Raw genomic sequence first — 143154 nt, forward strand, 5'->3', positions numbered from 1 at the left:
GACACGAAGACACCTATTCAGATCATCCCACCGGCATTTAACCTTTGGCCTGCAGAGTTACCCAGGTACTTTAATACCACAGAACCCCACAGACACCTCGCCCCGGTTCACGCCCCCCCGCCCGCTGCCGCCGCCCCGCCTGCCCCGCCTCTCAGCGCCCAACTGCTCCTCCCGGCGCCAGCGGGGCCCGCCGGCCGCCCGCGAAGGGGCGGGGCATAGGGGCCCGCCCTCCCGTCTCTATGGCGACGCCGCCAGGCCCTTCACGCCCTCCACCTAACCCACCTCGTCGCCATGGCGACTGCCCCGCCTCTTCCGGTAGCGATTCGGAAGCGGCGGGACGGAAGCGGCCGGGGGCGCCGCGGTGGGCTGAGGCGGGGGCGGATGAGCGGGCGGCGGGGGCTGCTGCGCGGGGGGCAGGGCCCTGCGGGAGGCCGGCAGGTAACGGCGCTTCGGCGGCACGGGTCTCTCCCGCCCGCGCCGGGGAGGGGGCGGTTGGTCGGGTGGCGGCGGCTCCGAGCGGACTGGGGCGGGCCGCGGGAGCTGGGGGCCTGGCCTGCGCCTTGCGGCGCGGCCTTGCGGTTTGGCTCGGTCCTTTACGGCAGACCGCTGCGGTCGGTGGCTCCGACCGGTCGCTCTCCGCCCTCGCAGGTAGGCCGGTGTCCGCGGAGGCGGCGGTAACCCCGGCGGGCGCCTGGCGGCGCTCAGTGGAGGTCGCAGCGGGCCTAGGCGGATCGGACTCCCCGTTCCCCGCAGGGCTGCACCTGCGCCTCGCTCGCAGCCGGGCCGGGGGCTGTGCGGCGTGCCTCTCCTGGGACCTGCCTGCGGCCTGAGCCGGGGCGTGCGCGGAGAGACAGCTCGGAGAGCAGCTGGCCCATAGAATGGCACGGAGGGACGCCCCCTGGGCCATCCCCTGCAAGCTGCTTTTTACCTACCGCCTTGCCGTCAGCTAGAAGCCAGCAGGTTCCAGCCTTGCAGGGAGCTTTAAGTCTTTGTGGGTTTTTTTTCCTACTGAAATCTGGAATATTGTGTCCAGTTCTGGGCCTCTCAGTTCAAGAAGGACAGGGAACTACTTGAGAGAGTCCAGTGCAGGGCAAGAAAGATGATTAAGGGAGTGGAGCATCTCCCTTATGAGGAAAGGCTGAGGGAGCTGGGTCTCTTGAGCTTGGAGGAGACTGAGGAGTGACCTCATTAATGTTTATAAATATGTAAAGGGTGAGTGTCACAAGGATGGAGTCAGGCTCTTCTCGGTGACAACCAATGATAGGACATGGGGCAATGGGTATAAACTGGAACACAGGAGGTTCCATTTAAATTTAAGAAGAAATTTCTTCATGGTGAGGGTGCCAGAACACTGGAACAGGCTGCCCAGGGAGGTTGTGGAGTCTCCTTCTCTGGAGACATTCAAAACCTGCCTGGACACATTCCTGTGTAACCTCCTCTAGGTGTTCCTGCTCTGGCAGGGGGATTGGACTAGATGATCTTTCGAGGTCCCTTCCGATCCCTAACATTCTGTGATTCTGTGAGAAATTGGTCCATGGTGAAGCAGCTGAGCAAGGTTTAGGCAGATGTGCGGTAGCAAGCATATGTCATTTGAAATCTAAGAAGGTATTTGCCAAAGCCATAGCTGATGTGGAATGTAGCTGTGACAGAAATATTTGCACAAATTAAAATTATGCCGGTTGGAATTACTTGTGAATGTTTCAAGTATAGTGAGGCACTGTAGTTTTCAAATGTGAAAGCAAAATTTATGTGAATTTTCACATCTCATCATTAGGAATGATACAAAAGACAGGATTTAAAGATTGGGGGTTTTGAGGATTTTTTTTTTCTTTCGCATGCAACTATCTAGCTGAAATTAAAAATAGAGTGGCATAGGGATGTAGTATCTGAGGGCAAGAACATTTAAGGAACGTGCTAGTGCTGTGCAAGTTTTATTCACTTTCTGTTTGACAGCCTACTGTGAGTCAGAATTAAACTAACATCTCAAAATAGAAGGCACCGCTAGTGACATTGTTGTCTGTTGAATAATACCTTCATAAAAGCAAAACAAAAAGCCCCAAATAGGGTATGCTGAACGTTCTGGCTGCTTGTCATTAAATGTTATAGCCTTCTGTGCATCTGTGGATGTGATGTTTAGGGTGTCCAGGTAGACTGCTGCAGTAGAGAAGAGTACTTGGCTGAATATTTTCAATCATATGCGTATCGTTGCTTTAATATTTAATATACTTAATGTAAAATTATTGTGCCAAGTAGTAGTAGTAGTCATTAGAAAAATAACTTCTGCACTTACACTGAATGGAATGTTTTTGTTTATACTTTTGGAGGAAAGGATACCATGCAAGTTAAATTTAAGTATAATTAGCCACTGAAAATGTTATATTTAAATATCATTAGGAAACTAAATAAGCATTATATTTTTGTCTTTTTTTTTTTCAGTACCCCAAGTGTGACCATAAAATATGATTCTTTGCCCACGGCACTAAACTTCTTAAGTACTTGTTTAGCCATTTGGTCACCTGGCTTCAGCTACAATGGTAAGTTATGATTCAGGTAATATATTTTCAGATCTTTTCCCTCTAGTCTGCTACCTGTCTGGCTGATGAAGAGAATGCCCTTAATGTTTCTCATTTGCTTAAAAAAATTATTTTGCTTGTCTCTTCTGAGTTCTGATATTTCTTTTTTTCAGGGATGTCTTCTTTCATAGCTTGTAAATACTTCTAAACAGTCACTGCCCAGTGCATCATAGGAATTATCATATAAACCTAGTGGTGTGTTTTCAGTCACGACCAGTGTTAGACAATTGAGTACAAAGTATAAATCCTGCCTCCACATAGTATTCTTCTATTTACAGGTGACAATATTGCTGTGGATTTTTACCTGTTGTCAAGCAGAGAGTGAACTGAGTGTCTAAAATCGTGCAGTTATCCACTAGACCTCTATAGAAAGCATGAGTATTTGATATGTTCATATATCTAAAATTTTAAGGTTCTGCAGTGACAGGTTCTAATGAGTAGTAGCACATCAAGTGGTTTGTTTGTTTTTTTTTTTTTTTCCCAAGAACAGGTAAGAAATTTTGCATTAGAGACACTATAGGTGAATGGCAAAAAGCCCAAGTATTTTTACTGTATATTTCTTTGTTGTTACTCTAGTATGCTTTTCTGCTCTGACTTCTGTTCTAATGTATGAAATAACATTAGTTCCTTGAGGATTGTGTAAAGGTATATGCTTTCAAAAACAGCTGACTGGGATGGGTTGAACTGAGAAAATAGCACTAATATAATAAATATAATATAAAGAAAGGAGTACCTCTTAGAAGTGTTTTTAATCGTTACTGAAGAATGAACAATTCTCCAAAACACTCTGTTTTTTGAGTAGTGGAGTCTAGATTTTCCACTTGCTATCTCTAATTGTTTTGGTTAATATTTATTATTATTGTTACTTCTGTTAGGTGTGATTTCTATTCCTACTTTTAATTTTTATTGCCTTTCATTGTTTTAACACTTTGTTATTCAGGCAAAATCTTGCAAGTGTAGGCATTTAGTAGTGGGATTAATTACTGTTGATGCAGTTATGTAAGATTTCAGTTGCTAAGTTTAGTATATGCCAAAGAATGTTTGAGCCCATCTTCTAACTATAAATTCATATCAGTAGTAATAGAGTTGTAATGGTTTTTATGTTTGAAGACGTTTAAACAGTTCATGTACTTTTTTTGAAAAAAAACCTTTGTCATTCTTGCAGCAACAAGCTTTAGAACTGGCATTGGATCGTGCAGAGGTAAGGAGTAGCTACATTTCTTGGTTGCACTTAATATTTTGGTCTCAGTCAAAAAATAACTGTTATATTTTTATATTCCGAAAAACTGTGGAGGAATATGTTAAATAAATATGTATGCACATCAATAATCACCTATATGTTTAACACTTGTTTTGCAAAATTCTCACTAAAATTCCTATGCTGAATATTTGTCTCTTACCTGTGTTGTACTGAGAACATCATCAGGTGCAATGATGATAGAATATGCAGGACTTCAGTTTTCCCCTTTCAAACAAGCAAAACCGTGTGCTGTGAAATAAGCAGAAATGTACAGTGGGAATCCAGAGACACCTGGCAGAAATATTTGGAAAAATCCTTTTTGTGTTTTTAAGGGTAGCCGAGTTAGAACGAAGAGGCAATTGCCTTAACACACGTTCTTTCGTGCTGGCATCTGGTACAATGGTGACCTTGAATCCTGTTATGGGAAATACATGTTTCTGTGAGGGAACCTCTCTGCATTGAAATTCTGAACTAAGCTGTTAATCAAAATACTGCAGACAAAAAATAGAGATTTGGAAAAAATCTTGTTAGAGTATAAGCTATATTTAACATTGGATTATATTTTTCTTCTTATTTTTTAATTCAAATATTTAATGTACATGAATTGTATTTATAATACAGAGCACTATAGAGAAAACTAGTGTAAATGCAGGAAACAAAGGAAAAACTAAACTTCCCAAAGTTGGTTATGTTGAGTACCTGATTTGTAAATATTGTCAGTACGCATGAACATGATTGTATCTTAGCATGTTATCTTTCTTATGTTACTGTCTTAACTGCTACAATACTGTTATTTACTACTGTAATAACAAAACATGAATGTAAAATCAAGACATTGTGTGCAACGCATGCCATAGCTATGAAATACTGTATTTAACGGCTAAATGGAGGTGAGTTCTTGCTGATGACTGTAACATACACCAGATCATGTTTAGTACTTTTTGAAACAGACGTGTACCATAACCATTATTTACTTTCCATGTCTATAGAACACTGTCTCATACTGATATAAGGTTGCACAGTAGCTAGAATTAAATTTATTTGTAATATATATGTTATTTTTTGTCTACTTTTCTCTTCTAGTATATCATTGAAAGTGCCCGTCAGAGACCTCCCAAAAGAAAATATTTATCCAGTGGAAGGTAGCAAGATTTTCAGTACTTAGCATTTAAATAGCATTTATTTGATTTAGTTTTGGTTACATTTAAACTTCTTTAATTTCAGAAAATCTGTATTTCAAAAACTCTATGATTTATATATAGAAGAATGTGAAAAAGAGCCTGAGATAAAGGTAAGTGGAAATCGCTGCAAAGCTTTTCATTATTTTCTGAACTTGCCTGTTGAGACAACATTTAGTTCCTTTGTTAAAAAAAAAGAGTAAGTTCTGGTTACTGTAGTAGTTCCCTAAAGCTAACACTATGGGATAAATGATTATTATGACTTCTGTGAATTAAACTGTATAATTTAACAGCATAATTTTAGTTCAGTTTGAAAACAAAACACACACACACACACCTGATAATCCCAAATCTGTTTTTAAAGTTTTAAGGGAGAATGCTGGCACAGGATTGTAAAGATTGTGCTCTTTAGATGCTTTTCTATACATGAAAAGAGAGAATTTCAAAAGAATGATGTAGAATGCAGAGTTTATTAGATAACAGTACTATTGAAATAACTGAGGGATATAATATGAATAGTAAGACCTAGACTGACTTGAGTGACCTGTTCATTCTGAGTTAATCCTGTGTTACTGCAGTCAGTTGTGGTCAAGTTCAGGACCAGCATCAATGCCACGTGCATTGTTGTCAGCATGGCATGACTGCCATGGAAGAAAGGTGGAAAATTTTTTTAGAAACTATGTCTTCCTGTAAATTCAGATTTGTTTCCTGGATAACTGATGAACTGCTAAGGTATTCTGTGACATTTTTTCATAATATTATCAAAGCAGCTCAAACAGGCTTCCTTAGCAGCAATAAATCTAAGGTGTAAAAGGCACAAGCTACTTTGCTAAATTGTGAGTATCAAATTTAATGTGAAGGACAAGTGTGGAATCTGCTTTATTGCTGCTTCCCAAGGGAGGAAAACTCCATGAGAAGACAAATGGGAATGAGATAGTAGTTACTGAACACCTGTAATTCTTTTTGGTGATTCCGATGTACTTGGTTTTATTTAGCATATGATGCTGATTTAAGTCAGAAACGTAAGTTGTTAAGCAAATTATAGACTTGGAAAGATTAAAACTTCAATAGTGAATGGGTAACAAGATATTTCAGCAGCAGGCAGAAGATCAGGCTTGTTATACTGGAATCTGGAAAAAAATAAGTAGCATTTCAACCCAACAGTTGTTGCTGAACTAGAAGGCACTCAGCAAAACTACCCAAATATAATAAAATTAAGGTAGTAAAGAAGGTTACAACATCACAGAAGATGAAGTGGATTACTGCTGATCTAGATTTGAATGAAAATTTAAGTTTTTCTTTATTGAAGAATTGGAAGCTTATTATGATAGAAAAAATTCTGTTTAGAATCCTTATTCACTGAACTAAGATGTGGGTAGTTAATAGGTGTCTTGGTGTTATGGTACCAATTGTAGTTACCGAAAGTGAGAAGCTCAGTGACCAAGGTGCAAAGGTTAGAAGATAATGCCATTGTGAAACTTCATCCATGGGCATAGAACTGCTTATTCATCTCTTAATTTGCATAATAAAACTGAAAAGGAAATAATATTCTGCCTAAAGTTTGGCCAATGACTTGGATGTAGCTCAAAGGTTTTAGTACACACAACTGTCAACTTTCTGTTTCAGTATTGTACCATTTTGATGGTGCAAGTTGTAATTATATTGTCCACTCAGCAGCAATTTTTAATTTGACACTGAACATTATTTTTCAGTCTTAACTTTCTCCGTTTATCTTAGCTCTTGTGATACTGCATCTGTCCCATGTTCCTATTTTCTACCCTGAAGCTTACTTGATCGCTCATATCCTTGTTCTTGGTGTTCGTAGGGAAGACCAGATTTTCCACAATAATTCACAAAGGAGTAATTAATTACTCATCCTCTATTAGCCCAGTCTACCCAGCTTCATTACTTCTTGACATCTCTTCTATTTGTGCATATGCGCACTAGAGAAGGAACTATCTGTGTTGAGGTGATTATCTAGAGCAATTTGTTTCATTTGTGCTCTCATGTGCAGCATTCCTGTACCTAAAAGTTGAGATAAATAAAAATAAAATAATTTTGGAAGCAGTCTTAAACATGAATGTTGAAACAGACCTGTGGGCTGGAAGGGTCTATGCTAAGCAGGTAAATCTGAGGAGCTCCACTAAAAAAAAAAAAAAAAAATAATAATCACACCTCAGTTGCCTGTTCTTAATTGGTGCCTTCTGACAGCTGCACATGGTAGCATCAGTGAGCAAGCATGAAAACATCCCACAGTAATGAGTTTCTGAACACTGTTCATGAAAGTCACTTGAGTTCCGTGTTGGACTAGTACAAAAATATGTACCTGCTACTTTGCTGTAGAAGTGCTTCTAGTACACTGGTAGCTGTTGGGAATAAGTAATTACAATACATGAATAAACCAAATGATGTCAGATAACAGTGAGGGGTTGTTTTGTTTTGGTAGGGTTTTTTTTTGTCCTTGATTAATCTCTAATAGTGATGGATGATATATAGAGTTGGATGTATTTGGAAACTGTATAAAACATGGTCTTGCATGCATCTTTCCATTCTTGAAGATATTATAACTAACTTGCATGGGTAAGGTGAGGAAGCAATTGACTGTAAGAGTGCTCTTTAAGGCTAACTTAGTTAGGGTGAAACAAGCAGACTTTGTTCAGAGCACAGTATTCCTGAAGTTTACCTTAGCTGTTACCTCTAAAACAAATGTTTTCTTGCCTACACCGCAGAGGCTGCATGGCCCTTGTCTTCATGAGCTGTATTAATACCAGTTTCTAAAGACTGACACGGCCTGTTATATCCTAGTACACTTAGTTATGAGTTGCAGTCTTCTCTCAGGATCTGATTTTGGTTCAGCAATGTCCTTAGGCTTCAGTTTATTCCTTGTATTTTTTGTAACCATAAAATGATACTGCTTCAAATTGTTTTATGGAGTTGGGCTTTATTTTTAACTCAATATATATACAAAGCTTCACTTTGCTTTTTCTGCTTCCTGAAAGAACAATGCTTAACATTGTTTATGAAGTTAATTTTCAAATAGTTAACAGTTCTATTGAAGGTGAGACAAAATTGTACCTTCCAAGGTGCATCTTCTGTGCATTCATAAAGTGATGCTGAGATTAATGAAACGTGTCCAAAGTAAAGGGAAAAACCTGAGATGGTTGTTTTAGATTTCCATTTCACAGAGATATGGTAAATAGTGAGAAGAGCTTTTTATGAAGGTGATCTGTTTATTTAATGTTTTTTTCACCAGCTTTTCAGTCATAAGGGTAAGTGCACTGTTGGAGGAGTAGGTATTAAAATTAACATTTCACTCATAGCCAAGGACGGAGGAATAACAAACATAGAATAAAATCACTGCTTCAGTCTTGTTCAGCAGGAATGCTCTATTTGCTCAGTGGCCGTCATCAGAAGTCACTGGAAGCAAAAGGAAGCAGCTGTGCTGTCTCTGTTCTTCCCAGCCACCAGGCAGCCCCTCCGGTGCATGTTCAAGAGGGAGGAGTCCCACTTTTCTGTGGGTGAAGTTGTAGAGGTTTGGGAGTTTTAGCTGATGTAATGGAGCAGAAAAACTGGCCTGGTTGCTTGGTATCTGAACTCTTGCAATATATTGGGAGTGAATGCTTAAGAAATGTCATATACCTCGGGCTGTTCCTTGGTCTTAATATCAGCTCTGAGCTACTATTTCTTCATAACCAGCTCAAGGAGAAAAATGTATTTTGTAGTAATAAAAAATGTTCATGCTTAGTGAAATGTAGCCTTACCTGCTTATTGAAATGTTTGTACTTAAAATGCTAATTTCCTGCAATGTCTTAGGGAGACTTTCTATTTTAAAATATGCTTAGAATATGTCATAAGTTCAGATTATATTAATGCAGTGTCAAAAATATTCTTAGGCCTGTGTTATTGTCCTCTCCTCTTTCCTTTACTTATTTTCCCCCTTCAACCTCCTAACGCCCAAAAATGAAACAAGAAAAAAACAAAAACAAACACACCAAAACAAAAACAACAAAAAAACCCAACAACCAACGAAACAAAAAACCCACCAAAATAGAAAACAAAACCAAAAACAATTTCAGGAAATACATACAGGGCAATGCAATTCAGAAAACTTCAAGATGCTGTAATTCAATATTTTAATCCTGGAAAGAAACAGCTGCTTCTGTTAGGAATATTTGAAAGTACCAAATATTTTGTTGTTGTTATCGAGCAATGTATAGTGTATAAATGATGCTTATAGAAATTATATAAATAGTGCACTGTAGATCTACAACATTTTAGCATAGAGTCATTCTGGCTAACTGTTCTCTATGGATTTATAATTCAATTTTTTTTTTTCATTTAAATGTGTGGGGTTTTTTTAAATCTGTGTATATAAGTATGTATAATGCATAGTGAATATACTCTGCTCCATGCAGTCCATCTAAATTTAACTGAGCTTGTTCAGCTATATACTTCAAGAGTAATCTAAATAGTATTCTAGCAATTGTTTTTATTGCTACTGATTACTTGACAGTATTATGTTCATAAGCAATGTTTACTTTTAAAGCAGAAGCTGAGGCGAAATGTGAATTTACTTGAGAAGTTGGTTATGCAGGAGACGTTGTCATGTCTGGTAGTGAACCTCTACCCAGGAAACGAGGGTTATTCACTTATGCTCAGGGGAAAAAATGGTTCAGGTAATATTTTTGCTATTTATTTTTAAAAATACTCAGAATTCTCTATAAATAGTTAGAATGTGTTGTTGTTTACATTAACTGTTTCACTTCTAACATAAGTCTTTGTGGGGAGAAAAAAACCCTCCAACTGTAACTGAACTGAAAATTTGCATAAAGCTGTGAGTTGCTCAGATGCTGCAGGATAAATCAGTAGATATAAGCCTTTGTGATAACCTGCTGTTCTTTTATTTCCCTTTAGATTCCCAAGTTGCTTATCTGAGTTTCTTGCTTCAGGCTCCTTTTGTCAAATTGTTTCTTTTACTGCTGCTTAAATCTAGGTCTGACCAAAGGTATCCGTGTTCGAGTTAAATTGCATCTTTGTGCCACTGGTACTGTGACGTGCAATAAGAGCATACAGTGTATCAGCAGGGTGCAAAAATTTAATCCCACTGAGCTATAAAGGCATGTTGCCTTTTGGCACAATAATAGCAAAATCAAGCTCTGGAAACAAAAGGATGTACAAAATTAGTACTATGCAAAAACATTGCATGTTTGGATAGGTTTCTGCCAGCCCTGCTTTTTCCTGTGGCAAGCTTGTTTTAGATTTCACATTGTTAAAGTTTGAAGTTGGAAAGCAAAAGAAATGCAACATGTTTTGTTTAAATTCAGATTCTGAGACCATTCGACTGCCTTATGAGGAAGGAGAGCTGCTTGAATATTTGGATGCAGAGGAGCTACCACCTATTTTGGTTGATCTTTTAGAAAAATCTCAGGTTTGGAAGTTTTGTTTTTGAAAAGAACTTAACATTTTGTACGCAGATAGACCTTGATTTTTTATTTTTTTTTTTTAATGCTTCACATAGGTGATTCCAACCAAAAGATGTAAAACATTTGTGCATGTGGAACTGTAATATTTAATGGCACAAATAAATATTTTATTGATACATAGGAAAAAAAATACTGGGGAGAAATGCATGGATGGATGGAAGAGAGATTGCTACAGTTAAGGCCGTCAAACAACTTCAAATCTGTGCTCTAGAAAAATATCCTTTGTTCTTTGTCATTATGAAATATTTGACATGGGAATTTCTTAAAACTACATTGCTGGCATATGGGAACATTGCATTTGAAGCTTGTATTTTACATATGTCTAGGTATGTAGTAAAGAGTTTGTCAAAATTAGTGATCAGTTTTATTCACAGTATCGGTGAATATTATATGATGTATAACAAACTTCTTTTTGGAGGCAGGGACTGAGTCAGATGGGTAAATATTTGTTTATTTACAAGTTGAGTGATTTCTTTGTACGTTTCACCTAGGTGAATATTTTTCATTGTGGATGTGTCATAGCAGAAATACGTGACTATAGGCAGTCTGGTAACATGAAATCTCCAACGTACCAAAGCAAGCACATTCTTTTGCGTCCTACAATGCAGGTAAAAAGTGGTTTAAGTCATCCCTCACCGTTACGGTAGTTCCTAGAGTGGATATGAACTCTTACTGAATGTATGTTAAGAAATCTTATTATTTACCTTGAAAGGTAATTACCATTATGTCTTCTTCCTCAGACTTTAATTTGTGATGTGCATTCTATAACAAGTGACAACCACAAATGGACACAGGTGAGTTAGCAGTTAGTTTAATACTTTACAGTGATGTAGTAAATAGACAATAAAAAACATAGAGTATTTATTTCTTTATTTGTTTAATAAAATCTAATAAACAAAACTGATTATGTTTTTGATTAATTCAAACTGTCAGTGATGTGCATAGTGCTGGATGGGACATGGTCCAGGGAGCTACCAGATTAACTTGTTAATAGCCTCTTCCCACAACATGTCATAAAAATACCATAGCATTTGCTAAAAGTTTTGTAGAATGAGACCTTAATTTTTGGTAACGGAGACTGAAAGTATTGGAGTTACTCTAACTAGCTGATCTTACATCATTCAACATACATCCCCAGAACAGCAGTTGGAGTCTAATGACACAGTTGCTTTTCTAGCATAATTTTGCTGTTGATACTGTGACAGTATAGAGAATCCTAAGTAACTACAGTTGTACAGTTATAGTTAGTTAAATGCTGACCAATGTGGTGTACTCTATGTGCTCATTTTTATTGCAGAGCCACAGTCATGCTCAAAACTTTGTAATACAAAGTCCCAGGTAGATCCATCTTTATGGCACTGATTGCCAGTCCATCAGTATAAATCACTGACAGAAAATGTATTTCATTGCCACTAGTACTGTGTTTAAAACAACGAAAACATAGAAACAAACAAAAAAAATCATGCCCTGTACTTTTCAGAAAGATTTATTTTCCTGTTGGAAACCCCACCCAAAGCTCTGTAACCCCTAATAATGGTTAGTGGTAACTTAACTGTTGAATATATCCTTTTGTTGACTATCTACACATAGTTATTTTTTTAAGATAATATGCACATATACATAGGTATATAGTGTAAAAGTCTTCATATTTTGATATTTATTAATAGCTGTGTATGTTGCAGGAGGACAAACTCCTACTTGAGAGCCAGCTTATTTTGGCAACAGCAGAGCCTTTGTGTCTTGATCCTTCAATAGCAGTGACCTGTACTACAAACAGACTCCTATACAACAAGCAGAAGATGAATACTCGCCCCATGAAACGGTAGTTTTCAGTGTGAAGCGTCATGAGACTTTCTTTGAAACATTATTAAGTGTTTCAAAGAAAAGTATAAGCAATGCTTTATGTGAAGATTTTGTTTCTCATATGCAGTGCTCAAAGTAATATCTACTTAAATATTACAAATATGAGAAACAGGAAATTATATCTTATTTTTAAGTGCTCAATATTGTACTGTATTTCAATTACTAGTATATACTGTAGGCTAAAGAGAAGTATAGCCATATTAGAGTCTTAGAAAACTTGGAAATAATGTGGGATGAACTATAAACAAAACATTGATATTGTTTTACTTTTGTGCATGGTTATTCTCTTTTTTCCACATTTGTTCTACTAAAAGAGTTGCATTCACTTTATAGAATTTAAATGTACCAATGGCCTGTCAGAATTACTGAAGTATTTAGAACTAGATTTGCATTGAAATACTATGCTAACGTACAATCCCTGGTAATGCCTAAACAAGGGTAAATAGTGAAATTGATCAAGTTGTCCTTAAAATTAGAACTTGGTGCTCAGCAAACTTTCCTCTAGAAAGATAGGTGAAGTTGTTAAATGCATGTCCAGAAGAACGTTAATGTACCAATGGGTTTGGCAGGAGACAAAGACTGGAGGATAGTTACTGTGTTTGTAACTTTATAGTTGCATATGCAGCACACAGGTCTTTTGACAGAACTGAAATCTATGATAATATACAAATATTTTAAGCTTGTCAACTTTTCAGTTAGTTACTGGTTTTGACAATGTGCTTCAACTACACATTTCAAAAATAAGCCCATTCTTAGTGCTGAAACACATTAACAGAATACTGGTATTTTTTGAAAAAAAAAATGAAATTAACTGTGCTATATGAGTAGCAATTTTTAATTAATATTTCAAAACCCGTCTTTTAATCTCAATATAAGTAGCATTTCCCTGCATATTTTTGTGTTTGTACACAGGTGGTGGTGAATTTCATTTTGATGTTTTCACAAGCTTATCTGTCATTTTACTGTAGGTGCTTCAAAAGGTACTCAAGGTCGTCTCTGAACAGACAGCAGGAAGTTACTCACTATTCAACTCCACCTCAGCTCAGACTACTTGACTACTTACAGAAAAGAAAGGAAAGGAAAGGAGCCCAGCAGTATGACCTCAAAATTTCTAAAGCTGGAAATGTAAGTGTTCTGAGACATAGGTGGGTATACTTCTAACTATTTATTTAAAACATTTAACAGATTAATATTCTGTTTTCATCTTCCAGTGTGTAGACATGTGGAAACAGAACCCTTGCTACTTGACTGCACCTGCTGAAGTGGATGTAAGTCCAGTTTTTACCATTAACAATTGCCAGCAATTTTATTGGACATTGTATTGTATGAAGAAGTGACTAAAGAGTATCCACTATCAAAGAATGAGCTTTTAAATGTTACAGTCACCCCCACTTTTTAATGATTTTTCTGTACTGTAAGGAATAAACACAAGCTAAACCACATTGGAATATATTGCAGTTGTAACATCATTATTTTGATGAGATAAACCGTGCAAACACACCTTTAGTATTGTTCGTCTGTGGGTTCAGTGAGCACATCTATTTGAAGTTGTCTGATAATATACAAAATAGAAAAAGAAGTGAGGTAAGAAAATTATTTAAAACTGAGTCACTTCTCAACTTGGTGGGAATTCATCTTTTATGACATGTTATGATACTATGGGACATAATATATCCCATAGTTCCGTTTTTGTTGTTGTTTTTTTTTTTTTAATATACAAGAATTCTAGTTGGAAAATTTTTGATTACTCCATGTGCATTCTTCTCTCAGTAACATTCACATTCTTGGTTTCTGGCACTGCCAAAACACATACTGCTAGGATACAGAAAGGACTCAGTAGACTAGACAAGACTGTAGCTTTGGACTTAGTAGGGCTGGCAAGAGTGCGCATTACATGTGAAATGATGCTCTAAGTTTGTACAAACCTTCTCTCCCTTTGCACTTCAGCAGTGTTGTACCTGACCTAATCCAGAGTCTTTAGGAGCTGCTGGTATTGTGAAATTTCTTAACCATTCTACATTGCAGGCAGTGATTTCAGTCTGTAGTCTTAAGCCATGTTTCACACTTTTTTAAAGTTTAATATAGCAAATATGGTGTAACGGAATAAATACAAAGTTCTGAAGGGTTCTTTGGTTCACTTTTTCTAAACACAAAGTGGGGACGCTGTACAAAGTATCAAGCTATCCTTGTCTGTTTCTTGCGCTTACTTTTAAAGATTATCATGTTAGCCAATGTTAAAAACAAGAAACTCTGCTATATTGACTTTACCTCTGACCCAATATGACTACTTTTCATCCTTTTCTGATATCTCCATTTTCTTTAAGGTGGAAAAATATGCCAAAGTGGAAAAGTCTATCAAGCCTGATGACTCGCAACCAACTGTCTGGCCAGCACACGTAAGTAGTTTAGACCTTTGGCCAAATTTCTCTGCCTCTAGTTAAAATGCCTCTTACTTCAACAAAATCTACTACTGTGAGAATAATCTTCCCTCTCCCAAATTAATTAATCTTCCATGTGTTATATAGACACAGAAAGATTACCACAGACACTTGTAACTTCATACAGTGCAGCATACATCTGATCAGTCTTTTAATTTCTTCAGGTTTTCCAGAAATGCAAGAAAAAGCAGCTTTAATTTCCCAAGTAACATCTGCTGTTGCTGTATAGAAAGCATAAGAAGTTACAGAGAGCAGTACTCTGCTAAACAATTTGCCTTCTTCACTCACATACTCAAAGATTGATGGAAAAGAGCTGCTGTTAAAATCAAAATGTTAAAATTGGAAAGAGCTTAAGTAATATTAAATACCTCTTACAAAAAACTCTTTGTGCAATGTTTAAGTTGAACCTTAAGATCTTTGGCACAAATTACATGATTTGATAGAAGTAGTCATTTAATATAATTAGCCATATATCAATTCATAACATCCTGCCTCTGAAATTACAAAGAATTAATCTTTATTAAGAGCATCTATCATTATGTCCTCATAGTTTCTTATTATCGAAGAGTAATACTTTCCCATAGGATTTAATCTTTGTCTCCAACATCTTACTGGGAACATTTTTTTGCTTTGTCATCATTTATATAAAACTTTCTGTACATTTACCCAGTCTGCCTTTCTGTATCTAACATGATTGTTTACCATTTGCAATATTTTTGTATTTTTAAGAGAGGACAAATTCTTTTTTCCTCTCATCCCTTTAGATAACTTCTTCTCAAATCACTTTTGGTTTAGATAATGCACCCCTTCTTACAAAGTTTCTTACTATATTGTATGGAATGGGCATATTTTACTAGATGTTTCTTTTATCACTTGTTAAGACTTATTTGGTTATTTTTTTCTGTCTTTCTAGGAAATAAAAGATGATTATGTGTTTGAATGTGAAGTTGGTAACCAGCTTCAAAAAACAAAACTGACCATTTTTCAGTCACTTGGCAATCCCTTGTACTATGGTAAAATTCAGACACTCAAAGGCGATGAGGAAAATGACAACCTGTTAACTCCATCACAGTAAGTTGCATATCCTTTTAATCTGTGCTATGGTCTGATAGATGAAGGAAGACAGACATTACCTATCATTTTCAGTCATAAAAACACTCTAGAGCTAGAGATCTGACTTAAGAGCCTTGTTTGAAAAATTCAGCTAATGAACTTAAAATTAAAAAAAAAAAAAAAAAAGCAACCCTTATATCTTAAATGTATTTTTGTGTTAAATCTGCCTGCTCTTTTACATTAAAGATTAAAAAAAGCCCGCACATCAGGTTGGGGGGAAACACACAAAAAAATCAGACACGCTGTGAGACATCAGCATTCTTTTTCAGTCTCACTCAGTTTTTATTGTCAAAATTTGCCTGATGCTATGAAGACATGAGAATTCATTATATTATGTCTAGCCTTATGCAAAGAAATTTAGGGTAAAGAATTGATTAAGAAAAACATGAGCTCCTAAGAAGCTTTATCAGTTTTAATTGTTTTGAATCTTCTCTTGCTGGCTGCAGTTCTATAAGGATCATCTATTCTTGGATCTTTTTGTGGTGTGTACCACATTCTTAGTATGGAGGAACCTGTGCAGCAGAATAGACCCTGTAAATTTCAGTAAGGCAAGGAGCAGTGAGCCTCAGAAAACTAACTTGAGTTCTTTTGATGAAAGATATTTTTATTGCCTAGTATATCGTTCCTATCTTATTTTTTTAATTAAAATCTTAAAATCTTCTGAGTACTTCGGATGTTTTATCCCTAGACTGAGCTATTTACTGTTTGTTTCCATACTGTTGTGGTTTAACCCCAGCTGGCAACTAAGCACCACATAACAGCCCATTCATTCCCACCCACCCCATTGGGATGGGGGAGAGAATTGCGAGAGTAAAAGTGAGAAGACTCATGGGTCGAGACAAAGGCAGTTTAATAATTAAAGCAAAAGCCACATGCAACAAGCAAAGCAAACCAATGGATTCATTCACTTCTTCCCACGGGCAGGCAGGTGTTCAGCCATCTCCAGGACAGCAGGGCTCCAGCACACATAACGGTTTCTTGGGAAGACAAACACCATCATTCCGAATGTCCCCCTTTTTCTTCTTCTTCCCCCAGCTTTATATACTGAGCATGACACCATATGGTGTGGAATTCCCTCTGGTCAGTTGGGATCAGCTGTCCCACCTGTGTCCCTTCACAGCTTCTTGTGCACCCCCAGCCCACTCACTGGTGGGGTGGGGTGAGAAGCAGAAAAGGTCTTGACTCTTTGTAAGGCTGCTCGGTGATAACTAAAACATCACTGTGATATCAACACTGTTCAACTGTTTCTGGAACAAATCCAAAACAGAGCCCCATAGGAGCTACTAGGAAGAAAACTGACTCTATCCCAGCTGCAGCCAGCACACATACTTAGTACTGATCTTCGTGGAATAGCAGCAGTGCTACCTTACATTTGTACAATAAGGCTGGGGGTTAAAAGGATTTATAGGTAGTCAGATGCCTGGTGTTTTTTTGGGTAATCACTGCTCAAGTCCATTATTTTTAAGACATTACAGGTTGAAGTTCAACAAAATTTGGATGCTTCTTCATTAGAAAATTACGTCATGTGAAGTAAAAGGTGCAGAAGACATTTTTGTTGTTTTGCTGTAAAATAAAACTGTTTTTTTTTTCTTTGAGATAGATAAACATAAAAGGTCTGTAGTGTTTTTAAAAAATGGCTGAAGTAATAAGCGTGCAAGCCATACATATTATGCAGAAAAGAGATGCTTATTTAGGAGTTCTGAAAAATCATGAGGAATCAGAATTTGTGCAAGTGAAAACAAACAACAGAAACTAAATGTTTGTTGAAATATTACAGGTAGATGTTTTTCACATATCAACAGGACACTTAATCTATATTTCAGTGTGAACATATTGATGTGTTGATTTGTGTATAACTTTTCCCTTGTACTTTTAGCAGTAGCAATTCCATAGCAGTTGTTCACTTCAATTTTTTGAAAGTATAAAATGCATAACTTCCACGTTCTGCCTTTTGTTTTGCAGGCAGCTTACTCCTAAGGGAGTATTAGGCCATGTGTGTATATTGTACATATAGTTATGAAACCAAGTTTGTATTTCAAGTATTATTTAATACCCAATCCATTAAATGAATACAGTGTCTCCTGTATTTTCAGCAGGTTTGAAAAAAAGAGCAGCATTGACATTTGTTTTAAGTTCTGTGATTATAAAAGCATGTTATTTTAGTCGAACTCATGACTGAAAATGTATTATACATTTTATGTTTCAGGTTCCTTATTGGTTCGAAGACTGATGCGGAAAGGTAAATTAATATACTGTGTAGAAACATTTGGCTTAATGCCAAATAATTAATTTTGTTCCTTTTAACCATTATGGCTGCTGATGTTGTGGTTATGGAAACAGATGCAGAACAGATGAGGAAAATAAGAATTAATCATCATAACAAGAAATAGGATGGAGTGTGCAGTTTCTATATTTGACAAGCAAGGAAGAACAGAGGAAAGTGAATATGTGAACACACCTTGTTACGTAAATTTCAAGCATGTTGTCACAGTTACTTGCACCATTATTCTTGATTACATAGGTCAAGATGACATGCTCTCAGAACCTTAGCATTACATTTGGTATGGTAAATAAACAATCATGGAAATAATTCATTTGAACTTTAGGTATAATCTAGGATTTCTGTGTATACAACTTATTTTTGTGTGTTGTGCATTACTTTATTCTGCTTTCTTAGAGAAGCAAGCAATAAAACAGTTTTCCAGTATAAGTTGTAGAATGATTATGAGTAGCAATTCCGGGATAACTCAGTCAGCAAAATAAGCATGTCTTCAAATGTTTGTTAGTTTGCATCACATTACAGATACACATTTGTGCAAATGAGCACAGAACCTTTGCAACGCAATCTCTGTCAAAGCCAGTTGTGGTTTTGTGCCTTCCTAGGAGACCTCGAGGTGATGGGCATGCCACAGCTCTTACCCTCCTACACCCCCTTCTTATGTGCTTGGCAGTGAGACAAATCCTTGATTTAGTCAAAAATCAATAACAACCTTATTTGTTTTAATAGATAATTTTGATCAAGGAACTCTTCACTCCTGTTTCTTCTGCCTCCTTTATGCTGACAGAGACTTGCTGTTTTGCTGTGAGCTGAACTGGGGGATTGATTGGCTGAAAACTAAACCAACCATAATACAGGGGTCCAGTTTTAACTGGGCTTGCTTTCCTGATCATGTTTACCACTGGATTGCACAATTCCTTCAATCAGAATAAGCAGTTGGGTTTCAGGGACAGGGACAAGAAGAAGCAGGAGAGGAGGAAGGAGGGCAGGACCACTTTTTTGACTACATGTCATTTTTATTACTCTGATTCCACTGTCATTTTAAGGCAATCTGAAATCTAATTCCTGAAAAAAGTACATTGCACACTTTCCTCTGCCATGTATCTTGTGACCCTTGATTTTGTCTGCATTAGTCATGTAGCAGCATATTGAGTCAGTGCTATACCAAAATAAAGTGTCAATCATTGCATTTAGTTGTAAACTACTGGAAATATTCCAGCAATTTCTCATTGAGGTTCAGTCTGCCAGAGTATAAGCAGCAACAGGTCTTCAGCTTCTTTTTTCAAGTCTGCAAGGTCGCTTTGTATATTCTGCTCACATCTATGAAACAGTAACCCCTCAATTTAGTTCTCTCAAAATAGGAGACGTGTACTATTCAGTATGGTAGAACAGTATTTTCAGCTTGTTTGCCCGATGCTATTGGTGCTTTGAATTCCTGGATACATCACTACTCTTTAGTCTCTTAGAGTAAGACCTGGCTGTCCTGCTACTCAAAGAGGAATGATCACTTCTGATGTGATGATAACTGGTTCTTGGATGTACGTTTAGTATGGACCACTTAGTTCGTCCCTTGCTTTCAGAGTCCTCATCTGACATAGACCTCAAATCAAAGGAGAGTTGACTGTTCCACAGGGAGCATAAGCGAAGGACACAGCTTTATAGAATATTCTGGACCCATATGAAGGGAATGGGATCCCCATTGACTGACATCCCAAAGAGCTGCAGTTGCTTTTGGAAAGGGAACTGTTCTGTCTAGTCTTTTACATATTCCTCCAAAAGACTGTTGCTTAAACTTGTTTCTTAAAAACACCTGTATTTTGCATTAGAAAAAGACAGTGATTAAAAGAAAAGTTAAAATGGAAGAAAATGAACAAAAGAGCCCAGGAACATAAAGTAGAGTGATATATAGAGATATACATTTGTTTTATATATGTGCATCTCTAGATAGATATATACTTACATAATATATACTTCTGTATAAAATAAATAAATATGACTATGTAACATATACAATTATGTGTTTACATATATGTATCTACTTTAGAAGTTCAGTGTTGTTTATCTTTTTATGCCTTCATTGTTTGTTTCAGAGTGGTGAACCAGTATCAGGAGTTAGTACAAAATGAAGCTAAATGTCCTGTGAAAATGTTTCATAATTCAGGTGGATCAGTCAATCTTAGTCATCTTTCTCCAGGGAAGGAAATGGAAGTGAGTTCATCAAGCCATACATTTATTCTCACTTGATTATTGAATTATTAGAATAATTTTTGCTATCCATATTTAAAAGTAAACCTAAATTTTTTATTCTGAATGAATTCTTGAATGCTTTATTTTCATAATCATTCAGAGTGAGTGTATTGGAAAAGTTAGAGGAAAGCACTTTATTTTCTGTGTTCAAATGTTGTCTTTTAGCCATGTTGTTTTGTTTGGTGTTTTGTTGTTCTAGGGGATTTTAGCTCCAGGTTTTGCTCAGATGAAGGTTCAGATGAACCTTTCACAGAGCAGTATAGTAAAATGCAGCTGTGCATTTAATTTTACAGGTCAGCAAACACAGAAGCAGATGCTGTAGCTGAACTTTTACCTTTAGAAATCATTAGAATTATTTTCTCTATAGTTTGAAGATTAAAACTAAAAAAAAAAAAAAAAAAAGAAAAAACCACAAAAGAAAACAAAAAACAAACCCTGCAACAACAAAAAAAGCACCCTACACTTCAAAGTGCATATGTCTGTCTGCACACATTCTGTAGTAATTCGTACATTCCCAAATTCTCATGCCTGCTGGTATTGCCTTGTTTTTTACTCGCTGCCTCTGACTTTCTTTTCTCTAGTAGAGAACTGTATTTAGGCTCCAAGTAGTAAATTAATTTGGTATCCATTAGGCTGTTTCCTTTGCTACATCTTTCCCCTAAATACCTACTTTTAAACTGCAACAACATTGCTCTGAAAGAGGTTGGTCTTGGTGGCAGCCAGAAGAAAAACATGCAGAGGACAGCAGTTGCAGAAAGGAGTATGAGTGATTCTGTGTGTGTGTGTAGGCATACAGACATATGCATGCATATGTGTATATATTATATGTCTAAATCTGAAAATCATAGAATAACCTGGGGGAAAGGATACTTCTGGAAGTTGTCTTGTCTGGCTGTCCGAGCCCCCAGTGTAAGCTGGACCAAAGTTACCAGAGTTACTCTACTTAATGACCTAATCCTCTTTTGAATGCCGCATTAGTCTTTATTTTCAGAATGAACAAAGCAGTTTTTAATAGTATAAGAGAAAGGTAATCCTCAGAATTTTTCTCAAACATTTATTTTTTATAAGCGAGCTATTAGAAACATGCAGAGGAAGTATCTCTTATTACTGAGAATGAGTGGAAACTAAGCCATCCAAAAAGATTGATTCTGCACAATGGTGGATGCTCTGATTTGTTAGCCTGTGCACATCTAATTTAGGCTCCAACACTGAAATTTGATTTGTTGAGACTTGATTTGTTGAAACTTGATTTGTTGAGAACCTCATTTTCTATGGTTTCAGCAGTTTTTGAACTCTAGGTAAAAATATATAGACTTGTAACTGTAAATGTTCCACTGTGGAGTCTCTTGATGGTGTCAGCTGTTGGAATTACGGATTCAAGATCTGTTGTGCATGATTGAGAACTCCAGATTTGATTAGCTAAAGGTAACTTATGTTCAAACCATCTGATAAGTAGGCTGTAAGAACAAAGAGAAAGGGAGCACCTTTCTTCTAAAAGATTAGTGAAGTTCTGATCCCACTGAAGTCAATGCAATGGGTCAGTGGGATTTGCCTGAAACTACTTAAATTCCTACTCCCAGAATCAGGAAATCTGATCCTGTTCTCTGAATCCTTATTGGTTGGAAATGGCAGATGTATACAGATGGTGAATGAATGAAATTATGTTATTTTTCAAGTAAGACCGAATTGTGCTTTTATTTAAAATGCATCTTTCACTGTTGCATTTATGAGAAGTTACGAAGAAGGATTTCAAAACTGCAGAGAAGAGTGAAACTCCTTTTTTTTTTTTTTCTGGCTTTAAATTTTACTGGCACTTTCAAGCTGCTTCTTGGTGGTAAGCATTTTATCTAAAAGGAGTCCGCCATAGGCTATGTTTTTAAAATAAATACAAATCTGAAATGTTTGAAGGGAATTTTGTCATGTTTTTGAGAAGTCTAGTAAAAAATTAATTGGGTTGTCTTTTCTGTTCAAATATGCAGAAGCTCACATTATTGCTGTGGTAGCGTTAATTTCTCTTTCCTCCTAGCAGCCAGAAAGTATATCAGGCTCTGTTCAGTCTTCAGTGTTGGGGAAAGGTGTAAAACACCGACCTCCTCCCATCAAATTACCTTCAAGTTCTGGAAGTAGCTCTTCAGGTAATTATTTATGGACTTGGGTATCTCCTTTCTATGTGTTCTGGCTATTGTAAAATGACATGATATTCCTCTAGTAAAGATCTAATTTAAAAAAAATAAATAATCTTCTCTGTGAAAAGAGCATCATTTTGTTGATTTCTGATTCTATTGTTCACAAAATTGTATCCTAACAAATATTTGAGTTAACCTGTACTCAGACAACAATGATGTATTTTAATTCTGTTATTTCAGGTAATATTTTCAGTGCACAACAGTCAAGTGGCCATCTAAAATCTCCGACTCCACCTCCTCCTCCTTCTAAGCCTCCTGGTCTTTCTCGGAAACAATCTATGGATCTTAATCAAGTTGGCATGCTCTCTCCAGCTGCCATGTCTCCTGCGAGCTCTTCACAAAGTGAGTCACGACCTAAATTCTCCATTAAATCTTAGGCTTTTGCATAAATGCTTCCTGAGATAGACTTCTTAACCTGTGGAATGATGAAACTTAAGTGTACAGTGTATCCTAAATTGTATAAGTTGTGCAGCTTTAGGCAGGTTTCTTGTTCACTGTATGTATTTTATGTTTATTGTAACTGTGTTCGTTTTTTCTGTATATATGTATGCACCCTCTGTGTATACGTTTTAATACATTTTATGAAATTAGTATGATCTCGTCATTTATGAAAGGCTGATAGACGATGTGATGAGATAAAACTCCAAAGTGTAGATTTTTTTTTTTTCATCTGGTGTAAAAACAGTATGTTAGATCAGTTTCTGGTTTTTTAAATGTTATAGGAACTGGTGCAGTTGTATCTCTATGTATGTGTATAATCTGATCAGTCCCAAGGTGGTGATACAATAAACGATAAGATGATTTTTTAAAACACTCCTACACTGTTTTACAAATCATTGCTGATTGCAAGTGTGGTGGTGATGCTGGTGATGATAGCACCATATTCTCAGGTGTTAAAATGTAAATTTCAATATTAAGTGACATCCTAGCTTAAGTATTTTCATTAACACTGACAGGATCATTGTAATAATAGCTAGAGATCGTAAACATTTTTTTTTAATTTATATGCTTCTTGAGACATTTCGTGAACAGATTTGTACAAAGAGAAATAGTTAGCTGCAGTTTTTCAGTTTTTTAATAATTGTAGACTGCACATTCCAGTGTCCTGCACAGTATTATAATACACTTTTTGCATTAAATAATTTTAAATCTGGATAGCTCAAAAGGTGTAACTTTTCTGCCTTCTTGTTTTGCACAAAGAAAAAAAGAAAGCTTATAAAAGTTATCTTCAAACCTATTCATCTTGGTTTTTTGTTAGCATTATGAGTTGTGTAAATCTGCCACACACAGTTGTAAGGCTCTGGTCACAACAGCTGGAGATTCACATTTACTTCCTTTCTTTCTGCAGGACATGAAAGCCAAAAAAGAACAGAAAACAAAAACACACCTCAAGCTTTTTGGGGTTCTTGTTTTGTTTTCTATTGATAAACTGTGCTTACTGCATCCACAGCAAATACAGTTATACATGCTACATTTAAGCAGAAGGAATTACACAGCAACTTTTAGAGATGCAGTATTATCCTCTGGTTCTTAAATACTAAAAAAAATTTTTGTTTTATCAAAATTAGGCAAATGGGAGTTTAGCTATGTGACAAAATTTAGATCAACCCCATGATCATTGAAATAGTACATGTTCTTTGTTGAATCTGTTGTTTTCCATGATATGTTTTTAACACGATGCTATTGTGCAGACAGTGCATATAGACTATATGTTTAACATTTTAGGACAAAAACAGTAGGTTAAAATTGTCACTAAGAAATTGTTTTATTTCATTTTAAGTATTTCTGAAGGAGTTATGACTTAACATACGATAAATGATTGAAGGGCTTAATGGAGGATACAGATGGATGGATGGCTTAAGGAGCTAAGCATGGAGAATGGGTTTTCTTTGCGGTTATGCTGCATCCTTAACGAGTGCGTGCTGCAACGCTCGTGTCGTGTAGGAATTAACACTTGCAGTCTAAGAAATGGAACAAATTGTCAGTGCTAAATACAACTCCATTAACCTTATTCTACAAAAAGGACTGGCCTTTTATAACAAACTAGCACTTTCTATTTTTCTCAATGAGCAGGGTCTGGAACTCCTAAACCATCTACTCCTACTCCAACCAACACCCCTTCATCGACCCCACACCCTCCTGATGCTCAGAGCTCAACTCCTATTACCCCTTCTGCCACCCCTACTCCCCAAGATTCAGGCTTCACCCCTCAGCCCACTTTGTTAACCCCATTTGCTCAGCAGCAAATGTCTCTGAGCCAGGCACTGCCTGTAATGACCATTCCTCTTTCCACCATGGTAACATCCATTACTACAGGAACAACCTCCACCCAGGTCATGGCAAACCCTGCAGGACTTAACTTCATCAATGTAGTGGGCTCTGTGTGGTAAGTTGTTATGATGGGTTCTTAATTTGCCCTGAGCGGGTTGGTGGTTGGGACAGTGGGGTGAGGAGGGTTGGAATGGTACAGAACTGTCCAGCATCCATTAGGATAGATATTTTTCAGGATCTGCAGCATAAAAATATCATTCACTTTGTAATTATGAAGCCAAGAGCCACTAGAAACTATTTGTATTTCTCAAATATAAGGCACCTATTGTCAGAATACTGAAGAGGTCTGTTAAGAAAATCGTGCTTTCAGCTTTTTGGATGCACATAGCTGAATTTCATAAGGCTTAACCTCAGTTTAAGTGGTTTCTACTGTTTTGGCCTTTAAGTTTGGAAACTTTAATTGGAGAGGAGGTGGACTATCTTATGCAGACCACTCTAAATGAAAAATGGAGATTTGATATTGAAGTGCCTATGCAAAATACAAGAAAATGACAAATTTGTTTTCTAACAATCAAATATTAAGGTTAAAATTCTTTAATTTTTAAACTCATTTTGTGGTTTAAAAATAATGCTGTTGCCAAGAATAGATTTTCATGGTAAAATGTGAACTGCTTTTTAAACTGAATGAAATTCTGTGATCAGTGTAAGATGATCAGTGTAAGACACACAGTGTGCTTCAGTGCAGGTATTGGACACTTGTGTTCAGGAGTTCATCATTATTGATCAATTGGAGAGACCTTTCATAGGGCAAAAAGGAAACAAAACTGTTCTTTAACATTTTGCTGTGATGGTACAACCATTTTGAAGGCTGTTCATCTTTCAGTGTTTGTAGAATAAAAGAACCTCTTGGGGTTTTTTTCATATAGATTATACCAAAGAAAAAATATACATGCCAAGCATATGAATTTACGTATTTATTATACCCTAGGCATAATGACTTTTTTTTAAGCTGCCTTGATGCTTTATCCATAATCCCATTTACAGCAAATAATTGGTTTACTTGTTACAAGAGAGAGGGCAAAGATTTACAAAGATTTGCTTGTACCACTTGGGTTTGATGTGTTGTCTTTCCTCTTCTACAGTGGAGCACAGACACTGATGAGCGGTTCAAACCCCATGTTGGGGTGCAACACTGGTGCCATAGCCCCTGCAGGTATAAACCTGAGTGGCATTTTACCGTCAGGAGGTCTGGTACCAGGTGTGCTGCCTGCTGCAATGCAGTCTGCTTCTCAAGCAGGTTAGTGTGAATGAGTTGAAAAGCCACCTTTCAGGTAGGGACAGAGTGAAACATACTGTGAGAAAGAACAATGGACGGAAGTGGCCATTGTGTGAACAGATTGTGGATTTGATGGCTGGAGCTGGGGAACAGCATACGTATTTTTGCATTGAAAGTGTAGGCAGGTAGTTGTGATTGATTGAAAGTGATTTTGAGGAGCTAGACTGGATTGTGTGATATGAACAAAATTTGAGAGAAAGTCCAAATTCAAATGCAACATTGATAACAACTACAAGAAAAAAGGCACAACTGAGCTTTTTAAATGTGGGGGCATTTTAGTCTATCACTGGTACTGCTTTTTTCTAGCAGGACCTTTCAGTATGACTATTTAAATCTGTATGCCTCAATACTCATTAAAGCAGCATTTAAATTCTTAGTTTATTTTTTCTGAAAAAATAATAAGGATGAAAAACTCTAATGTATGATTATGGATTCAGAAGTATGGAAGAGACTTCAAGATATCCATCCCTTACACTGAGGCAGAGTCAAATATGTCTAAAGCATATTGAACCAATTTTTATCTATACTGGCTTTAATTATTTTCGCTAAAGAAGAATCCAGTCTCCCTTGGTAGCTGTTTGGAGTAGGTCATTATCCATACAAAATGCTTCCTTCTAATTACAATGCATCTCCTTAATTGCAAATTAAATTATTTTTTTTCTCCTGTTCCTTGCAGACATAAAAAATAGTTGTTCACCCTCTCTCTTTACTTTCTAAGTATCAAACATGCTGTCATGTCCCACATTTGTCTTCTCTTTCTGATAGGTCGTATTTTTCAAACCTTTCATAATCCTGTCACTCTCTTCTAGACTGTCCAATTTGCTTACATCCTTCTTAAAATGTGATAACCAAAACTGGACACAAGCCTGAGCTTGGCTGATTTACCACTGTGGAGCACAGCAGAATAAATGCATCTCATCTCTTTCACAACATTCCTGTTAACATTTCCCCAAATGAGGTCTGCCTATTTTTTATTTGTATTTTTGCAACAGCATTACATTACCATAAGAATGGGTTTACTGGTTTAGGCCGAAAATCCGTCCAGTTTATATTTGGTCTCTGACAGTTGCCATTAGAGGATGCTCAGGAGAGAGTTTAAGACGAGGCAAAGGTGTGAAACGCCCTTGTATACAACCGTACCTCTTCTGGCCATCTACAGCTTTGAGACTTTCTCAGCTGAAGACAATCCACGTGGATCTTTGTGCTTAATATCCTGTGCTAGACTTCTACTCTGTGGATTTATCTAATTGGTTTTTGAACCCATTTATATTTTTGGCATCTACGGCACCTTGTGACAGTGAGTTTTATAAATGTAAACTGTGTGAAGAGGTTCTTTTGTGTGTTCTATTGTTTGTGGTATGGATGATTTGGATATGTTTGTGACTTGCTGTAATTTCTCTCGTCCTTTCTTGCTGTATAGACCAAACTAGTTACAATTTTGTACTTGTTCATTTGTCTTTTTTATTTTTAGTTTGATGTTACTGAGTTTTGGACCCTTTTTCAGTTTCCTAGGCTTACTTTTAATTCTAACTCTGTCCTTTCAAGCACTATCAGCTTTTATCAGTTTGGTGTCACAGATTTTTACATACTATGCTGTTGCCCAGATAGCAGACAGGAGTAGCGAGCTGAGCTGGGTCGGTGGCAGACCTCTGGGGGATTCTGTTTGACAGCTGCTGTTTTACTGGAGCGTTTGTATCCGTTCTATACCCAACTCATAGCATACTACATATACATCTTTTTTAGCATAGTTTTTGAAGAGTGCCATGTGGAATAATGCTGAAAGCTCTACAAGGCTGATACTTATTGCCAGAAGCCCTTGGAGGGATGGGCAGCTGCTAAGATTTTGGGTTATTTTCTGTTAACGATTGAGAAACTGAGAGCCTGTTATTTTATTGAGCCCTTGGACATTTCTGGATTTACTATATAAACAGTAAAACTTTTTAAAACCAAAAGGATCACTGAAGAATAACTGCTACGATATTCTTCATATTCACCTTTGTGTAAACACATTAACAGGTAATAGGTTACAGGTACAGTGTTTAGTAGCGATACAGTTTTCTTTCTGTTCAGTAAGGTCTCTTTAACTTTGAGTCTGGATAACTATGAACTCACCAACATTACAGAAAATGCAGTGTTGTATTAAGTATAGATTTAGACATGCCAGTTTTCCCTCTTCCAAATGTTTAGAAATAATCCCAGTGGAAAGGTGTATTAATTGTAATACACTTTTATAATTAAGACTTCCTACTAATAAAAAGATGTTTTCTTTAACAGGCAGCCCCTTTGGTTTGAAAAATGCATCAAATCTTCGGCCTTTAAATCTTCTACAGGTAATTGATATACTTGGACACAATACTAATCATAACTTCTTAATTTTCTGTAGATACCTGTTTAGTTTTGCTTACTGCATTGCCCCCAACAGATCTTTGCAGCCAGTTGATCAGATGTAGCATTTGCTGCAAATTTTAATCACTTAGTTTACAACAAAGCACCTAGTTCTTAGTAACAATCTAAAAATGCTGACATTTGAATGCAAGAGATTAATCCTAAACTACAAACTTCTACTTTCAGGATTTGCTTAAGCTTTTATTGCAACTCATTCTTTAAACTGAAATTGTTGTTATTATTCTTTTTAAAGTACAAAACAGTACCATAGAATCACTCGGGTTAACACATATAAGGCCTAAAAGCTGAGCTGAACATGCACAGGTAGGTGCAGGAATAGTTTTGAAAGAGCTTCTGGCAATGGAAGTACAAGTTTATATAAGATAGGGAGTTTGCAAGGTCTTTTAATGTTTTCTTTCCACTAAGCATACATACAAATGCAAACATGAGCTAGAGTTGTTTGCATTGTCAGAGCTCCCTTTAAAAGCAGAACAGAGAGTGTTTGTGGAACTGGATCTTGAAGTCAGCTGGAAGTTACAGGTGCACAAGTGCAGCTTCAGTGTTCCACAAGTGCTGCACCGTGCTTCAAAGAAATTAATACCAGTAAAAGATGAGCTGTAGCTTTGCTGTTTCCTCCTCCCACTCTTGTACACACTCTGGAAATATGGAAAAGGGCAGGCATGGGAGACAGTTATGCCAGAGCAGAGCTCTTCTATAAAATAAATGTTTGTGTATGCGTGATTCCATATTGAATGAAGACACTTTCACTTTAGCATTTTGTTTACATCAGACCATGATGATGCCTTCTTAATGTGTAGTATTTTGGTCAAGTTTACCTAGATCTTAGTGGCATTACTTCATATGGTTATTCTAAAGAACCACCACAACTGCTGGAAATGCACCAGCTCAAAACAGGGCGTTTTGTTTTTTAATGACTGATAAGCCATGCAGTTTGCTTAAACCTTTAATATAATACTTTGTTTCCCCACTTTACGAATCAATGCATGATTTAAGTTCTAGAAGACATTGTAGTTCAATACCCTTTGACTTCAGTAGACTCTAGATCAGACTCCACTGTTTCCATTTGGGGGATTACTGTGAGGACTACTCAGTTCTGAAAATTTTAAAAGCAGGGTTTGTATTTTTTATGAAATTAAGGAGAGTGTGGCATAATATGAACATATGAATGTAAATTTCAGAAATTTCCCATTTTGGTTGATTAGGACCTTTGCACATGGGTGGTTTCAGGTGTCACCTGAAGACTTTGTGGTTGGGACAGGAAATGTCATAAGATGACAACCATGAACTGCAGCCTCTGCTGACTGCAGAGAAGTTGATGGGACTTCTCCTGGGTGACAGGCATAGTGCCATTTCTGCCAAAACAGCTATCTTGGGTCATTCAGCATCCGTTTGCTCTACTTTATAGTGACTACATTATAGCCTATATCTACATGTGCAAGAAGATATAGAATTAAATGTTTTGAAATGGCACTTCAAAAGTTTGCCTTCACATGGGCTTTATTTACTTATTCATTGATACTGAAGTCTGGTAATAAGGATCAAGCTTTTCATTTTTGCTAGGGGTCTGACCAAGGTCCATCCAGTCAAGATCAGGCATTATCTGCCCAACAAGCTGCTGTAATTAACCTGACTGGAGTAGGGAATTTTATGCAACCTCAAGCCACAGGTATGTGCTTGCTGAGCCTCCTTTTGCAGTTAAGTGTGTATCTTGATAAATTCACGCTGAAATGAAGTTTGGTCTTGCGTCAGATCAGAACAATTGACTATTTATTATCAGCACATAAATTATACAAGAAGCAGTGAGCTTTTATTTTCAAAGCATGCACTTTTCTGCTTTGTTTGGCAGTTAAGTGTAGTAAATTGATTATATCACGTGAAAAGAAGACATGCTTGATATGAAAGTACAGGGAACTTCTATGCCAAACTTCATTGAGGAATGTTTAAGTGTGTGCTTAACATCCAGTATGAGAAACCTCTTGTGTCTCCACAAGCACTTCATAATCTAAGTATGTTCTAACTAACAGAGTATGTATATCATAAATACTTGATTCTGTGCTGTTTCCAGTTTGACTCTGAAGCAAGTTCTATTGATCCCCCTTTTCTGTTTAACACTCTATTCCTGTGTCTTCCTTCCCCAACCCTGACCTCTCTGACCTGCCTGCTTTCCCCTTCTCCTTCCTTAGTGTTGTCTCAGCTTGGCTCTGCTGTGAACAGACCTGGGCAAAGCCTTCCTCAGCAGAGACTCCAGCTCTCTTCTGCCTTACAACAGCAACAACAAGCCTTGCAGCAGCAGCAGCAACAGATACAAGTAATCCAGCAACTTCACTCTGTGTTTAAAAAAAAAATACAATTCTTAGCTCCAAAACCAACAACCTTGCCCCTTTGACTTAAAAAAAAAAAAAAAAAAAAAAATTCCTAATGTCTTTATGGTTTTGCAAATGGAAAAAATATGCATTTTGGCAAACTGTGTCATGAAAGATGTGAAATCTATGGTTCTCTCAGCTTGGAGCACTGAATTTATTTTAATTCATTTAAGCCATCCACCTTCCTGATTTGCTAACATTCAAGGAGTGCTTGTGGCACATACCAAAATAAGCTCTGCCAGGTGCCAATAGATACCAAACCAGCATGAATGTAAGCACCTGTGAGTTCAAATGTAGCACTGCTACATTCAGTACATGAAAGCAACAGCTCTGACAAAGCATTCCTTCAGCATCCTGTCATTCAGATGCTTTATAATAATATTTACATTTTTTTTAGCAGAGTCTCCTCTTTGTGATACATAGAGAAAATACATACAATGCCCACACTAAGAAGATATTTTGTTAAGAATGTACTATGTAACCCAAACATTCACTGAAGTTGCTGAGTTACTGCAGTTACTGCAATGGAGAGAAAGGGCAAAGGAACAAATCTGTCCAAGTACACGTGTAACCCGTTAGATATGCCCTCAAGCCGCAGGCTTCTGTGCCACTGGTGCTGCTTGACTGTACTCATTGCTCCAGTACGTGGTGCATTCCTTCTGTCAGCCTGGTGCTTCCTCAGTTTTTCCCTTTCCATTCCCTCCCCCCTTTCCTCTCATTCTTCTGACATGAAAAGTAGCTTTATAGTCAACACTAACAAACTTTTCTTCTTCATTCTCCTTCATGGCAGCAGTTGCGATTCTTGCAGCATCAAATGGCTATGGCAGCAGCAGCAGCAGCAGCACAAGCAGCTCACCTGCATCATCAACAGCATTCAGGCAGCCACTCAAAAAGTAAAAGGAAAAGAGGCACATCAGCCTCTCCAAAATCCTGAGAATTGCCTTCCCCCCACCACTCCAAAGAAAATGACTTAGAGGGGACTTGTTTTTCAGATTAAAAAGGAGAAAGCTTAAAAGCAAGTGTTTTATATTACTGGTGGAAAATGAATTTTTGACATTACACTGAAATAAATGAACTGTGTTTGGAAGCCAACCCTAAGAGAGCTTAGAGATTTCATCTATAAAGCGGCTAGAGTCTGGTTTCCTGAAGTCACTTAATTTTTTTAACAGAATGTTTTATCTTGTATTTTTACTACTCAGCAGCATTGTATATAGTATAAGGGTGAAAAACATTTTAGAAAAAACGAACTTTGTAAATGTAGTATTGGTATTTGTTTATTTAGTATAAAAGGTTTGTGAACACTGTAACAAATACAATTTTTACAAATCCATTTTCGAAAAGATCTCTCTCTCTTTGTTCATTTGGGCTTTATGCTTTTTATTACTTTGTCTATCAGCTTCTTTACTTCTTTGTGTCTTGTAATTGCTCTGGTGATACAGTCCTGAAGCTTGGCTCCTGTAAGAGGACTTCCACCTAAAAATTAAAGGCAACAGTTTGATTTTCTATTTACACTACAGTTACGTATCTAAATGTGTTTTCCAAATGAGAGGATTGAGTAATACAGTAATTCCCATGACCAACAACTTTCACCTGGGGAGCATGCAGCAACCTCAACTCTAGCCTGAGGAAAATAAAACAAAAACTGAAGGTATAGCAGGAGATATACTCAAAAATCTGTCCTTTGCTTTATGTGGGTCAAGCTGTGACTTCTTTTTGAACTTTAGGACTATTTCAGCTGGAAGGGACCTACAACAATCATGGGGACCTACAACTTCAGTCATGCCACCTTCTTCAAAATTAATTTCAAGAGCAAGTCATTTCAAGCAAACAGCCTGTTACCATAAAGCACCCACATTTTAAAGAAAAGCAGGTACATAACATACAGGTCAATAAAAAATTATCATCTCCATAGGTTTCTGTGCAATAAACGTCAAAGTACCTGGTTTGTGGACAGAACACAGTTTGCCTTCATCATCAGTTACAATAGTTACTGTTCCAGTTGCTAAGTCTTCTTCTTCAGCAGTTGGATCAACAATGAGTAATGTGCTTGTGAAAGAAAAACATATGCAGGCACATTAGTATAGGTTGTTTAAAAAATGAAGAAAAAATGAAGTGGGAGATTCTACATATTCAAGTAGGTATGTCTGTTAAAATACTAACTGTTGAAAATACAGCTTCATGCCTAGGCTAGATGGATTTGAAACCTACGTATTGCAGGAAAATGCCATTAAACTGCTATTTGCAATATGCAGTCATTTATTTCAGTTACGCAAAGAAAATGACATTGTTTTTAGTTGTAGGCTGCACTAATCTCTGCTAGAACTTAAGGCAAAATTCATTTCCAATGATAAATTCACCAAAGTAATTTTCACTTTGTTATCTGAGAACTCTTAACACCACTTAGACTGGAATAGTTAGCAAATGGATTTACTGGGTTGCTTAAGGCAGCCAAAATAAACTGCTGTACATCACATGATGCAGATCATTAAAAGAGATTCAATATATTGTTATTTTTGAACCATTTAATAAGTTAAAAATGGAGCAAACTAATGGAAAAAGGAGGATCTGAATTATAAGCCAACTTTGCACAAGAAAAACTTGAGCTTATAAAAAGCTGAACAACCACCGTTCAGCTTTAGTTTCTTTAGAAAATAATTTTTAAAAATCACTATCATTATAGACTTTTGGCTGAAGTACAGGTATCCTGACAGGAAAGACTAACTGAAGCTTTCATGAAGCATCAGTTTACGCCATTAAACTAAAATTTAGTATGGATGTAATCAAACTTGATTTAGCATCTGGAGTACACCTATGCTAAGTGATGTTTATGGCAAGTTCGCAGGGGGAGGGCACAGTAGCGAGGCTACAGAAGCTGATTACACAAAATAGAAGGGTAAGCAGCTTCTTAATTTGAACTCCAATGCATAACTAAAGTTTTTCTGGGTGATGTAAAACTTCACCAACAGTTTCAGATGGACATTTAATAGCAATAGTGTAACAAAAACATTCTGTAGCTACACTACTCAGAAATATTGCTTTATTAATTCTACCCACTGTGCAGCATCGGCCCTTTGCCTGATGCAGGCAGCTGGCACACATGGAGTGTTCGATGCACCAGACTGTTCAGGTAGAGGGTGACTCCAGAGGGGCTGCTGTGGAGCTACGCAGTGCTCTGTACCAGTGCTCCTCGCCCAGGGCCACACCACCCAGCAACCCTCAAGTTTTTTGTATTCAAGGGGGGTTTTTACACAGAAGAAAAATGCCTCTGGCAGCTAGAGTATGTAAAGCATTATCATATTTGTAATTTTCTACTTTTCAAATGGATACTACCGTAAATAACTGCATTTCTTATAAAGAGCAGCAGAACACATATTTAACATACTTGGACTAATGAAGAGCCAGTAAACCATCTCAGGTGAGGAGTCAAGTTATCAGATGTGATTATTTTGAACTCTCATAATCAGATTCTTTACCTACATGAACAATGACTTTAAGAGTTCTGGTCGTACTTCATCTTGGGTAATTATGTTCTAAGTTATCCAGAGGTTCTGTTGTTCTAACTGGACTGTCACTTCCTCTGCTGACTAAATCCTTGGTATGAGCTGTTCAAAAACTACCATCTTTCATATCAGGTATTCACATAGGCTTCCAAAACGTTAATTGCGTTGTTAACATTCTTTCGTCTTAAAGATACTGCAAAAATACAAACCAATACCTATTCCCATACTTTTCAGGGTGTTTTTTAGGTTGGGAACCAGTTCTGCTTTAAGTCACAGGAAGAAGTTGGACAGACTTTGCTTTGTTCTGCCTTCTCATATCACAGAACAACAGGTCAGTTCAACAAAAGAGTGGACTTAAGATCAGGCGAAATGGCGCTTCCTGAGACTGCACGCTCTTTACTGGCAGAAGAAGTGCAGAAGCATCACTCGCTGGCAGCATCCTCTTGTCTTTCACTTCTACATACACAGTTGTCTTCATAAGTACAAAAGTTACAAACTTACTCATCAAATACAGCAAATGATGTGGCAACTGGATGTTTTCTGATAATCAAAGGATTCTTCTGTTTTAAATTAACTTCTGATAAACCGGTTTCTTCATTTATAGTAACTGATGGCAACTGTACTGAAGAGATGAAAAATGGCAATAGTATAATATCAAACATTGCTGGTTTTAGCAGGACTAGAGATGTCCAAGACTGCAGAAATATTTAAGCTGTTCTTTACTGTGTTGGTAAGCCACTGAAAACAGACCAGAATAGAGTTTTAGCTATGTTACTCGTGTTCCGTACAAACAAATTTCTAGAATGCAAGGAATGTGTTTAGCTTAGAACTACGAAAGTATAATATTCTCCTCAAGCTAACATTCTGCCCTACGCAGAAACATTTTCTGCTTCCAAAGGGCCAAACAAATACCTTTAGAGTAATATTTAACAAAAAGTACTATTCCCCAAGAGCCTGGACATATAAAAATCAGTGTAATCTAACCTTCAGCTGACTCTTGCTCTGACAACCTGTACAGTGTTGGAGACAAGAAAATCAAGAGCAGACTAATTACAAGAATTCAAAGGCAAGCAACTCAGAAAAGGAGGCCTTGCTGTAAGCTTCCTTTCATACTGCCTCTGACGTGCACCTACAACCCACATACCTGTGAATAATCAATCCATACATTGCATGCATTAAAGCAGTTTTTTCAAACTACAATACATTAAACTAGGAATATTCTGTTGTGACAAATAAGCAATGCCCCAAACAACTTATTCTGCTTACACAAAATACATTAACAAGGTCAGACCCTGATCTAGACACCAGAATTGTTTATAACCACTGCTGAAAGATTCGTATCTGACACAGAACACATGGCAGAAGAGCTACTGGTCTTTTAAGAGACCAATAACACACATACAAAAAGATCCTGCTCCTCAGGCGTTACACACCTATTGCATCCATACTGTCATTTCCACTTTATATTCACATTTTAGTAATACAGCATTCAAATGACAAGAAAACAGCAGTCTTAAGGAATTGTGAATGTTACCTATTCACCATGATTCAAAGCTAACACATTTCTCCAACCAATGCTAATCTGAGTGCGTCTCTTGCTCCAGAGAAGACTTACCATTTTTTAATGCTGCCAACAAAGCAAAGGCACTGGCATCCAAAATGTTTCCATCATAGTCCAGACATATGATGTCACAGTATAACACCCAAGCAAGCTATCAAAAAAGGTTTGTACATGTGAGATATTACCAGAGTTAAGCAAATGATGCACTATCTAAGAAAATGCTGGGCACATGAACAATGATACTTATTTCTATCATATGCTTTTAACACTTCACCTGTAAAGCAAGCTACAAAAACTAAAAAGCAAAAACAACAACAAAACAACCTATAACCCCAAATGCCTTCTTTAATATCTCAACACTGTGATCTTGTTAGTACGTCCATCTTCATTTTGAGATACAACTTACCTTGCCACTCACAATACACAGATCTTCTTTCGCTATCATCTGTGAACTGAAACAAAACAAGAGAGTAAACCGGTAAACAGAAAATTGTCTTGCAGATTTGTCTGTGATTTAAATGCATTAAGATGATTCTTACTTTTCAATCACATCTGCAATGAACTGGCTTGCTGCTTGAGCCTCTTCACCAGGCGGTCCAGAGCGAAACCTCGTTGAACAGAGGGATGGCAGTTCTACATTTGGAACTAGGTAGCAAGAATCATTAGTCATAAACTAAGGAAAGCAAGCAATGGGATATCAAAATAGAAATAAGAATACACACTCTTAATACCATTTTATGTACTTCAAATGAAAGGCAAGACCAAGAATTTTTCAATCAAGCCTTCCTACTTCTCCCCTCAAAAATAAAGTTATGCATGAATTTGTATTAAAGAACTTGTAGTACTCTGTACTCAGAAACTCTATATTCCATGGAGAAGCACATACTCCTAACCACCATTTTCTGTTTGTAACCCTGCTATGAATAATCATGACCCCACACTAACTCCTAAGTGTTATGCATTCTTAAACAGATCAAGAAACAACAGCATTTTCATCCTGCTGCCTGACTTTACTGGTATGCTATCTGCTTTTCATCAGCAATTAAAACCTGATGCTTTAGACTTGAAGCAAAAACACGCATAAACATCTGTGACAAAAACCTAAGCATAATCAAGTTCACTGAAAACAACATACTTCGGAGATGCTTCACGAAAAGGGCATTTAGTCAAAGCTCTCAGTTCCACTGAATTATTTTATCTCAGAAGAAACTCCAAACAGGAGTCAGGATGTACCCCTGTGACTTCTACAGTTTCAAAGAAATAAAGGGGTTTATGTCACTGTTAAACAGTTGAATTTTTTGCCTACTGGAACTTCAAAGTTAAAGTGCCTTTGCACAACCTTGCATGCCACAGTCTTTTACAGGCGAACTACCTTCCCCCTCTAAAGATACAAACTTCCCCCTGTTGCAGGTTTGTTCTCATCCTGGCCTGGAATCAGCGATAAGAAGGCAGCTTTACATGGAAAACTCAAAAGCAGAGCAAATTTTGAAATTTCTGAAGTACCACTTCCTATCTGTCAATTTGGAAACTAATTTTAAGGAAAGTAATAGAATTTTACCCAAATTCATTCTTTTAAGAAGTCTTCACACCACATTCAATCTGTCCCATCATTACAGCCTTTTAGCTGAAGAAATACAAGATCTAAGTAGGATCCATACTGAAAAGCTTACCAATATATCCCTTATTAGCAGAATCTGCTGCAGGTGCAGCAAGTTCCTGGAGAAAAAAAGACAAAAATGAAGAGCTTCTTTCCAGATATTCTATTAATGAATGGTAATTTTCTTCCCAGTTATCAGTACAAGAGCCATTTTTAATCAGTTTCTGCCTCTATTTTTGCTATAAGAAAACTCAATACAGGGACGTGTAGTGATCTGTCTGAGCAGGCCAGGAGTAAAGTTGAGGCTATAAGGCACTTAATAGTCTTGCCAGCTGATCAATATTCAGTAACTCTTAAATTATACAGCTTTTATCTAGAAATAACAAAGACTTGATTTTTGTATATATCTTTTCCCATACACAATACACACCACAAAAATACATGTTCTCAGATTATACAGGTAGGATTAGACAATTAAATTATGTATTAATTTTCACATCTGAAAGTAACTCAGGTGAAAGACTAAGTGCAACTGAGTGGCATATTATTGTAATTCAGCAGGAGATTAATTCTAAACACAAATGCACTAGTTCAACTAACAGCATAGTTCAAATAAAAACCAACCATACCGCTTTAACTCCACAAATTACTGTTGTATTTCCTAACTTCACCAGGGCAGAACCATCTGCAGTTGTAATTGAACCTGAAAGAGAAACAGTGCTGTTCAATAAAATCCGTTTTAACATTCAAAGGGCCTTAATTAATATCCACCTTCACAAAGTGAATAATTTATACTGAACACAGGCTAAGCAAAGTCTCAATGAATCCCAGGTGGGAATACAATCTCTCTATTGAACAGTCAATCACACAGAACAGTTGAGGCTGGAAGGGACAGCTGAACATAGCCCATCTGATCCAACCCCCCTGCTCAAACAGGGCCACCCAAAGCCAGTTGCCCAGGATCACATCTACATGGCTTTTGAATATCTCCAAGGATGGAGACTCCACAATGTCTCTGGGCAACCAGTTACAGTGCTCGATGCCCCTCACAGTAAAAAAAAAAAAGTTTCCTCACATTCACAGATGACCTCCTGTGCTTCGGTTTGTGTCTACTGCCTCTGGTCCTGTCAGTGGGCACCACTGGGAAAAGTCTGGCTCTGTCTTCTTTGCACCCTCCCTTAAAGTATTCCTATACATTGATAAGATCCCCCCCCAGCGTTCTCTTCTCCAACAAAACAGTCCCAGAACTCTCAGCCTTTCCTCAAAGGAGAGATGCTCCAGTCCCTTCATCATCTTTGTGGCCCTTTGTTGGCCTCTCTCATACTGGAGAGCTCAGAAGTGGACACATGTTGTAGAACAGAAGAGATCCACAGCATCAAGTTTGAGAAATAACCAGCAATTATTCCATGGTGGCACACTAACCTGTATTTTAAAGTGTTATAAGGCAGGTAAGGTGCTGCTGTTCACTGATAAGAGGTATCTTGTCTCTGCCTGAGAGAGTTGCTCATCAAGCTTAGAACAAAGCAGAAGCTGTCTTTCTCAAGATGCTAGGACATCAATTTTGCACTGGTCAGTATACACCTAACACTGCCTTCAGCATCTATAACATATGCTGCTGGTCTGAGAGACGAGCTTCCACAACCACAAAAACTGGGCTGTGCGTACTGGCCCAGGAGTAGAAATTAATAACGATGCTCAAATATACTACTGTACTATGCATTCTCTTTAATGCTTGTTGAAACTATAAATAAAAATCCTTCCTCTTTCTTGTTTCAAAATGCAAGCACCAAGGAAAACAATTAGCAAGTCATCAGGGCCACTAACTATTGTAATCCGAGACTAATAATATAATAACTCCCCCATTATTATTACTCAAAATAACAACTTGCCTATGTTGACAGTAGTTGCCCGGAATTCACCTAACTCCCTTCCGTCAGGTCGACAGTTCTCTTTCTAAACAAAAATTACAAAGTTCAAATTAGAAAACATATCTTATTAAATAACACCAATATTTATGCTATATAAGTTCACATAAAATAGTATTATCTTCTTTTTAGCAGAAATATGCACTTACAAAAATGCTAGGGAAAAGTCAACCACATTGCAGGCAGCTTTTCATCAAATGATATGCAGTTTGTGGTTGGTGGCTCACAAAAAACTATTTTAAAAAAATTATTATAATTTATTTATAAAACAAATATAATAGATTGTCTCAAGAGTAAGTACTACAGGCTAGATTCAGAATATCATCCAAGAATGAATAATGACCAATACCTTAAAATCGGAGTTTCTACCCATCTACATTGCTGAGATTTTGCAGGCAATTCCTCTCACACATCCCCACCTAGTGGAGCTCCTAAGATTAACATTAAAGTGAGCACCTCCCCAAAAAACCCCCAACTTTCAAATACTGTCAGTCAGAAGCTGTATAATACCTGAACCTTAAATTAGAAATTGCACCAATTCACCATCATGGTAGCTCTGAAATATTATATCACAACTGCAGTCTTCTCAAAGGCGAAGACTTTAGGTTCAGTTACAAGAACCAAAACTGACTTACACCCATGTATAAGTCAATACTACCTTAGTAATGGACAGATTAATTTAATATACCAAAAAGTCAGTGGTTTTCCTTCACAGTTATGGCGAGCAAGGTTAGCAGCAATCTTGTCTATTATTTATTTTTATTAGCATTTAAAAGCCTAGTCTGACAAAATTTTGTACTAGACACAAACTTGCATCACCATCTTGGTCAAATTTGGTTTGCATTCCTTTGTAGGCCAACAGAAATACCCATCAAGCTGAACACGGACACAACCTGCTGCAGCATCAATTCCACTGAGAAATGGAAAAACACGTTCTGAAAAGTATGATCGTTTCTCCTCTGTTCACTGAGTTTGTTTTTCCCTTATAGTTTCAGGTTTCCATAGAGGCAAATTAGAAAAGCAGAAGCAAGCACAAAAAAAAATGATAACAAGCAATTTATACATGCACATCGTGTTTTACTCACCAAAAATCTTCTGTAATATTCCAATGGCTCCACTGTTCTAAAACAAATAGAAAGACAAGTTCATATGTAAGCTCCCAAGTAGGTAAGAGGTGGCAAAAAAGGTAAGCAAGCACTAACCTACAACAACAAACAATTTGAGAATCAAGATGACTGGCAAAGCTGCTTAGCAATATGGTTACAGAAAGACAAGGAAACTCTAAATTGATCTATGAAAAAGATGGTTTACTACATTCACTTCCAAAAGGCTTGTTGCTTACAAAGAGCGTACCTGCACATACACCCAACCAGAACTACTAGCTTTCACCTCAATACTACTATTAGTTTTAATTCATAAAATCATTTTGCTTGGAAAATACCTTTGAGATAATTTTGAGTCCAACCATAAACCTAACACCACCAAGCCCATCACTAAACTATGTCCCAAAGTGCCACATCTACATGTCGTTTAAATACCTCCAGGGATGTTGACTCAACCCGGGTAACCTGTTCCAATGCCTGATGACCATTTCAGTGAAAAAAAATTTCCTAATATCCAATCTAAACCTCCCATGGTGCAACCTGAGGTAATTTCCTCTTGTCCTATCACTTGCTACTTGGGAGAAGAGACCAACACCCTCCATGCTACAACCTCCTTTCAGGTAGTTGTAGACAGCGATCAGGTCTCCCCTCAGCCTCCTTTTCTCCAAGCTGAACAGCCCCAGTTCCCTCAGCTGCTCCTCATCAGACTTGTGCTCCAGGCCCCTCACCAGCCTGGTTACCCTCCTGTGAACTCTCTCCAGCACCTCAATGTCTTTCTTGTGGTGAGGGGCCCAAAACTGAACACAGAATTTGAGATGCGGCCTCACCAGTGCTGAGTACAGGGGGATGATCACTTCCCTAGTGATCAATTTATAAGGAGTGTTTATTGAGACAAGGGTAGCCCAGGGCCTTACTAATTTCTACGCTGAGCCGTGCAGCCTTAAGGCTGAACAAACCCAGCTCGCTCAGCCCCTCCTCGCACATTTCGGGGCTGCAGCCCCCTCAGCTCCCCGCTGGACGTGCCCGGGCCTGTCCCGGGATGCCCCAAAGCAGAGCCCGGCGCCGCGGCCGTGAACAGCGGGAGCTCCACGGGAGGCCCCGACCCCCGCCCGCGGCCCGGCCGGTGACGCGCGGTTATCTCTGCGGCGCCTACCGCAAACCGGACGGCTACCAGCGCTGCTGTAGCGGGAAACAGCATCGCAAAGAAAACGATCACAGTTGCAGAGCACGCACCGGAGCCTCCCGGCGCACGCTGCTGGGGCCGCGGCGGTAACGGGATAAAGGTCTCAAAGGCCCCCGCGGCGGCCCTGGCTCGGCGCTCGGGAGTGGGCAGAGGGGCGCCCACCCGCCACAGGGGACGAAGGGCGGGCGGACACCGCAGCGCCGCGCAAGCAGGCAGAACGGCCGGCGGGCCCCTCACTTACTTGAAAGCCGTCGCCATAGCGGCGCCGCTGCCGTCCCGGATGTGCTGCCGCCTCGTGACTCGGCGGCCGGAAGCCTTTGCTGGTAGCGGCGGGGTCGGCGCTGGCGGTCCCGCACCGCTGGGGGGCGCCGGCGGCGGGCAGCGGCACGGGCCGGGCGGCGCGGCCCCTCTGGGCGGCCGGCGCTGAGGCGATCGCTTCCGCGTCGCTGCCGCTGCGCGATCGGGCGCCTCCCCGCCGGCCGCGGGCTATGGCGCTGCCGCTGTCCCTGCCCGGCGCCGCGGTGGTGCTGGCGGGCCTGGCCGCCCTCCTGCTGGTCCTGGTGAGAGCCGCGCCGGGGTCCCCGCGGGCCCGGGGGGGCTCCAGGGCGGGGGCGGTACGTGGGGCCGCCCCGTTCCCGCCCCGCTGTGTGGGGCAGGGGCGCTGGGCGGCCCTGGGCTTGCCGGGGGGTGCCCGGCCTGCAGCGGGCCCGGGGAAGGGGCAGGCTGGTCGGCAGCTGGCGGGCGCTGGTTGTGTCCGGGTTTGTGCCGGGAACGTGTTTTCACAAGGCATGGGGTGAAACACCTTGTGAATGAAATAAAACCGACGCGTTTCATCCTTGTAGTACCTCTTGTAAAACATTCCGGTAACGCGCTTTCACGGTAACCAGTGGGGAGTCCTGCGCCCTGCTGAGGGACTGAATCACCGCGCAAGTTTGAGACGTTCGGCACCTGGAAAGGGAAATTCTGCTGCCCATCAACAGTGCCACGTATGTGGTGTTCCCGAGTGAAAGTACTGGAAAACACACATTCTACAGATTTGTTTCAGCCATGCATTAAGATCATTAGAGCCTCAGTTTTGGAAGCATGTGTGGCTGGCAGGTCACAAGTAGCGTCATTGATTTCGGTGGCTCTGCAGGGACCAGAGTCGACGCCAGCTTGTGTGGTGGAGATGACCTGGGGAAGGGGCAGTGGGGCTTGGACCACATCTTGAACACCTGTGTGCTTTGCAGCTGAAAACAGCAACCAGTCAATGATGCTGACAGTGGCCAGAGTAGGTGAAATGGAGTAATCAAATGGCATGAGAAGGTTCTGGTCCTGTGTCATTTGGTCAGGGGATGAGGAGGTACTGTACCAGTGACCCACCTCATTACTGAAAAATACTTGATTGTGCCTTATAGCATATTTGACAGCTAGGTAAACCTTTATTAGAATGCTCAGCGATTTTTCTCTTTTCTTTTTCATCACAGATTATGATGATTGCTCATGCGACTGCCGTAAAAATGCCAACCCTTCATCGACATGAAGAAGAGAAATTCTTCATAAATGCTGAAGGCATGAAGGAAGCTGTACCAAGTATACATGATCCTCCTACAAAGGAACTCTCTGTTGTTGTGCCTTCGTACAATGAGGAAGACCGGTGTAAGATTTTTCTTATTTTTGGAAAAAGAAGAAAATGTATCTGTTGTTACTCTAATAATGCAAAGGTCATTTTATGTGAGCCATAGATTCTGGCAGGCCAGAGTATGTGTCTGATTTTGGGCACAGTTGCCAGAAAACAGTCCAAGTACATTGAATTTCGAAATTAAGACACTGTGTAACTTGATTTCTGTTGCTAAAAATAGCACGAGGCATTTGTAAGAATCCTCTCTATTTTAATGAGGTCCAGCAGGATGGTCGCTCATTGTCCTGGTAAATGCTTTAAGTGAAGAAGTAGAAAAAAGGCTTTTAAAATTTATTTGAGAACTTCCCACTCTGTAAGGAACAACAGCAGCTTCAGACAACCAGAAGGATGACTGCATTTGTTTCTGTTTGACTTGACCATACATTTAAGTACCTGGTACTAAAAACTGAAGGCTTTCAGATGCAATAGAAATAATCAAGCCGTAAAGCTGTACTTGGGATTGATGTGGTAGCACGCTTCATTCCTTTTCTTGGTGAGTGAAAATACTGAGCTGTTTGGGATTCCATTAAGAGAGATGTTGATGAGTAAAGTGTTTCTGGACACAAGGTAGGTCTGGACCTTTCTCAAGTCCAGTGCATTCCCCACTCCTGTCTCTCATGTACCCATTTTTGGTAAGCAAGGCCTTAATATACTTCATGTGATTTTCATTTAGTTGTCTCTCTCTTTGGAGGTATAATAATCGCATGAGATGTGCTCTGGAATGAGCACACACTGTGAAGACAACCGTAAGATTGAATATTGGATGCCTTTCCAATCTGCAGATAAATCAGCTGTAAAAGTTGTGTCTGTTCGTTGGCTGAAGCATCATGGCCAGCAGCCTCAGTAGGAGAAGGTGCATTACTGACTGGTGTTAGAAATTCCTCTCGTTGCCTTCTCTGCCAGCTTGCTTAGGTAGAGATTGTCAGTACTGGCTTGTCAGGTCAGTCCTGGAGAATGATTCTTTTTCCTTTAGTTATTGGGTAGAGAATTACATGTTTCGGAACGGAAAGCTGGTTCTCTAAAGTAAGTGTTTTTATCCTGTCTTACACATGTGATTTTTTTTTTCCTTGTCTTTTTTGCATTCAGAAAGGACAGGACGCAGAGATTGCAGGTGCTAAGCTCCTTTATTGAAGCTAGTGTTGTATGAACAACAAAATTTGCCCAGCTTTGCATTGTGCTTGTTTTCAGCTTGCTCATGTATGTGCTTTTTGGTGCTTTGCCTGTTATAATCTACTAACCTGACTTCCACCTTTTCTCTAGTGCCTCTTATGATGGATGAAGCTTTGGATTATCTAGAAAAAAGACAGGTATTTTCATTTCACACTCAAAATTTGTCATCTTTCTGTTATGTATGTAATAAGCCAGTTATCCACTGTGTTATTTTGGTATGTATTAAAACAATGTCACTTAGGCACTTAGAAGTAATGTGTATGTTCTTTATCGGTTATTTTTAGACTGGATGCTGGAAGTTATTTTTAAATTAAGTAAAAATTTAATTTACTAGTGTATGATGAAAAATTTTTTCGTGTGTGATATCTCTGCAAGACAGAGATTAAGGATTAACCATGCATTTAACTTCCCAAACCAAATCCTAGTTTGTTTCACTAGTTTTTTAAGGATCTGTTCTTCAATAGGATTTGTTCTCTGGGTAAGAAACCCCTTGTGAAGGTTTGTGGGTTTGGTTTTGTTTGGATTTTCTTAACAGTGATGTTGTTTTGAGCTTTCATCTTTTACAATGAGACTAATTTTTCAGTTCTACATGGTAGCTGAGGAAAACTATGACAAACCAAAGTAATGGAACAGTTACAGAAGATGGCAAAATTATTTAATTTTAATTGCCATCCTAACAAATTTACTTCATCATATCGATGTGATGCCTCTTAGTAAACATGAATGAGTTAAAAACTGCTGGGGAAAAGAGTGCTGATGTTTGGAAGACCTGCTACCTAGTTAAGAAATTGAATGAAATGCATTATTTCTGTTTTTATTTTCAAGAAACGAGATCCTTCCTTCACTTATGAAGTAATAGTGGTTGATGACGGTAGTAAAGATCAAACCACACAGGTAAGAAAAAGAGGTGTATGGATTTTTGTACTGCATTTGTGAAATATAACAATGTTGTGCCTTTACATTTTGGTACTTGAAGTAGTTGACAGTTTAAATGCATGTTTCTGGATACTTTCTGTTGTTGTCATTGCCATTGATTTTCCACATAGTTCTGCATTCTTCTGCTTCAACTTTGGTGTCTGTCACTGTTAATAAAAAGGAAGACTGGCCAACTTGAGGGATTTTTACTGCAGCTTGGAAGATGTTTGAGTTAGCTACTAAAATGAGGACTGCTTTTTCATTTACTTACCTTAAGCCTGTACATTAGGTATTGCTTGCATATATTTTCGCCTGCTTTGCCTTCCTTCTAGAGTCACTTCTAACTGAGCACACTGTGGCCATGGGCCTCTGGACTTAAAAGGACTTGATAGAACCTTTAGAAAAAGATAGAGGAGAAAACTAGTGCTTTCTGTTCCCCACAAAATGGCACAAAAATGCATATACCTGCAGTGTGAATGGGATTCTAGATCACTGTGAACTTTTGTTTAAAAACGCAGCAGCAAAACAAATGAGAAATAGGTAGCAGTAGTGGAATTTTTTTTTATTAGCTAATGGTGTTGGTATAAATGGTTTATAACATTAGGTTGGTGCAAAAGTAATTGCAGTTTTGGACCATGAATTTTAAATCATTATAACTAGACTCAAACACTACTTTATTAATCAAAATAGGAACTATTACAATCAAGACATTTTTGCCAACAATTAATAAGTTTGTTTATTCCTGTAACCTAAAAATCCATGCTTTGGGATTCAACGAACTCTTGGAAAGCATTTTCTGCATCCTGCTGGTTGTGGAAGCATTTTCCCAGCAAGAAGTTTTCGAGATGCTTAAAGAAGTGATAGTGGGTTGACCAGGGGTCAAGTGAATATGGCAAATGAGGCAAAACTTCGTAGCCCAGTTCGTTCCACTTTGCAAGCGTTGGTTGTGCGACGTGCAATCGGGTGTTGTTTCAGAGAAGAATTGGGCACTTTCTGTTGACCAATGCTGGCTGCAGGCATTGCAGTTTTCAGTGCATCTCATCGATTTGCTAAGCATACGTCGCAGATGGAGTGTTTTTGCTGGAATTCAGAAAGCTGTAGTGGATCAGAGTGGCAGCAGACCACCAAACAGTGACTGTGACCTTTTTGGGTGCAAGTTTGGCTTTGGGAAGTGCTTTGAAGGTTCTTCTCAGTCCAACCACTGAGCTGGTCATCGTCGATTGTCGTATAAAATCCACGTTTCATCACATATCGCAATCCAGTTGAGAAATGGTTCATTGTTGTGTAGAATAAGAGGACACTTCAAAACAACGATTTTTTTGATTTTTGGTCAGCTCATGAGGCACCCACTTATTGAGCTTTTTCACCTTTCCAATTTGCTTCAAATGCCAACCAACCATAGAATGGTCAACATTAAGTTCTTCGGCAGCTTCTCTTGTAGTTGTAAGACGATCAGCTTCGATGATTGCTCTCAACTGGTCATTGTCATCCACTTGCTGGCCCCTATGCTTCTCATCTCCAAGGATCTTGTCCCCTTTGTGAAACTTCTTGAACCACCACTGCACTGTAGGTTCCTTAGAAGTTCCTGGGCCAAATGCATTGTTGATGTTGTGAGTTCTCTCTGCTGCTTTATGACCCATTTTGAACTAGAATAAGAAAATCACTCAAATTTGCTTTTTGTCTAACATGATTTCCATAGTCTAAAATAAATATAAAATAAACAGCAAGTAATAAGTCTGCAGCAAAAAGCAAAGTGAGAAAAGTGCATTAAAATTATGTATAGCATAACCACATTTATTTAAGAATGTATTCCAATATCAAGCAGCAAATTTCAACAATGCAAAAACTGCAATTTCTTTTGGACCAACCTAATAGTACGATATAAATTATATTAGTATTGAGTTTTTTGGACTTGGGTGAATGGGGTTTAGAATTGCTTAGGGGAATATCTTGTTCTTTTTGAACACAACTAGCTTCTTCAGTCTTCTTGTGCTGACTGTGAACTGGTTTTTGTTTTCCCAAACAGACTCCAGCAAACACTGGCAATGTATTTGTGCCGACTGAAGTGGTTATAGCTCTGTGCTGTTAATTTTTTTTTTTTTTTTAAGGGTGAGCAAATGTAAATTTCTACCTTGGTTTCTGGTTTTGTTTTATGCTGTTTTTTTGTGTGTCTATCAGGTTGCTATGAAGTACTGCAAGAAATTTGGAAGCGACAAGGTGCGAGTGCTTTCTTTGGTAAAAAATCGTGGGAAAGGAGGAGCAGTCAGGATGGTAATTGATACTTTCATCTCCTTCTCTGTCTGAACTACCTGTGCCCAAATATGCAGAAGGTGGAGCTGTGCTGATTGACATTTTGAATTTAATACATTAACAAAATGATTATCAGAAAACTGAGTACAGATCCTATAAATTAAGGCAAAAACTTTTTCAAAACAAGCATATTTTTAGATCTTGGAAACACTATTTTCTTGACAGGAAGTTCAATAACAAAGAATCTTTTTCTCTGAGAATTCAAAAGGAAAAAATTTTAGGCTTGGATTTCATGTTCCTGTTAGTTCCACTTAGAAATAGGCTTGCATTTTAAAAGACCAACCAACCAAAAAAAAACCTTTACAGATTGAAGTAAAGCTTTTGTAGAGAAAATAGAGCTAAATTTGCAAACATTGCTTTCCAGGTCATAGTTGTGGTTTTAAAAATGGCTAATGACAAAACACTCTCATCCAGCAAAGTTTGTGTTTACTGACGCCTGCTCCTATCACCTACATTCGACAGTAGAACCAGCATAATTTATGCTTTCACATATTAATTTGCACATAGATATTATCATAAAATCATTATGTTCTAAAAATAGCTGTTGAACATTTAAATGGAACATTTGTTTAAGATTAATAACACCTTTTATGTGAAAGAGTGCTATCGTTTGCAGATTATTAGTGTCTGTATCTTTATTTTAAGCTCTGTCTTTAATATGTCAATTTAATTTTTGTATGATCCACAAATAACTATAGTGAATGGAGAAAACATGAAATTAGAAAGTGTGGAGGGATATAGTTTTTAAGTTATTCCAAGAGAAAGAGAATGATTCTCTGTGTGATACAATTTTGCACTGCAGAGCGCAAAGTGGGTGTGTATACTATTACTTGACAGGTTTTTCCAAAAACACACATGCCTGGTTGTGACAGTATGTTTGGCAAACCCACTGCTAATTGTTTTCCTCTCTGGATATCTTAAAAAATCATCAAATATCTCTGACCAAGAATAAGGCAAAACAAGCTGTGACAACAGGTGCATCACAAACATTTTGCAGTGATATATTGTGACTTAAGACTTATTTCTCAAAACTAATTTAAAATTATCTCATGGATTCTCTTGAAATAGTGTTAGGAAAAAATAGCACTGCATCCTCTTTTCCATAGCTCAAATGACAAAGCAGAGCCATTCAGTGCAGTGGCAGCTGCTCGTCGCAGCTTCTTTGTGCTCCCCTATATAGCTGACTGTAGCAACTTGTTGCCTCTCATGATTTTGGTTTGTAAAGCTTCTAGTTTGCAAGCTTCTATGGAGAGGAATTGTTAACCTTTCATGTTCATGCACTGTCTGTCATTGTGGGATGCTAGTCAGTGTGCGAAGTCTCTAGATGTTATTATAATATAAATTGATTAATTGTTGCTAGTAGCAGAACATTAGGGCTCACTCCTTGTGTTGAATCTGGGTTACCACTGTTCTAGCTACTACATTAGTTCTTGGCAGTGTCTTGCAGCTAGCTTATGACAAAAAACAATTTTAGAGGTTTTGATCTTTGTTGATTATATTGATTGCAGGGTGTCTTTATTTCTCGGGGGAAAAAAATTCTTATGGCTGATGCAGATGGAGCTACAAAATTCGCAGATATTGAAAAAGTAGAAGAAGGTCTAGAAAATCTTCAGCCATGGCCAGTGAGTATAAATTTTTGTGGTTTTAGTTTAATACATCTGCATACAGATTGATGTTTATAATTCTCTTCAACCTGAGTTCTCTGAGATCCAGTTGAAGATCTGTGTGTAAGCCTGAAGACTGAGGTGTGAGCTTAGAAGCTGCAAGAATGGGCTACCAAGAGGTAGTTTCCACAGAGTTCTTGCCTCCTTTGCATTCACTGTGCCCATTTCAATGCAGTACATAATGTTCTACTTACCATTCTTCCTTTGAAGTTTCTCTACTCTGTATAAATACCATGTGTTGCCTACTCAGTTAAAAACCAATTTTTTTCTTTGTTAACTGCTTTGTATTTTCTTTTTATCTGATGTCATCCTATGTACCTTTAAGGATGCATCTTAATTTCACCCTATTTTATAGAGGTTCTCTTTTCTCAGAGCTGTTAGTTTAATGACAGTATTTGCAAGAACTTTTATTGTAAATACAGATTCAAAAACCTGTGGAACAAGACCTCCTCCTTGAATAGTCATTCTCTTTTGCGTGCTTGACTTGAAAGGACTGAGGTTTATTTTCTGCTCAAATGCAGATGTGTGAGGTGCTTGTAGCTGTTCTACCAGAGTACCAGAAGTGGGAGTGCAGGACTGCAAGCTCGTGAGCCGCCGAGCGGCGATGTTTCCCAGCGCTCTCTGCTACCAGGGCGACCGCAGCTGCTGGTTCTCCAGCATCAGTTCCACACTCTCAAATAGAGCAGATTTGAGAGATTTTGCGTGAGGAGTAGTAGCATGAGGATAATTTTAAATCTTCTGTTTTGATTTGATTTGAGGTTATAATTTTGGCTGGTACTGTGGCATTTTATTTGTTTGAAGGTACATTAGTGAATCAAGTACTTTATTCTGTTATTGCTTCTACAATTTTGGGAAAACATACATTATATCATTAAGTGCATATCTGGACTGTTTAACACCTCTACAGTATGCATACCTCAGAGGAACAATGTAAGCTAAACCAGACCTGAATAAATTGCAGTAATTTGTATGCACCATATACAAAATGTAATAAACTTTATATGATCTGTTAATTGTAGAAAAGACTGTTTTTTAACCTCAGAATGTATCAGTAGAGAGAATGCAGCTATAGGAAGCAGAAAAATATACTGCTTTGAAGTATTTGTTATACAGTTCTCAACAGAAGATTCTGCTGATCCAGAAAATATTAGTTTAAGTAATAACTCTGTAATTTGTATTCTTCTGCAGAACCAGATGGCTATTTCCTGTGGTTCTAGAGCTCACCTGGAGAAGGACTCAATAGCGAAGGTTTGTTTCTCTTTTCTGCTGTGTACGAATATTCAAACACTTGAATTATTTGATTATGCTCTACAGATTTTACAGTTAAATAATCAATATTTGTAAAAGAATGGAACCTAAAAAATAGGAAAAGCCTGTGTATGCATATGCACAATTGTGTGCAAAGGATGTGTTCTAGATATCAGGGACTTTGAACTGGTTTCAGTTAGTGTTCCAATTTATGGATTTGGTTTTTCTAGTTGAGAACATCTTACTAGCAGAACCTCTGATCCCTGACAGAATTTGTCACTAGTACCCAGTACGGGAGTAGAAGGCAACTGATGAGTTTATCTTCATTAATTCTCTCCCAGTGCAAGAGCTTGATCTGCAGACATTGAGACCTGTTTAAAATGAGTTAGGGATAATTAGAGGCAAACTGTTTGAAGAGTATCTCAAGTCGTGGGAAAGTACTGCAATTTTTCTCTGTTACTCATAGTACATTTTTTGAGATTTGAACACACAGGCAGTACTGTTGTGTGTGTGGCTCTTGTGAAATAAACAGTGATGCATAGGCGCACAGTCTTATCTTGCATCTGGTTTTCTGATGTCTTGGCAGACAGTATTTGACAAAGCACAGGCATGGAACTTGTATTGCACAGACGCGTTGCTGGACTAATTTTTTCAGCATCATTGGATGTGCTCATCATGTTGAACATTCTCAAGAGTAAGCTTTGTTTATGCTGATGTTTGATATTTGAATTTATTCTAAAATGTATACACAACTATTAAAACAGTTACAAAAGTTCAAAAGAACTTACACTGTTAATGTTCAGCCCCAGGTAGATCTTTAATTTTTTCTTCTGGTTTATCAGGCAGTATTGGAGTGGTTCATTGGAAAGAGTTGTTGTAAATACTGCTGGGTATATGTTAGCATCCTCAAAAAAAAAAATCCAAAACTTTCATCATTATCAGAAATTAGGATAAATGTTCAACGTGGTACTTGAATGCTTGTAGCACAGAATATACTATTTGCAGCTATTTGTCAGCTGTGCAGCCAGTGTATTCTCAAAACGTTGCTGCTACATGGAGACCATGTAGCTGATAAATTAGAGCCCAGAAAAAATGTTTCATGGTGTGGTAAGGTACCAAAGGTAAATAAATTTTCTTTAGTCCCTTTGTATTTCTTTTCACCTTTGAAGGTCCTGCTACATGAGGGAGAGGAATTGGAACAGGACTTTAATGCAGAAGTACAATTTTTAGGATGAGTGTGTCCATCCCTTTCTTCCTGTCTCCCCCCATGTTTCTAACTTTCTGATAAGGGATTCACCAACTGGTTACATAGTACTGCTCTGCTTGAAATCTGTAACCCATCTCATCACCCCACTGTCCCTAGACTGGAAAGGAAAGGCTGCATTTACCACACTGGGAAGAGACTGTTATGTAGTGCAGTAGGTATAAAAAAATGCAGAACAATTTTTGAGAAGTTGGGATTTCTCTCTGGGCTTAATGGCATCTAAAACAGTAGAATGAAGCTATGAGAAGCAGCTGTATGGGATTTATTATTAAGACCAGAATTTCACACTTAAATTCAGCCTCAAGACATCAAGAATTCTGTTCTGCCTCCATAATTTTTAATGTACTTTAATGAATCCCTAGTATGACATGAATAAATAGTTCTGGAAGTGATGAACATAACCGAGGAACTCCTTTTTGCAAAGTAAGTGCATGGTTGCATTGGCCGACAATCATGCAGCCTCTTAGAGCTTCCCTTTTGGGACTAGTAGCCTTGTGTTCTTGGTCACACGGTGGTTCACCTTCACCAAAAGAGCTAAAGAGTCCACACCAGATCCACCATTCATCTAGGGCTAGAGCACTTAGCTGAGAGGCACAAGCTATTGATTTGAATTTCCTTAAGCCAAAAGCTATTATATAACAAGATGAGCATCTTCTCATTTTTCAAGTGAGGTTTGAAATGATTAGCTTTAAAGGCATCTCTTATCACCCAGAGATGCTTACCAGTTAAGTTGTTGGCTCCTGAAGATTCTGGATGGTATTTTGCTTGCAGTGTTAGATATAATCACCTGAATTGAGCTTAAGACCAGCAGTGAGTTCAGAAGCCATTTGTCAGTCAGAGGTCTAGTTGTTCAGAAGCTGTCTTGAATAAAAGACTAGGAGGGACCTTTGCAAACCCAGAGTCCAGCCTCTGGATTCTATGGACAAACTTAACTGTATTATTATTATTATGTCAAGAACAAAAGTGTAACCAAAGATTAGGCTGGGGGAACATTTACCAGAAACATAAAATACATTTGTGAAAGTAAAAGAGCAAAAGAGTTGACTATGTAACATTGCTGAATAAATAAAATGAAATATTATATTGCACACCAGCTGTTACTTCAGTCCTGTTTTCACTTGGTCCATCATATACTACAAAAAAGTGCGTTCTGTAATTGCATTCCCTTAAGCACCTTAACATGCTCTGTGCAGGCTCTGGAGATGACTCAGCCTTGAATGAAAGAAGTGGGTGGCAAACAACAAGAGTTGCTCCTATTTGTTTTTCTTCTAATAACATAAAACTTTTTTAAAAAGTGTCATAGTAGCATCTAGAACCCTGCTGGCTTGTTCTCAATTGTTTTTTCCTTGTAACTTTTGAATTTATTTGACCTGTTTAACCAATTTTTAGGAAAATGAGAGGACCAGACAGAAGGAAAAAATAGCTTATAAGTGTACAGTGGAATAGAGCATGTAGCATGGCATCCCCCTCCTCCTTCACTCCGCTTTTCCTGGGAGAATTCCCAGACAACCGTGCAGAAGATACTATGGCTGTCCCACTCATGAATTGAAATCCACGTGCAGGTTCCTGCTCCACTTAATAAGGCATTATCCAGAAAGAAAAGCTGCTCTGAATTAGGAAAAGCAGAAAAAAGAACTTAGACTTCTCATATCCTAGGCCGGTGTGCACATGACTGGCAAGTCTTTTCAGCTGTAATTTTGTTTCACTGTAACAATTAAAAAGTTCTGGTTTCATTCCAGTGCAAAACAAAAACAGTTGACAAACTTTGAAAGTTATCACGAAACAGGATTGTTGTCCTGTAAGCCAGCTCTGTTCAAACACTTTACTCATAACTTAAATGAAACCATCTAACTTCTTGCCTTTTATCCACAGCGCTCTTACTTCCGAACTCTTCTTATGTACGGGTTCCACTTCCTTGTGTGGTTTCTCTGTGTCAAAGAGATCAGGGACACACAGTGTGGATTTAAACTTTTAACCAGAGAAGCTGCCTTGCGGACTTTCTCAACTCTCCATATAGAACGCTGGTAAATTCTTTCTTTTTTGTTGTTGTTGTCGATTTTTTTCCTAATTGAACATGGTTTTGAAAAAGTAATTTCAGTATTGCAGCTACTATGAAGCATGTGATGTCTGTGTATGGATCCTAGCTGCTAAGTGTAACCAACTACAGTACAACCTGCATGGCACTTTAGGTTTCTTGTTATGCTAAAATATCCTGATGATTGCTAGGAATTCCATTCTATTATTAAGATATACTTTAGGAAATAGTTGGGTATTTAATTTTCTTTTAATGATGATAGGGAGAAGGGGAACAGATGGGTTTACTAGGCTGGGATTTTAAAATAACACCCAACATAAATTGTAGGAAGGATTTTAAGACTACCTTGCTGAGATTCTAGGTGGCAACAATTAACTCCTGGCAAATCCATTTTACTTTGCCAGGTGGTATAGAAATGTGTAATACTAAGTAGGACATTTTGATTTTGCTTTGTCGGAGCAACTGGTAATTGATTAGGAGAGGGGAGTAAAGAAAAGGAAAATCCCAATAACTCTTCTCTCTTCACCTCTAAAAGCATTTCCGAAGTAAATTTTTTCATTGTGTTTTAATCCACTCGCTGTTTCTAAGAGTCCTGTCTCCTTTTACAGATGTGAGCCATGCAAGCAGAATAAGAAATAGAGAGCAGCTCTTATTACAATAAGGAAAGCTGAAGAGTTATTAATCCTGTTCAAAACTTTTATCAGTCTATTTTTATGCATCATAACCTCCATAATTCAGTGCTGTTTAACCAAAACACTTTACCTAAACTCCATATCTGATGTTTGTAATTGCTGAAGGCTCCAAGTGCAAGGAAATGCCTACTCTTTGCTTATTTTCTTGCTAGAGAATTTCATGAGAGGACTACTGATAGATCTTATTAATTTAAGACAGCAGAAAATGATGCATAGTCTTTAAATTACTTCAGAGCTCTCTTTTGTTATCAGTTAGCTAAAACAGTTCCCTTAAGAGAGTGATACAGTCATGACTACTGTTATGGGACCAAAACTCTTTTCACACAAATACCATAATTTCTATCAATTTCTTAACCACAACTGTTGCTAAAAAGGATGGCTTGACTAAGTGTAATCAAATCTTTTGAAACTATTGTCTTCATCCAAGAAAATCTAATGGGCTACTGCTTGCTAACAGGGAACAGAATTCATGAACAACATTCCCATACAAAACTGTGTGCAATCCTACAGTCCTAGTCAATCCCAATACACCTACTTTTAGGTTGAGCTTTGGTAGTGGTAGTTGAGCTATATTGTTCCTCCAGAGTGGGGTTGCAAAGGTAGTGTTTGGGTGCACAAATCCAGTGTGGAATGCAGAGCCTCTGTTGAATTGAATCTGGAATTGTGGGTGGTCAGCATTCAGAAAATCGCTTTCCTAGCTGCGTTTTTTTGCTTATTGCCCTGAAGAAAACTGTAGCTGAGCCAGACATATGATTTGTGCTGCTACCTCCAAAACCAAACTTGATCTATAAAGTTCTGTAAATGTCATGTTTCCTAAGTACATGGTTAGACCTAGATGTGAGGCCCAGAAGTGCACAGCTCAAAATCTCCATGTTTAACTTCACTTTACAAATTAACTGCTTCAAGAAGAAATATGGAAAGAAGTGAATGAGGATAATCATTCATACAGTTTAACCTGTAAAAATGCAGTCTTCAATAATATACTATTTTAAATTGAAGATTTTTAATATAATTGCGCTTATTGGTCAAACATATTATGTAAAGTGTTCTGGTTTTTGTTAAAAAAAAATCTAAACAAGCTTTCTTCTGCCACTCAGGTTCTATGGCAACAAAGAAATGAAAGAGTAAAAATAATTGTGCTGTACCCCATTATCCAGGAATAGAGGCAACAAAAAAGGGATATTGCTAACTTATTTTTTAGTAGTTATATTGCTGGTGTGGAGCACACCAGATCTTCATGTCTTGGTGTGTTAACTCATTGTGCCTATATGTGCTGCTATAAAATTAGCCTTCTCTTCTTGCTCATTTATTTACAGTAATCCATAAACTAATCCCCTGAGTGTTTTCTGATTTATCTGAAATGTACTGGTTAGTGACGAAGACTGTTTGTTTCTTTGTCAAGAAAAGAATAACTCAAATTCTTCAAATAAACAGCTTTCAGATACTTCCAAGTCACAAATTTGCCTAAAAAAACAATAGGGTTTCTTTTATTTGGTTTAATTTTCTGCCAAAGCAGACAATATGTTGTCTGGTTTTATCCTCTTCAGTCCTTCAGCAGTGTCTGTGCTTCCCTGCCCTCATTTTCATACTTATTGGCTAATTTAAACCAAATCTGACAAAACAGTAGAGATTTCAAGATAAAAGCTTTGGCAAGTTTTGTGGAAACTGAAACCCCCAGAGAGGAGAGAATCTCAGATTATTGCCACTGCTGAAGAAAAAAACTACAGTAAGAACTCAAAAGTTACTTAGCACCTTCACAGGTAGCCATTCAGCATGTGTAACTGGAAGGTAACATGTCAGTGCACGAAACAGAGTACTGTCCCTTTCCCAGTTGGTATTTATAAGATCTGGAAATAAACTGGGAGATGGGGAGGTATGAGCATGTGGGGAAAGTGGCTATAGTGAAGAAATGATAGTCGTAAGTGAAATTTCCGTGTTGTTCATACAGTTGGGATAATTGCACTTGAAAATTATATGAGGACGTCAAACATGGATCTCATAGAACCATACATTGGACTCTTTTGTATGCAATAATGTAAGAATCTGACATAGCCTAGTAATGGAAACTACTTATTTTAAGCAAAACTGGCCCGTAATATCTTTGCATTGCATAGCATGTCTGTAAAAAGGAAAATAAAAACTGGTTAGACATTGTGCCGTGAAGGTTCTGTACATATCATGAGTACAAAGGTGTAAGAGGAAGAAACAGCAGTCAGTGTTATATTTCTGGTCACCCAGAACGAGTCCCTAACTGCATCACAGAAGAACTCATTCATACTGACACCATCAGCAGGGGGTTGCAGAGAAACCACCATCTTGATATTGGGCACCAGGCTCTGAAATCTGGGTTTATTACCTCCTCTGCATCACTGCATTGGGGCTATTTGACATATGAAGAAATTTATTTGATTTCTTTTGAATATTAAAATCCCATTAGCGAAGTGCAGTTCTACTACACATTAAAAGAAGAATTCAGTTCAGTATGGTCAGTGCTCAGATATTCTGGTGACAATGGAGGTGAGTGCTGGGGAATATCCAAAAAACAAGCAGCATTTAATAGGATAAAAGCTGTCTGAGAGCCAGCACGCTCGGCATGGGGTCTGTTGAGGGCTCCCCCACTGCTGAACTGAAGCTTGTTGTGAGCTGCTGAAGAGAATGAACATGATTGGGTTTCTGCAGAAACTTAATCTGTCCTGTCTGTTCAAGTTTTGTCAGGCTCAGATATTTTGAGGTATTACAGTGTTAACTGAGTTCTTACAGGAGAACATAATAAATATTTAGACAAAACATTAATACATAACATATTTACTCATGTTAATATAAAATGGCTATAAAATTGGCTATCTAATAATTCCTACCCTGAACTGTCAAGCTTACTGCTCAGCTGGAATGTAAATATGCACACACAAAGAACAGAATTTTCTTCATCACATCTAGAGTGCATCTACTTGTCATCTAGCCTCCCTTCTTAGACAACAGAAGAAACAATTTTAGGATGTAATTCATTTCATCCTAATATAGGCCTCTAAAATACGCCAGGTGAAGTGCAGCTGACAAATACCTGTTTCTTGCCCTTGACTGTAAATGGACTCTAGGCAATTTGTACAGAAGGTGTTATCTCTGCTGTAGATGGCTGAAGTTCAGCCGGGTAGATTCGACTCACAGTGTAGTAATTTGTAGGAAAAAACGTGTCAGGTTGGTGGTGCCTCAGCTGCATTGAATGGATAAACTACTCAGTAAATCCTGAAAGTAGTAAGTTCGAAGAAGAACTAATGAAGCAATTTTGTATCAAATGCAGTTCAGTTTCTGTGCTATACCAGCAGTGCCAGTTGTTTCTGGAGAGAAAAAGCCTGGAGAATTCTTCCCTTTGGATAAAGGAATCGAGTAGAGTCTTTGCAAGAGAGCACCAGTGCTGAATTAGCACGGGACAGTAGGACACTGCCCTGAAGTGCTGGAAATGGTCAATACTGCTCCAAAAGGCAGAGCAGTGATACAGGTTTTATTTCTGTTTCTCTCAGCAGGCTGGTAACGTGCCTCACTCAAAGAGCGAGTGTTAGGGGCACTGCCTCTTTCTCGGAGGCTGAGCATCTTACACTCTGGTAAGATGTTGATGTAAACAACATGGCTATTCTGCTGCTAGGTCAGGCAGGCTGACAGATTTCTGTTTCCATACTTTTAAGATCTATCAGAGACACCAAAAAAGTGTTTTCAGGGTTTTGCCCACACCACATATAAAATGGAGCCTTGTGTTTTCATGTTCGCCTTTCATAGGAAAAGCAGGGGGCAAATTTCAAGATCTTCCTTTAAATGATCTTATGTACATCTTTGACAGTTTCATTATTAGTTTAATCATAAGGAAATAACCTGTATCAGCTGCATTAAGAATGAAAAACTAATTGCTTAGAATTCACTTTTTTCTGCTTACTTCAAGCTCTTTCTATTCCAGTTGACATTGAATTGAGTATCATCTCTTTAATGTTAAAAATACTAAAAAACTGAGACCGCAGTTTTCTTCTTGCTGTGCTGAATTCGATTTATAGATGCTTTAGAAAATCTTAAATGCAAACTGAGAAATATTGTTTTATCACTATGGTGATAAGAATCATTAACACTTTTTAAAGAGAAACCAAGATATTTCCTGTAATATTTTGTTCATCTAACTCCGAAGTTTAGAAAGCATCAGTAGGTATTGCAAACTGGTTATATATTTGATAATAAGAAATCATGCCCACATCCTAAACTATCTTTTTTTGAGAGCGTTCTCATTGACTTTTTTGTTTAAGTGCCCTTTCAAGAACCAGCTGTCAACATATGAATATAAACCAAACATTCTTGAAATTTACTTTCTAAATAGCAAAGTTTTGACATTAGTTTGAAATGAGAGCAACCTTTTGAACACAGAACATATGCTTTGCATTTTAGGTTCTGAATCTGATTACACCACTAATTATTTTTCAGAAATGGATGGAGCACATTTTTTAAATTAAAACTTAAAAGAGAATTAAAAGGGATATTTTTAAAACATAATAGAGACAGTTGGAATTACCCGCTTTCAGACTTGAAAAGAAGCTCTAGTTCTGCATCTACAGTCTTGACCTGAGAGATGTAACTGTTTTATGTTAAATTTTAATGCACAGGAGGAAAATTGGAAAATGAAGTGGTCTCAACTGGCAGAATTTTCCTGTCCTAAATTTGGCCATTGATTTCTTGTGACTACCCAAAAAATCAATGATTTTCTTCCAGCCAGAAAATGTCTTTTCTTACCAAGGAGAACTAGACGTGGCAGCAGTTACTGTCCTACCTGGAATATTGGTTAAAAAAAAGGGAAATTCAAAATATAGTTCTAGTCCAGGCTTGATTGACATACGTTTGTAAAGTGGCAATTTAAAATTAGATTAAGCAACTTGGCAGATCAGTGATTAGATCAAATTGTTGCTATTACTTTTGTCTATAAAAATCACCTTGTGCACTGAACAAGCCATGCTGTTTCACATTTAAAACTCAAAAGCTCTATATAAAAAATTAATGTTAGTTTCTCCAGTTTGTCACTAATCTCTAAATATGAGTCTCTATATAAAAATTACAGAAAAATAAGCATTCCTGTTGCTACAGGGATTTTTTTCCACTTCTTTGGCATTGTAGACCAACACAAGCAGTGGAATTAATTGTGTTTTCCTGGTTTTGCGCGTGACAAGAATTGTTTATGAATGTCTAATGAACGCAAAAGTATTTTGCTGTTATAGCTATGTTTGGTTTGTCTTTTAAAAAAATCCTGTTCCTGGCAGCCCCGGTACAGCGAAAGCAGGACTGGCGGTCTAATCCTCTTGACATCTTGTTTCATTCTTAGACTTCTTTGGCCATAGCAAGTTTTCTCTGTCCATTAAGAGCTTACTTGGTATTTACACACAACAAATCTTGGGTGTAGAGAAGCCCTAAATTCCAGTTAAAACAATATAACTGTTAAAGCCACACGGATGATTAAGGGAGTGGCGCATCTCCCTTATGAGGAGAGGCTGAGGGAGCTGGGTCTCTTGAGCTTGGAGGAGACTGAAGGGTGACCTCATTAATGTTTATAAATATGTAAAGGGTGAGTGTCACAAGGATGGAGCCAGGCTCTTCTCAGTGACAACCAATGATAGGACAAGGGGAAATGCGTGCAAACTGGAACACAGGAGGTTCCACTTAAATTTGAGAAGAAACTTCTTCTCAGTGAGGGTGACAGAGCACTGGAACAGGCTGCCCAGGGGGGTTGTGGAGTCTCCTTCTCTGGAGACATTCAAAACCGCCTGGACACCTTCCTGTGTAACCTCATCTGGGTGTTCCTGCTCCGGCAGGGGGATTGGACCAGATGATCTTTTGAGGTCCCTTCCAATCCCTAACATTCTGTGAACTGAAGGCCTAATTTTGATATTTGAAACACTTAATATTGGAGCAGTAAGATGAGAGTCCTACTGCAATATTAAAATACAGAATAATTTTGCAGGATAGATATTTTATAAACTGAAGCATTTTAAGGGGTCAGTTTAAAAGGGTTGAATTCAGTTAAACACCTATGAACTTGGTGTTCAACTGAATTTTAGTCAGCATCGTCATAAACTGTAACTTAAACAAAAGTCATGTGGAAAAGTTTTTCTGTTCCTGTATTTTACACTTCATGTTTATGTTAATTAACACTTAATGGAGCCAGTATTAAACATAGATGGGGAAGTTGTTTGAGTGTCTTAAGTTTGGTCACTTACATTGGAGCCTGAATTCAGTCAGGCTGGAGCCAAACCTCGGTGTTCCGAGCTGTGTCCCTCCTCCCCAGAGGCTCCTACTTCCACTCGCCACAGCGGGATCCGGTGAAGCAGACGGTGTGAATAACTCTCTGCTATTTCTAAGGGCAGTTCTGTCACACGGTAACTAGACACAAATGGCTTCATGTCAGAACACGTGTTGCACTCATCAACTCATCCACTGGTGTTGCTTTGATCTCCTCCAGGGTCAGCTCCAGCTCACATACCCACACTTAAATCCGGACTATAGAACCTTCTGTGTGGTTCTTCTGTACCATCTGCATCTGGTGATCTGCAGTATGGGTGAAATCAGTGTGTTGAGTACACTGCGATCTACGTGGACCTGTTAGACCAGGTCCAGAGCAGGGCCATGAAAATGATCAGAGGGTTGGAACCCCTCTCCAAACACCTCTTCTATGGGGAAAATCTGAGAGAGTTGGGGTTGTTCAGCCTGGAGAAGAGAAGGCTCCGGGGAGACCTTATTGTGACCTTTTGGTAATTCAAAGGTCCTATAAGAAAGATGGGGACAGACTTTTTAGCAGGGTCTGTTACAATAGGACAAGGAGAAACAGTTTTAAACTACAACAGGGAAGATTCAGGCTAGACATGAGAAAGATACTTTTTATAATGAGGGTGGTAGGACACTGGCCCAAGTTGCCCAGAGAGGTGGTAGATGCCACATCCCTGGAGACATCCCAGGCCAGGCTGGACGGGGCTCTGAGCAACCTGATCTGGGTGAAGATGTCCCTGCTTATTGCAGTGGGGGTTGGACTAGATGACCTTTGAAGGTCCCTTCCAACCCAAACTATTTTATGATTTTGTATTCCCCCATTAACTATTTTAGTATGCATATGAGGTGTACTGAAAGGCAATGGGGAACAGGGGAAGAAAAAAGATATCCCAGCGGTTCCTACAGAAGTCATTCTCATTTCAGCTTTGAATAGGATATTTTTAATTTCAGGGTATGTCCACTTTTGCACAAATGGCAACCATATGGTACAATATTAGTGTTCAACCTGATTAAGTAAGTCCTGTGCTTTTAATCTTTTACTTTGAGCACTATAGTTCACCTATTTAGTGTTTTTGTACTGTGATGTATATGCTGACATTCCAGTAATCGCTTGTCCACTAGAAATTGGTCCAAGTAACTATTAGCTCACTAAACTACTACTTTATGTAGTAATATTTTTAGAGCAGCTCATATGGTATAATTCATCAGACAATTATTCTGCGTCTCTTAAGATTTTTAGTCAGTTAAGTAGTAACTATTACAAAATTAGGTTTAGTCTTAATATACATGACTCATAAACATTCAAAGGTGAATACATGGGAGTTTTGGCTTACAAATATAAAATGTCAGCAAAAAATAAATAATACAACTTCAGTAGAAGAGACCATGGCATAATTAATAAAATAATGTTCAACCCGCATTTCAAGATGTTGCCAGTTAGTGCTGGGCCAGGAGCTAAACAGCAAAACAGCTGCTCACTCACCTTTCCTTCTCTGGAGGGAAAGAAGGGAAAGAGGAGGATAGATTCCTGGGTTGAAAAAGAAACAGATTTAATAAAATAATAATAAAAATGACACAAAACCAATACTTAGACATTAGAACACGTGCTCCCAGCAATGAACGCCAGAAGACGGACACTGCAAGCACAGCGGGCTCAGTGGAGATGTGGAGAGCAACAGCTGGGCACAAGGAAGGTTCTGGAACCAGCCCCTAGGAGCAGCAATGGGAGCAGGACCCCCCAGGGACGGCAGCCATGGAGGAAAGAGGGCTGTTCCCAGCAACTTCCCGCTTAAATATGGAATGTGCCATTCGTCGTATCGAATACTTGGGTTGGCCAATTTGAGTCATCTGTCCTGGATCCTCTCCTCTTCACATTACACATCTGCTTACTTGCAGAAGATGGGAAATTGAGGGACGACCTTGGCTTACCAATCAATAAATATCAATGTCAGTGAGCTCTTACATTCTATCATGCCAAGTCCCAAACATTGGAGAGTTACTGGAAGAAAACGTTAACTCCATCCTAGAGTGTTATCTTCTTACTCTTTTACTACATTCAAAACAAAGGCCCATGCCAAATATCAACAAGAAAATTAAGTTACCTCCTGGGAAATTACGTTGGTTAAATCAAACCAGCACAAAAGGAAAGAGTGAAATGGCAAGGCTGCTTGGAGCAGAATCAGTTCACTGAGGTAAAAAAACTACATCCTGTAACTTTTTTATGACAATTAAAAGACCTATGTCCTAATCAAAATCAGATTTACAAAGCTGTTCTAAATTCTCTATACAAAATAACTGTAGTCTCTGTAGATAACCTCTGTTTATGCTGCCTTTGCATGTTTTACTGCTATCCAGAGGGATATCAGTCGCTGTCCTGTAACACACACACACACACACACATGTACAGCGTGAGCTCAGGTTGATGCATGTTTGGTAATGATTTCACCAGCACGTCAGCGTGTTGTGGTCCGTACTTCAGTGGGAACCTACATGTATGTGTCAGATCAAAGTGAGCATTTCAAAGTGGACTTCTGTTGTTGAATCATTAGTAGTTTTGCAGTAATGCCCTGTGCTGCTTTAAAGGAGAGAATGGCTTGAAGCAGAAGGAATTAACATCTGAACTTGGCTAGCCACCTGCTCACATATGTCTTTTTGCCTCCTCTTGATCACCTATCTGTCCCTTTCTACCCTTTCTGTACTGTTAAATGGGATTACCAATTACTTGAATTCAAGTAACCCTTGAAGCATGAACAAATAATGTTATTTTTATTGCATACATCTCTCTCCAGTGGCAAACATTTTGGTGTATTGGTTTTTTTTTTTTCATTTCAAAAGAAAACTGTCTTGGACTTAGCAATGAGAATTTAAGGAGATTCTAAACTTACAAAGTTACTGAGAGAAAAGAGTTGAATTGTACTTGACTGCCTCACAGACGCATATTCAAGACCTATGTAAGCTGGTTTGGAGCATCTGTTCCATTGACTTCAAAGTGGAAACCTTACCAACAGCTTGGCCAAAACGTTTCCATTCTCTTAACATTGAAGGTTTAGTTCCCTGGGAAAAAAAAAAAAGAGAAAAAAAAAAAAGAAAAAAAAAACCCTCTGTGTTTGAATATACATTGAGTCTAGTAGAAATCAAATATGGATAATGTTGACCATTTTTCCATACAGACTAGTATTTTTTTGAGGTTTGTGGGTGGGGGGCGACTTAAATTCCAATTAATAGAACTCATTTAAGAAACAAGAACACCCCTGTTGGCATTTGGAGACTGCAAAGATGGGGAAAAAAAAGACCTAGCAAACAATATATCTAAGAAATTTAACCAAAATCACCAGAACCTTCATAATTACGATTTGCACTCACCCTTGTCAATAGTAGGTACTGGTAGTTTCATGCTGATTTCTACATGAGCATTACAATCTTGGTCTTTTCCAACCAAATGCTTTTATGATTCTGTGATTGTTATCTGTGTATTAGCTGTGTTCTGAGCTGCTTAGTCAGGGACATTAATTTCCTTTTCATGTGCATCTGACCTGTAGAGCATTAGAATTGACTTCATAACTGAACACAAACCTCCTTAAATCAGACAAGGAATTTAATTAACAGTGCCACCATCTTTATTCTGGAAATAAGTGTGACTGTGTTTGCTATTTCTTTTTCTACTTCAGGGCGTTTGATGTGGAACTTCTATATATAGCTCAGTGCTTTAGGATACCTATAGCAGAAGTTGCTGTCAACTGGACTGAAATCGAAGGTATGGAAATCGTTTATATTCTTGTAATATTCCTTATGTGACAATGCAGAATAAAGTATCCAAGGATCTTTCCATATTTTATCCAGTTTTGATAACACACAGCCTTCTTTCCGTACAAATTTTGAATTTCATGTCCTCTCCAGCCTTCTGCCATGACATGGTACAGGAAGAGTAGGTGAAGGGGTAGCAAGGGAGAGAAATTCTGCACACAGAAGTAGGTAGTTACACTGCTAGGACAGAGCACTACTTTGGCATGTCCTGTAATGTGTTAATAAAAACACTGTACAAAAAGTCTGGCCATCATTGTTTATTGATTCAACTCCGCTGTGTCTTGCCTTCCAAAATTCTCAGCCCACCTATTAAGACCTCCTCTAGGGCACCCTCTCTTCTTAAGATGTTCTTTCAGACCTGTGGGGAGGTGGAAAGTATAGCTCCATGCATATTTCTTCATGGCAGAGCCAGCCAAGAGGTTCTGCTTCTGCTCACTTCCTCTGTCCCAGCGAATACAGTTCCTTATTTTTTCCTTTTTTTTTTTTGGTGGGGGGGTTGGTTTGGGGTTTCTTTGTTGGATTTTTTTGATCTGAATCTCTTCTCAGCACAACCCCTTGACAACAGAAAGTATAATGAACTGCAATGATGATGAAGGGTGCAAGCAAGTAGAGAACATCTTAAACCAACTTTACTAGAAAAGAAATGTTTTATTTCAGTGCAGTTCCACGTGCATTTTGCAGCTAATACAAATGATAGCAAAGATGGAAGAGGGCTTGGTTTCATAGTGTGGTTCCCTGCCTTGCCTAAAGACTGGCACATTCATATTATTGCTGTAAGACAGATGGTGGTGGTCCTCTTTTCTTCAAAGTCACTAAGAAATCTTTTGCTTACTTATTGGTGTTTAGGTCCCTATTTACTTGAACAAAACCTTGTTGCAGAGAAGACTACACACTTTAACTTTTAGTCAGCCCTGAACTGGTCAGGCAGTTGGCCTAAATGATTATTGTAGGGCCCTTCCAACTGAAATTATTCTATTCTATTCAGTTCGGTTCAGTCCTTTCTGTCCTGTCCTGTTCCTTTCCATTCCATCTTCTGACATACATGGAATTACTGTGCTGCTTACAAACTAGAATCTCCCACTTACGGTATAATGTAATTACTGTAAAGCAATAACTTTCGCAGTATAAATGTTTATTAGTGCTCAGGTCTAGGTTGTGGGGCTGAATGTGCTGAGAATGCAGAGGTTCATGACTACTTAAATGTGTGTCTTGCCCATGCTCATTTTTTCTAACAACGTCCTTCTGATTTTCTTCTCCATTAATCACAGGTTCTAAGTTAGTTCCCTTTTGGAGCTGGCTGCAGATGGGCAGGGATCTTCTTTTTATACGACTGCGATATATGACTGGTGCCTGGCAGCTTGAAACAAGAAAATGTAATTAGGTTATTTACATTTTCCAAATATATCATTATACTTAATGGAACATGAGAACAGTTTCAATCAAGTGAAGTGGTGATGAAAGCTGAGGTAATTCGTCATTGCTTTTGTTGTATGTTTCATTTTTGCAGTATGTATATGTTTTATAAGATTGTCAGCAGGGAATTTGTATGAAGTTTTGAAAAGCCAACACATTTCCAAAACGATTTTCTTATCTAGTAATCAGTTTTTATTTTTAAAAGTAACATTAACATGTCTTATAAATTCACTCAAATAAATATATCTGCTTTTGTCTCATCATAAATTTGGAATTTTCTTATAAATATTAAAAAGAGGCACTCTGTTCTACATTGTGCAATATTGTGTTGTGAGTGGCCACAACCATTTGTTCCTTTAGTATCTGGAAACAGATGGACATATTGCAACTTGGTGTGATCAATCATGGTTCCTGCTGATGTATGTTTGGATTCAGTGTTATGGGAAACATTAATGGGTTTTACTGAGTTGTAACAGTAAAATTCATAAGGCTGTTCTAAGAACTTGCGGTAGTCTCTTGACATTCCAAATGTTTTTGTCTGAGGCTGAAATATTTTGTCTGAGATGAAACTGCATATCAACTCCAGACTATAGAAGGTCCAAGAAAAAGCACATTTTGTTTTAAAATCTTGTCTTTTATAAATATCTTTGGTTCATATGTACTAAATAATAGTGCATGCTCAAGGCTAGGAGTCCTTGGCATCTCCAAATTTGTAGTGAAAGGGTATGGAAAGCTAATTCAGAGCATACAAAAATGAGACCAAATGTACATTGGGGGCCTGTGCGTTAGCAATGCCAGTTTGAAATTGTCAGCCCTCAAACGAGATCAGAGAGGGAGGGAAGGGTCTGGTGTCTTTCTTAGTGACGTCTTTCTTTGTTAGAGTGCACAGGTTTCAGTGGTGCTTTCAAAACAGTTGTGGATTGCCAACAAACTAAGCCAATCTTTCTTTTGGAAACCTGTACAAATATGAACAGATGTAAAGAATGAACGGTGTATGGTTGTACTTTCACATATGATTTCACTGGTGATTTTTCTTACTCTTTCTGCAATATTGAGTTTTGTTCTTTCTAGGGTTACCTCAGTTTTCTATACATTGAAGTGTTGGAATAAATTCTCAAAAAGCATCTTCAGTTTGATTTCTCAGGCTTTATTCTCTTACCTAGTCCACATACGTCTCTATCACTTGTGCATAATCAATCACATGATTCATTGTTGCCACTGCTAGAATAAAATGCCAGCTTCTCAGTTTTTGTGAAGTGAATTTCCCTGATCAAACCAGGACAGCAATAGCTCTGCCTGTAATTAATTGAAGTTGCCAATCAGATCTCAAAAGCAGATTCCTAAAATTTTCCTCATGTCTTACCTTAAAACTGAGTTTATTTGAAATTTTAACCAAAACAGTTCATGTTTTCAACTTATGAGGCTTCCATCATGCATTATTTTCTGCATGATAAGTAAACATCTGGTGACATTTTCTTAAAAAAAATCTGCTTTTGAATTGGATGCCAAAGCTTGCAAGGGAGTTGCTAAATTTATGATTAAAAAAAATAATAATAATTTGTGCATTTTCTATGAAGTTTTTTCACAACTTTGCAGATAAATTCTCCAGTACCTCTCTCCTTATTGAGAAGTCTCCTTTAGCTACTGTGCATATGTCAGTCCAACAAAATACTTAGTGTCTTGCACCTCAGAGATGCAGAGGTAAGGCCGGATTTACCATCTGTGAGCTTTGTGGGGTTGGATGCTGGTTTACTTGCGCAGGTGTAACCTGACACATTCTGTTACAGTGGGGATAAAAGCTGAACTGGGATGAAAAAAATACAAGAGGAGTAAACTGGGACAGAAGGAAAATGAGGAGAAACAGAGACTTGATCTGAGGCAGAGACTGAAAGCCTGAGGGTGAAATGGAAGATGGGAAGTACTGAGACTGCATGAGGAATGGGGATGGAAGAGCAATGGCCTCGGCGAAGGGACTGGAACAAGGGAATGGGGAACGAGACACAACAGTTAAGGACAGAAAAAAGGAAATGTTACTAATGAGGGAAGGGGAAGCTGACAGGGCTCCCTAAGCCAAGTTCTCCACCAGAATAGGGTGAGGACAGAAATTTTCTAAAACAAATTGGGACTGAGGAGAGAGTGATATCCGAAGTCTGGATTGGAACCCAGAACCCATTTTTCAGTGTCTCTTAGTCATTATTTAACCTCTACAAAATCTTTTGGCAAATCATATCTCATCTTCTTTCTGTGCCAGTCCATACAGAGAATAACTGGCTACTGGTATCAGTTATTCTTCCAGCCCTGGTCACTGAAATCTCCAGTAGATCTACAGGCTCTGATTCTGAACTGCCTGAAGGAGCAATGGAATCTTTGCAGCAATGTGGGACATTATACAAACCAAGTGTCAATGAAAGCTCCATTTTCAGAGTTAGAGGGCCAGGTGTGAAGAACATAGGAAACAAAAGTAGCCTTTCTGACTCATTCCCACATTGCGTGTATGTTCTATAAGAGGAGATACTTGCTTATCAAAGGACTGCTTTTCCTAAAAGTCATACTTTTAGTGCATGGGACTGATTCAGAATCAGTAAGTTGTATGGCAAAAGCAACTTGATTGATTGGCCTCCTGTTTAGAAAATGCAAGTTTGGATAAAGTATAAATGAGAAAGAGGATTAAAGAGAGGCAATATATTCCCCTTCATCAGATAAAATAAGACAGGCATATGGTTCTTTTCCCTCTTTGCCCAAATGGTCAACACCTTCAAAGAGGGTGTTAGAGGTACAGATTCAGGTCCCCTATTTTTTAAGCCCACATTCAAGCCCACATCTTAAGAAATGGTGAAAGGATTCCCAAACCCTTCTGCAAATGACTCCAGAGGGATATTTGGACACTTGAACACACTCCTGAAGCAAAGGTGCACCTGCTTTATGACTCCCAACAAGGACTAAATAAAATATTAGCACAGAGTGGCTTTTTACTGTCAGAACTAAAGTGCATAAGAGCCTGTCTCTAGTGAAATTTAGTACACCTGAGAAACTTCAAAAGATTTTAAAGTCCGTAGTGCATACATATCTTCAGGTTTGGCCACAGCAGAGCGAAGCTTTTGAACACCTGACAAATTTCAGATTTGGGTCAGAGATCTTCAGTCCACTTGTGTTTTGAGCCCTGCATCTATATGTAGGTCAACATTAACTTAATCCAAATATTTGCTGAATGCAGAGAAAAGGGAGAATTACAAGTATGCACTGAAAACTATTAAGCAAATGTGAAGGATAATTAGATATTTTGAAAATCATCTATGCAATGGCTATAAATTATTTAAAGAGATGACCACATGGCAGGGACCCCAAATTACTGTATTAATTACACAAGTAGTAGTCTCTGACACTAAAACGTTTTACACTAACCTAAGAGTTTTCTAGAAATGTCAGAGACAGAGGGATGGGAAACATAGAGAATTGCCAGAAATCAGATCCTTTAAAAGTTAAGGACACATTTAATAGAAATCTGTAGCGGTCAAAGATCAGAGATGCCCTGTCTTTCTCTGAAGTATATATCCTAATATTCATTTACATCCTCATCTTCCTCAAGCTTCTACCTTAATAGGGGGAGTTAACTTTTCTTGTTAAATCTATAAATTTTTAGATATTATACTGACTAATTACTCAATTTAGTTTATTACTATAATTTTTCTGTGTAGCTATCTGGACCAATGGGAAGTTTGGAATCATGTATCTGGATTTTCCCATGAAGATCACATCAGGTGACAGAGGTTTTGGACCAGACCCAATATGTGACTTCTGAGGTTAAGAATCAGGTTCCTGGGCGCCTACATTTAAACTTACTGGTATCCAGAATCTGAATGAAGCACCTTCTACCTATGTGAAATACTACCTGTCCCAGGCCACCCTGCTGGCCTTAGAGTTGTCTAACATCAGTCTGTTCAGCATGCGGGGTGATGTCTGTCTGCTCACTGCACATCCCAGAACCCTTCTCTTAGGGTAGGAAGGAGGTAGAAGCCCTTCAGAAACCAGGTCTAAGCTTTCCATGAGCAGAGCAGGAGCCTACTTACTAGTCTACGAATTCAAATCTGTATCTAAGAAATGGGAGACCATGAGTAGATGCCTACACTGGAAGGAGATGAAACCCATATGTCCCATGGGGTGTTCTCCAGCTGGTTTCTACTTAAGCTGTTCCACAGTGCACTGATGTGCATAAAGCCCAATAGTGAAATACAACTCTGCAAGAAGACCTGGGTTCCAGTCCTTCTCTTTCCAATATTTACTCCGTTTTATATATATTTACTAAGGTTATCAGGAGGTAAATCTCTTGCAAGCACTGCTCCCCTCTATGTTCCTTCAGGCCCAACATACCTCAACTGTTGCACAGCGATCCCAGAATCAGTAGAAGATTCTCCTTGGTGCAATTTCGGAAGCAGCTGTGCTGGTTTAATTGCACAAAGCCATAAAGAGGAGCATTCGTGCTCCCTCTGCACCTGTTCTGCGGCAGTTTGGAGTCTCTCTCAAGACAGTTCAGCTCACTGGAATGGCACGATGACAGCTTCCACTTGTTTGGGTTTTTTTCCTTTCCTCTGAGATAATTTTCTGCCATTTCAGTGATTCAAAATGAGTCACTGAGTGGTCTAGCAGACACAGGGTGCAGCAGCAAAAGGAAGACTTCCCCTTTGGACAGCTGTGAACTCACCACAAGCTTATAGAATGACTTGTCACCTGGAGGCTAGGATGCTTTCCTAAGGTAAGAAATGTGAACATAAATTCCTCCTTTTTTTAAGCATAGGCAAGACCTCAGGTCTTGTTGCCCTCTCAAAATGAGACCTTTAATTATGGAGCTCCAGCAAGAAAGTCCTGGCTCCATGTCCTGATGTATTGCAGAGCCCCCACTTGATTTTATGGAGTGCCACAACACGGCATGGGAGGCTCAGGTGGAACATTTCCTGGTTGTTCCTACTAGGAGAAAAGCTGTTTGATTCGCACTTGATGAAGTCCTGCTTGATTACAAAGAGTGTGTAGAGAACCAAGTTCCTCTGAGCAGAAGAAGACAACTTCCCTGATCACAAAGCCTGAGCTCTGCCTAACTTGCCCTCACTCTTCTCTTTATGGACTCACAGAGATACAAAAGGTCTCCTCAGTTATATTTCAGTGGAATCTTAACCTTTATGATTTCCTCCTACCCTTGGATATGCAGGGGTCACCCATGCAGATATAAGTCTTCTAGGTTACGCCCTGTCCTGCATGACTCAGCCTTCCAAAGACACATCAAAACAAGGTAATTTCACAGACCTTAAAAAGGAAATAAAAACAAGTAGAGAAAATCTACATGGCAGTTCTGCAACATTCTTAACAACATCAATGTCTGCATAGTTAGTGCTTTCATAAATATAGATTTCACTCTTTTTTTAAGTGTTTTGATATCTTTGCATAAAAACCTTACCCTTCTCTACCATGTTACTAGCACTTCATAAGACACTTTTTCAATAAGCTACTTAATATCAAAGAGTTCTCTTTGAAAAACATGCAAAAAACCCACAAGTTACTGAAAAAGGTTCAGTAGTTTACTCAAATTTCTTCACTGTTAAAAATTTTTATCATGACTGACCCTAAGCTATGGGAATGCAAAATCCCCAATACACACTTAACTTTTATCCTTACAAGCCATTTTTAACTCATCTTTTAAAGATGGCTTGGAAAAAGCAGTAAAAATTCTATTTACTCTCAGGCATGTCCTGCTGGTGGACAGTATGTTTTCTGTGACCAATCTAGCAGTCAGCTTCAAATCCCCGACTGGTTTCAGTGACACTGCAGCATTATCACAAAGCAGGGTAACTCTTAAATGAGTAACAATGCAGAAGAGTTCAGGTTAGTTTTTCACCATGGAAAATGAAATTCTATTAGTATGTATAAGCACAGCAACATCTCCAAGCCATCAAGTAGTCCCAGCCAGTATTTAACATGGATCCTCTGCTAATGTTTAAGGCTCTGGAGACCTGGCCATAATTATTTATGTACCTATTGTCCAAGTGTTCTTCAGTTCACAGTCGTAATGCTGACTGCAATCTAAAAATAGTCCAAATGAAGAGACAGGCAAAGACAGAAGGCTGCAATGAAGTCTCTGTATCTCAGTGTTTATTACTTAAAATAACATCTAACCTTATTTATGATCCGTCTATGTTTCTTAGGGATGCAGTGGCATGTCTGTTGTAGCTCAAGGGGCATGAATTAAAGTAGTGTTGCTGCGTTGTTGAAGGCTGCACCCTGCCAGATGAACCATAAGTTATCTACCTCTTTGGAAAAGGGATTCAGAGGTTAAGAATTGGATGCTACTATGTCGTGCCTATTGCGTTAGCCAACAGCACATAAGGGAATCTCAAGCACACTAGTCCAAGGGGTCATCTAGGCTCAGGGGAGAAGCTACAGACAAACCTTTGTTTCTTACTGGAAAAAGATACGGTATTTTTGTATGACCAAGCTTAAGTAATAGTTGTGAGATCATAGCTGAGAGGAGCATGCTTGAACATGATTTCATTGAAAAGATCCATCAGAAAAGGAAGAGCAAACTAAACTTCATTTTCCTGGATATTTTTTAATCCATTTTGCTTTACACTCTTCATATACCTGTTCAACTGCCCTAACTGCGTAAGTAGCTAGTATAAAAAAATGTAACTACTCCTACATTTATACAGTCCTAAAATTACATTCGGCCCTTAGAAGGCAACCGTGAGGCTGATGTGGCCCCTGGTGAAAATGAGTCTGACACCCCTCCTGTAAGTTATCTATCTGCCAGATTCTTATACTACACACATACACATACAGCCTTAGTATGTGCACATTAGTGCAAAGGGTAGATAATTTTTGCTAAAGCATTGAGCTCCATGTCTCCCTTTCTGCAGAAGGAGATGAATTCTTGCTGGATGTGGAATCCACAGGTCCCAGCACTCTATACCTGACAAATGTAGGACACCTATTTTAAAAGAAATAAGTTAAACTGTCTAGCCCATTTCAGACCAGCAGCCTGTTCAGCAGTAGCTCTTCTATGCCCTGTCTGTGCCTTAGTGCAGTTATTAGGAATAATCTGGCTTACTTGAGGCAAACAGCAGCAAGCAAGCTGCAGCAGCACAGGGTGTAGGTCAGCTGGGTGTGTTGGCCAACTGCAAAGTCAGCATCATTGCAGCAGTTCACCAGGCCCAGGGGAAAGGCTTCCAGCTTCTCTTAGGGAAAGTCACACCAGCAGGGAGTGCTCCTCTTCAGACCTCCTGCAGCTCCCAGGTATTGCATTAAAGCCTCCTAATTCTCATACCTTTTCTAAGGACACTGTCTACCATCAGTGAGTATAAGTTCTCCAACAGGCTGTGGGCAGTTATCCTTTGTCTACATGTATGCTAACATGCTTCCCAGCACTCCCATGAAAGCAGCAAGTTATTTATATAACCTACAGTCATCTTCTACATATACACTTAGTGTTCAAGGAACAGCTGCGGACCAGATAAACATCCTCCAGAAATGGCTTAGCCACAGGTGATCTTACCTACATGACCTTAACTCCCTTTCAGGTCCATGCCTTTGTATCATTCAGGCTCTACCTTCCTTGGGTCTTCATGTCCTGCTGTCAAGATCACTGTCCTCCTTTGAAATGTCATTAGGTTGTTGTTTTAGCAGAGTGAACTTCAACATCAAGACCGAATCCAAGCCTTTGTTGCTGGCATGTTCTATACAATATGCTTTCAAAATGAGGTGACATTAACTCTGGAATTTCCATCTGGTTTTGCTATGTTCTTGTGTTTCATCTGGGGTTATCCTGAAGCTGTTTAAAGATCCCATTACAAAATAAAGGGAAATATGAGTGTCAGCTTTTGGACTGGAGATCAGAAGAGCTGTTTGAACCACAGGATGATGAAGAATCATGAAGTTCTGCAAACAGTTTTGGCAACTTCACTTTGCATGGACTCTGGAAAGCAGCCTTCCACATGTGGGACAAATCTTTATCTTCCTATCTTTGTAGAGAAAGGTTAGGTAGTTAAGACAAGGACAGGCTTCATCCTGTAACCACATTACAACTTCAGTTGCATAGGCTGTCATAAACTACCTGGCTGCATATTCTCAATCATCTGTTGTCAAACCAGGAATTAGGTCAAAACCACAAGGCATTGCTAACTCCTTTTGGCTGGCAAGGCCTGATGCCATTTCTGGGCTCAACAACAGAACTGCTGATAACTTCCATATCTCATTGCCAAAAAAAACAAAAAAACAAAACCATATCCATGGCCATCTTCCAGTCCTTAAGCCAAGTCATAAGTTTGAGAAACTGTGTCAGCTCAACTGTCAACTGTGTCAGCTTTCTGGTGGTTTTACAAGTCTGGCTAGATTCTGCCTGGTAGAATGTTTCATGATAATCAGAGCTTAAGCACAGATGAGCTTAGAACAACCTTTACTGTTTCTTAATCAAACAATAAAATTCTGGTCTCACAAAAATGTTTTCTGATGTTATGTCTAATTTTACTATTCTTGACAATTTATTTTCTTGATAGAATGCTTTGTAAGAACAGGAACAGAAGAAAAATAACCAGTTTTCTGCAGAAGTACTGCAATGGAACTACAAGAAGGACCAATTATTTTCACCAAGGACATAGCAGTATCATCCCAGTATTTGCTAGAAAGCTAGAAAAAAGAATGGCTGACTGCACAAGAATATATTAGATTAAACAACTTATGTGTGCACTATACAGGTTTTCATGCATTGCCTCAGCTTCCATGATACCTATGAAATTCTTACACCCACACCTGCATATAGTGTAAGGAAAAAAACCAGACCTTTTGAGTTCACTTATCAAATTAATTAATTATTGGGAAAGACAGTTTACCAAAATGAATAAATTTAACTAGAGCCATTCATCTTTAAGTGGTAAACAAGAAAAAAAGGAACACTGTGATTTGTCAGACCCTATAGAAACACTGCAGAGTGGAGAGGTTACTCACCACTTTGTCTACATGTGTGATGTTTGTCTGTCATGTACATGCCAGTGCCTTCTGTCGTGGTTTACTCGCAGCCAGCAACTAAGCCACGCACAGCTGCTCGCTCACTCCCCTCTGGTGGGATGGGGGAGAGAATCAGAATGGTAAAAGTGAGAAAACTCGCAGGTTGAGATAACAACAGTTTAATTGGTAAAGCAAAAGTCATGCACACAAGCAAAGCAAACCAAAGGATTCATTCACCACTTCCCATGGGCAGGCAGGTGTTCAGCCATCTCCAGGACAGCAGGATTCCATCACAAGTAACCATTACTTGGGAAGACAAAATGTCAAAACTCCTATTTCTTCCCCCAGCTTTTACATTGAGCATGACGTCTTATGGTGTGGAATATCCCTTTGGTCAGTTGGGGTCAGCTGTACCAGCCCTGTCCCCTCACAGCTTCTTGTGCACCCCCGGCCCACTCACTGGTGGGTGAGGTGAGGAGCAGAAAAGGTCTTGACTCCGTGTAAGGCTGCTCAGCAATAACTAAAACATTGCTGTTATATCAACACTTTTTACAGCCCAAATCTAAACCAGAGCCCCATAGGAGCTAGTAGGAAGAAAATTATCTCTATCCCAGCCAAAACCCAACCTTCCAAAGCATCATACTATCCAAGGACAACCTGTCTTCCAATCCTGGAGATCACCTTCTCCAAGCAATAGAAGAGGACATGATAGTATCCCAAATACAGGGTCACTGCTCAGGTATCCTGGAAGTGAATTGCATGTGAACAATCATTCAAAGGAGAGAGAACGTGGTTGCATCTTACACTGAAAAGAGTAGGAAAAAAAATCCAGTGCAAGGCCCACACCATTCCCTGAAATCATAGATGCTTTGCCTCTGACGCTGAAACAATTTAAGAGAAAGTATCAAGGAAAGGTTGATCTTGCTGCATCATCCCCATCACAGTGGAATTTCAGGAGTGGCTTGAACGGACCTGCATGTTTAAGGGAATCTAATTTTACATGTACTGATTTCTCTGGGTTGCCAAATAATGAAGCATTCTTTCTATTCCTGGCTACTTCTGATTTACTCAAGATTATACGGTACATCAGTCTAGCCCTAATCTGGAAGATGGGTATGATAATTTATTTACCCTTAAAAAAATCCTACTGAATTTTCCAGTGGTAGGGCAAAAGATTTTAATATGTTAGGATAGAAGCTCCTCACCGTGAATAGTAAACATTAACGGGGGAATATGAAGTGATTTTGCTGATTATGAGTCCCCAATTACCCTGCCTGCAGGCTGCACTAAGAATCCTGGGAGTTTACCTCCTTTCCTCCTAAGATGTTCTCTATTAATGTAAGGATTATGCACATAGCTCTGTCAGTGTGCAGTCAACACCAAACAATTACATTCCATGCTTTAAATAAGTTTTATTATGCACAGTGATTACTTTGGGAAGAACACCATCTTTGTGATTAAGTGCAAAACTAGTGCCTAATATAGTTGTACAAGTTTGAGCAATGTGCAAGAGCTTTTAATTTTCCGTCAAGCAAGATGTTTGGAGAAAACATTTGTAGAGTGGTCATTCGTAAGACTACTACTGCACTCAGTCAGATATTCAGGAATTAAGGAAAAGTCAGCAAGCATTTAGTCTGCTGTTCTCAGCTGTGCCTAGATAGTAATTTACAGGAACCTTAAATGCTTCTTAGGAAACTCACATTCCCTGCTTTGCAGAAGGCTCATTCTTTCCATGTTTCTTTTGCAGACTTGTCAACGTTTTGCCACAATTCAGTCTCTATTTTTACTTCCTCACAGTTGAATCCCATACAGTCCTTCTAGATAGGACTGTGTCCTGTAAAGATTAATTCTTTATTCTTCAAGAAGAGGACAGATCAAAGTGAGTGATGCACCTAAGATGGCTGTTGCCTTTGTAGACAGTAAGACACTAAAGAACTTCAAAATAAATTGGCTCATATTTCCCAGGGCTTTGCTTGACGCAGCAAAAAAGCGTATAGGAAACATTCCCTGAATGTAAAGTCAGTGGCAAACGTTATCTTTCATATCTGATAGATAACGTAATTAGAAATAAAAGAAGATGTATTTATCATTTTGCCAAGATGCAAACCTGACATCAAAATGTTATGTGGCAGCACACCATTTGTGTTTGATAAGTGCCACTAAGTCAGAGGGAACAGACCTTCACATAGAAGAAAGGTTTTCAACACAGGAGAAGTTCCACACAAGAAACTCGTCAAATGCCAGAACAGAGCCACAACATGGTAGTGGTACCGGTATTTTGTTTTCTCTTGTGAGGTATTATACATGCACACAGTATTTCAAATATAGATGTCATTTAGTAGATTGATTGCATTAGTGCAAGGCTTCTCAAGTTTTATGATGCCATGGCTTTCTCAACAGCAGGGAACAGTCACTCTTACAGATCTACTGCATTTTTGCCAGAAAATAAAAGTGTAATGACTTGAAATATGAATGCCACAGTAAGGCACATGATTAATAGCCAGTGAGTAATAAAATCATTGCTGACAAAATACGTCCAATGAAAAGTTTAAATCTTTTCCAATGAAAAGTTTAAATATCCCCTTGGGAAAGGAGTCCTCAGTCTTGTTTCCAGTGCTGCAGAGGCAATTTATTCAATGGCTTGTCAGGCGAGTGTTGTGAAGCAGTTCCAGGCACATGGACAAGAACCAAGACTTCCCATTCTCAGACACATTCCTCTGTAAAAAAGGAGGCTGTGTACCTCTCCACTTTGTGTCCTCAAGAATCCTGCACTCTTTGCTGAACAGCAGCTGAATTTCAACAGGAGTTCAGTGACCTCATGCTAGACCTTTCCATAGCTCAGTGGCTATTTCAGAAAGAAGGTACCATGGATTAAATTTCTTTAAACTAAGGAGGATGCACAACCCTACTGCTCCATTTTGCTCTAACCATTATGTTGCTGTGGTAATACAGTCCCTACTTCCTACCTTCCTCAGAAGATGGTTTGGTGCTCAGTCTCCTACAAAAAGGTGCACATGCCACGTGAAGCCCTGAGACAAGTACCTCTTGAAGCACACATTTCAAATGTATCACGTGTTTTCTAGCAGCTGACTCCAAATGTCTTTGCTTCCACACACATGAAAACAAAACCAGAAATTGCCACGTAGAGGCATATGGAGCCCTCATAGAGACAAAACACGTCACTAAGCATACATAAGCTTTCCCTATTGCTGTAAAATGTGGTCTTGATCTTCTTGTCTGCCATCCTCATCTCTTCCTTCATGTCCCTACTGCACAACCACACCTACATCAGCATGTTGTCCAGCTGAATGCTTACACATTTCAAGCATGCTACATTTTAAGCTGGACCTTTTACCCATCGAACTTTCCACATGGAGACCCAATTGTGAATGCTTATACAAGAGACGGGACAAGAAGTCACAGCCAGGGAAGGTGGGACAGCCCCTACCAACAGCAGACCTGCCTTGATCAGCTGAAGACCATCATGGAGCTGCACACACACTGTACTGACCTCACTGTGGGACCCTCCAGCCTTGCCCATGAAGAAGAGCCCAGCCACCTGCCTTATGCTGTGAGAATCACCCTGCTGTGACCAAGCACCTACTCCTATGCTCAGCAACTTTCCACTGAGGGGCTAAGGCAGGCAGAGAGAACTGTTAAAACTGCCATCAAAACTTTACCAGAAGGGAATTCTACAGCCATGTTTTGGAAATGAGATCCATTCCCAAACTCTTCATTAAGGCATAATTAATTGGGAAACCACTGGTTTGTAGCATAAGACTAAAAGCAACAGAATGATCAGTTATGTCTGCTAGAGAAAACTAGATTTGGAGTATCATGGGAAAAGAAAACAAGCTGAGCAAGGAAATGTTTCCAAAATATGTTCCATCCATAGTCTCATTTCTTCATCCCCTGAAGAACCACTGTGCAGTAGTTGTTTATAGCAGTCAGTTATACATCTTCTCTTCCCAAGATATACAGTACAATGCCCCTGTAAATGACACGAGGCCACTGGAAGTACCAAACAACATCAAGGAAACGTAAAAGGAGAAGTTGCTTCAGCCAAGGAGAGTATGGGCCAGGTGACAGTCTCCAGCTCATGGAGTGGCTGACCCCACTAGAAGACTCCTGATGCTGTCCATCACACAGTCAGCCAGAACACAGGCCCCTAAGCAAAGGCAAAGATCTGACCTGACATCTAGAGATGGGGAGTATCACCACTATATCCTGGCCCTTACCCACACTTAATGATCTTAGCATCCTTGACCTGGTGCCATCCCAGTTTAGGCCCAGCTAACTGGGGTATAAAGGGGAAAGTATCATCCACCTTCTCTTCTAAGATTTTTGATTCTCCTCAGCTGCATCAGTTGGTCTTCTGGACAACAAGCACTAAGTGCCTGCCCCTGATCTACCCTATCCATCTCTGTTCCCAGCAAAGCCCCACAAGGCTGCACCCATTCCACCACCTGTTAGTCGTAGTGCAAGCAACCCAGACTATAATTACTGCTGGCTTCGCATTGCTTTCAGTGGACCTCTGCAATGTCTGTAACTCTCATTACTGAACCAAAACTAGCAGCTGCTGGTGCTGCTCTTCCCACACCAGGATCTCTGAGTCCTTATTTCCCTAAACTGCAGCTTCTCAATCTGCTTGTCCACCACCCGGAGGCTGCTACACAACACAGCAAATACCTCACACATGCTGGTAAGAAACTCTTCATCGATTTTATCTAACCCTGCAGGAGGACAGGGTAGCCCCATCCAAATTCCAACAGTGGCACAGCCGGCCCTTGACCCCTTGACATCAGAAGTGGTTTCCAGGACTTCCCCACACAACCTTCAAAAACCGAGTAAACAAAAAATCACTCACCCCCAGGAAGCCTTTAAAAACTGCCAGGTAGGACATAAATCCCTGTGCCGATTCCCTAACACCTTAGTTTTTCTGCACATCTCAGCTGCTGGTGGTCTAGATCATTAAAGGACCTAGATGCCCTAATGTGGGCACATGTCAATACAGGCTAATACACAAACAGAATTAGAGGTTGTAGTGAGGTGGGTCTTGGTCTTTTTTGCCAAGTAAAAAGCAACAAGACAAGAGGAAATGGCTCAAGTTGCAACAGGGGAGGTTTAGATTGGATATTAGGAAAATCTTCACAGAAAGGGTTGTCAGGCTTTGGAACAGGCTGCCCAGGGAGGTGGTGGAGTCACCATCCCTGGAGGTGTTTAAAAGACATGTAGATGAGGTTCTTAGGGAGATGGTTTGGAGATGGACTTGCCAGTGTTAGGTTAATGGTTGGACTTGATGATCTTAAAGGTCTTTTCTAACCAAAGCTATTCTATGATTCTATACAACCCTTAGTACAGCAAAGGGTAACTAAGTTGTGGCACTCTTGCAGTATATATTAAATATAAGGCATCTTTGCCTGGGACCTGGTATTTTAAACTGTTGGGGTTTGTTATTCACACCAAGGCAGAGATGCCCAGGCCACATCATCTCTCCTGTAAGAGCTTAGAATTCTGGCTTCCCTAAATGTAAATGGAGAGCTTGAGGAAACACAGGCCTTTGATGTGAGGGGGGAGATGTAATGCATTTAGGCAGAATATTTTAATTATGTGAATTACAACAGGGCAGCCTGCTCTTTTTACTTTTTGCATGCTGAGTCATTTCCACTTGGAGTCTGCAAACATGGACCCATGCACTGAGTGTTTAAGTATTTGGAATAAACCATTAACGCTGTGCTCTAGCTTTGGCAAGCCTTAAGCAGAAAAAAAATTACTCCTTTCTTCTTTATTTCACTGAGCTTGTTAGTGCCTCCTTTGGAAGAGACTGGAGCTAGAAGAAGGTCTCAGTTTGAGAGATACAGTGCCAAGGGCCAGTATGCTGAAACTATCTCACCCAGCTCTCAGGGACTGACTGCTGAGATGTCTCTGAGGCTTTCGGTTGCCATCCAGTCTCATTTGTGTAAAAAATATGGAGAGATGAGTCAGAGTAATTTCTTGCCCTTTATGAAGAAAAGCTGATATCTTGTGCATAGTTGTGGTATTTCTATACACAGTTTACAGACTTGCCACCAACTTAGTTTTATTTTTCTTCTGAGTCCTTTTTTTTCATATAGTAATTGTTTTGCTGAAGTCTGTAGCTGAGGTGTTTATTCAGCATCTGTGCATTCTAAATATTTACTAATGAAGATCTTTCTAAAAAAACTTTTCCCTTAGCCTGTTCCCTAGGCAGCGTAACTTTTTCCATTTCTTTGATCCTGAAGCCCCCCTTATTTTTAGTTTTTCTTCCCTTGGCAGCTGAAGGAAAATGTGGCAATATATACCAAGCCCTTCCCCACCCCTCTAGTTAACAAAGATACTGGTTGTAGATCAAAGAATTCATCAGAACAAACTGCTTCCTATGCAATAAGCCCCCTGTCTCTGGAATAAGCAAGTTTATCTTCATTGTGCATTCCGATAAGATGTTATTATAGTAGTGACTTTAATTACATTTCTCATTATTACATTAGTGTGCAGTAACATAGGGTTTCACTGTATCTAAATGTGTTAGTTTGCAGAATATGGTGCCTTTAAGTCTTGTGATGGAGGGAAGTAAAACTTCAGAAGCCACAAAACAACAACAACAAGTTCATTTTACACTCAGTTGTGCAGATGTCTATGTGGAAGGAATGAGGAAATTTTTCTGGAATATGGACTGCAAGGCAGAAAAGGATGAAGAGACATCATAGAAAGGCAACAGTACATGCACTCCTGTACATTCTTGTAATGCAAACGTGGTAAGATTCTTGAAAATAAGTAGCTGCTTTATGACTTAAGGAATAAATACTTTTTTTGTCTGAAGTGATATACCTACAAGTACATTTAATGGCAGATCATTAAATATTGGTCTATTTTCTTCCCCAAGAAAACAGCTTCTTCTCCCTCTATATCTTTTTTTCTTTTTTTTTTAATGGTAAGACTAGAAGCTCTAAGATTAATGTGTTACCTCAAAGTATCACATCTTAGGCATTAAGTGGGTTAAAAAATGTTGGTAGGTACAAAAATATTCTTTAAGATTTATACATTTTGGATGTTGAACAAATAGTCACTGAACTGACACTCAGTAAAACAGATTTTCATGTAACTGAGCTTCTCAGATAACTTGATTAAATGGAAGGCTTGGTATTTGGTGCAAGGTGATTCCCAAGGGAGTGCATTTATCACAGGCTTAGTCTTGCAATCCCTACTCAATAACTGCTTGATCTGTAACTTATTGAAAAAGGCAGTTGTTCCCACAAACTACAGTCAACCTTAAATCAGGGCATAAATTACCAAATGCGTCTCCCTTTGAAAGGTGCAGACCTCCAAACAGACCATCACTACTGGCCCTACGGAGCAGTAATAACTCCATGATCTCCAAGAAAAGACATGAGCATATTTGCAAGGAGTGGATCAGAGCACACACTTCTTGAAACTCCTAGGTAAATTATTCAGTTGGTCCCCAACTTGTTTTAAAGAAAACACATGGTAAAATGATGCATTGCTTGACCCCTATTGCTTGAAGCAACTATAAGTTTACGAGGCTCTTTTTACTTCTGCCAGATAGTGAAAATACAGATAAATCTGATCCACATAAATCAAGTTTTTAATTAAAATACAGTGAGTTTTCTAATATAAATGGCATTTTTCCTTCTACTCACTGCATCCTGCTTTAATACCAACACTGAACAAAAAAGATGTGCTTATCAGTACAATGTTCTTGTCTGTCAAATATCACTGAGTTGTTTTTTTGGGTTGGTTTTGGTTTTGTTTTCTTTCTCTCTTTAAATAACACAGTTTATAAAGATCCCTTCCCCTCCTACTCCCTGGAAAGACATACACTGTCTTTGTTTAAATCATGGGAGTGTTTTAAAATATTACTAAGAAGATGTTTGCCATCAACATTAATTGTGAACATCTTTTCATGTTTTCATATGGAGAGGGAAATCCAAGGACACCACTTAGCGAAGAGAGTTCTAGATGACATTTCAAGATGGGCTTTCTCAGAAAGTGAAACACATCTTAACAGCCTCTGTTTTGAGACATCTGTTAATGAAAGAGTAAGTCTCTGAATTAAAAAGGGGAAACAAAGCAAAACAAAACAAAAACAAAAAATGTGAAGTGGCCTGTTTTGTTACCATTATTTTCCTCTTTCTACAGCAGGAATATGAAGAAACCACATAATCGTGTGAGGATCCAAATAACCATATCTTCTAAATAAACATAACACATGAGGGCTTTCTAGGGATCACTGCTGCATTATGACTGGTTTATAAAGATAAAACATGGTAAGAACTATTAAGCTGACAAGTGGCTAAGGTAATGATTCCATATGCCCATCCCTTAACGTTATAAAGACAAAAGTATTTTGTTTCTATTTTGCACCAAACTTCTGTAGATGGAACTGTTTAAGCTGAGTTTCAAATGGAAAAAGGCCCACAAGAACTGAAATTAGCACATTAAGATGACCCCACTCTTAATAGTTCCAAAATGTGCTGATCTTCTTCATATCTCTTCTTCATCGATAACAAGGCCAAGTGAAAAAACTCTCTGTGGACTTGCTTTTAAATGTATGTTGAGGAAGGATCAGAAAGGATATCCTGCAAGGTCATTAATTTCTTGTTAAAAGTTCTGCTCACTCAGGATGGCTTCCCTGGCCCCTAAAATTCAGCATCTAACATGAAAGGAATATGTGCTAGACTCAGCCTTGACTGGTAAGAGAAGTCTACCCCTAAATTAAAGAGATTGCTGAAGTGCAAGGCATTGTGACTTGATTGCATTTGTGATGAGTGACCAAAAGACATTTCAGACAGCTATACATGTCCTTCCTATTTTAAAACAAAACAAAACAAAAAAACGAACCAACCAAAGAAAAACCAAACCAACAAACAAAAACAAACAAAAAACCAAAGCCAACAACAAAAAAATCACACCACCACGGCAACCCAGCCTTACAAAGCTGAAAACAGTTAAAAGATAAATCAGCTGAAAAGAAAGAAAATAAATAGGAAAGGGAATAATAATTAGAAACTGCTTAAAACATTCTAGGAGATGCTTTAAAAACCACAATCCAACTGAGAACGGAGGCTATTCTGGTTAAAAGAGAACAAACTGGCTCAAAGGGCGTATGAATTCAAATCTGTTCTCTAAAACACAGGAGGCAAAAAATAAATACAGGTTTTAGAAAAAAAAATACAGAAATAAAATGAGGAGAAATGCATAGCTAGCAGAATTAACAGTAAGAAAGGAATTCAGCATCCCAGAAATTGAAGGAATTAAAACAATTATTTGCATCACTAACAGATGGAAATGAGAGAACTGTGAATAATAAAGCCAAGGCACATACTTCAAAAGTATCTGGATTAAAAAAAAAAAAAAAATATATATATATATATATATACACACACTACTTATACTGCAAGGTAATAACATATTTTCTAATTTAACAATAACTTGAGACATTTTTTAGTCATCACATCCTGACACCTTGCTCTCAAGAATTTTAAATGTGAGCATCAAGGAGCTCTCTGACCCTTGCACATTACTTCAACAGATTCTAGAAGGCTGGGAACATTAAAGTGGAAGACAGCTAATATTAAGCCAGCATTCATAAAGAGACATATGGAATGGGTGGTATAATTAGAGATGGTTTAGAGCTAAAAGCCATTACATGTAAACCCACAGAACAGTTAACACAGGTCATAGTCACTAAAGAATTAAAGGAGGACAAAGTAAGTACCATCAGTCAACAAAAATATCTGGTGAAATTAAAACAGAATTAAAAGTTTAGCTGGTAAAGGAAATGGGTTTGGTATTACAGACTATCAGAGATATTCAGCTTCATGCTACCTGACATTTTAATTAGGAAATTAATGTAAGCTGTATTGAATTTGTATTATTCTAAATTGATTAAAAAGTGACTAGTTCCTAGGTCTGAAAATGTCACCATAAATGGGGAAAATTTTATCAACCTGATGGGTTTTTAATGAGGGCCCAAAGAGATCATTCCTTGACCTTGTAGTATTTAACTATGTTTTTAACAGTGATGCATAATAAACTACAAAGTTGTTACTGAGAACTTTGCCAATGACACAAATTACGGCATTGGTAAAAAGAGGAGAGAAAAAAATCAAGGGGTTGATGGATGTAGTCAGATTGTCAATAGGGCAGGTGAGGACCTCGAGGGCACTTCATCCCTCCCCACTTCCAAGGAAGGACCAGCTGTTCTGACAGATTATTGCTTAATCTGCTCTTCAGGGGGAGAAATTCCTCCCCATCCACAGGGAAGTTATTCCAGTACTTACTTGTAAGCCTCATGCAAGAAAACAGTGCATGTTCCTGCACGTCAAAAATAAGGTGATGTGCAGGAGTGAAGAACATTTGCAGGCAGAGGTATGAGAAGATGGGGAGTCTAATCTATAATCTAAAGAGATCTTGGGCATCATCTCAGCAAGAGCCAAAAATACTAAAATGCTGATGTGATCTTTATAGGTTGAAATGTAGACATAATAAGGCTAAAAAGTTGGCAGAGCTCTGTGTATGTCCCCTGATGTCTGGCAGAGCTGGAGAACACTCGGTTCTTGATGTTGACAATTCAGAAAGATGCTGAGAATTTGAAAAGGGCTCAAGGAGAGTCCAGTAACTCTTAAAATGATACTTAAGAGCTGTTCTCAAGTGTATGAAGGAAAAGGTAGCATAAGCACAGGCTGCAAAGGAAGAGCCACATAGTAATAATGAGCTTTCAGCCTCCCGTGTGTAGATACAAGATCAAATTGCTAGAAGCTGAAGCTAGAAAAATTCTGAGCAGAGAAAGCCATTTTTCTTTACAGCAAGGATAAGCGTAACCACAGAACAACTTAGCAAGGATTGTAATGGATTTTCCATCACTAAAGATTTCAAAATCTATGTTTTTCCAGAAGATTTGCTCTAGCTCAACCATAACTATTGGCTTAGATGCCAAAGTTCAGGGAAATACTGGGACCTCTGGATATGTGTGAAGTCAGAGGACAGTGGTTCATTTTTACTGTTTATGAATCTTTACATAATTGTTTCTTTTCCATACTGTTTATATTCATCCAAGGAAATCCTCAACAACAAGAAAACTGTTCAGGCTAGTAAGAGTGGACTCAGGTGAAATGGCTGACAGTTCATCTGATTCTCCCCAACATTAGGTGTGAAGTTCAGACGGTGAAGTGAAGGCAGAGGATTGCAGCGGTTCTTGAACCAGTGCCAGCTGAGACTGAGGCACATAAATATTTCAGCCAGGTCAAGCAAACAGCAAGGATGTGATTTCTTATTACACATTTCAGCCAGTGCTGGCTAAAAACAATGGAAACAGAATCCTGCTAGAGTTTACCTTCTAAGATTTACTATGTCATCAACTTTGTTATACAGAAGGAACAAAAAATGCAAAAGTACGTTGTCTCTGTCCTCTTCTTCTGTGTGGCTTCATCATTTTAAGGAGAAAGCAATAGATCCTGTCAATTGAAAAATCTTGTACTTCAAATTCGTCTCAGCTAGTCTGAGGTCATTCCACATCTCTTGGAATAAAGAGACATCCCAACAGTCATGTTGTTCTGAGCATGTGAGAGTCTTACTCTCTGCAGCACAGAACAAACTCAGCAGAAATAACAAGACAGGTAGCTGGATCTCAATGCATTAAAAACTTCATTGGATTGAATTCAAATCTTTGTATGTGTGAAAGAAAAAACCCAAGGGAGTCTATGAAGTTTGAGTATAATAAGATGATGACAAATTTCACTGGAATTACTTTAAATTTATGCTCTTGTAGCTCAGAGCAGAGTTTTTCCCCAATATCTTTAATCACAAATAATATTACTTCATTCTTGTGCAGCTGCTTCAGCAGGTGCTTACATACATGCAATAGCAAAAATCTTTAGTTCAACTACAGTGCTGTGTAGAAAATGATCCTTTCCAATTCTAAAAACTGAAATAACCTGGCCAGTCCAAATGTTTTTTCTGAGTCTTTTTTGGTTGGTAATTGAAAGTTACCAAGAACGTTTTAAGTCCATTTGTCCATATCACAGTGAGCTCATTCACTTGTTGACACCTCTTTCGACTCTGGATGAAAAGTGCCATGAAGCCAAGTGATAACTTTTATATCTTACTGGTTGTCTGACCCAAAACGGGCAGAATCCACATTCTGATGGCAGTACATGAAGCCATTCGGCCTGCTCACCTGTGTCACTCAATATTTCTGAACTGTTGCTTTAGTCTTCTCAGGTTCAGTTTGTTACATGTCCACTCCACCACTGATTCCCTTTTCTTCCTTCTCTGCCTTTCAGCATGAACCCCTGAGCTGCCTGCCTACCTCCTTCTTCTGCCTCTCTTACTTTATAGCTTCGCTTTTAGAGTCTGAAGCAAAGAGTAATGAGATGAGCAATTCTAATACCTTTGCTGTGAGTGAGCAGAGAACACAGCTGTCCAGCACTGTCTCTCCAATGCCGCATTCACCAACATGTTGCACAAGATTGCAGCTGCTTTTTCCACCTGTTTTTCTTCTGAAAATTAACATCTTAAGCCACAAACATGCAGTAATTTGATGTGAGTAGCATGAAACATGTTTGTGCAGAGCAAATGTTTCATCCTGCTTGTGCTGGAAAAGATGTGTGACAGAAGATTCCCTGATGGTTTAAGTGTTTATTGTTAAACCTGATACAGATGTGTCCAAACTGTTCAGACCTTAGGATACTGACATACTCAAGCTGCCTGTGAATGAGAAGCAGGGTAAACTGAGCAAGCTCCAAGCTTCTAGACAGCAGAAGCAATGTAAAACTTTGCCAAACCCAAGGGTGAGGGGTTGTGGCTGGCCCAGTCCTACCCTGAAAAGAGGAGCAAAAGGTGTGGAGCTGGGCATCCTGGCAGGGTTCGGGCTTGTTGTTCATGCACCCACTGAGGGGGTGGGATAGTGATTGCTGCTGCTTGAACAGTCAGCTTCTCCTTTTCGACAATGCTGTCCTACACCTCTGACTCCACCCTGCGATACAGGAACAGCCCTCACTTTCCAGGGCTCTGGGATAGGCAAAGCTGGCAGCAGAACCACAGTGATGTTGCTGTTCCCAAGAATCTGCTGCCAGAGGCAAGTGCCTGCTGTGTCTTTGCCTAGAGAAAGCCCATGAGGGAAATGTAAGTCACCAAGTAAATCCATGACACTGTGGCTTGAAGTCTTCTCGTTGCCCGCGCCAGCACACTCAGAGCCGTTGGAGGTGTCTCCACCGCGCAGCACACGGCGCTGCTGTGCTAACAGCTATTTCTTGTGCGGTGGTAGACAGTGCCAGTACTTCACTGGAGCCCTGGAACAGAACATACAAAGTAGATACATTTACAGCTCTTCGGAACTTGCAGTTCCCTTCAAGTGGAAAATTCATGTTATTTTGTGTTTTACAAAGTTTCAGTGCTAAAAGAAATTAGAACCCTTCCTTCCCTTTTACAGCTATAACCAGTCTTTACTATTTTCTACCTGTCCTTTTACTGATGGTTTTCTTTACAAAGCTATCCAGCACAAAAAGACCAAATACAGACCAAAAAAAAGGGAAACAGTCTCAGATCAGGCTTTGGTTTATGAATAAAAAAGGTTGGTCCATGTTTTACGAGATGGGATTGGAGAAGTTACACCATGTGCAGCCTAAGGGAGGGCGCTTGCACTTGTAAGGGGCAGGGTGGGAAATAAGGCACTTAAAGGGGATAATGCGAAACAAGAAATGGAATTCGCAGAGCCCGGGTGGTGCAGGGGAATGACAGATGGTGAGTCACACCGGCAGGAGGAGGGGACAGCAGAGCCTTACGATGAGGACACAGGCTTTGAAAGCCACGCATACAAGGATTTGGACTCGGGGATGGGTCTGAAAGTATGTGTGGAGGGAGAAGAAAGGAAAGGTGGGATTTACGACCTCTGCTCCTGAGAAGACACATAGTTCAACAGGTTTAGCAGATCACAGGTAACGCCACCATATATTCAGCTGTTGTAATAAAACAGCTATATGCCTATGCCACATGATCTGAAATACAACTGTATGCCAAAAAAAAGTGTTCCCTGCTATATGACCTGTAGTATATAAAACTCTAGTAATAGATATACCCATGTGATCTTTTTTAGCTACACTTCTTCAAAATGGTGGAGTTAAAAATTGTCACCACACACATATGAATGAAATTCAGTCATTTTGCTTGAAGCGACTATCAAAATAGAGATTTAAGAAATGACTGATAAATGTAGGCAGTGGCTCTGCAGCTATCCCCCACTGCTTGGGATGGCTTCAGTAGTAGAACTGGCGTTTTAATTCACCCTGCCAACCAAATGGGCTGGAGCCAGCACAGCAGGCTGTGCATCAGGGAGGTGAGAGTACAGACCTACCTTGTCCCGCAAGCTCTTTGCTGGGAGCAGCAACTGTGAGCAGAAGCATGAGGAACTGGAGCTTTCGACACCTGAGAGAGCTGCGGTGAGACCCAGCAGAACCTGGGTGTGAGAGCCCCCAGATTCAGGATCAAGAACCTCAGTGATTTATACACATCTCAGCCCAGACACCCAAACTGCCCGCAGGTATGGCATTTGCAATGTGAAGTCTTCAGTGCATAAGTTAAAAATAAACAGCATTATAGGTATAAAATCTCAAGTCATGCTGAGTTAGAATGTGTGATTGGCACTTTATAAATGTTTACAGCAATTTATAAATAACAGCATCCCTTCTGCCATGCATCTGCCGAGAAGTCTCCTGCAGGAAAAGCAAGGCAGCAGTGGGAAAACCACTGGTATTTTAAGACATTTCAGGCCAAAGTGGGCAGCAGAAATATTTGGGGCATTACATTATATCTCCTTGTTCCCCCTCAACCTGCACACACATGCCTCGATAAATTTGCGCTGTGGAGCCATAATTCCATTGTGGCTTTTTGATGTCTACTCAAACAACATTAGCTTTTCTGTCATGTTTTACAATGTAAAAATTTTTGGCTAAAATGTCAGCAGGATGGTATCTTTAATCATATTTATTGATTGACCTCAAAAGGCTCAGTGCAATTTAACTGGAACCCCTCAACGTGATCAGGGCCAGGTTCTGCTGGTACCTATTCCTAGTACTGCCTAGAGCCCCAGTTTCACAATACCTTTTATTCTAGTGTCCTTGGAGCTACTTGACTTCCCCGATATTTCTCTTTCAGCCTCTGCTTTTTTACAGCTAATACAATATGCTACATAGTTAGAAATGGTTACTCATAGGTAATATGAGGATTTAATAGAATGTGGAGCAGAAAATACATCTGCTTACCAATAATGGCTGCAGTTTGCTGTTCGCTGACTGGTCCCATGAACTGACAGGACCATTCGAAACTTCTTCGAAACTTCAGTGCTGGTATTACTAACCCTATTTACAAACTTCCTTTTTTTTTTTTTTTTTCCATTGCAGTTAAACGCTAAATGGAGGTCCTATGAGCCCGGCTCACAAAATCACCACCAGGAAGATTTTCAGAACAGCGAACTGAAAATGCTGACTCGGCAGTGAGAGCCCAGCAGCTGGCTGTCATGGCCCTGAACACCAGTGGGAACACTGGACGAAGGGGATTTCTGCAGGACACGCCACGTGGTGACAGCCCCAGTGTGTGGTCCAGGCGGAGAAGCTGAGGGCACCGCTGCAGCCTCCATGCAGCCCGGTGCAGGAAGGTGCAGCCTGCCCATCAAATCCTTCTGCTGTTGTCCTGTCACCCCACGGGGGCATCTTCCCAGTCTCTCCCCACAGAGTTTGTCCCGTGTCCAAAAGCCAGGTCGGCATCAGCTGGAGTGGTGCAGGATGGCGGTGATGTCACCCTGCGTGACTGCTGTGGCCATCCTTGGGTGGAGGGTGGCTTGTGTGAGGGCCCATAGGCGAAGGGCTGTCTGTGCAGGCACCGGGCTGAGATTCTGCCCCACGGGGTCCCGGCGGTCACCTACAAAGCCTCGCCGACCCCACGCAGCCCCAGGCCCGGGCTCTGCCGCCAGCCCCGCGTCCCGGCCCAGGGCCCCGCCGGGCCGGGCAGGGATAGGGGCGCCCCCTCTTCGGGGACCCGCGGGGCGGGGAAATGGCGGCGCCTGAGGCGGCTGCGCTCCCGCGGGACGCCGGGCCGGGGGCGAGTGTCAGAGTGTGACGGGAGGTGAGCCGTGTGAGGCGGGGGGCGCGCGGGGTGGATTCTGCCTGTGTGGGTGCGTGTCCGTGCCGTGGGGTGAACTCCGTGCAGGGGTTGTCCGTGTGTTTGCGGGGTGAACACACCGGCTGTGTGGGGTGACTGGGGCAGCAGCGTGTGACGGGTACCGGGGTGCGCGCTGTGTGCGTGTGTGTGTGTGTGTGTGTGTGAGGGCGCGGCGGGGGGGGCGCAGGGGCGGGCCAGCGGCAGCGGCGCTGCTGGCCGCGCTCCAGCCCGGCGCACTAATACAGCCTGGCGGCTCCCGCCTGACTGACGCCGGCCGGGGCTGCTGCTGCCGCTGCCGCTGCGCCCTGGCCCCGCCGCCGCCGCGCAGCTGCAGCCCCGCTCCCGCCCGCGGCGCGCCGAGACCCCAGCCCGCGCCCGGTGGCAGGTAAGAGCCGGAGCTCCCGGCAGCGTCCCGGGAAGGGCGGGCGGGGAGGGGGAACAGGGAGAACATGGGGGACGGTCCCGCCGACGTCGCCCCAAACTTCCCGCCGGGGCTGCTCCGCATCCTTCCCCGTGCCGGGTGGTGGCGGCCGCAGCATCCCCTCGGCGGCGCCCCGGGCCGGTGTCCCCGCGGCCGCCGGCCCCGGCCCCGCTGCGCTGGGGCCGTCGGTGTTCGGGCGGGGGCTGGGGCTGGGGCGGCAGCAAGATGAGACAAACCGACGCCAGGGCTGCGAGCGAAAGGAGGAGCGCGGGGGAAAAACGCTTTTATGGATGGCTGAACGCTGACAAGTCTCCCCGCTGCTAGGATTTCTTTCCTTCTCGATTAAGTAGGATTAAAAAAAACATCCAAAACCCAACAAAACCCCACATGAAACGTTTGGAAATACTTTTCCTTTCAGAGGTCTATTCTCTGTTCAAGAAATCCCGCTCCTGGACACGCTCCCAAGCAAAACGGAGCTGAATTGCTGGGATTTGGGTTTGTATTCCAGCAAGAAACGGGGACTCTCTTTTTATTTTTTTTATTTTTTTTTTTTGTCTCTGAAGTTAAAACGTTACTTGTTAGCAAGTAACCAGCATTTCCAAAAACAATAGCCCTCGATATGGCAAATTATGAATTATTGTAATTTTATCTGCATGCCCGGGCAGCTCTAAGTGGAGGGAATTCAAAGTTCAGCTCATTTATAACAATTCGGATATTGTGTGGTAACTTTGTGTTTTCCTACTTTGATTTTATGGGTAAATTTATTTGATGCTAGCCAGGTCTGCTTTGAAAGAGGCATTAGCGGGAATAAAAATAAATGACACACATGGACGCGCATGCATGCACACACAGAGGCATACTGTTAATTACTTGCGTTTTATAAATTAGTGAAAAAAATTCTCAGCCGGGAATGGTCATCTTTTCAGTGAACGAGCTCTCCTTTCAGAAGTGGGAAATGATGTGCATGGCTTGGGAATGTATTCAAGTTTGCGGTGGTTTGGGAAGGACACTGCAGATAAAAAGCAAGTTTCAGTACTTTGTGTCTCCGATGTGTGGAAATGTGTATCTTTAGACGTGCATGTATTTGTGCCGGAGGAGTAATCGTCTCATCTTCAGGAGTATAGACTGAAGGAAGCGCTGCAAAATTCTTCCCCTCAGCAATGGTAGGACAAATGTCATCACTCAAGCAAACCTCATCCGTTTTAATCCAGCCAGACAACTCCCTTCTTTCGGATTTGATAAGTACCAGTGTCTGGCTGTTTTCGTGTTTGCTTCCTGTTAGTTTCTAAAGCAGAGGCTGGGGATGTTTGTGGTTTGTTTGTTGTTTTTTGTTGTTGTTTTTAAGTATTGAGTTAATTTAGCATAGTAGCTAAAATAAACATGCCCAAAAATATATTTAAAGTGAGTTGCAGCAAGAAGGGTTTCTTGTATTATATTTACTGAGTTTAGCAGTAGGTCCCATTCTCATCTATCCTTTGTGATGGAGTTAAAAACATTTTCTTGTTCACTTAATTAACAACTCACACATAAGCTGATAAACAGTAATTCTGCAAAAATGACTGGAATAAAGATCAAATTTGTATGAATCTGTATGATAATCAGGATTTGTAAGTTGATGTGAGTTGGAGATAGAAGCTTTTATTTATATGCAGCAACTGAAACAAATACACACAAAGCTGTCAACTGCACAACTTTGTGAAGAAGTTGAGTATTAATATTTTATTGACACACTTGCCCAAGGCTAAGAGGTACGTACATTCATGCCAAATATCTGCAGAAGGTGGGGACATGTAGAAGAACTGGGTAGTGTCTCAGGCTTGGAAGCTGCTCTCACAGAAGCTGGTGGCAGTGCCCCATGTTGTCTTCAGTGGGAACAAGATGAGGCCTGACTCACTAAAACAAGAGTGTAGAAGTCTCAGTATAATGTATCGTATAACATCTGGACAGTTAATCCACCTTTCTCTTCCATTTTTTTACAGACTTTCTGTATCTCGCATTGAATCCTTAGCTATCTGCTGTTACCAGCCTTGGAGATAGCGTGTCATGTAATCTTCTGTCCTGAATGCTAAAGTGCTGTAATTTTGATGGCCAGGCTAATCTGTCTTGATAAAGTTTTATTTTTCCATTGTTAAATTCAAAGGACAATGACTACTAATTACAAGTGACCTCTAACCAAAACACTAGCTAGAGTTTATCACTGGTGCTGATAATGGCTAACAGTAATTCCAGCATTACTACTAGGCACCCCATCTCAAAGCAACTTAACAGAATAAGGGGAGCCAGAAGGGGGAAAAAAAAAAAAAAATATATATATATATATATATATATATACACACACACTCAGGGTAATTCGTCTGCTGCAAAAAATATAGTGAAAGTCTACAGAGATTCCATTTGCTGTGCAATATACCCCTTACAAATGATAATTACAGGGATGAAGAAGAAAGAAAAAAAAACAACATCATAAATATTTTAACTGAAAATGGCACAGCAAAAACTTACATAGGAAGGGTTGTTATGGTAGACTGCCTGGTTTCCTGCTGCAGGCAGGTGTAAAGAATCATTAGTGTTACTGTACATTAACAGCAAAAGATAGTAGTAACAATGACAATTTGAGAGAATCATTGCTGTCCTATGACTGTCTTTGAGAACATTTGTTGTAAGGAAGCATTAGACTCTGAATACAGTATAATAAAATTATTTTTTCAAAAATATCCCAAATTATTTCCCATCTTACATATAATATTTGAATGGTTAATACTGTGGAAATTTTACAGATGAAGAGGTGAATTAAAGAGTCTGGGGCATGTGTATTTATTATAGCAGCTGAAAACCTTGCTGTGCTTTTGTAGGTGAGTGGATCTAAGAGACTGTGGGATCAGAGCCTTGACTGGCATCCTGACTAACATATGTATGCATTTGAATTGAAGCAGGTGAAACATTATATGCCCAAGTTTTGTGCAGATACATGAGATTTTTAGACAGATCGTTCTACAGGACAATGTGCAGGTTTTCTGCAAGAACTATTGCAACATCTTAGACAGGTGTAAGGTTGAACAGTTTGCTTTGAGGTTCAGCTCCTCTGGACAAGAGTACAGCAAGGGCACAGTGGAGGTGGACACCAAGTGGAGTCAGTTTCCCAGTTTACTCAGTCATCCCTACATTAAAAAAAGAAAAAAAAGAAAAAAAAAGAAAATCTGATAATCCATCTCTCTTTTTCTGAGGCAGCATTAAGACTGAGGTAGGTTTCTGTTTGGGAGGAGAAATGCCTTATCTTTCCCACATCCTTCTCTCCAAAATTTATTTCCTTCCCACTCTTTTTCCTTGTCAGCAACATCACCATCCACCCCTCTGCCAAGCTTAGCATCATCTTTGCCTCTTTGGTTTCCTCACAGGTCTCAGTACTCCCAGATGTCTCTTGACACTTTTTCTTCATGTGACTTCTTACATTGCTCTTTCCTTTTGTTTGCAGCTGCCAAAGCATTAGTCTACACTGTGGCAACCTTCCAGCTTGATACTGCAACCTTCTGTTTCCCAACAAGCTCTTTTCTCCCACCTACGTTCTACTCCCAGTCAGCATGACCCCTGCCAAAATTCTGCATCTTTTGCTTTTCTTTCTGAAATGTCTCCGTGCGGACTCCTGTTCTGGCATCTCTCTGTATGCCTGGTCTTTGTTTAGGCTTTGAAAATGTTCCCCACTTCCAGAGTTCCTCAGAAATACTGGCCTCAAACTCGCCTTCCACTGACAGAGAAATGAGGAGGAAAGAAAATTAACAGACCCTTGGGTCATTACAGTTTGTTTTGCTTGAGGCTTCCTTTCACCCTCATTACCTGGCTACAATATGAGCCAGGTTGGCCATTTCTTGATAACAGTTATTCTGTGTTTGCTTGGCCTGGTGGTGTACTGGGTCACACAGCCATGCAGTGAAGAGCAGCAGGCAGGGTGGTGGTGGTGGTACCCTCTCCAGAAGGTGGTTTCTGGTAATCGCAAAGCTCTGTGTAATGAAGAACCCTTTATAACACAAACAACCCTGCTGCTGGGGTCAATACATTTCAACAATACGTAATTTTCTGTTGTGTGTGATTTCTTGCCATGTCTTTCTTTAACAAAAAAAAAAAACTTTTAAAAGAAGTTTTTTTTATGCATTCCTTTGCAATGCTCCTCATCAGGAGAGTCCATAGTGCTTTAAAAAGCCATCCTCATCAGGGTACCTGTATGGCAGGTACCCTGAACCGTCTGAGGGAAAGCCATTTACCAGAGGCCTGTGGCAGGCTGCAATCCCACCCACACTGCCCAGCAGGCATGGAACTGACTGAAGGCACAAGCAGCTCACATGGCTTTTCAAGACTCTCTTATGGTTACTTGCTGGCCTGGCCTATCCAAAAACTACTTGTCTCTGTCAAATTACTCCAGCCCAGCTGCCAACATGCAGTTTCTTATCCTGCAGCACATATGAGGTAGCTAATTTATCTCTCTTTCATCAACAGATCCTGAATTACTTCACACGGAGTGTGAAGCCTCCATAGGGACATCTAGAGTAGAGAAACCCAAATTCATTCCTGTGCGAGGCAGCAGCTCGTGGCTCCCATGCTGCCCTGCTGCATGTCCTACAGGACTGATGCTGGGACCAAGGCTTCTTGGTGATAATCTGCTTGGGACTCTCGGGTTTGTAGAAGAGAGATGTGTTTCTTTTAAAGACTCAGGGACCTATTTCTGCGTTTTGCTGAGTGTTTTCTAAAGCTGGTTGTTAGCCTGACATGTCATCTTACATGCTGAAGAGAATCCAGCCCTTGTTTTATACTACCAGGCTCAAATGTAGGCATATGAAGCCTGTTTAATCTCGTAAGCAAGTGTTCTGGTTTACAGAGAAGCTGAGCAACCACATCTTCAGCCGAAGCCACTGGGAATAGGCAATTCTCTCCTCCTTTCCCTCTTAGGAGGGAACTAGATAGACAAGTCCTTGCTCCTTTTGTTCTTAGTCCTGTTGTTGTGATTTAACTTCCATAGAGAACCCAAGTACATACAGTTATTTTTCATGAAAAATGCTTCAGTGCTGCTACTTGGGACCATTGGCCTCTTGTCCAAGGCAATCCCTGCCACTGAGTCAGATCTTTACGTGGATAAAACATACTAATGTTGGTGCTTACCTGTCCTCCACACTCTTATTTTTTGCAGTTCTTTAAGACATAGGCCCTGTGGATGTTCCTCCCTTCCTTCCCCCTGCAGGGTTTCACAAGCTGAGGGCTCAATTAGCAGAGATTACTGCGGATGTTCATGCAGGAGAACCTATACGTCAATCTTATTGCATTAGCAATTTCCCACAGTGATGCACAATGAAAGCCTTTTGGGAAAAACAGATTTGAATGTGGTATGGTTTGAACACAATGAAATGCTAATGTGATTCCATGGAAAACTGCTAACATGATGTATAAGGAGAGCCTTTTGTGTGTGAAATGTTTCTCTGCGTAGGCAGTTGGCCAGGCTTTCTCACCTGAGAGGAAGGAGAGGTGGCCCGTGGTGCTGCTGCTCCCTCTCCAGGCCTGCTGTCAGTCAGAGAGAAAGCACTTCTGCATGTTCCTCCTTCTGAGTGTTTTACTGATGATCTGTATGATCTATTGATCTGTATTTCACTTGCCAAGCTGTGTGATGCTAAATCTGCAAAAGACGTCTACTGTGGTAACGCTGTAACTGAATAAGTCACCCTTCAGGCAGACCTCCCAGATGTCCCTCTCTGGGACCTTGGGTGTTAGGCAGGAGCCTCTCTGCCAGCCTACAGCAAGGACTGTTTATGGGCGGTGCTCTGTCAATGTGGGGTGCTTAGAGGCACCAAGACTCCCCAGCTAACTCCCTGTGTCACAGGCTATCTCTGACTTTGTGGCATTAGACACCTGGCACAACTAGGCAGCAGATCTCAGAAGCACGAGATGCAGCCCTGGCATGGGGAGAACCAGGTGCAAGAGTTTCCATCACCGGGATCAGACCTTGCAGATCAGCAAGCATGAGCCAACCTCCTGTCAGTTCTGTGTATTCCCCCAGGAAACGAAGATATTCAGCACTGTACTCAATGTTACCCAGCTGGCCCTCAGATCTCCTGTTAGGTAGATGGGATGTGCTACCATACAAGACCAGGAGAACATTTGCTTTGTCCATTTCACCTTTGTGCACTGTAAATGTACAACCAGAGCTCCAAAAGTGCATTCCTTTCAAAGAACTTAAGACACTAAGCTTTCAGGATAGGTTAGCATCAGACTTAAGTACCACATCCTCGGTGAAGTAGTTCTTCTTTAAATGTGTCCTTATTCACAGTGTTCTTATGTCTAACTCTAAGCAAATCCTTTCCCTAAAACGGGTGCTTGGGAATGGCTCCAAGAATGCCAGTGATTGATAATGAGGATTACAGTATCCGATTAATGTGGATATAAACTTTACACCAGCAATGAAGCTGAAATTCTCTGCTAGTCCTTCCTTTGTGAAGTGTTTGTTCTGGAGGCACTTGGCTGCTTGCTTTGTATTAGAGACGAGTCAGCGTTTATTTTAAAAGCAGGAACTCTATTTTTTGTGTATTTCCAACCATTCCATTTTTAGAAACACCGATGGGCTTTGCTACAGTTTCTCTGGGAATGGTGGGTATGTGAGGAATGCAGGACTGACTGTCTATAAAATGGGGATAACCAAAGCCATGAGGAGACATTTTGGCTCCCCAGGGCAGGTTGATGCACCTCCCCATCATATCCTGCCCTCTCCCACAAATGCATCCTCAGAGCTTCTCCCGTGCCATGTGTTCTCCTTAGGCCCCGGCTCTGCGGGAGGAAGGCAGCTGAGAGAGGAGCTCTTCCTTGGAGCCACCGGTGCGAGCCTGGGCGGCCGCAGGAAGGGATCAGGCAGGGATGGGGAGAACGGGGCTTCTTCCTCCCTGTGGGGAGTGGGGTGTGGGGCAGAGTGGAGGATGTGTTCCTGTGGGATTGCATCTCAGAGAATTCAGTGTGGCCCAGCCAGGGAACACAGTGCGGTTCACTCCATGTAAACATCACAGCCGCTGGTTTCCTTTAAAAATTAATACCGAGGAAGGAAGTGCAGTCAAAGAGAGATGACAGTGATAAATTGGTCCAGTTTCATATTTTTGCACAGGCTTTGGTTGTGGTAATTTTGTGGGGTGCCTTCAGATATCGTGGGAGATTTTCAAAGGCAAAAACCAGTGAGAAGGATGCAGGTAGCCCAGCGACCAAAGCCAGTGTAGCCATGTTAGCCTAGTGCTGCACCTGAAGAGAGGGGATCTTTGGCTTGGTCACAGTAGGGGACATAGGATCAGAAGGGCTCATTTCAAGGGCTTTTCCAGTCCCTCCTTCCTCCTCAAGGCCAGTGAAGTTATTCTTAAAGAAAGCTATGTGATCTGCACTTGCAGACCTCCAGCAGCAGTAACTATCCCAGTGCATAGCTATCGTATTCATATGTTCTCCCTGTTGAGTCTGCAAGTGGACACAAAAGACAGATTGCCCCTATCCTGCTTGCAACAGCCTTTTGCACATTGGCGTACTAGTGCCATGTCTGTGCCGCTCTGTTCTCCCCATCTGAAGCCACACTAACGAAGCTTTGTTGAAGCATCTGACAATGTGCTCACCCAGAGCTGTCCCACTGCAGGAATTGGTACATCCCTTCCCAATAAGGCATCATGGCCATACTAAGAGTGAGCTGGGTACTTAATTTTCTTTTGTGACTGAATTTATGCTTCTTAAGCACATCCACAAGCATTTGACCTGTGGAGATTTGTGTCGTTGTCTTGAGGTATGCAGTTTATATACTCAAATCTGTCCTTCTTTATAGCAAATCAGAATGTGTCATTCCTGTGAAGAGAAGCTGGACAATGCTGAGTAGATGAGATAATATTTCATTCCACAAGCTTAGATAAATTGTTTGGAAGTTACAGGTGTTTAGGCACTGGCATCAAGTTTTGTCCTTACTTTATCTGGGAGGCAGTGAATTCGTGAAGACTCCACAGGGTGGATGAGTGGCTGGAGAGGCATGAAGCGCTAGGAGATTTGCTCTTTCATATTGATGGCTTCACACACGGTCAATGTAGAAGGGCTTTCAGAACAAACTTGAAAAAAAGTGAGAAAATGAATTTCAGAAGTTTGCTTTATTCATTTAGGCTTATAGGAATAAACAATTAGATGTTGCCAGGGCTGTGTGAAACATGGACAAATTTGAGTCTCAAGTACTTTATATCCTGTCATTGCAGCTGTTTTCAATTGCAGCAGTCCAGGGTCAAACCAGGAAGAAATTTAGTTTCTTAATTTAAAAAAAAAAAAACAAAAAAACAACCTTCTTTACATCCCATTTAATTAAAACCCTAGGTGTCAGGTTCTGTGGTTGTGGAAGAACTCAGTAACATTGTAATGAATAATTCATTCACTGTATTTTGTTGGGTGCAAAGAACAGTCTTTTCAGATAGGTTTGTGACAGCACCCTTGTGTGGTGGGTCCTGATCACAACAAGAAGACTTGGGAGATCCCAAATGGTGTCGCAGGTGCCACGAGTGGAACATGGGCCTTTTCAAGTGATTTACATGTGTCAAGAGTAACTTGTGGCCACCATTCCCAAGCCATGAGCTGGTGACAGGAGTGGAAGCGATGGTATCTGTGCAGCTTGGACGTGCATTTCCACACTGCTCTGAAGGAGTGAATGCACGTGTGGAAACCTCTCCTGCCCAGCACTGATGGGCTGTGCCTGCAAAACCCTGGTGTTGGGTTGGTTCTTCAGGCTTAGGGCATGGGACCAGGTTCAGGGCAGGGTTGGTGAGATTCCTCATTCATTTGACACTCAAGTATTTGTAAATGCACTTCTGTTTATTTATTTCCCCTGCTAAGGTGTGGAAGATCCCCGTAGCGAACAGGAGTGATGATGTGACCTGGGAAGTTCTATGCCAGCCCAGGTGCATGCTGGCTGCTGCCAGATGGGCATGTTGGAAACCAAATCAAGATTTGATTATACTGAGAAACTTGCATGCTTCTCTCTTTCATAGTAGGTGGAAGTAATTGAATCAGTGGCAGGTAAAAATAACTAACCAAGTGCATGTTCATAGCATTCCTCTTTACGTTATTTGACTGAAATAATTTCCTCCCTTCCAATCCTGTTGTGATTTAGTCACCAAGCAGCAGACTTCTAGCTATAATTGTCTCACTGCTCCATTTTCCAGCCGCATGCATCTCCAAGAACTGCACAGCTTATGTCTAGACGACCCTCTGAGAAATCTCCCTGGGTGGCCTTACTTAGCTGTTGCAGTGACACCGAGACTGATGATGTCAGCCATTTTCAAGACTGATAGCCATGCCTCTCACGGCTCGGGCAGCCGACACAGGCGCTCCGAGGGGGTGCAGCGCCTTGGAGCTTTGTTCTGAGACCAGATGCACACGCACATCTGCACACACCTGTGCTTACACATATGTGCACAGATATGCTTTTGAGGGAGACTTGACACTGTGCTTTTACACGGTTGTGTTTTAAACCTGTTTTCATGAGCATCTGCACAGCTTTCCTTTTTGATTTCTGTGTAAAGCTTACAGTGAAATGTAAGGAGGACTGGTATAATTGCCCTGCTATGCCCATGGGAATTGAATTAGAGGGGAACTTCACCAGCACGCTGGCCTGCACAGACATTCTGCTGAGGTGTGATGTGAGTCTTCCCCAGCACAGTGCATCCTTTTTACATTAAGCAAAATCTGAATTTCCCAAAATCTTTCAATGGTGGAGGTGTCAGCAAGCTGCCACCTGAAACACAGGGGAGGACATTTTTAATTTTCATGAGCTCTGGAACCCCTCTTAATGACTTCAGCTCAGGTCAGGAATCAGCAAGGCCATGCTCATGGTGTTCCATCTGTTTTCTTTGTACTTGTAGTAGCACAGTGGAAGTTACTGTAGTAAAGTTCCTGGGGGAACAAGTTTCTCCTCCTCACTTGAGGACCTACAAGCTAATTCTACACTGGGGGCTGATAAATTGGCTTAGGAGTAGGAAAAAGTATCCCAGTCCCTTCACTCCATGTCCATGTTGCTAGGTCTTAGCCTGGCAATCATTCAGACTTGAGGTGAGACTCATCTCAGCTGGCATTAGCTGTATGCAGTGCCTGGTTTGGCTGATCTTTTTCTATGTGTTTACTTCTGGGTGGAGTGGTTCATGCCATGTACACATGCTTTTTATGAAGTACATATTTAGGGACTTAAGGATGACTAGGTCAGATATGAGTGTCAACAATTTGGATGTGTTTATGTGGCCAAGTAAATTCTACTGAAAGACTGTTTCCATACTGATAAATTAAATATGCCTGGTACTGTTCTTGTCCTTGAGGCCAACTGAGATGGAGAGGCTTGCTTCCATGCAATGCCTGTCTCACCCTCCAAAACAGAGTGGGCCTATGCAGACTTCTTATTACAAGTGACCCCTGGTCCCTGCTGACTCCTGAGTCATGCACAAGAGTTATTTGGGAGAATGCTACTGGCACAGACCAAAGCCATTGCAGATACTGTGGTAATGATTTATGCTATAGATATTCAAGTTCCTGTGCCCAGAAATGTTCCCCAGCACTAGTGTAGCCATAGCTATGGCAGGGAGAATGGAGCAAATGAACTGGGCTGAAGCATTTCCAGTCTCACCTTCTGCAAATCACAGAAGGGAAAGGGGGCGTCCATGCTCAAATGCCATATGTCTTCTGCTTCTTCCCTAAATAGTGCCTTAGGCTGTCCCTTAGGCTAAACTCTGTGATGGAATTAAGATTTACACCATGGAAGACTGACTGTTTGATGTTGACCAGTCACTTACCTGACAAGTAGACAAGGCCTTCCTTGTAGTCCCAGAGGCAGGAACATGTTAGGGATGTACCCTCAATGATGCCTGACTCATACTCATGATAGCACTTTGTACTGTCGCTGAGGGCAACACGGGTGACCAGACCAGAATTTCCATCCTGGCATGGCCCAGGACTTGATATGTGTGGTGGGATTATGGATGAAAACTGTAACACTTCCCTCCATCTCGCGCCACTTTCAAGTGATGAGCATTGAGAAACATGACGGAACATCAGCACAGAAAATACAGCAAACATGGTTTTGAAATGTTTCAATGCTGGAAGTTTCCAGCTGGGTAGGCAAGTTGCCTGTTACAAAAGGCATACAGCTTAAGCAACTGCTGTCCTGAAAGACTGTTAAAATTAAATTGTGAATTGACATCTCTATCATTGCAGCCCTGGCACAGTGTCTGCCTCGGTATTTCATAATGGTGTATGTAAACCTAGCAACACATGGCTTAGGCTGCTGCATAATATGCAGTATCATGTAATTTAATAACATTAAACTAAGATGTTCTGATAATAATATTATTTGAAAGCTGTTTAGTTTAGTTAATAGAATTTATATTTTGTATGACAGTTGAGTTTGGGGAAAAAATGATTTTAGAAGAAACTAAGGGGGACCGCGGTAGGAAATTGTGCAATGTACTTATCTGAGACTACATCACATGGTCTGCAAAGCACGGCTCTTGCTTTTATACACATAGTCTTGGCGACTCTCCCACTAGCAACAATAGTGCTCAGACTCATACTGATGTCACTGTTGAGTTATTTAATTTGACTGAACGAGATTAATGTGTTTATTTAAAACCTTGGTCAAAATGGAAAAGAAAATCTCGGGACAATACTTTTACGTGAACATGTATGTTTTCATATCTGATGATTGTAATGTTGCATTAACTTATCAGGGGCAGTTATTTACACATGCTAACGCCCAGGACACCCCCTCAGATAAGAAATGTGAGCCATTTTCCCTCTCAGCCTGGAGCAGAGACTTCTACACCGCCGCAGGTCCTGTGGGCTTTCGTCCCAGGCTCTCCTCGCTTCCTGCTGCTGCTTTCAGGGCTGATCCACAGAGAATGAGGCGATGTTTCATTTTCTCGTGTGAGGATGGGGTTGGTGCCACCAAGCAATGACACAGTGCGGTGGTGGATCCTCCGCAGGTTCTCGCTGAGGCAGCAAAGGACAGACACCTCCACCGCATGGGATGCCTGGATGGGGCTGGTGCTGGGCTCTGTAGGCTGGGCCTGCCCTGCAAAGGCTGGAGACCGCCTGCCTAAATGTTATCCACATTATGTTTTACAAGCAGCTTGAAGGTTTTTTCCTGTGATAAATCATTCTGAACTTACTTCATTCTCACATGTACCCTCTAAGTGTTTGGAATAGACTTCAGTTTTGACTAAGAGGCATTAGTAACTATCCAGTTAAATACTCCAGGTCATTGGATTTTTACTGATACAGAGCAGGGAAAAAACCTGAAATTTGAAGTTTCTCTTTGTGTGGTGGGACAAGTTTGGGCAGTTCTGTGGAACTGATTGCTGTGTGCTGAATGGCACAAGTGAGGTGATTTCTGCCACGTTCTGTCAAGAGCCTCTCTTGACATTTGAGGGCAACTGGACATATACATAGATGGATAATGTAGAAATTCCATAAGCCAGAGCTCAGTGCTGTGGTGGGTGCCTGAAGCAAGGTGTGTCTACTCTTCCTTCCATTTTTGTAGTCCCTCTGTTCATATTTTACTGCAGCCTTCTGTCCGTGTGTCCTTGGAATATGAATCTCCTGAGGGAACAGCAGTTGCTGTTGCAGCTTGTGACATGCCGAAGAGTTGCTTTTAAGCTTTCTCTTCAGTGGGGCCAAGTGCTTCCATCTCCCTAGCTCTATGGAAATCTTTTGGGAATTTGAGCCCCTGCCCTAATCATTGCTGCTCTTATGGAAGAAGGGAGAAAGCCCCTTCTGTATACGTGCATCTGCATTTCTCAGGGTGCTGGGTGTCTTGAAGGGTAACACAGCAGTGTGGAAAAATGGGCATGAGAACAAAACTGAAGGGCTGGGAGGAGAAGAGCTCTAGATGGTCACTGGTCCTCAGCAAACATTGCACGTTATCTCAGAGGCTCTGGTGCCCTGGGCCGAGTGTGCTTACCCCGCAGCACAGAACCAGTCTTTGGGATTGGCCTCCTGTCTCAATAAATTGTCCCTGTGCCTGCACTTGGTGTCCCCAAATGCCCTTTGAACTCTTGCGAGAGCTGTGAATTTAAGGATACAGTTTGTGAAGCCCTGCTGTTCCCAGCACTGGGCAATATCTCTCTGTCTCCTCAGTGTCTGCGTATATGTAGTGCTGAGGACTATGTCCAGGCCTTTGCTGGTGAGGGGCAAGGGGGACCCACGTCCTCCCGCAAGGGTGGAGTAGGGCAGTCATGGAGCTGCTTCTCTGGGAGCATCCATTGAGAGGCCACCCCCACCTCCTGCTTTAAGCGCCCTCTGTGTAGCTCAGACCTTTGGACTCGGTAGTCCGGACCCCCCAGTCAGGGGGTCCCTGAAGTATATTTAAAGCACTAAGTAGCTTGACATACAAGGATGATTTTCCTCAGAGTTCCAGTCAGTGGAAATATGTCATTTTTCAGCTAAAATTAGACTGGCTCCAGCTACATTGAAAGAAAAAAAAAATAAAGAAAATCCCTCAAGAACTGAACTCTTTCTGTTGGACTTCGTCACATGTAGCAACTCATAGAAGAAATAACTCAGGATCCGTCCAGCGCAAACTGTGTCCAAAAGTCTGTGATTTTTATCCAAAAAACTTAAAATTGTTGGAGAGAGTGAAACAGGCTGGCTTGGCAAACAAAGTTTTCTCTTGCGTATGAGACAATGTAAATAAGCTTAGAGAATAGTGATAAATCTTTCAAAAACACGAAATGAAATCTGTGAGTAGCTGAATTTTAAATTAATTTTGCAGTTAATATTTTACAACTCAAGTGAGATTGGAGGGGCAGAGAGGGAGTTGAAATCAGAAAAATATGCTACTCATTACTTCCATAGAATTTGATATTACAGATTTAATTTCATTGAAGATGCTTGAACTGAACCTACAGCTACCAGCATAAAAAAAAAAGAGGCTAGATTTTCTATTGTAGCAAATGTAATCCCAATCCTGCAACAAATTGCCTAGTGTGTTAAACTCTAAACACATATTGAAATGACTGGACACTTAATGCTTTCTGAGGTCCAACTCTAAAACGAGTGTGGAAAGTGGTGTGGAGGAGAGGCTTGGACCCAAAATAAACAGCAAAAAACAAACAGAAAACCATTGAAAATTAAATACACATTTTGAATAATTTCTCTTTCAAAAGATTTTATTGAAGGAACAATTAAAGGAGCGTGTGAAGCCTAACGATGTATTGTGTTGTTATTCCAGGCTTCATCAGCAGTTTCTTGATGTTTGGAAAGTTCTGAGACCCACCCTGTTGGACTGCTTGTAACCAGTGCCTAAGACTGCAAGAAAGTACGTGTGGAAGAACCTTTCCTTCAAGCGTGTCCATCTTAATATTGTGGAAACTCTGTGCAAGCCTTGCAAGGCAGGAGAGCGATTTGTGCTTCTGTTGACGCTCGTGTGTAAACTCTGCTTCTTATGCACTCCAGCACCCCTATCAGTTCCTTGTTCTCCTTCACCAGCCCTGCAGTGAAAAGGCTGCTGGGCTGGAAACAAGGAGATGAAGAGGAAAAGTGGGCAGAAAAAGCTGTTGATTCCTTGGTGAAGAAGCTAAAGAAGAAAAAAGGTGCCATGGAAGAACTGGAAAGGGCTCTGAGCTGTCCGGGTCAGCCCAGTAAATGTGTCACGATCCCACGTTCCTTGGATGGGCGGCTGCAGGTGTCTCACCGCAAGGGGCTTCCCCACGTCATCTACTGCAGAGTGTGGCGCTGGCCTGATTTACAATCTCACCATGAGTTGAAACCACTGGAATGTTGTGAGTTCCCGTTCGGCTCAAAACAGAAAGAAGTGTGCATTAACCCCTATCACTACCGGCGGGTGGAAACGCCAGGTAATTATATCATCTGCAAACAATTTGCATCTCTCTCTTAGCTCTTGCACTGGCAGGTCAAGTCTTGGTGCATCCTACCGAGTTGTGCTGTAGAATCTGAAAAGGCAGGCTCCGGCTGATGGAATGACCTTGGGTCTTTCATTTTCGGCAGCTGGGCCTGCGGACCCCCTCGCCCCATGGGGTCCATAAGGAGCCCCTTGTGCCACCAGACCCCGGGGTGCCCGGATCTTGTCCAGGGTGCTGAAAGCTGCTTCTTCCCAGAGGTGGGTGCTGGCTGCCCTGGGAACGCTCCCCCTGCAAACCAGTGTCCATCTGCATGAAGTCTAGGCACCAGCCTAGGCTTGCCACCATGGCTAGATTTATGGCTCATTGTCTGAAAAGCAACAATCAATGTATTAATCCACAGGAAAAATGTGTCCCTGGCTCTCTCTTTAGAGATTAGAGTTGCAGTAAGGTGGCTTATTCTGCTGCGGATATGAAACCAGGTCAGTTGATTTTTCCTAAAATGCCTGCTGGCCTGCTTTCAGTGGGATGTACTTACCTGAGTAGATCATTTATGTGAAATAAATCCCCCAAGTTCCCATAAAATTTTGAATTTTTCCATTGAGATCCTCTTTAAACTGGACTCCATCAGTACTGAAAACTTATGAACTCACTGAAGGATCGCTTACTGGGCTTTGTGTCAGTGAAACAGCTGTTAAAAAATCCTAGTGTTCAGTGCTGACTTCTTTAGGGATCTTAGAAAGCAGGGCTGGCAGAGAACTTGAGCAGTCATCCTGTTCTCTTCTATCCGTACTCCCAAAACAAAACAAATTACCAGGTACATTCCTGACAGATGTTTTTCTAGTGAGCGTTAAAAATCCCATGTGATAGAGGCTCCACAACCTCCCCAGGCAAATGAATCTAATGCTTTGCTATCCTTACAGTTTAAAATTATATCTAATGTCTAACCTAGCTCTCCCTTGCTGCCAAAAATCACAGTAATTTAATTTACTAATGGATATGGTTGGTAAGTATATACTTATTATTCTGTGATTACTCTTTGTCTGGCATGAACTTTACTCTGAGGTGACATTAGGATCAGATAAGTGAACTGTGGGATGTTTCTTTTCACACAGATGAAATAAGGGAAAGACATCTGTTAACATTTGTTAAACAACAGGGGCTGCTCCCTTTTCTGGGAATCCTTCCTCTGCAGTGGAGCTGTCATTTTGAAGTTGTATCTGAACTGCTGTAAACATTGCCACAACTAAAATTTTACAGCTGCAGTGAGTGGTGCTTGTTGTCAACAGTTTTCAGTGGAAAGAGCTGATCTCCTGCCTTGCTAAAATAAACTCTTCAAGAATCTAAGAAAAGATGCTCATAAAATATCCTGTTTTGTGTATCTTTCTCTTTGAAGGCTGCAGTCTTTAGTGTCTTCTCATTTTGTCTGGTGTAACTCCAGTGTAGTTAATGGAGTCTCCTTAGTACTGTCTTTAACCCTGTTCATCTCATCTGTTCAGTGCCTGCCAACAAACGCTAGTACTGGGATAATCCAGCAACTGCTAAATAGCTGCCAAAGCTGCTTGTTCTGACCTTGAGACTCGGGAGGTTTCAGCTGTGAACACATCTCTGTCACTTGTCTGTGCAGCAGAGTGGCTGCGTCTCTACAAGTAAATGAGACGGGGCCAAGATGCAGGTCTGTGTGTTGCTGAGTTGGTAGAGAGCTCCCAGGCACAGCTTCGACCCATGGGGACTCACATGGACCAGCTGTTCTCAGGGTGCAGGGGTTGGCCCATGGAATGGGCTTCAGGCACTTTGGACGTGCCCACCTTGTTTTGGAGGTGAAAGAGAGCGCAGCTGCGGGGATGCAGGCTCTGCTGTGCCACTTCTCCACAGGACCTGGGAATTGTTCTTGGGCTGTCGTATTCACCCCTACTGCTCTTCTTAGGAGCTGAAGCTAACAAGTGAGTCATGACCCTGCTAGAGATGAGATACAACAAGGAATACAATGTCCTTGGGTGTACTGGGGCAGCGGCAGGAGAGGGAACTTACACCACAGCAAGTGGCAGCAATGCGGCTCTGGCCCAGAGGCAATTAGAAAGCAGTGCTGCAAGGAGGTGGTGGTGAGGCCAGAGAAGACATGGGCTTCAGGAGGAAGTGGTAGCAGAATGATCACAGAAAGGGCTGGGAGTGTTGATCTATGAGCCAGTCTGTTTAGACAACAGTCCGCTTTTAACTACAGGAAATCTGCATCTTGGCTCTTGGTGATTTTAGGCTTACATGAGATTCTCTGTATCTCATCTGCTGGAACTAAAGAATCCACTCACAAAAGTAGTCAGCAGCACATTTCTTTATAATCCACAAGCCAGTTTTATTTTCATAGAAGTGTCCATCCTTAGGGGCTCACTATTGATCACTGTAGTCCGTCTTCTTGAGTCAAACACTCTGTGACCAGATCCATTAATTTTTTTTTCAGGATGAATGAGTAGTGTCAAAGATGGGAGGGCCTCACCCTTTCTCTAATGGCCTGGCATATCTGTAGACCTCTGTTATGAGAGAGCAGCTTTAAGCTCTGGACTGAAATTCAGGGGTTTCATTACATCTGCTGTGTCCTCAGGTTGCCCAGCCATGTCCTAGTCTATGCTGACCAATACCATGCAGATTATGCGTAGCTTTTGTGGCTGCTACCAGTGTCCACAGCAGATTTCTTCTCAGGTCTGCTGAGCAGCATGTGCCATTTGGAAAAAAACAGCAAATATTTCCTCTATTTGTGCAACATCCCACTGCAGAGAAGGGCTATGCCACCTAGCTTTAAAGAGATCAGTGTGGTGGTTAGACTCTGCTTCCTGCTTTATTGTTTTGCCTCGAATTGCTGGTCAGAAATCTGAATGGTTTGTTGTTGGGAGAAGCTGCAGTTTCAGAAAAATATAGAAGCTGCCTAAACATGTACCATATTATTTTTACATTATATCATTCATATGTAGATATTGCAGGTTCTAGTGTGCACCATTGCTGTAGGCAGCAGGAGCCTATATTAACTTCTGACTTAGACTGATTGCTTTCGTCAAGCCTGAGTGGGACTAAGATGTGGTAGCCTCCCAGTAGGAAGACCACCTGATCTTACTGTTGGCCGTGTGTTTGGTGTTTATGAGTGGTCATGGGCATAGAGAACAGATGGATCTCGCTGAAGGGTAGGTCTCCAAAGGTAGTAAACTCTGCAGAGATGGGCTGATGTGTGAAAAATTGCGGTGTGGATTTTGTACCTGGAATTAAACTGTGAGGCACATGATAGTTTGCTTGCTGGCACCTGAAGTCACAGGCTCTGGGCACAGCCTGGTTTCCAGCAAGAACTGTTACCTCTAAAGGGAACAGGAGAAAGCCTAGTGCAGGGAAGGCAGTGGGAGGTCTCAGAATATGACTATATGTGTCTTCAGTTGAGCAAACATCAGTACTTCAGCATGCATAGAAGGAAGGATCCACCCGTGATTCTTGGTGGAGAACAGCAGGTAGAAAAAAAGGACCCCACTGAGTGGAGACAACACAGATAAGTTATGAGGACAGACAGGTCCCAATGCACTCAGTCACTCTGTTTCTTGCCTCTGGTCACACTTCCTTCAGAGTGGCTGAGGCCTGGAGGCTGACAACTGTTACCAAAAGGACAAGGAGAACAAGGCCCTCTGGGGAGCTTTCAGCCACAAACAAGAAAATCTCTGAATTCCTCACCACCACAGAGGCTTTAGCCCTCTGGGCAGCCACAGAGCAGTCAGTGGAAAGATTGAGTGAGGTGGCAAAAATTGTACAGCAGAGCTGAAATTAAGAGTACCCTGGTCAGAACTGGGAAGGAGTTCAAGGCTTGAAAACTCCTCATGCTGACTCATTCAGGGCAAGTCAAAGACTTTCCCTGGCAAGTGCTGTTCACACACCCAGATTCTCAGCTTTCATTTAGAGAAGGAGTTGCATTGAGTTCTCACAGGGTGGAAGAAAGCTGCTTCCTCAGCGGTGGTACCCACAGCGTTGCTGTAGCACAGCTGTCCCTTGCTCAGCGCTTCTGCTGAGTGCAAAGGGATCACCAGTTCCCCATTTTTTAAGGCTGATGGTCAGAGCTGGCTGGGCAGCAGCAGACCTGGAAAGCATCATACCAGTTTGATGGAGCAGAAGAGGAAAACTCCACAAGCAGCGGCAGCTCGCAGTCTGGAGCTGCTCACAGGAGCATGGGGTGGGGGGGATCCAGCTCACCAAAACCACATCTGCAGCGGTGGTACTGGTCTTGTCCCAATGCACAGCAGTGAAAGAATCTGTTTCTCTCTGCTGGCTATGAAGAGATCCATAGGTGACTGGGTAGTGCATCTCAGATGTGAATACCTGTATTGGCTCTACCAGTCCTACCTGGAGAGTCTAGGAAATCCAAAAAGCTAAAGAAGCTGAAATACCTTTCCCTACTGAAGGACTAAAGAGGGTGGCAACAAAATCTTCATCCCACAGGTAAGGGCCTATCAGAGGCAGAAGGAAAGAAAGCCTCCAGAGCACCATCCTCATACTGGCCAGAAGCTAATTAGAAATGTGTTGGACCAGAGAAGGATCTACATATAATCTCTTAACAGGTATCCCAGTGCCTGTGTTTCCAGGCAGGTAAGAAGATAACTTCTGCAATGAACCCCCATCATCAGTCCAATCTTTTGTATGTTTTTAGGGCTCATTTCTTCAGTTCATGAGTGACTGGCAAATTCTCAAGTGGTATATTCCCATGGGCGGGCAGGAGCGTGGTTTAACCCTGTCCCAGATGCAACACAGTGCCACGTCCAGCAAGAAGGTGTAAACCTGCCATTGGCACCAGGCACTGGTCATCCTCCTCCTCCTGCCTGCAAACTGACACAGCTCTGCACAATGGATGTGCACTGAGGGTGCACTCCAAGGAGGGTATTCCTACAGCCTCTTCTCAAGCACATGTCTTGCATTATCTGTATATTATTTGGTTTAGAGCAGTCAATCCATTCTGTCATTGTGCTGGATAAATGAGAGTGAGTTGTAATTAAGCTGTGTTAGCTAACCTACCTAAAAAGAATTTGCCTTACCTTGACAGAGCTTTTGGGCCCAAACAATATGTTAAAACACGTTCAGACCATATATTACTGTCAGCATTTATAAGCGAGAGCGCACATTGCTGTTTGTTTCCGTAAGCTAGTAAGGACAGACTGAAAGATTACGGGCTGCTGGGTTTTAGGCCAGAGGAACCCGGACACTAGGTCAATAAATACAAGCCTGCTGAATTGTTCCCAGTGTTGGGACAATTCATCCTTTTCACAGTAACTCAGATTGCCTCGTTATCTTCTCTGGTGGCTTTTAGATCTACACAATAGCAACTGGGGATTCATTCTCCCTACCTGTGTTTAAGACCTTAACTGAGATAATTAGACACTATGTGAGCTGGTAACTAACAGAGAAATCTTGGTGTACATGAATGGCCCATTGTAGGTGCGGTTCTCCCCACAAAGACTTTGGGGAGCCCAGTTAAAGCCTCAAGTTGAACTCTCATATTCAGAACTATTTAGCAAGCCTCTTTGTGTTCCAGCCTAGAGGCTGTATCTTCATAAGTAACAGACTAGTTGGGTTTTCCAGAGTAGTTTGACTCCAATTCTGCTCTCACTCCTGGTATGTCAGGATCCAAAATAATTGAGGTGAACTTTAGGTTTCTCAATGCAGCAATGCTCTTAACAGCACTTACAGTATGAGATGTAAGTGAAGAGAAGCAACATCTATTAGACCAATTTTTACAGGGATTAATTTGGATCTCAGTGTTCTGACCTGTGTTTTTCATGTCTTAACTACCAACCATTGTCATTTGCCTCCTCATGCCAAATCTTTTCTAACTGTTTTGCAAGAGCTTAATTAATATCGCTGCAATATTTGAATTGCCTTTACATTTCCTTTTAAAGATCTGGCTGGCAGTATTTTGAAGTACCTGAAAACCTTTTAAATATGGTGTTTGGCTTCAGGTCTGTGCTTCCTTTTGCCAATCTGTAAAACACTAGTAGTAAAATAGGCAGTGTACTGCAAAGCACTATTAATTGTTATTAAACTTAGTTGTGGTTTTGGCGAATCCTAGTGATAATATTTAGCAAACTCCTGACATGTTCAGTCTTTCAGGAAGGAATACGTAATTTTGAGAGGGAGAAATGTGCCACTTGCATTTCTGTATGAGGGCTGTGTGCACATGCTGTATGTGTGAATTTTATGATGCCTTGCTCAAGACAGAAATTAGTCCATATTTTGCACGTGGAGTTGCTGCAACTGGCTGCAAATATGGAAAAAAAAGGTCCAAGAATCAGATTTTGATTCTTGTTTTTGGACAGGTTGGTTCCCTTCAATGACTTGTATATAGACAGCAATATTTGGGCAGCATGGAATATGCTTCTTTTTAACGTACAAGGAGATAAACTTTCAAGAGTTCAGTTTTAACCAGATTCTGTTCTTGTTTTTATTTTCAGTCCTACCTCCTGTACTTGTTCCAAGACACAGCGAGTTCAACCCTCACCTCAGCCTCCTCGCCAAGTTCCGAAACACTTCTCTTCACAGCGAGCCGCTGATGCCGCACAATGCCACATATCCCGAATCTTTCCAGCATCCTCCATGCACCCCTTTTCCGTCATCACCCAGCCACATGTTCTCCCAGTCGCCTAACAGCATCAGCTACCCCAACTCCCCTGGGAGCTCTTCTGGACCAGGAAGTCCCTATCAGCTCACGGGTAAGAATGAGCTTTCAGACATCCTGGCTGAAGCAGTCAAGGTTCTTGCCAGGGCCTGGGGTCAGGTGCCACGTCTGCGTGCTCTGCCCCAGCCTGTAGCTACAGATTGATCTGTTGGACGGGATGGATTTGGAATGTGATTTCTTGCGACTGTCTTTTATTATTGACTCCCAGTCCTTTTGACGGATGCTCAAGTGACTAAGAGTTGTAGTCATCCCACTCCTAAAAGTGCCTGGATGAGATTTCATGCTTACTGTAAGGGCAAAGTTGAGGAGTGGAGAAGGTGTGCCAGGCTGCTTTCTGCCTGAAGCGGCCCATCCAAGCTTCTGATACAGTCCACAGAAAAGAGCACTTGTAAGACCTAAGTTAGGCACCCCTAACTGAGGTGGTCAGGATAGGGACCTTTAGAAACTGCATCAAGAGACAGGATAAAATGGGAAGATTGGTACGCAGAAATATTTTTTAATGTATGGTGATTCCACTGACTGTATAAACTTCAGGAAATGAAGATGTTTAACCATCTGGCCCAACACTTGGTGAAGCCACCAGGCAAATTCCTATGGCTTTGGAACGTGTTTCATCAGCTCCACAGTTCAGAGATTGGCAGAGTTATGTCACTCAGATGGTTTGCCTTGTGAACTCCTTACTTAGTACTGCTCTGATTACCTGAGAATATAACTATGCTTTTGCTGTTAAATATACCAAGAAGGTGTCAAGCAACACAGCTAAGAGCTGGCTTTAATATCAGACCACGGTTCACATTCTCTTCTGCACTTTATTGTAACTCTGAAATAGTTTCAATGATCTTATCTTTTTCACAAAGATGAATTCAGGTCACAATCTTGTAGCTTAATGTTTTAATTTCTCAACTACCAAGTATTTAAATTCAAGTCCTTAATGACATGCCTGTTTTGATTTTAAGTGCAACAAAGGTGTTCATTTTTACAAGGTATTTGTAGTATTTGAAATTCCTTTTAAGCTGCACACTTTCAACACAGTGTGATATTTTTCCTTCCCTCTCCATTCATTGGATGGGCCTTCATTTATTTATTTTCTAGATCTGTACTTCAGATTAAATCATATTTAGCAACATCGAAACATTTCAGCAAGTAGCAGGACTTGTTTGTCTTCTCCCATCGTTTTGTTTCACCTCTGTGTAACTGAGCTGGATTCAGCGGAGCTGGTCCTGACAGGTAAATCAGGCCCATTCCAACTGTGTAATGACTCTGTCTCGTGCATTTAACTGAAGCTGAGACCTTGCAAAGCTACTTAAAAATGGAAGTGGCTCAACCTGAGCTTCAGTATATCACAGCACACAGCATGCTGATAAGCATAATTTGCCTGTGTAACAATCAGGGATGGAAGACTATCTAAAGCAAACTGGAGTTACATCAAGAACCTTGAGTGGGATTGGTGTGACCAAATATAGATGTCAACAATGCAAATTTTTACATCTCATGCAATTGTCTGTACTCTCTGTGTAATCAGTGGAGAAAAGCAGGCACTCCTAGAAAAAGATTCATGGCATCTTAAGGTATGTGTCTAAAGTAGCTGTGGTGCACCGTGTCTACAGGTGCCTGTTTTTCCTTAGTGGGTATAAGGAGAGCTTATGATAGACATCAAAAATACCTGTACAACCACATTTTATTCCTTTCTGCGACTTATATTGTCTTCCACTCTTTCTTGATATCTTGTTTTACTGTTCTAGCTTTTTGCATTTTCTGTGGGAGGGTTATGTCATCTACATGTTAGAAATATAATCTATTATATGAAATTCCTAAATCCTGAACAATGCTTAAATAGAATAACATTCCTGTGCAGTACTTACTTGGAAGATTCAATGGTTGTCTTATGAGACAGTCCACATTTATCCACTCTGGGTGAAGTTACTCTGTTTTGAGGGCCAGCTAACAGACCTGAACACAAGAGGAAATTTCAGGCTGGAGCCAAGTTAAACCCTGTCTTCTTAAAGAGACTCGTAGTCCTGCAAGCTTGTATATGGCTGTAATTTACACATAAGTCTACTGAGTTTCTGTTCAGTTGAACAGAACTACCCGTTTTTCGTGCTTATGCAGTGAATGGCAGCATTTTCTAATATGAAAATGAGGTCCTTTTTTTTCTGTCTTTCTGAAGCCTCCTGTCTTTCTTGAGAATCCCCACTATAGAGTCACCTTCTGTTTTCTAGCTTACTGTGTCATGAATGAAACAAATCAGAAGTGGGGCAGGTTGTGAGTTGATACATTTTCTCCATACTTTTTTCATCACATCCATTGCTCTTTGATGGGAAACTGAACAAACCAGAGGAAGCCCAGCCTTCCCTTGTAGGGCAGAGGTGAAAAGAGCAAATCTGGAGGGAGTTTTGCCAACTCTGACTTTAGAGTATAAAGGCTTTCCATAGTTGTTTTTTTTGTGGCCTGTGAAGAAAGACAGGTCTCTCCTGGAAGATCGGTTAAAGTTAGCTTCTGCTCTTAGATCATCCTCTTCAAGCTTTAAATTTGCAAGGGAAGTCTGGAATGGAAGGGTCAAACTTCGTTACTTTCTTAGGGTAAAAACTGGTATTAACAGAGAGCTTGACTGGACACCAGGCTAGGTCTGAGGTGGTTCTGACTGTCCCTCTCTCTTTCAAGTGCAGCATGTCCAACATGACAGCCCTTCCTTCCTGTCCTTCCTGAACATGTAATGAGCTTAATCTGGAGACTGAAGGGAGGTCAGGTTGAGATTTGTGCTCTGTTTCTAGCCCCTGTCCAGCTAAACTATGCCGAAGTAGTGTTAAGTATCCATCAGGAAAAGCCAGGGAGGATTTACGAACGTATTGATTTAGGTATCTTTTCTTTCTTTTTGTTCTTTACTTCTTTATAATAGTGGAAACTCCACCCCCACCCTACCACGCAAGAGAACCTCCAGGAACCCACAACGGGCGGTCAATGGATGCAATAGCTGAAAGTCAACTAGTGCTGTCTTTGCCCAACGGAGGTAAATCTGCCGATGGAGAATCTGAAAGTAAATAACCATTTGTACTATTCTTCCAATAAAAACTGTTAAGCAAAAAAATTATTTGAACAAGAAGGTTCAATGGTGTATAATAATAGGTTTTGCAGTAAGGCCGCATACTAGACCCATCCATGAGCTAGCAGAATAGGTTGATTTAATAACTCAGTGAATTATGTGTGAAGTTACAGGGTTTAGATCTTATTCGCATCCATGGACTATTACAGTTAGAAAGCTATTAATGAAAGCAAACACTGTTATCTGCATTATAAAGACAAAGATATCAAATCAAGGATGGTGAGGCAATATAACACACAGGAGCACTATCGATATCGGAACTGATTTCTTTATCACCTTCAGTTCTGGGTTTCAAGTACTTTAAAGCCTTGTGGCTGGGACCTTTCTTACTGCGTATCTTTGTATTAATATTACATTACTGGCTGGCTAGAAAAGGAAATGTTCTAGTGAAGTACAAAGAGATTTTTACAGAAGGCCAAACTCTTTGTCCTGATGTAAGAGTGCTTTAGTGGGAGAGAGCATGCGTGTCAAAGTAGAAGGGTCTGGGATCCTCCTCGCTTCCCTCAAAGCAACTTCATGAGCTCTCCAGCACAGTCTCCACAACCTCCAGATTAGTACTGGCAGGTGATGCCTTCACTATTCAAGGGGAATGCCTCCACTATTTGCCCAAGGGGAAATGAACCCTCTGCTGCGTTTTCCTTTGCCTTCCTGCTACTGCAGAGGAAAAATCACTTTTGTTCTTTTAGCCCAACATATTCTAGTCCTAAACAGATGTTTTTTGTGGAATGAGGACTGGACACTGTGCACACACATGCACATTAAAATAAAATAATGCCGGCCTTCTGAAACAGTGAGGAACATGCATGTAACACAGAACTGGAGCAGAAGGAAGATGAGGGTAATATTGCTAGTTACAGGTGGCTACACAGAGTGGACAGATAGTTATCAGACAGCAGTGCTTTTGGATAAATTGTCAAGATACTTCAGTCTCTTTACCATAGATTGCCATCCCTGATCACTGCCCCAGTCAATATTAGTTAGAAGTTCATGAGAGGTTATGCACAGAGGTGCTCTGGGGGCAGGAGGTCTCATGTGCCTATGGTGGGCAGGCAGGATAAGGTTTCCCACTAATTCCTGTAGGACAAATGAGGCTCAGAGATTCTGTTACATTTTTGAGTCTTTCTCTGAGTTAGAAAACCTGGGAAGGGGTAGATCCGAAATAAATGACCTTGCTGACATTTCTGCTTACGGCCCACGTGGAAGCAGAAGGCCCCAAAGCATGCAGAAAATTGGGGGGAGTGATTGACTACTTCTGAACTTCAGAGTTTGGTATTAGGCTGAAGGCCTGGCTCAGTTTTTACTTGCTTTGAGCCCATCTGTCATCCCTAGCTCCTGCTGGTGTGCAGAACAGATGTATCGCTTACTATTTTCAGTGTAGAAATTGGGCCCTGGCTCAGCAAGGAATGTCAGCATGTGCTTCATTTAATACAGTGTAGTTATCACTTTTAAGAACAAGTGGGACTCCTCAGAGGCTTAGAGTTAAGCTGGTGTATCAGGCCTTTGCATGTTTGGGGCTTCAGTCATGAAATTAAGAAGAAACAGAAGCTGCTGTTCAGATAAAGCCTGACATAAGTGACTGTTCAGATGAAGAGCCGAGGGGGTATTGATTGGGAGGGAGGGAGGAAAGGAGACAGAGAATGATTGTTTAAAAAAATATTACTGAGACCTGAGCAGCTGATTAATTTTATTTTCTACAGACTTTCGGCCTGTTTGCTATGAGGAACCCCAACATTGGTGTTCAGTTGCCTACTATGAACTCAACAACCGGGTAGGGGAGACTTTCCAGGCTTCCTCTCGAAGTATCCTTATAGATGGATTTACAGATCCCTCAAACAACAAAAATAGGTTCTGTCTGGGGCTGCTCTCAAATGTAAACCGCAACTCTACTATAGAAAACACCAGGAGACACATAGGAAAAGGTAAGAAGAAATCCCTTCTTGTTGGGAATATTCAGAGCTTGAAAGAACTGTGTATTGCATTAACAAACCTAGCTGATTTGTCAAATGTGCTTGTCTTAAAACCAAAGCTTTGAAATTACTTCTGAAATAGAAGAAAAATAGCTGATGCTTTTCTGACTGCTCCTTAGAAAAGCTATTTACTTGGCCCGCAAAGAGAAAAATGTTGTTTATAGTTGTGTGTTCTAATTTAGCAGTATATATTTTCATTTTATTTATTAGAGCTTCTGGCAACTGGGAATATTGCCATTGAAATGCCACTAAAAGGATAATTGCTGGTGCCTCGGGGCTGGTTCTCCTACTACCAAATAACAAAGGGAGATGGATGAAACACTTAGTAGTTATGTAGCTGAAGAACTCTACCAGCGTTGCCTTTATAGCTTTTTCCCCCCTACCAGTCTGATCCCTTGTCTTGCCAAATTCCTGACAGTAAAACTAAGTTTTGGATTGTACCTCCAGCAGTTCTCCTTGTCTGCTCCGCTTCTGGTGGACACATATTCTGTGCACACAGGATCATACGATACTGGTGACAAGTATGAGGAGACCTGACCTGGACACGCGTGGCTGCACATACTCTGTCCCAGCTCACTAGGGCTGTGTAGGCCCTGATGTTCTCCCAGAACTTACTGTTGTTTGTGGTGGTGAGTCAGAAGCCCTGTACCGGCCACTTCTCCCTGCACATGAAGCTTTGCCCATTCTGGTATATCCAGTCTAGACTCATTATCTTGCCAACCCAGCCTCTCACCAGTAGCTGCCTGGGAATGGATTTCCCACTGGGCTAATTAACTCTAATTGTTCCACACCTATTATCTTGTCAACCTCACCTCATTTCCCAGGCCTAGAGCAGTATTTTAATTGGCTCTTGATAGTCTAGCATTGAATGACTGAATACGAGGAAACTCTGAGACAAATGTGGCACAGTTTTTACAAACAACAGTGAAACGGAAGGTGAGCGCAGGAGATGTTGCACTGAGCTCTTGCACTTTTCTCCAGAAGGGAAAGCACTTGTGTTGCAGATGCGCTGTGCGAAGCCGGTGTGATGCTACAAGTGTCGGTCATAGCGCTTTGTTGCGAGGGGTGGCAGGGAGTTGTACTTCTAGTTCTAACTTACACCAAAAATAAAGCAAAGCTTCTCCATCCGCGTAAGCTGTCAAAGGGTGTAGATCAAAGCTGAGCCCAGCCCTAAAGGAAGAATGACGAAAGACCCCAGTCAAAGCTGTTGTTTGGGGATGTTACATCCTGTGACTTTCTGCCCGAAAAGAGGAAGAGACAGAAGAGAAAGAAAATGAGGTAAATGCTAATGGTCCTCATCCATTCAGATCCCAAGATCTATCTTAATTGATTAAAAGCTCTTTAAAGTCTTACACTAGGAATCTGCCCAAGGGAAGGGAGCAGGTTGCCCAGAGAGGAGCTTAGTATATCAGAGATCCTTAATTTTACTGCTCTTCCCTGTTCATGCAAATCTTGAAAAAAACATGTTCAAGTGAAGTAGAAGTGGCACCAGTACAGGCCTGCAGAAGAGCACAGAGCTCCAAAAGTGTGTAGTTCAAAGGCGTGCTGGACAGATGAAAGCTACTGAAATGGATACAATTGTCACATGTTAACAGGAGAGAAAAAAGAGTGAGTAAACAAGATTAGCTCAGTAGGATAAGGATATGTGATTGAATTGTCATCTAGTGTATCAGCGTGAAACGGTTTCCTGGAAATACCACATCAAAGCTAAAAACAATCCAGAACACAATGCAACTTCTACTAGCAATTGGACCTGTTTCAGCAGTCAGACTTCAAGGACAAAAAGGGGACTTCAGAGTGTCAAAAAGATGTGGATGCTTGGAGACTGCTGAGTCCAGTTTCTGCAGAGAGCAGTGAAATCCCACTAAAACATATGGAACTTGGATTTGGTCTTCTACAAATATGTATTCAGCTGCTTGGCTTCCTTGAGGGTGCTTGTCTCTGGTGAATGAATACCAGAAGAATGGAAATGCACACTGACATTTCATTACTGCTTTATTTATTACTTTTAAAAAGTCCACAGGGAAAAAACAAATTGTAGCCTCTGCTTTCAGAAGTGGCTTTGGTGTTTTTGTTGTTGCAGTACACAGTTTTAGGCAATGCCTTTGAAAGTGTTCATTTTTTTTCAGAAGTTGGGTTACTCAATATACTCCGAAACTCCAGCCTTTAAAATTTTTCACCTTAGCACCCTGAAGTGTGTTCACCCTAGATCGGTATCCACACCTGAAGATTTGAAATGTGGCGAACATTTATGTACTTATTCTTCTCTCCCTACCCTGTGTTCTCAGTCGATCTGTTTACTTCAGGAAGTTATATGGACCCCGTCAAGGCCAGCTGGGACTTTTGGGTTTTCAGTCCTTCTCTTTAGTCCATCGTTCACAGCAGGGAAAGGAGACACAGGTCAAGCAATAACAGTCACAAGGTGCAAAACACCATAATGCCTGGTGCAGTTGTGCTGGAGCTGATGACTGGTCTAATGGAGCTGTCATCTCACCCATGTTCCCAGTGCAATATAGCGTGTTCTCTGAGCCGTACCCCCTGCCTCTCACATCTAATTTGGGATCTTGTGGGTGCATAGAAGTAAAAGTCAAGTGATGGCTTGAAGACAGACTTTAAGGTTCCTGTCTGAGTCACCCTGGAAGTCTATGGGAGAGCATATTTTTCCCTGATTGCTTTCCCATTCAACCTGCTTTTCCCCAAGCCTTTCCCACTTCTGTTTAGAAGCTGTTTTCATCCTACGGGTGTGTTGCTGTCGCTTGCTGTCATGACCACAGAATGATGAATCAGACTGGAAATATGTAACCATTTTTTTTATGAAAGACAACGGGAATAAAACTAATTAAAGCTGCATTATTAAAGCATAGTTATCACTAGCTTGGTAGGCTTTGCACTGAGACTCCATGAACATGTGCATTTGTATGTAAGGCTTTGAATGCTGTACCTGGGAACAGGAGGATTTTATTTTTATTTGGTGGTGTTTTTTATGAGAACAAAAAACTGAGTTCTTGCACCTCTCTGGGTCATGGGAGGGGTTCATCTCACCTGATCTAGCCATGGGAAGGGTGAATGTCTAGGCATCTTCACAGGATCACTTGGCCTCCTTCAGGGTGTGGTTTCATGCTCAGATTTAAGCAGTCTGGGTCCCTGTTGCCACGCTTGCACTGATGAAGATCCCACTGCAAATAAATCTCCTTTTGTTTTGTTTTGTTTGTTTTTAAGTTTATGGTCTGGTTCTGTTCCCCAGTCTGGATGGCTGCCCAGTCCCCGGCTGTTGCTGCCAGCCTGCAGGCAGGTGTGGGAAGAAGCAGCAGGGGCAGGGAACCAGAGACCTGTTCAGCACCTGCACAGGCTTCCACAGTGTCAGCTGGCAGTGAGCCTGCACGTAGCGGGTGGAGTGAATCATAGAATGTCCTGAGTTGGAAGGAAGCCACAAGGATCATCAAGTCCAACTCCTGTCCCTGCATATGACAACCCCACAGTTCACACCATGTGTCTGAGGGTGTTGTCCAGTCTCTTCTTGAACACTGTCAGGCTTAGGGCCGTGACACCTCCCTGGGGAGCCTGTTCCAGGGCTCCACCACCCTCTGGATGAAGAACCTTTTCCTAATGTCCGACCTAAACCTTTCCTGGGACATCTTCCTGCCATTCCCTTGGGTTCTGTCATTGGTCACTAAAGATAAGAGTTTGGTACCTGCCCCTCCTCCTCCCCTTGTGAGGAAGCTGTAGCCGTCACGATGTCTCCCCTCAGTCTCCTCTTCTCCAGGCTGAACAAACCAAGTGACTTTAGCCGCTCCTCATACGGCTCCAAACCCTTCACCAATTTCGTAGCCCTCTTCTGGACACTCTCCAGTAGCTTTATATCCTTTTTATCACCTGCACACAGTGCTCCAGGTGAGGCTGCACCAGTGCAGAGCAGAGCGGGACAATCACCTCCCTGCCCGGCTGGCAATGCTGTGCTGGATGCACCCAGGACACAGTTGCCTTCTTGGCTGCCAGGGACACTGTTGGCTCATGTTCAACTTGCTGTCGACCAGAACCCCCAGACCCCTCTCTGCAGAGCTGCCTTCCAGCATCTCATCCCCCAGTCTGTATGTACAGCCAGGGTTGCCATGTCCCAGTTGCGAAATCCGGCACTTACTCTTGTTCAACTTCATGTGGTTGGTGATTGCCCAGTTCTCCAATTTGCCCAGATTCCTCTCCAGGACCTCTCTGACCTTGAGAGTGTCGACAGCTCCCCTCAGTTTTGTGTCATCAGCAAACTTAATAAGCAATCTCTCAAGTCCTGAGTCTAAGTCATTTATGAAGACCATCTGGTCGCAGTGCCTCTCATCATCTATCAGCTAGAGAAGACATCTACACATTTAGCTTATACAAGACCCCTAACTTTAAGGTTGCCAAATTGGGTGAAGATAGACTCTTTTCCTGCAAGCAGACGTCCTGGCAGGGACCAGAGTATTGAATGGATAGAAGTGCTTCCATCTTCATTTCTCCAAGGCATGGTAAAAATTTGCGAGGTAGCATTGATAAGTCACTCTGGTACTGAAAAGTCCAGAAAGAAATAAATAATTTCCTTGTCAAGGTCACGTTGAACAGGATCTGATGAGTAAGTCACATCATGTAAATACAAATACATGGTTCTGGTGTGATGGATGAACCAAAGTAGAGAAAAGCTGGTTTTAAGTACAAACCATGCTGTGTTTGAACTGCATGAAATGGGATCCTGTAGTAAAAAAATGGCTACAATGAAGTGGGTCTTGGTCAGTGTGCATGTGTTCAATAGGGAAAATAGATTTGGATGCGTAATGCATAACAGATTTGTCAGTTCTTTGACAGTTTTGATCTATGCTTTGTGTATGGTTGACATATGTTTGACATTTATGTCAATGTGTGTATGTATGTGTATGTGTCATAAAGTATTGTTGGGTTGAAGTAAACCAGCCCTCACTTGAGAAACAAGGCAGAACATCACGTGCCAAGTCTTTTTTCTCCTATAGCAGTACCTCAAAATAGCATTTATGACAACTTCCTCGTAATGTTGGTGAGTCCGTTGTGCAGATATACACAAAGTTTACCGTCTTTTAAAAGGCATTATACGGGCACTGAGTGCCTGGAATGCTCCTGAGATCGTATGCCCACACGAGTTAAAATACTTAAAGAATTGCTGGTATAAAATGTGTTGCAGACAATGAAGAAATAATACACATCATTTTTTCTCTTTGAAGGTGTTCATCTTTACTATGTCGGTGGGGAAGTTTACGCTGAATGTGTCAGTGACAGCAGTATTTTCGTGCAAAGCCGCAACTGTAACTATCAGCACGGTTTCCACCCAGCCACTGTCTGCAAGATCCCCAGCGGCTGCAGCCTCAAGATCTTCAACAACCAGCTCTTCGCCCAGCTGCTTGCCCAGTCAGTCAATCATGGTTTTGAAGTGGTGTATGAGCTGACCAAGATGTGCACTATTCGAATGAGCTTTGTTAAAGTAAGGATTCTTTATTTTCTCTTGCATTCCTTAAAAGGCAAATCCCATCATTTGCTAGCTTTGGTGCAAATGGTGGACTCTATCAAATCTTTCCCAAGTGGGGATTTAGACACCCAACTTGCAAATAGCAATTCAGACTGCCTGTTTTCCAGTATTACCTTAAACTTCTAGGTGCTCAAAATCAGTAGCTTTTATGGTATACCTGGAAATGTATTAGATTCCCAAAATTAGGTATTCCATAGGATTTTGTCTAAAATAAGCGGAGACTAAATGATGTTCCCACATTGTTTGCATAACGAGCTCGACTTAGAGTGGCTTAGCAACATGTAAATGCTGTAGCACATATCTTAGGCATTTGTGATCTGTCCTATCATTGCTGGTTTGCAATAGAGCTTGGTAGAGCCATAGATCTGAAAAGAATGTCCTAATGTCTCGAGACTAATTTATATTCTCAGCATCACTGTAGACTGGTATGTATGGTCTCACTGAGTCCTCCTTCAGCTCCCGTTGTGCTTCCTGGGAACTGTTGTTTTCCCCGTCTGATGCCTGGCAAGAGACTGTCTCAATTTGTAGTAACATACACTCTGGCCAGCCACACTGCCAGAAGGGCTTCTTGTAAGCAGAATGCAAAGTCCAAAAGAATATCTAACTTTCCCTCTGTTATTTGGAAGAGACAGGAGGCCACCAAATCCATTACTGTTTCCATGTCTTTCATATCTGAACTTTGCAGTCTGACTACTCTGTGTGAGATCTACCAGTCTTTGTGGGGTTTCTTAAATGGTGAGAATGGCCTTCTCACCAGGATATCTCTTGACTGCTTTTAGCACTTAGGATTTACTTAGGTGTCTATTGTAGCATCTAAACCCCAGAGAATTGTGAGTATTTCGAGACTGTTTACAGATGCACTAAAGTGACTTTCCCATAGTGCTTCCGGGGAGAGCTGACAATGTTAAGCCTGCAAACTAGAGAAGTTGCACCATTAGAAGCAAGTTCATCCTGCTGGGTACCATAGCGAGTGGCTTGAGTATGTCCCTTTGTTTTCCAGATTTGGTTCTACACAAATGACTGAATCAAGCTGACTGAATTCACATATAAGATACTACAAAACTGCTTGAGGCTCAAGCCCACTTCCCTTATGTTCTGCAAAGCAGATGAGTTGAGTCCCATGCAGCTTTCTGCTTCTGACTCTTTTCAGCCATCCTTGGCGACCCACCTCCTCAACTGTCTGAGAGCATTAAGGGTGCCCTATAACGTTTCCCAAGAGTCCAAGCCAAACTCTGCCTGTGACCACGCTGTTGCATTTTTCTTGGGAAGGAACTGACATCTTGTTCACACGCAAGCATTAAAGGAAAAAAAGAAAGCAAGAAGCCCAACAAACAATATTTTCGTTAATGGAAGACATGAATGGGCATGTTGTTTGTAAAGGCAGTGTAGCCAGTTCCGCAATATTTTCATTATCTCAGCAACTCAGGGGCAGTCTCTTTGATGTGTTATCTGCCTCCTTGCCCAGCATGGCAGCAGAAATGGTGGTGTTGGTGCACTAAATAACGCTGCTGCCGTATTATCACCTTGCTTTGTTGAAACAATAGCAGCCCTATAGTGCCTCAGGCACCAGAAGACCAGTGCAAGGAGTTATTTTGAACCCTTTCCCATAACCTTTGGAAAATGGCTATGCAAATCTCATGTAGGTTCTTCCTGCCTGGCCTGTAAAAACCCTTTCCTGTACTCAGTCATCTCAAATTATTTCTCTCCCAAGGTGTGAGCCCTGGTGTGTTCAGTCTGGGGACCAGAATGCCTCTGGATGTTGGGTATGCAATGCAGGGAGAAGCTTGTTGTCTATCAGAGCCACACACCAGGAGCCCGCAGGTGCAGGGCAGTCCTGTGGCTTCTCCCATGATTCGTGACCAGGTGCTACGTGGCCACCCACAGCCCACAGGGCAAGAGGAGCGAAAGGGCTGGAGAACCTGCCTCCTACCTCATCAGTGCTTGAGCTATCACCTGGGGAGGCAGGCATGGGTATGGACCAAGACACGAGAAATGTGCCAGAACTGCATTATCTTCTGGAGGCAGGACATGACACAGAGGGAAGTGAAGGTCCTGTCACCTCTGATACCCTTTGTGTTCCTGCAGAGCAGCTGGGAGGAGCTCAGTCCTCAGGGAGATGTGAGTGTGTCATCAGTGAGATCAGACAGGCATTTCCATCCCCTGAGCACTGCTGGTTGCCAAAGCAGGATGACCGTTGTCCCTTCTCCACAGATGAGGCAGCCGAAGCACAAACTGGAGAGATGGAGAGTTTCTCCAGTCCAAGGTCGGAACCCCATGCCCTTCCTTCCATGCTTCCTCAGGTTTTGTGGCTAAGGGGACGACCCAGCAGATGTGGCAGCTCAGCACTCTGGGATGTGGCTGGATGGGGGCTGGAAAGAGCTGTTGCCCACAGGAGGTGGGAAGGGCTGGCAGGAGCAGCAGGAGCCCCCAGCTGATTCTCTGTGCTGGAAGGCACATTTCTGTTCTTCCAATGGGGGTATCGGTACCCCCTTCCCACCTCTGCACAAAACACCACAGCTTTGCCAGTTGCTCTCATTTTACTCCCTTGTTAAGAGAGCTCCACCTCCAAGTTCAGTTCAGCCCTGTGGATGAAAGATGCTACCTGTGGCCCAAGAGGGATGTATGGGAGGCACGAGGGGCCCTGTCCTCCTGGCTTTTCCCCTGCTGGGAGCTCCAGCTGGCAGCCTGAGACAGCAGCGCTGGGATTTTGGGAGCTGCCAGCAGAGGGAGGTGGCCAGCCACAGACCCGCACTGTTGGCTTCCTCCAAATCCAACAGGTTGTGATTGCAACCTGCAATTCCTATTCCTCCAGATTTTCCATCCTTCCAGTCAGTAGATGTGCACTGATTCCTCTGACACTTGCCCTTCTGACCATGTATCTTTACTACAGCTGAGTACTGCAGACTTCACAAACTCAGAATTCTGACTGCACTAATTTAGAGAGTGGCATTTTATGCAAACTTTCCAGAAAATTAATCTGAGGTGCCTGCAAACACAGGCCCTTCCTAGGTCAGAAAAATGCTGCCTATTTAAAAGTACTCTTTGGGCTTTGGTGGATCCATATCTTACTCTTCTGGGGGATGGATTTTATGCAGACCACTTACGGCATCAAGTTTTGGTGTTGATCCTAGTTTTGCAGCTGATCGTCTAGAGAAGTGGGTTCTACCAGCTTCAGTTGTCTGAGTTGTTCAGCCCTCTACAATTTAGGTACCTTTGGCAGTCATCAGACTTAATATACCTCAATGTCCTCTTTTCATGATGAATATTAACCTGCCTGGCATAACAATAGGTAAGGCTCAGCTTCTCTGATCAGACGCCCACAAAGGAAAAGCCTTATCCTGCAGCGGGACTGTGTTTTGCACGTTAGCCTATGGAAATCCAAGTTCGTGTTTGGTAGTGAGACAGCCAAGGAGCTGTGAGACTTTGGGCTGTGACTTGGATGTCTGGTGTTGCTGTGAAATCAGGCTGGCTGCTTCACAAGCAGCCACTGTGCCCACTCGAGGTGCGGAGACTTCTGGTTCTCTTTTTTCCCTGCCAGCACCACATCCACATCTTCTGTCAGACACTCCATATCCCTTATATCCCCAAAGGGGATGGAGAAATTACTCCAGGACTTTCTATAACAGACAGCCGGGATCTCCCATAGGAAAAGAAGTCATGTTCAAGGATAGAAAAACTGTGGAAAATGTCTATACATAGATTAGATACAGTATATAGGAACTGTGCTGGAACTTTCTAGAGGTTCAGATAAATACTTAGAACTTCTAGAGTCTCAGATTCATAGGATGCTTCTCTACCAATAAATGAAGGAGTGCCCAGGATCATTCCCAGATCCTACTAAAGTATTATGACGGGACCTGGCCTGCTTCTCTTCTGTGCCAGACAGCAGGCTGGCAGATTTTCCTGGGCACATTTCTGGGGTGCGAACAGCAGGGACCATTCCCCACGGGCTGTTTGCAGGCAGCCAAGCTTGGAAACAGGCCTTTTCCATGCCAGCTGGTCTCAGCACCTGGAAGTGTGACTGAGCATTTTTAATTTAATACTATAGAGACCCTGATAACTATGATAACAATGACTTTAAAAAGGAGAAAAGTTTCTAGAGAAAATTATCCCCAAGACAAAGCATTAAATCTTGGGACTACCTGCAGTTGCATTAAACTTTCAGTACTGGAGTTGTGATTTAATTTTTTTTTTTTTTAACTCACATTTTGGTCCTTTGATGCTTTTGTAGGGCTGGGGAGCAGAATATCATCGCCAAGATGTTACAAGCACACCCTGCTGGATTGAGATCCACCTGCATGGACCATTGCAATGGCTGGATAAGGTGCTGACACAAATGGGCTCACCTCATAACCCCATCTCCTCAGTCTCTTAAGAATCATCTCTAGAATTCCCTTAGGATGGATGCTATTGCAGGCAGTGGCTTATAGGATTTCCAGTGAACAGAAGCTTCTATATGTAGATGTATGTAGATGTAAATATATCTATACATAGTCTACTCTTCTTTTTTTTTTCATGCTATGTTTTGTGGTTTCTAGTTATTCTGATGCCAGTACAATAACTTTAGAAATTCAGGTATAGCATATCTGTTCTCTAGTACAAAATAAGCCAAATTCCTGCAAGAGTGTGAAACAGTTCCTGTGAGCATCTTCATTCCTCAGCCAAGCCAGTATACAGTGCGAATTCTCTGCACTTCCATGCAGATTCAGAAACCTGGCTGTAGCTGTTCCTAGTAGGTGAAATTCACCCCTCTGCAGGCAACCAAAGTCAGATCTCTGCACTGTTTATATCCATTTTACATCCTAATTTCAGGTCTAAAAGAGGACCTTAGGTTGTGCACAGGACTTATGCATAGAGATGACTTTTATCCAGTGAACTGAAGGACTAAACTGCAATTCCAGTCTGTCTCCCTACAGCAAAGCACGATGAGACAACAGATCCTCTGAGGAGCTGGGGCACCCCTTTCTCCCCCAGGAGGAGAGAGCCCTCAGCACATGTTCAGCACTGGAGCCTTTTCAGAGCATTCTGAATGCATCCGAGTAGCCTGATACTGTTCACACAGCTTACGGTACTGCTGCACTGAAAAGCAACAAGCTCCTAAGAAAAAAAAAAATGAAATATATGCCTGTAAGTTTAAAAACTAATTAACTTCCAGTGCTTTTTTTGCAAAGTACATACATACTTGCATATGTATCTGGCATGTAAATTGAATCCTATCCATTATACAGTATTGATGTAGTTTGTTTTAAAGTTAGGACTGTCTGTAGTAACACTACTGTGCTGATATCAAGGGTACGTCTAAAAGGGACTTGAACTGTGATTCGGAAAAGGGAAGTGAAGTGTGTGCTGAAGAACTGAGTAATTATTTATCATTCGTCTTGGAATAGTCTGTGTGCTGGGAGCAGGAAGCCCCGTGCTCACGGGATGCAAGGAGGAGGAGGAGGTGGGAGTCAGGCACATCATCCCCTGTGCTGGGCCAGCCCGCAGGACCTGACCGCAGTGCCCGGGTCTTCGCTGACAATCACTGCATATGTCCCCATGGATGGTTTCGCATCTCAGATACAGGCTTCATTGTTTGCAGGGCTTTTGCCTCACCTGCAGAGGATGGTGAGGCAGTGTAAGCCACCAACAAGCAAGAGTGAATCTATGTGCAGAAAAAAGCTGCTTGTCCGTGGTCCTTCTGTAAGCAGGAAAACCTATTGCTGCCCGTACTCTCATCCGCAGAGCCAGCTTTACAAAATGCTGTTCACTCAGTAACCTTTTCTGAGGAGGCAGGTGAAACTCTTACTACGTTTTCATGGTTCCCCATTACCTTGCTGAAAGGGTGGAGGATTATTTCTTTCCAGGCATAACAATCCACTGAAAATCATTTTGCTTTAAGGGTCAGAAAGAGTGATAACTTCTCCAGTCTCATTCCTCCTTAGAACACACCAGAAGTATCCTGAGGAAAAAAACGTGTTTCACAGAATGTTTCTTTTCTTCTCACCCAATATCTGGTGCTACATGTTTTACTGCATAATTAGAAGAGGACGCCTGAAACCTTCAGCTCCATCATGTGTGCAAAGGAAATACCATTCACTGGAAAGACTTTCGATGTGTTTTAGATGCTGTGTCATAGCTGTTACAGGGTGGCAATTACGAACAGAGCAGAAGAATCAGGGAGCTAGCAGGGTTACATCCTTTGAATGTATCTTCAGTTGCCTGCAGAATTTGTAGGGCACAGAGGGCTAAATTATTCTTAAGATTGAGCAGTAATAGCAAGTCGTATAGGAAATTTGTAAATGTGAAGGGCCCTATTCTGTCCCCATTTGACGTGAGCAGTGTCACTGTGGGGTAGGAAAAGCTTTACAGTCTCCTGCAGCTATGAAATCCAATACTAATGTTACACAGAAAATCCAGGTGTGCCATTTACTGTTAGCAGACTTGAGAGAGACCAGTTTGGAAAAAGACATTTTCCTCAGCTCCCTCTGTCATCAGTGTCACTGTACGGATGTACTGTAACATGTTTTTTAGCGTATTTGTTGTACACTATCTTATAGTAGTTTCTCTCTGCTTTTCATGTTGCTCATACCTTTGCTTTCTTAGCAGGTAAGGACGGAGAAAACCACCTCTCCTGTCCAGGATCTAGCTCTGTCCTTTATCCTAGATTCTTCCTTGACTTGTAGGCGTAAGCCTCCTTTCTTCCTCATATAGAGAGAAGCCTAGGGGTTGCTTTTAGACATTCCCAGCATTGCCATCTTCCTCACAGAGAGCAAAGGGGGACGTTCTGAGGCTCATTGGCTCTTGGGCAGCTCTAGAACCCAGTTTCCTGCCGATGCTGCAGAGGAAAATTGGATGGCCAGTGAAGAGCAGCAGGTTCTTCTGGGGCATCAGTCATTTCATTGTAAGGTTGGTATTTCAAGTAGGTGAAATACACTGTGCTCTGAGCATGCTTATGTCTTCCCGTTGAGTGTAAGGGGAACTTAGAGTCACTAGATGGCTACATTGGTTCCAAAAGTAGGTGAGGTGGGCCATAGGGGAGATGTGGTGGCTTTCCCAGCCTAGTAATGATGCTTGCTCCGTAAGTGTCTATGTTGTTTAAATGGAAGTTGGTAAATTCAGAGAAGTTTTTACTTTCCTGTATGTCTACTTCTACAGTAATCCTCATACAAATAGGATTTGGCTTTGATGCAGTCCACACATGTATTTCATTAAAGGTAGTCACCTTAATATTCCCTTGCTGGTAAGTAAAGAGGCATTTCTGAGCACGATCCTTCTGACGTATTTAAAATGTCTGCATTAGGATGGGATCAATTTCAGCAAATTTAACTATTTGTTGAAAATTGGATCGAAGCACCTGATAGTAGGCAATCAAAGCCAACAAGCATCTCAGTTGTTAGCCTTTGGGAAGCCTGTTATCACTGTGAGCTCTTTCCTATTCTGATGGTCCCTAGGGGCTTAGTCCACTGTAATGAGATGCTGTGAAAACACAGAGCAGCTGGCAGCTCCTTCCCAAGAGAAGGTAACAGTGGGTGAGGAAAAGAAGTGTATAGGAAGATTCCCTTGCCCAGATGCAGTGATAGAAAGTAAGGCTAATGAACCATTTCTTTCCGTTTCTTTTTTAACAAGGTCTTTCTTACAGGCTTATCTAGTATGTGAATTGAACTCAGTTAAAAGTTCAGGGTGCTCATAATTTACGACAATGTAACTTTGTATCTCGCTCTAATGACTTCCCATTTTGGAAGGAGATATTTTTCTGCTGAAAGGTCTTCATGAACCTAGCAACCTGTAGTCAATTTAAAGCCTTTCAATGCACTCATTAATACTCAAGCTTTAGAGATAGGCTTCCTGAGAGATTTAAAACCACTTACAGGGAGATTACTTAGTCAGAGGCAGATTTTTTTTAATGTTTTTTGAGCCATCAGCTATTCAAACCCTCTTGAAAGTTTCTGTGGAGGAGTACCCTGCATCAGCAGGCAGCGATGGGAGTTTGATCAGGCAGAGACATAAAGCACGTTCATCATGGTACGCAGACCACTTGTTCTCCTATTAAGTAGCCGAGAGATGACAAGTGCTGGATTGCTGCCAGTTCTTCAGCAGCACCAGTATTATGTGCCATCTGCATCCAGAGGTGACGGAAGCAAATCTGGCACACTGCGTGCATGAAGCCATTCAGCAGCACGGCTGCTCTGACAGCTCAGCCCCAAGACTGTGAGCTGTAACAGCCAATCTGGTACAGGTAGAGATGACTGGAGTGGTCAGAAGTGCAGTCCCTGCTTTGTCTCTCCATCAGAGGGTACTCCCAGAGCATCTTTACTCGTCATGAGTAGTTCATGTTTTGCCGTGCTCAGTCTGAAGGATAATGTATCAGCAACATGAAGGGGAACTGTGGCCTCAAGTAACGTCAACTGGAGTTGAGGAAATTCCTTCCATGTCTCCAGCAGGTACAGTGTCAAGACTTTGACCACTCTGAGCAGCCTTCTCTGAGTGGTCCCTGCCTTGAGCAGGGCATCACATTTGGTGCCCTGGAGAGATCACTCCCAGTTTACATTATTCTGTGGGTCTCTGCAGAGATTCAGTGATAACTGGATACCACAGACAGGAGTTCTCTGTTAGCAGATGGAATTTCAGGACGAAGCATGAGTTCAGTGCAGGACAGAATTGTTAGGTATTAGTGTTTCCTCAGTATGAAATCATTACTGCACACATCTTTCACTGTAAACATCACCTCCACTGCCCAGCGCTTAAAATGGAGAAAATCAGGCATTTCTGTCTATGACTTTATCTAATCTGCCCTTGTTCCTCCCTGGCTTAAAACACTCACCTTTGCCTACAAGCTCTATAAAGCAGAAAGCCTCATCAGTGACTGAGGAGTTGCACAACCAGCTGGATTTACAGAGCCAGGTCAGGCAGAGGCTTGATTCACTTTAGCAACTTTGAAGGGGTCTCAAGTATAAGGCAAATTTTCTTGTCTCATTAGAAACTTCTCTGGTGCAGCTATAGCGTTCAGGAATACTTGAGCGCTACATGGTGCTCAGCACAAGAAACAGTACATCCTCTGTACTGTTCACCTCTCTGGCTCCCCATACCATAGTAAAACCAAAACCAAACACAATAAAGATTAATGAGTCATAGGGTAAAGTAATTAAATACCATTTTTCAAAGTTGAGAAGTGCTTCCCAGAAGATAGATTTATATCAGACACAGGTACTGAACCTAACATGTCCCACATGCTCTCCAAGCCAAAGGCAAGAGTTCCTTGCTGTGGAGAAGCCCGAAAAGCAGGCTGTTACTTGGACACCTGAACCCAAGCCCTTCTGCACAAGTGGAAACTCCACTGAAGGGGCTGAGAAGATTTTCTAGTGGACTTACAGTTCACGGTTGGTTTGTGTAGCCAGGGGTGCCTTGAGAGGGTGAAGGGACTGGGGAGGAGTAGCATATGACCAGATGTGCTCAGTGGTCATCGTTGGAGGTATCAAGGCAGTATATGCTTGGGCAGCTATTGTGTTCAGTAGAGCTTTTTGCATTCACATCTAAACTAATCATCAAGACCTGTTTTAGGAGCAGCTTGGAGTACCACAATCCTTGATCTGGTGTTTCCTATAAACACAGCCTGGCTGGGTGCACCAGCCTCCCAATTAAGCCATTAGGTATGTTGGGGCAAATGTTGTCCCATGTGATCCAGGAGTAGGCTCTGGTTGCATCTGGAAACTTCACTTGCAGGATTACTCTTTGCCTTGCTGCAGGACTAATGAGTTCAGCTTTGGGGAACCCATTCAAGGACACTATAAGCACATCCAGTGTCTGCTCTTCAAAGAAAACTGTAGTCTGAACAGAAACTGCACGACCGAATGACATGGATTATACAGAGTGTCTAGATGGGAATTGCAACAAAGCAACTTATTTGATGCATAGGTAGGAAACTGTAGTGCCCAAAGGAAGATGGAATGAGCAGGAGCCCTCACAGGGACTCCTGACTATAAAATCACATTTTTAACAGGAACTAAGAATGGACAAGCATCCTTCCCTGAGAACAACTAAGAGGTCAGGTCACCATCAAAAAGGGTGTGACAGACACTTCTGCAGGTTGTGCATCAGTACGTAACAGTTTGTACTGATTGTCTACTAATGGGAAGCTCCAGAGTGGTCAGGAGCAGCCAGGAGCCTGTTAACCCGTTCACTTTCAAACAGTTGCCCAGGCGTGCCTTACAATATAACATTGCCACACTGATGGCACACGTCCCTGCCAGGGAGGTGAGGGCACATTCGCTTGCACCTGGGCCACACTTGTGAACTTGGTGCCTGTACAGACCATAAATCTAATTCATAGGCCATGTCTCTTCTGCAAGGCAGACATAACCACTACGTCCTCCACAGTCAGCTACTCTTCCATGATAGCCAATGTGAACATTTGCAGCTAATTGTGAACAGTTTTTAGATCTTCAGTTACAGTGTTTTTATTATCCATGGATGCTGCTATTTTATATTACATGTTAGTATTCAAATAATATTGCATATGAATAGCATAGGAAGAAATAGACCAACCAGTTAATAATTTTAAATACAGACCTCATCAGCAAACCATCCCCTTGCACTTTCACAGTAGTCAGCACATCGTGTTTCAAAGTGTTGTTTTGATGCTAAACTGCGTGTTACATCTTATTAATTCACAGTTATGTCCATGGAGCTGCTTTGCGAGCAAGCGAACAAACAGATTGATGATCAGAGATAACGCACATCCAGATAAATTTTCTTCACTTACTCAAGCAATTGAGTTTTTAATTATTTATAATACATTGTAAGTACAAGTTAAATGTAGCACAGCATACTTTCTGCAGATAATTCAGTGTTAGCAATTGAATCCCTCATTTCAGTATCACCTCTGTGATGTAAATTGGGCTAAGAAGTGAGACAACAAAGTGAAGAAACAGGCCTTTTTGTGTGGATCTCTGAAGCCAAAAGGTTGCAAAGTTCTATGCAGTCAAGGGGCCAAAACAGTGGCTTTGAGCAGGGTGTAGCATTTTGTGTGAAGTATCACTGCCACAATCTTGTGCAGAAAAGAACCGTGAATCATACATAGCTTTAATTGTGTCACTTCTGTCTGAACCGTTCTGCCTTCTGTGTTCAGAATCAAGGCAAAACATCCAAAAGAAAGTATTATTCACAGTGATGTTCTGTAAAACAGTGTAGATCACTGCATAAAGAATGCTACTTGGACTCTTGCCTCTCGAGAACAAAAAATCTCATAGTCAGGAGCCTGAGAGATCAGGGCAGCTGAGTCCTCTGATCAGCCCCAGAGTACTCTATCCCATGCCCTGTCAAGAAAGATGGAACAACTGCTAATCAAGTGGGCATTTTCACAAGCATTCCTCCTGCTGCAGTTGATTTGAGGCATTCTGAAGTCAACATATTTAGTCTGACATTTGAACAATACACTTTTTAACACACTCCATTTTCTTTGGCTGGAACAACTATTGTAAAAGGGATTATTCACATCTTGTGTTTTACTGTTAATAAAGGTATTTCTGATTTAAGAACTTAGTGTCTCCAATTTTTCTCTTTGGAAGGGGATTGGCCTTGGAAATCTGTAGGTTCCAGTCTGATCATCAGTGACTTTGGGAACCAGGGCATTTAAAAAGTCTTTATTCATGTAATTCAGTCTTAGGCAAGAGCAAATCAGTGATTTCACTGAGGGAGTAACAGGATGAGCCAACACTTAAAGCGGATTGTGATGCTAGACACTATGAAATGGATTGAAAATTAATATAGCATAAAATCTGCATCCTTTAAGGATATGCATCTCTCACTGTCCTCTGGTAGATTTGAAGGTTGATGAGGTCGGCTGAGCTGCTTTTTTGAAGGAGGCAGCCCTGATCATGACAGGCAGTTAACAAGCAGTGATGCTGCCCTAGGACAGAGGCCCCAAGCTGTAGACTGGGCTGACATTAGTGGGAAGACAGACTTGCAGCTTTGCAGGTCTTGAACTGCTCAAGGAAAAAAACAGATACAGTAAGCATGCACTGTTACAGAAATCAGGTTTTAAACTTCCTACAATTCAGATTTTGTTCTGCAGTAACAGAAGCAAGGGAGTAGGAGACATAATGCTCTCAGAGCCAGGTGGACACTGCTGGGTTCACAAGCAGCTTGGGAATCCCACCCGACATTCTGCAGATGACACCTGCACCAGCCTGTCGGGCACCAGTACCACAAACCACCAGAAACACCACGCAGCTGAGCCACACTGAACATCTCTAGGCACAGCTTCAAACTTACCTTGTTTGAGGTAACCAACTCGTTCAGCACCATCTTAACAAACACTCCCTGTGCCCCTTTCGCATTGTGTGGGTTGGTTGTTTTTTTAAAAAGTTTAATCAGATCCATTCACATCAATGCTTTCATAAGCTGACCATTTAAAACAAAACCAAGTATTTTATTCTACAATTTCAGCCTGTTACCTTTTCACATAAATTCTGACACACTGAAACGAGTAATCTGATTTCACTTAAAATGAAAATAACTTTCTGTAACAAGTGCCTTGGAAGATGAATATTTTAATGCCACCTAGTAAGAACTAGCCATTTTAGCATATATTAAAAAACAAACAAACCCACCAAAACAAACCACAACAAAACTACCCAAACATATAAATTTACCAAAACAAAAAAGAACAGACTTTGGATTCTTTTTTAAAGAAAAACAAAGATTTTACTCAAACACTTATTGGTCCAGAACTGTTGATACAAAGTTCTTAAATTTCTTTTTTAAAGAACAACTTGCACAATGCTAAATACAATACATCCTACTGAACAAATTCTACATACAGAAAGCACAGCTTGTAAAACTTTGTAAGACTAAAAAATACTCCTGGAGAGATATTACTCAGCAGATCAAACTGCTGCAATATCAAAGTAGTACTTTAATAAGCACCTACACCATTCAGATAACCTCTATTAAAAATGTGGCTTAATAAAAAAATCTTTGTCTTAAAAACACAATGTGGGATTCAACACTCAAATGAGTGTTTGAATTCTTAACCAAATCAACTGCAAGTTCATCTGAATTGGCTGAAAACCTGAGAAGTCCAGCACTAGAGCCTATTAGATATCAGTTCGCTTAATGGGAGAATTTTAGCTATATATATTTTTATAAGAATAAAAAGACTACATGAAGGAAAAAAATGCACAATTACATTTTAGTTTTTGGATGCATTTGATAACATGAGTTAAAAGATTTAAAACTTCATTTAGTCACGTAAAAATGAGTGATATTCTCATCCATAATTAAGTTATATTTAATGTCTCAGAGGCTGGTTCTTACAAATAACTCCCCAAAACAACGTCCAACTCTCAGTTGCGTATGTTTCACCTCATTCTTCTCTAAAGCATTTTGCTATTTTATCTCTTTTGGAATGTCTAAACACAAATTCTTCTACATACTTGGCACAGATAATCAAACATTTCAAACCCACTCAACTTGCAGATAATGAATATATAGCAGGAGGATCGCCTGTTCTGAGACACTGGATCAGCTTCTTGATGGCATGTCATCTTTGCCTTTAGTGCAAGATTCTACCCAACCTAAGTTTCTCGTATCCCTGAGCAATTGTTGTTAGGTCGTGCCACTGGACTGGCTCAAATTCAGGACTTTATTTCACAACTTCCACAGAAAGTAACTGACTTCCTTCAATGATTGTCATCAAAGAGTGACTTGTTTAACAGTAAATCTTTATGTAGAAAAAATGTTAATTTAGTGAAGACTTTGGTAGGAAAAGGGTGTACAGCTAAATGTTACCAATATAAAGAAATTTCTATTAAAAAAATTAAACATTAAACCAAAGTTTTAAAAATAATCAAAAAATAGACTCCTCCAGATTTGCTCACAAGTTTGCAGACACCCAAGCAGCTCAAAACCTCAAAAGTGCAAACAAGAAACAAGTAAAATGCATAACAGCAGCAACTTTAGTTTTTCTTTCAACATTGAGATTCTTGGCATTTATATAAAATACACATCCTATTCCTTGTTCAGCACAAGACTCATCTGCAGGTCACCAATCTGTTCTGATCACCCGGGTGCTCCTTGAAACTGCTGCTGCCTTTGTGCCAAAGCCTGCTGACTTAACAATTGCTGTTGTTTCTGGAGGAACTGCACTACTTCTGGGCTTCTGAGTAGAGACTGCAAGAAAGAGAAAGTGGACTTTACTTTAAAGAACTCATGTATTAAATAGCTAGCGTAGTGATTATAATATTCTTCCATTAAATCAATTTGTGCGTTAACCATTGTTGAGGTTTAACCTCAGTACGCAACCAAGCATCACACAGCCTTGTGCTCACTCCCCCCTCAGTAGGAGGAAGTGCTGCTCAGCAATAACTAAAACATCACTCTGTTATCAATGCTGTTTTCATCATAAACCCGTAACAGCCCCATACACGCTACTGTGAAGAAAATAAACCGCACCCCAGCCAAAGCCAATACACCCATATGAATGAGAGTTAAATGCTGAAGAACTACAAAATATGCTCACTAAAACCATCTAGAAACTGTTTCAGAATGTCAGCAGGTAACCAGAAGCAGCATTAATACACATCCTGAAAACAGATCTAGAATATAAAGAATATACAGTATCTTAAAAAAACCCACAAAGATAGCAAACAGGAGTGACCTACTGACATATTGAAAACAAAAACTTTTCAACTGTGCTTCAGTTTTCAGCTGATTTCAATATTGCCCACTGCAGATATCTCAAAAATACTATAACAAAGAAATAAAATACTGTAATTCTACAACAAAGCTCATGTGTCCAGGATCAAGGTCAAGCATCTGGACAATGGTCTTAGTCATATGGTTCAGTTTTAAGTAGCCCTGTGAGGAGCAGGGAGTTGCACTCAATGATCCTTATGGGTCCCTTCCAACTCGAGATACTCTATGATTCTGTGTTCACTGAGTGTTCAATAATTTCCCAGTCCAGCCACAAGGAATGAGTTAAAAAACACCTCTGCCTTCAGTCAAAAGACAAAAAGTATCTGAAACTGTTTGCATCTGGCTCCTGGCCTGAAGAGCTGCACTCTGTGATCTGGTTGTTCACCCTCATGCCTGCATGGTGGCAGCACAAGTGTTTCTAAGGTCAAATGGTGCCATCAGGTTGGGAATAGATCCTTCCAAAAATTAACACAGGAAAAAAGATATTTTTTCTGCTGAATTAATTCCCTAGACTGCTTGCTCATTATGCATGGTCACTTCACTGATGCAACCAAAGAGGTACTTCAACTCTGTAATCCAGATCTCCATCCAAAAGGACAAGCAACTTCTAGGGCAGGGTCTAGAACCTTATGCACTGCAGAGACTGTAACTGAAAACGGCCATTCTGCATGTAACTCACACCTACACCAGCACTTAACAGGCCAGATAAGTGCATCAGTCACTGAAAGAAGTTACTAACAATAAGCATGCTCACTGAACAGGTGCGCAGCCACATTTTCCTTACTATATATTAGCTTGATCAAGTCACTTCACTGCACAGGGTAGTTCTGCAGTGAGCAGCCAGTTCTTTATCTGCTGCTGTTCTATAGCACTAAGGTGCTCCAGGCTCTCCATCCACAACTTGCTGCGTCTCATCCCCTTGCCTCTGCTTTCTACACATTTACTGTGCAAGCTGCACATCCAGGCACACATGGGCCGCCACAAAAGCCTCTCCTCACAGAGATGAACCCCAAGCAAGAAACTTCTGAGCAAGCACAAATCACTTGGCACTTCTAAGTGATAACTCTGCAGGCAGCTACCAGTGACAAGCAGTAACTTTCACACGCAGAAACATAAGGTATGGAACAGCCTTGGATGCAACAAGCTGTGAGAGATCTTTCTGGGTCACCATGTATCCCTCAGGCCTGTGTTGTGTAGATATGCACAAAACAAAAACAAAATTCTAGAAGAAACAATGCTGAAAGACAGAAACTGAGTCAGAGCAGAGAGAAAGAGAAGCAAGAACCAAATCAAGGAGAATCTGAATCTCACTCCCCCAGAATACTGCAAGGAAATCTCAATTCTTGAAGAGGCTTGACATAACTCTGTGCAAAAGCCCTCAACACCTACTTAAAGAGCTTCTGGTTGCTGTACCTCTAGAAGAAAAAATAATGTTTCATTATTAAGATACCTTTCATATTTAATGAAAAGCCACATGAACAGAAACAGGAAAGGGGACAAAATTCAGTAAGCAGGACATGAAGAACAACAGATAACATGAAAAATAAACTCCATAGTTCACTACTTTTTTTCTTGTAAAAACTGAAGGCCTACAGATACCCCTCTGAGTTTTAGACATAATGATTAAATAGGTGCTATTACTGAGAAAGAATTCAATAAAGTAACTTGATATAGCTGCATACTTAAGACTTCAAATTTCTGAACAAAGACTATAGCACTTTAATGAGGATTGTTAAATTGCTTTGCATAGCTAACAAAGAGAACAGACAAACAGTCCTTTGGGAGGAAGAAGACTGTAAAAATCAATAACATAAGTTGTAATGCTGAAGCCAAAGGAGCAGTAAATACAGAATTATTTCCCTTAATTGTGCTTAAATCTTTAAATATGCTTACAGGAGCAACAAAAGCACTTCAAAATTTACAATGCATGCCATTCAGGCAGACTACAAATATCACAAGTGATACTGCTTGCTTACACAGTTTGCTTTATCAACAAATACATACATAACTACAAGTGTGATGTGATAGGTCTACAAGTTTTAAAACACACTACAGTAATTAAATCTTACATCAGGCCTGAAGTCCATGCATTGTTCTATCTACAGCTTTACAGAAAGCTGGTTGAACAAGTTAAAAAACATCTCAGCTATACCATAAGCACTATTTACCCTAAAGAAATAACCACATATATTTAGTTAATGTGGCAGTGATCATTAAATTTAGTCATCTCAGTGTTCTTCATGCAGAGGCTGAGACACACATCTGCTCTGCAACATATTTAAATTTGAAAATCTGCACATGCAGTGTGCGATCAATAAAATAATTTTCGTCTTTCACAAGGGTGACAGTTAACACTGTTACACTGCCTTTACATATTTGAGTTCAAAACCTCTAAGAAAACAAAACTTACCAGCCTCTTTTTATTCAATACTTGTTCTAAAAGAGTAGGTCTTGCTGGCCGATCTCCAAGGGAACCTGTTCTCTGTTTTGTAACAGACACTGAACCTTCAACACTATCCTGCACATTAAAGAAAATAAAAGCAAAGTGAGCCTATAAACCGTGATATAATTATACATTTAGTTTTCACCATATGAAAGTCCCAAGAATAAAGAGGGTTTGCTTTATTAATCTGCAGAGGAAAACAGCAGCAGCAGAAGGGAAAATATTTGTTCAAGAACTGGCCGCTTCTTTCTGCATTATTTTCACTATTTCATCAGTCATAGTGAAGCAATGCAGCTAAGATAGTTTTATAAACGGCAAAACTAAGTTCCTATAGTGAGTTAATGACTTGAATTTATTTGATTAAATTTCCTAAAAATGAAGTCATTTACAACACCTCAGTCTCCAGTTTGTGGAAGTGAATGATATTTAACACTTGCAACTGAGTAGGAATGTCAATAATACTTTTAATAGCAAAACAAAACATGCTTCAGAACACTATTATGAACTTGACAAAGCCACAGGCAAGAGGCAGTAAAATAACATGTTTTTTATTTCTAAGTTTATTCTGTTCCTTGTACAGTGGGTCTACAATCAGCTGTAAATATTCACAGTTTGGAAAGTTTCAACCAATGCTGAATCGTACGTGTATTAAATTCACAACTTACTGACACTTCAATCTACCTGAAAAGGTTCAAGCAAGAAATACCCAGTATCTTCTACTTCAATCCTGTCCACAGAAGTGAAAAATGGAACTCTTATTAGGAATAAAACTCTGATTCCCACAAGATGACAGCATCTTGTGGGCCTTGGCAGACACCACTGCAAAAAAGCACATTGAGTTTAGCACTAAATATCCTGATTTCTTCTGCAAGTTCAGACCTTAATTTTGTAACATTCACAGCAACCTGCAGTTGCAGAAACTGTGAGAAGTGAGCCCACTTTTTTTCCAACATGCAATAATTGCTATTTCATGTTACAGAACAAAAAAATCTTAACCCATCACTACGTGAAATGCACCAATTGTATACTTCTTATATACTTTTCTGAGCTAGCACAAGTATTTGTGTAGACACATCATGAACTGAGCCTGATGAATTCTTAGGACGCGGGAATCCTGTCAGTATGTAAACGCAAAATTCACCCTTGAATACTGTATGCAGCTTCTGTTCTCTCTCTTCTGTTCTAAAAGAGAAGTAGCTGCTAGAACTAGAGACAGTCCACAGAATGGCAATAAAGATGATAAAAGTACACAGCTTTTTACTTGGAAACAAGCATGCTATGCTTTTTCACCTCAGGAAGGAAACAACTTAGAAGCAAGCCTATCAGAAATTAGTTGTTCACTGTTATCTTCTAATGTAAATGCTAACTGGCTGTTAACTGGCATTAAGAGCAGCCAGGTTCAAAAACAAGGAGACATTCAAACCAGGAAGCAGACCTGAAGAAACTATCAGAATGTAGCAGATTATGAGAGTTTACACGGGTTCAACAAAAATCAAAAAACTTACATGGAACAGACATCACTTAGACCTACAAAAACTTCAGAAAACACACATCTGCCTCAGCAAGTCCTTTGAGCTGAAGGAAGCTGGGAGAATATTCCCCAGCAGCACCACGAACACTTGACTTTTTCTTACATGTCTGCTTCAGGGCAACTTTTACAGCTAGACAAAAAAGGCTTCTTTGGTGTGACACTAAATATGGTTACGATTATATTTATATGAAAACAGAAAAAGGAAAGTTTTTGGTGGATGGTTTGCAGTTAGATCAGCTCCCAGTCACACAACTCCAGAGACAGCTGCATTAACAAAACAGGGTTGCTTTTAGCAGGAGCACCCATCTGCCAGGTTAAGATTTTTTTTCTTCCAACAACCACTATCATATACTTGTCCCTTCGAGCACAAACTATCCAGCATCTTCAAAAGTAAAACCATTTCCTTCTTTCTAGGTCATCTAAATAAAAGGTCTTAAATGCTGACTCAGTA

General features: G+C 40.7%; 5 protein-coding genes across 16 annotated transcripts in view; 3 read left to right on the plus strand and 2 right to left on the minus strand.

The window, feature by feature from the left end:
- Positions 1 to 339: 339 nt before the first annotated feature.
- Positions 340 to 32305, plus strand: SUPT20H (SPT20 homolog, SAGA complex component). 8 transcript variants are annotated; one of them, XM_082046619.1, is made up of 24 exons: positions 340 to 438; positions 2437 to 2534; positions 3739 to 3774; positions 4897 to 4955; positions 5038 to 5104; positions 9541 to 9667; positions 10316 to 10419; positions 10966 to 11082; positions 11215 to 11268; positions 12157 to 12296; positions 13306 to 13462; positions 13549 to 13605; positions 14662 to 14733; positions 15689 to 15846; positions 18095 to 18127; positions 20257 to 20374; positions 22440 to 22548; positions 22780 to 22941; positions 24916 to 24985; positions 26013 to 26167; positions 28481 to 28536; positions 30173 to 30278; positions 30796 to 30920; positions 31766 to 32305. In XM_082046619.1, the coding sequence occupies exons 2-24, from the start codon at positions 2532 to 2534 to the stop codon at positions 31907 to 31909; spliced, it is 2229 nt and encodes a 742-aa protein (XP_081902745.1). In that variant the 5' UTR covers positions 340 to 438; positions 2437 to 2531; the 3' UTR covers positions 31910 to 32305. The 8 variants fall into 8 exon arrangements, with proteins under 8 accessions (XP_081902745.1, XP_081902738.1, XP_081902741.1 ...); XM_082046612.1 differs by lacking the exon at positions 30796 to 30920 and having other exon boundaries at positions 9538 to 9667; positions 24673 to 24985; XM_082046615.1 differs by lacking the exon at positions 30796 to 30920 and having other exon boundaries at positions 9538 to 9667; positions 24673 to 24985; positions 31769 to 32305.
- Positions 32306 to 32312: 7 nt separating this feature from the next.
- Positions 32313 to 42178, minus strand: EXOSC8 (exosome component 8). The gene is made up of 11 exons (XM_082046722.1): positions 42086 to 42178; positions 40644 to 40680; positions 39523 to 39586; positions 38263 to 38336; positions 37707 to 37752; positions 36576 to 36681; positions 36443 to 36488; positions 36091 to 36187; positions 34977 to 35097; positions 32915 to 33021; positions 32313 to 32448 (listed from the first exon to the last, which is right to left on the minus strand). Exons 1-11 carry the CDS (start codon positions 42100 to 42102, stop codon positions 32333 to 32335), a joined length of 831 nt encoding a protein of 276 aa, XP_081902848.1. The 5' UTR covers positions 42103 to 42178; the 3' UTR covers positions 32313 to 32332.
- A 24-nt stretch (positions 42179 to 42202) lies between these two features.
- ALG5 (ALG5 dolichyl-phosphate beta-glucosyltransferase) lies at positions 42203 to 67428 on the plus strand. 3 transcript variants are annotated; one of them, XM_082046701.1, is made up of 10 exons: positions 42203 to 42404; positions 43311 to 43482; positions 44765 to 44811; positions 45500 to 45568; positions 47768 to 47860; positions 49408 to 49521; positions 50752 to 50811; positions 53948 to 54099; positions 64756 to 64841; positions 66160 to 67428. In XM_082046701.1, the coding sequence occupies exons 1-10, from the start codon at positions 42333 to 42335 to the stop codon at positions 66270 to 66272; spliced, it is 978 nt and encodes a 325-aa protein (XP_081902827.1). In that variant the 5' UTR covers positions 42203 to 42332; the 3' UTR covers positions 66273 to 67428. The 3 variants fall into 3 exon arrangements, with proteins under 3 accessions (XP_081902827.1, XP_081902829.1, XP_081902828.1); XM_082046703.1 differs by lacking the exon at positions 42203 to 42404 and adding an exon at positions 42699 to 42830; XM_082046702.1 differs by lacking the exon at positions 42203 to 42404 and adding an exon at positions 42729 to 42853.
- Positions 67429 to 91381: 23953 nt separating this feature from the next.
- Positions 91382 to 128727, plus strand: SMAD9 (SMAD family member 9). Of its 3 annotated transcripts, none has more exons than XM_082060882.1 (7): positions 91382 to 91444; positions 106147 to 106771; positions 113239 to 113496; positions 116359 to 116496; positions 118260 to 118481; positions 123752 to 124008; positions 128285 to 128727. In XM_082060882.1, exons 2-7 carry the CDS (start codon positions 106360 to 106362, stop codon positions 128426 to 128428), a joined length of 1431 nt encoding a protein of 476 aa, XP_081917008.1. In that variant the 5' UTR covers positions 91382 to 91444; positions 106147 to 106359; the 3' UTR covers positions 128429 to 128727. The 3 variants fall into 3 exon arrangements, with proteins under 3 accessions (XP_081917008.1, XP_081917007.1, XP_081917006.1); XM_082060881.1 differs by lacking the exon at positions 91382 to 91444 and adding an exon at positions 91749 to 91865; XM_082060880.1 differs by lacking the exon at positions 91382 to 91444 and having other exon boundaries at positions 106022 to 106771.
- A 7840-nt stretch (positions 128728 to 136567) lies between these two features.
- The window catches only part of RFXAP (regulatory factor X associated protein), an 8112-nt gene continuing 1525 nt past the window's right edge, over positions 136568 to 143154 (minus strand). Inside the window, exons 2-3 of the mRNA XM_082056170.1 lie at positions 141140 to 141247; positions 136568 to 138204 (exon numbers count right to left, since the gene is read on the minus strand). Coding sequence (XP_081912296.1) covers positions 138094 to 138204; positions 141140 to 141247 — 219 coding nt within the window. The 3' untranslated portion in view covers positions 136568 to 138093. The remainder of the gene's footprint in view (positions 138205 to 141139; positions 141248 to 143154) is intronic.

Source organism: Streptopelia decaocto (genome assembly GCF_964273445.1).
Source record: "Streptopelia decaocto genome assembly, chromosome: 1".
Taxonomy (NCBI): domain Eukaryota; kingdom Metazoa; phylum Chordata; class Aves; order Columbiformes; family Columbidae; genus Streptopelia; species Streptopelia decaocto.

What these genes read in the sequence shown, in the direction of transcription:
- SUPT20H (XM_082046612.1), top strand. An exon ending in AAATATTTATCCAGTGGAAG is followed by an intron (nt 4,956 to 5,037) that starts GTAGCAAGATTT and finishes CTTTAATTTCAG; the next exon opens with AAAATCTGTATTTCAAAAAC. An exon ending in ATCTTTTAGAAAAATCTCAG is followed by an intron (nt 10,420 to 10,965) that starts GTTTGGAAGTTT and finishes CGTTTCACCTAG; the next exon opens with GTGAATATTTTTCATTGTGG.
- EXOSC8 (XM_082046722.1), bottom strand. An exon ending in AATATTACAGAAGATTTTTG is followed by an intron (nt 39,587 to 40,643) that starts GTGAGTAAAACA and finishes ATTTTTGTTTAG; the next exon opens with AAAGAGAACTGTCGACCTGA. An exon ending in TAATTTGTGGAGTTAAAGCG is followed by an intron (nt 37,753 to 38,262) that starts GTATGGTTGGTT and finishes TTTTTTCTCCAG; the next exon opens with GAACTTGCTGCACCTGCAGC.
- ALG5 (XM_082046701.1), top strand. Translation starts at nt 42,333, where the DNA reads ATGGCGCTGCCGCTGTCCCTGCCCGGCGCCGCGGTGGTGCTGGCGGGC. An exon ending in GTACAATGAGGAAGACCGGT is followed by an intron (nt 43,483 to 44,764) that starts GTAAGATTTTTC and finishes CCTTTTCTCTAG; the next exon opens with TGCCTCTTATGATGGATGAA. An exon ending in ACTCTCCATATAGAACGCTG is followed by an intron (nt 54,100 to 64,755) that starts GTAAATTCTTTC and finishes TTTCTACTTCAG; the next exon opens with GGCGTTTGATGTGGAACTTC.
- SMAD9 (XM_082060882.1), top strand. Translation starts at nt 106,360, where the DNA reads ATGCACTCCAGCACCCCTATCAGTTCCTTGTTCTCCTTCACCAGCCCT. An exon ending in CCGGCGGGTGGAAACGCCAG is followed by an intron (nt 106,772 to 113,238) that starts GTAATTATATCA and finishes TTTTATTTTCAG; the next exon opens with TCCTACCTCCTGTACTTGTT. An exon ending in CAGGAGACACATAGGAAAAG is followed by an intron (nt 118,482 to 123,751) that starts GTAAGAAGAAAT and finishes TTCTCTTTGAAG; the next exon opens with GTGTTCATCTTTACTATGTC.